The sequence below is a fragment of the Emydura macquarii genome, unplaced genomic scaffold (assembly GCF_026122565.2).
Source record: "Emydura macquarii macquarii isolate MOO-44397 ecotype Brisbane River unplaced genomic scaffold, CSIRO-AGI_Emac_v2 contig_2636, whole genome shotgun sequence".
NCBI lineage: Eukaryota > Metazoa > Chordata > Testudines > Chelidae > Emydura > Emydura macquarii.
Genome location: NW_027132773.1, coordinates 1,293,709 through 1,423,683, shown reverse-complemented (window position 1 = coordinate 1,423,683; position 129,975 = coordinate 1,293,709). Strand labels below are relative to the sequence as shown.

Here is a 129,975-nt window from a genome sequence, read left to right as displayed (position 1 = left end):
TTGCCTAGTCTTATTACTATCATGTTCCTTTGTAGAGATACCACATCAAGCTAAATCTTTGAAGCAGGAACTTGAGTTACTTTTGATACACATTCCTTTCAGGTTGGTTCCAACTAACATCTCTAACCCTTCTTGAAATATGTAACTTACAACTTTCATACATAGTTCAAGCTAGAATGAACAAAGCCCCCTCACTTCAGCAATTGATTTTTGTACAATTAAAACCTGCTGCTAGGTTGACAAGGACTATTGCAATATTCATACCACTTGAAGTTACTATTACAATAGACATTCAATGAAACTGTACAAGGGCAAACTCAATCTAACCAGTAAATGGAAATACTTCTATTGCATAAAACTCAATTAAACTAGAATGTAGGGCCGTGCAATTCAGTGAAAATGTGAGTTCAGCAGCCTGCAGAAAAGGATTATGTATTTAAAGCTTGGAAGGGATTTAAACCCTTCATCTTTGGTGCATAAGCCAGCCTCTAATTAATGAGGGGTAAGTTGAAAACTTAACCTTACAGCTACATTATCTCAAACTGCCTACGCTTTTATCCTCTGAAACAACTGCTATGCATGCCTGTCAAAGGGTGGGATCTTAGACCAGACAGCCTACTGGCTTGAGCATGCCACTTCCTATGTTTCTCCAGCCACCCTTTATGTAAATACTTTTCTGAAGCAGTTGAGCTCTGTGTGGTAGACATGTTTATTCCCTTACTCCTGTACATGCTAGTTTGAGTGCTAGCGTATGCACATACAGTACTGTAGCTGTAATAGCACTAGCAGTGCTGCTACAGCTTTGGTGGGCAAAGTACAAACCCCCCTGCGGCCAGTGCTTCTGTACGTAGCATAGCTAAGTTGCTATGCTACTGTATTGGGACCTGTTCAAAAATCAGCTTCCGGAGGATGGTGGCCTTACAACTTTTAGCCTGGGGTTCTAGTATTTGCCGGGGATGTGGGAGACTTGAGTTCAATTCCCCCCTCTCTGCCAGAGAGGGAGAAGATTTAAAAAGGGGTCTCCTACTACTCAGGAAGGAGCTCTAAGCAGTGAGCTATGGGATAGTCTCACATGGAGTTTCTTCTGTTGAATCTGTTCCATGATAGGGGGGACTGGACACTGGGTGTCCTGGCTCCTGCATGGGTGCCCTAACCACTGGATTACAGAGTCTTTCTCTTATGAACTATTCCACTGGATAAATACTTAAATAGGCATTGGGCCAGAGAGCAAGAGTAAAAAGCTTAGGTGCCTAAGCCACCCGACTCCGGGCCCTGGGTTCCTGCTCAGCAATTGCTAAGCAGCGAGCTACTGCTGCAGCCCAGATTTAGGCATCTATCTCCAAGAGAGGGGCAAGGCTTAGCTCCCACACCTCTCATCAGCATATCTCATGGGCTCGCTTAGGTGTGGTACTGCTTTGCATACTGGCATTTGTGATTGCATTGTCAGGTGTCGGTCTTTCCCCATGCATTATATAGGGAGCCTAGGTGCCTAACGTGGGGAATCCCGGTTGTTGTGATGTGAGGCTGGGACACTGAGCACTGCAACGCCGAAGTCCCTTTGCGGTTTCCAGCCTACAAAACAACACAAATATTGACTGGCATTCAGCTACCTCCTGGCTAGAAGCTCAACATAGTAAAGTTGTCTTGAGGACATCATCCTTCCTCTTCATACAAGTGTCCGACTTTAGTTGCTTCTCGCCCCAGTAGGTTTAGGAACAATATCTTTCTGCAGTGGTTGTCTGAACTGGAGGAAGTACAAAGGTAGGAAAAGTTCTAAAGTGACATTATAGCAACTCAGCTGTATGCCTTAGGTCAGTGATCTCAAAATGGGGGGCATGGAAAAACATTGGGGGGACCACATATCAGCCCCCACAGGGGCAGGAAGGGAGTGCCACTCTGCTTCTGGCCCTAGCACTAGCCATTGCTCTGCTTCTGGCCACAGCTCCTGCTACAGCTGTGGCCCCACCGCGGTCCTGTTCCCTGCTGCGGGCCCCAACTTCAACCCTGCATATGGCCATGGCCCCAGCGGCAGCCCTGGCTTGTGGCCATGGCCTCAGCTGTAGCTCTGGCTCCAGCCCCAACCATGGCGCTGCTCGTGGGCTGTGACCCTGTTCCCAGCTGCTGATCCAGTCCCGGCTCCTGGCCCCACTCATAGCTCTGGCCCCACTGCTGTCCGTGGCTCTAGTGGGGCAGAGATCAGGTAAGGGGAGGTATGACCAAAAAAGTTTGGGGACCACTGCCTTAGGTGGTCCAAAATTGTATCCTCCATGCAGCATGACCTTGCAGGAAGAGCAAGGTCTACAAAATGGCATCCCCCTGGGATCCAATCAGCATTGTCGCAGGGGCCCCCAGTTGGACAACACACAGCTGATCGATCATGCAGGGCCTTCTATCCATAAACATCTAGACATCACTGTAGAGCAGTGGCTTGTTATGTCTTGGTGTGTGACTATCTTAGCACCTGTATGAATCACCTACATGCATACCCAGGCTACAGTGTTACAGGCTAGCCCTGGCAGGCATACAGCATGGCTGATTTCCACATGAGCACCAGGCCCTATGAAATCAAGCATTTCCAGAATTTTTTGACTTGTTTCAGTAAAGCATTATTTTCCCTTCTCTACTCCAAACAATCAGAAGGTTACCAAAGGAGGATGGGAAATACCGTTCTCCTACCTCAGCATACAGCCCCAGCCATTTACTCCAAGGGGCTTGTTTTCCACAGGTGCAGTGAAAAAAGCATGCCCAACATGCCAAAAGCAATTCCCCACCCTGGAAAAGCCTTCGCTTCTGAGGAATACTCTGCTGAGTAAAAGCTCCAGCCCCTAATTAGACTTTTTGACGAACAGTAGTGGGAGGACACCTGCCTAACAGAAGAAGAGGAGGAAGAGAATGTTTAAGAGAAAATAGCAACTAAATAATCTTAGCACTGCTAATACAAGAATTGCTCACAGAACTAGATTCAGTTTTGTGATATAATGCATTTTTAGGGAAGACTTTTTGAAAGCACTGTAAACAGTGACAGCAAAAGGAGGGATTTCATGTTAACAGACCTGTACGATCAAAATATCACCCTGGAATGCACCTGGATTTTATTTACATTGTCATAATACCAGCTGAACACAGTACATGTATGCACTTTTAAAGTGACATGCTGGCCCAAAGTACATCTTGACAGATTTAAAAGTTTACATTGTATTTATATATGGAATCCTTCTGCCAGGTGGGGACGATAGCAACAGGGTCTGCATGCAATAGCTACGGTTCCTCGTAACAATACAAAACAGAACCAGTTTGAGCCCGCATCCAGTCATCTGGGAAAATTAAACATCCCTGTGTCCCCTCAGAGGCAATATTTCTCCACTCAAGCACTGAGTCTGTGTATAGCAAAAGAAAACATTTATTAAAAGGGAAAGGGAATCCTGCATTAATTTGGAAAAACACCACAACCACACTCAGAAGCATGTAGCCCTAAGCAAACATCCACCCTATGGTATGTTTGCTTCAGTTTCCCACTTTGTGCTGTGAAAGTCTGATGAACAAATATCTCTTTAACATGCCACCCCCCTTTCCCTGTGTTGTAGCCCACTCATAGCTGGCTGTCCTTGGTCAACGAAGACCCAGAGTTTAGACGTGCATTCACGTGGTTTCACCTCCCACCCCTGAAAAGGTGGAGCTGGGGTGCTAAGCAATGCCTCTGCTGCTGGCAGCTGCTATCCCTTTTGCCACCCCTGGCTGCTTGCTGCCGCTCTTATCTCTGCTGCTGCTCCGCTCCGCCCCTGTCATCACTGCTGTTGCTTGCCAATCACTGCTACTTCTGCAGTGCCATGGTCTGAGGTTCTACCACTTAGCCCATCTCTTAGTGATTTCACTGAGTAGCTAGGAACACACTCTGCTAGTGCAGTGTCTGCATTGTCTTTAACCGCTCCCACACCAACTTCAAGGTGCCCTACCTAGATTTAATCATCAGTAAGATTAGCTCCAATGATCACTAAATAGAAAGAATGACTGTACATTGAGTCTGATCACCACTCTAGATAAAACACTAGGGAAAACATCCAGAATTCTTTAAGTAAAGTCTACACCCTTCTATAAGAACACCTCTCCTACCCACTCCTTTCATTAGAATTTGTGCCGCTATCCTCTGCTTGACGAGCGAGGTTCAATTTAGGGTAACCCCGCCTCAATCAGGGCATGCTAAGTACAGTTCTTCAGTTCTTTATTCATACAGTAAGGTTACTCCTGCATGCAATTCTAAATTGAACTATAACCCAAAATTTGCCAAAATTGATCATTTTGGAAAAGCAGGTAAGTCTGCTAAACACCCACACAGCATAGGCGTGTCCATGCAAATATGATCTGCTCCTGAAGTTTTTTCACCCAGTTCATCACTCCATGTCAGGGGAAAGTTCATTCAGACCCTGCTTCCATAAACCATCAGTAAAATAATTAATATTTAAAGCATTTTATAGTAGTTTCTCTATAAACCATGTGGCATACATAGAATCATAATGGCACTGCATGAAAGGTTTACTGGTGCACATTTGGAATTGCTTTGAGGAAATCAAGTATCACAAACCCAATAAAACTTTTATGCTGCACCATTTAATTTATTATCTAGAGCAAGTTATGTAGAACATTTAAAAATAAAAGCCTTGGGGAACTTTTTAAAATACCCTCCACTAGGCTACAATATCTGTTTAGGGGATATTTCTTAAAAATGTGAGAGGCTGATTGTGAGTCAAGAAGACAGAGGAAATCCCCAGACAAAATTATTTGAGACTTATAAAATCCTTAGAGATGAGCCCAAGCTCTGAATGTCCAGGAATATTGGAGATGTTTATCTGAAATGTAAATCTGTATTTTGCAAATATCTGAAACTGTATATCCAAATTTGGGGGCATTTGAAATCCCAGATCTGAGTTTTGTCATTTAGGTCCATGTCTGGTGGTAATTAACTTGGTTAGTTAAACTAGAACAGCTTGCTCCACTATTTAGGGAGACAATTAAGCAATTATAAGTCTATGCTGGCTTACCAGTTTTTCCTCAGAGATAACAGCAGACTGTGAACAGTTGCTTGCTTCCTATAATATTTAAGAACAGCTACTAATTCTTTTATCCCATCACATTTTTTCTGTCATTCTAATTGCTTGACTCATAGTCAGTCGGTCCCTCCACCTTCAATCCACTCCCAAACAGATGTAATCATTTCTACCCTTATCCTCTCCCAGGTTTCAAATCAGATGAGGGAAAGAAATTTTGCAAGAGGTTAAAAGGCCATGGAAAATAAACAGGTTGTGAGAAATGGAATGGAGTTTCCAGAGGAAATGGGAGACTGCAGTGCAAAGTAACAGAGTAAGCACAAACAGAGTATGAGAAAGGAAAGGGAGGAGTATTTGGGACTAGAAGTAGAATAGTCTCTCTAGTAGCTAGATAGAAGAGGACCAAATAGTGAAATGAAGGTAAGTGAGAAAGGGAGAGGTGATGTTCATGAGAGCAGAAGGAAGAAGTGGGGTAGAAAGAGACAAGATAAGGGGGCTAGCACTGGGCTGCTGAAGCAAGGAAAGCTAGTTCTGCTTCCTGAGCTATTAGGACCTGGTGGAGTTGCTAGGTTATCTTCTAAATGATGGTCATTAGCTTATTCCAGTAATCTCCTGTAAGCAGGTCCCCTAGGTTACTGTTCCTCAGTGAGTTACTTCTTTTAATAAAGATAGAGACCACAATTAACTGTGATCAGAATTCCAGAGGCCATACTGACACATTTAAAAATTGATTAGACTAGATAGATGAATGACCATTTCACTGGTGACATGTATATAGTTCATTTATTTTATGGGGCTAACTCAGTCTCTCTTGTTGAAGCGGTTCCAGTGTGGCTATATAATGAAAGCATGATTGGAGCATGATTACAGAGTCATTCCCACTCTTCTTCCTCTGGCCCAATGGCTATTTAAGCATTTATCCCCAACAGGCAACCCCCAGATCCAGTCTCCTTGCTCTAATCACTCTTTCATTTGTTATCTACAGTTGTCAAGTGGTGAGATGGTGGGGAAACTCCCCCCCCCCCCTCCCCATGTCAGAATGTCCCATAGCTCTGTGGTTAGAGCATGCTCCTGGGAGGTAGGCTTTGAATAGGGGTTTCCCTTCTCCCTTTCTGGCAGAAAGGAAGGAATTGAACCACAGTCTCTCACATCTCAGGGGAATAGCCAAACCATTGGGCTCAAATTTAGAAGGTTGGCACCACTGCCTTCTCCTCTGGTGAGATTTTGAATGGGACCCAATCCAACATGTGGCCGCTGAGCTCACTTCCTGGATTTGGCCCCACATGTGACTTAGGCAGCTGAATGCCTGTCTTCCCTTTGTTTGTGACTTGCTTTGGGGCATAGGCTGAAGACAGGTGTCCGGATGCCTCGAGGGAGGCAGCAGTGTGAGTGCCCAGAGGCAGAAACATAGGTGCTGAGGGAACTTTTACCCTGAAAATGTAGGCGCTGAGTGAGTTTAGGTGCCTACAGGGTTTGGCTGGAGTTTGGGCAGTGGAGCCAAAACTGGGACCTCCGTGTCTTTGTGGATCTGGGCCTTAGTGTTTTCCTCACAAAGTGTGTGATGGTTTCTCTCATTTGTCAGAATGAGAACTCCTAAAAAGCTAACTTATCATTTATTTGTATTACTGTAGTGCCAAGGAGCTCCGGTCATAGACCAGAACCCCATTGTGCTAGATGCTGAACACAGATAACACAAATGATCCCTGCCCCAAAGAACTCCCAAACCCTGCTCCCTTTTAAATGTTCTGAGTGATGTATCTCCTACCACTTCCCCACGGAAGACTACACTCATCATCAGGAAGCGTTTTCCTCTCATTCAGCCTCATTTTCCCCTTTGTTTAGGATGAGATTATGCCTTTTAAGATACAGCGCTGTGGCATGAATGCACACTGGAGTGAGGATCAGCCGCTCATTACATGCATGCAGCATGTACTCCTCACCTCCCTGCACCCACGCAGCACTGCTGGCTACTGTGATTAATGTGGTCCTAGGCCTCCTCACCCCTCCCCACTCCTTTTGAGGGCAGTCTAGTGCTTTGCCTGCACTCCCCAAACACATGGCAGCTGGCAGAACAGGGATAGCGAAGGGGTAACTGGAGGGGTAGGGAGATGAAGCCCCTCTCTTCCCCACTTGGTGCATTCATACATGACCAGCCTCAGTCTGGACCTGGGTTTCAGACCATATCTTCTAGTTACATTCCCTTTTATTATGCTAAAGAATCTCTCCCACCTGGGGGCTCGTGACACTTAATATCCTTACATTTCCTTGACCCCAGTCACTTGGATTATATGCCTGGGCATGGGTCATAAACTGCACTAGCTGATGATCTCCTCTAGCAGTGGACAGCGCCGTCCCTAGTGTACGGTGAATAGGAGCGACTGTCTGAGCCCCGTGCCTTGGGGGGCCCTGTGTGCCAGCTGGCCCCCCCCCCCCCCGGTGGGGCACTGTCACCGCTGCCGCCGATGGTAAAGGAGTGGGGGAGAGCAGGAAGGCCCACAGACCCTCCCCCACCCCCGTGGGGCGTTGCTGCCACTGCTGCCAACCGAGGGGCAGAGGGGGCAGAGTCTGTACACCCTCCCCATGGGGCACTGCCACTGCCGAGGGGGAGTGGGCGAGAGCAGGAAGGACCCACACAATGTTTTAAGGGGGGCCCACACCCCCGGGATGCAGTGGAGGGATAGTGGATGAATAGTTCAGATTTGTCAGCAGCTTTAGATATGGTTGATCATAATATTTTAGACTTGAGCAGGAGTGGGTCCACTTTTACTTGTGGAGAGAACCCAAATAGCAGTTATGGGCAACTGCGTCTTTGCTCTGATGGTGCTCTCATACAGGTGCCCATACTATCACCTCTCTTTTTCAATGCATACATGATGCCATTGGGAAGATTAGTGAAGAGACAGGAGTTGCAATGCACACAATATACCAACTGACATCAAGCTCTATATCTCCATTACATTGGACCTGGCTGGAGCTGTGAACTACATCACTTTGACTATGTGAAGTTAGGGCTTGGCTGTCAGGCCCTGATTTTTTCCATCATATTATCGCCCCTTTGCACCTCTCCGCCAATACAAACTGGCCATAAAGCTAGTGTATCTGGAAATTCCCCCAGTGAAGGAGAATCCCTGGGTGGTGTACAGATGACATATAGTTCCACACCATTTCCACTTACAGCATCCAGCAGTAGGAGCATGGCCAAGGGAAAAGTGGTGTGGCTAAAGTGGTGGTGTGGCCTCTGCTCATGCTACTACTTGTAATTGTAATGGCCCTTTTCAGTTGCTAGCAGCCAGATGTAAGTCTAAGCAGCCTTGAGGCTGTTTTAACTTATGCCAGGGCCAGAACTGGTCCCTAGCCACCCCCATAATTGAGGAGCTGCGATGGTGGCATTAAGCTGTCTCCCCTCCTCCTGCCCCTCGTGTCCCACAGCTCTGATAATCAGACCCTCCATGATTACTACTAAAGATCTCCTTTGGTGAAATTAGTGTGGTGGTTTCCACTGAGTCCTTAGGGAATGTCACTAAACTGCCACACAAGTTGCTTAGAAAAGACCGAGGACTAAACTAGTCAGGGTATCCAGGTCAAGAATGAGCTGAATTAGCAGCCAAGATGAGTGGCAAAACTAACAGAATACGTACTCCTATTTACCGGACTAGAGCCAGTTCAAATATAGTTCTCCATGTTCCCTGTGTTGTTATTTGTATTGTGGGAGCAGCACCTAGCAGCACCAGAGCCTCGTGGTCTAGACACTATACAAACACCTAATAAAAAGATGAGCCCTGCCCCAGAGAGTTTACAATCTAAGTTTAAGATGAGCGACAACAGACAGGAGATGCAGAGGAGCACAAACAGTGAGAGTTATGAACAGCAATCATAAAATACCAGCTGCCTAACCACTGTCAAGTAGTTTGTAGGCATTACTGGCGAAGTGGAAGTGTGAGTCTACATTTCCCGTGCCAATATTTATGACCAATTAATCAGTTTTTAAAGGTTATTTGAATGTGATCTGTCATGTAAGAAAGAAAATACTTTCCCCTGTGCAATTCAGAAAATTAAACAAAGCTTAAATGGGCTATTTCTCTTAGCAAAACAAGAGAAATGGAGGCAGAAGGAGTTTAGTGTTGCTGATCCTATTTAATCATATTAGAGTATCTTAGTGGCTGTCAGAATGAATTTTTTTCATCAGGAGAATGTGGCTTATCAAGCACTATCAAGTTGACAGAGTGCTGTGCTCCAAGCCAAAAATAAAAAAAACTCACAGTAGCAGGAGTAAATGAAAAGGATGCAATACTTCAAACATATCAGCTAAAGTGACAATGTCAGGTCTTGTAGAAATGTAAGCGGGGGAATGGGTCTGCTATTGTGGGGAACTTTCCTTGCTTATACACTACCCTGGTAGAGTTGGCTAGCAAAAGGATGAGTCCCTGCTTCCACTCTCTTTACCCAGAGGCCCACCTGACCTCGAGGGCTCCCCTTCCACTTTCCTGTGTGGTGGGGTCCCTGTAACCCCAACAAGGCTGGGCCCAGGATTCCTGGGGCTCAACCCCCAATCTTGCCATGGTCCCTTAGGGCAGGGGCTAGGGTGTCCCCACTCTGGGGAACTAACTCTGCACTGGGTGCTTCCCTGACCCACTAATCATTGCATACAATGCAAAGCAATACAATTTATTAAACAAATAACAATCAAAAATCAAATTAAAAATAAGAAAAGAGGAGAAAGGTTAAAGGAAAACACCCAACACTGCCCCCTGGCATGGGGACACCACAAACAGTGTTTCTGGGGTGTAAGGGAGGTTCACAGTCTGTGTCACATGTTGCAGGCCCACTGTCCAGGCCTGGCTACGCTGCAGGGATGCAGAGAGTCAGACACTTGCTCTGGCAGTAGCCACACACCCCAGGGTCCCCCTGGTTCTCCTCAGCTGCTTACCGCACCCAGCTCCAGGCTGCTCCAGTCCCCAGCTCCTGCTCTGCTTGGTGCAGCTGTGCTCAGCTCTGCTTAGCTCGGCTCTCTGGGATGTCCCTCTGGCTCTGCTGTTGTGGGCCAGCTCAGCTCAGCTCAGCTCAGCTCCCTGGGCTCCTTCTCTGGCCTCCGCATCCAGCTCCAGACGACTCCAGCCCCAGCTCCTGCTTCGCTCTGCTTCAGTGCAGCTGCGCTCGGCTCGGCTCGGCTCGGCTCGGCTCTGCTCTGCTCTGCTCAGTTCAGTTCGGCTCGGCTCGGCTCTGCTCTCTGGGATGCCCCTCTGGTTCTGCTGTTGTGGGTTAGGTCAGCTCAGCTCAGCTTACTGTGCTCCTCTTCTGGCCTCCCATCTGCAGGCTGCTTTGTCCTTAGCTGGGCCCTGCTCTGCCCAGGCATGCCAAGGCAGGCAGCTCCAGCTCACATGGAGGGCGGGGCCCCTCCCACTCTCCTGGCTCCCTCATTGGCCTGCCCATCCTGTCAATCAGGCTGACCTGAGTTGGCCTCTCCCCACTGGCCTTGGGGGCTGTGTCTGCTTCAAGGTCCGGGTTACTCAAGAGATGACAACCAAAAAGACCCAATAAGTTTCATTAAGGGGCTAATAGGCCCCTTACAGAAGGATTCCATTTGGAAGTCGGAAAGCACTGGAGACTAGAATGATACCCTCATAAATAGTACAGAGAATACTTCACCAAACCTTCACTTTCCCAATATATCACTGCTTCTGGAATTCTGACAACCTTTTAGATCAAATGTTTTATTCAACAACATTTTTAACTGGAGTCAATTCTGTGACAAACTGCAGGAATATTAACCTATCAATCAAACAGAAAGGGAAACAAGATTAAAGATCATCTTTAGATGACTGCTATTCATTCAATGCCAAATACAAAGGGTGAAAACAAATATTCAGAAACCACACTCTTAAAACAAGGTAGTGTGGATCAATAGATGGGACAACATTCGTGTACTGAAGATCGATAAAAGAAAATAGAGCCGGAGAGTCTAAAAAACCCATCCTATGATTTAGTAGCATTATTGTACAATATAAAGAATAGTAAGCCACAAAACTCAGAGTCAGTGATGAACAGGCTGAAATACAGCCAGTCCTGGAATTATTAGAGCAGAGAAAATTTGGAACTTGGATAAAAAAAGATTTGCTAAAAGAGTAACACATGATAGCTGGTGAGACTGCAACTCTTTTTAATGCACGTACTACAAGTATGGGGCCAACAGAGCTCACTCAGCACAGGACCCATGCTGGGGCAGAACGTGACTCAAAGGGGCCAAACCAGCCCTGCCATAACTCCAAATAGCTGAAGGATTGTTCTAAATTATACCAGTTAGTTAAAACAGTCCCCTAAAGACCACAACACAGGCTGGGGAACACCAGAGTGCAGCTCTACCGCCCTCACCTGTCCATGATTACCCAGAAAAGGCCCCTGTGCCTCATGGGGTGTGGAAAAAAGAAGGTGGTATAGAACCACATAGGCCCATTTTAAACCACCCTGAATACCCAGCTGCCCTGTCAGAGTAGGTCTCTATCACTTGTGCACCACTGAAGTGGCACAAAGACCTGGAACCAAGCCCCAGGGCTGGATTTTTAAGTCCAGTGATTTCTGGTCAAATCCTGATGAAGTCACAGGTCAGTAATGGACATTTGTGAACACTGGGCCATTGAAAGTCTCTGCACAAGAAAACCCAGGAAGTGGATAACACAGCTGATGTGAGAATAGGAATGTGCTAGCAGGGCAGTGTGGTGGAAGCTCAGGCTATTCCTTTCATCCCCTTGCCAGATTTACCCCACAGTAAAATACATGAAGACTGTTGTTTGGTCTGTCAGCATGTTAAAAGAGTCCTTTTGTAGTAAATTTAGTTCCTTTGCAAATTTGTTTTAGCAACCTCTTCCCACACACTGTCAGTGTCTCATTTACGTTTCTATATTTAAAGCTGAGCAGCAAATGTGTTTTTTTTAATAAGATCCTGTAATCATAATTATGGGTTGAATATCTCCCATAGCAAGAGGCAGCAAAGCATTCAACACACATACGATTGTTAGCTTACTTTGTGGGAGATCTTTGTCCCCGCAGACAATGTCTTATGACATTATGGCAGCCACAGCACTCTGCTGGACCATAGACCAGCCCCTGGGGAAGTGGATGGATTATCCAGGCTTGAAGAAGTTTTAAAATATATTTGGACTGTAATGGTTCTAGACATGGACTAGCTTTTCATTATGTATGTACAGGACCTAGTGTAATGGGTCTCTGAACCTTGACTGGACGTCTAGCCACTACCACATTACCAATTATTATTAATAATAATAGGCTGGATAGCCCAGGATTGCAGCCTGAATAGAAAAAATAGAGAACTCTGAGATGGGTCTGAACGTGGGCTGGAGGCAGGGGGTCACTGATGGAGGAGGCAGGAGGTGTGTAACATGGTCAAGTCTTAAGCAATGTTTTCTGAATGGTAAGCAAGGAGTACAGCAGTGACTATCCCCATCCTACAGTAATTGTCCTGTAAGTTTTCTGTTTTTTCCAGGAAATGTTGCTAACCGCAGTAGTGCTGTAATGTTTGTGCACTGTGGGATGGGCTTACTTTTATTTGTCTTCTGCTTTTGAACTCCGCTTCTGGTCCCGGGAATCAAGCAGTGACTGGTGGGATTGCATTGTTATGAAGGTGTGGGATGACAATCAGTGGCTGCAGACCTTTCGTATGCGAAAGGCCACTTTCTCTGAACTTTGCAGAGAGTTCTCCCCAGCCCTGAAGCACATGAATATTCGCTTGAGACCAGCTCTGACAGTGGAGAAGAGAGTTGCCATCACTCTGTGGAAGCTAGCAACGCGAGACTGCTACCGGTCAGTTGGGAATCAATTCGGAGTCGGTAAATCCACCGTGGGAGCAGCTGTGATACAAGTGTGCAGGGGCATTAATAGACTTCTGCTAAGGAGGGTAGTGACTTTGGGAAATGTGGAGGACACAGTGGAAGGCTTTTCTGCAGTGGGGTTCCCAAACTGTGGCGGGGCCATAGATGGCATGCACATCCCTATCTGAGCCTTGGACCACCTTGCCACAGAGTACATAAATCGAAAGGGATACTTCTCAATGGTGTTGCAGGCCCTTGTGGATCACAGGGGATGCTTCACCAACATCAGTGTGGGGTGGTCTGGAAGGGTGCATGACACGCTCATCTTTAGGAACTCAGATCTGTTCAGAATGATGCAGGCGGGCACTTTCTTCCCTGACCAAAAATAAATATTGGTGATGTTGAAATGCCAATAGTGATCCTGGGGGATCCTGCTTACCTCTTGCTCCCCTGGCTAATGAAGCCCTGTGCTGGGCACCTGGACAGTGAGAAGGAGCATTTTAATAATAGGCTCAGCTACTGCAGAATGGTGATGGAACGTGCATTTGGACATTTAAAGGCATATTGGTGCAGTCTGCTCACTAGGTTAGACCTCACTGAAAAAAACATCCCAGTAGTTATCTCTGCCTGCTGTGTGCTCTATAATGTCTGTGAGACAGAAGGGGAGAAGTTCCTTTTGGGTTGGGTTGTGGAGGCAGATAGGCTGGCTGCAAATTTTGAGCAGCCAGATGCCACTGCAATACTGGGAGCCAATCGCAGAGCGCTGCACCTCAGGGAAGCATTAAAAAACCGCTCTTGCAACGAGACACAATAGTAATGTGCGTCGCTTATCTGTGCTGTGCTTTCACTTCGCATTCCCTACCTATCCGCCACTGATCCAGTTCCCCCCACCTTCCCTCTCCCTTTATTCCCTTGTTATCAATAAACAGTAATGAATTGTAAAGCAGTACTTTTTTATTGATGATCCTTTGCAGAAGGGGGAAAAGGAAGATAATTGAATGTTCCACATGCATTGTGTGGGGCCTGAGAGGGGATACAGAGCCCATTTTGGCTGTGCACACTCGAAGAATGACACATTCCCACTCCTTAAAGGGGCCGTCGCCTCTTTCTGCTCCCCTTAACTGGTGAGGAGTGTAGCACATACTGCACCCTGCTCAACCTCCTCCTAGACCACTTAGGGATGGGGGCTAGGAAAGAGTGCTTTAGCTCAGAGTCTTGCGGGGGTTGCAGAGGGAGTCTCTCTTGCCACTGAGCTTCCTGAAGCTCAACCAGATGCCTCAACACGTCTGACGGATCACATATAGTACAAAGCATCTCATCTTGTGTGGAACGCTCATACTCCTGTGCTGCCTTTCTGTTGTCTATGTCCATGTTCAGACTGTCAGATAATGAAATCCTCCACGCTCTTAGCTCTGTATCAGCAGTCGCAGAGGCATTCATTATCTCATTAAACATGTCATCCTGAGATTTTTTTTCGCCTTCTTATCTGCAACAGGTGCTCTGCAGGAGTATGAGACGATGCGTTGAAGGTCATTTTGTCCACTGTAAGGGAAGCAAAGCACAAGGTACCCATTGTTAATTTGTCCCATGGAAGAAAAGCAATGTTATGATTTATAAATAACTCCCCTTAGCCTTCCCAAGGGAAGGCTAGAACCGCATACCATTGCCTAACTATTGAAGGGGTTGGAGCGCCGTTCCAGCCATGGTAAGTAAAGGGCTAGTGCATCTATGTTACGGAAATCCCCAGTGCCCATGCTGCACAAGTCCATGCTCCCTAGAGCAGCATGGTTGTTGGGCTCCCATTGATCATGCTTTTAACAGGTGGTAGAAAGGGTGAGGGGTGGGTATGGGTTAACTGTCTCTGGAGGAATAAAATGGGAACCCATTTGCAGATGCCAAAGGCCCATAGCAACAACTTCCTACTTAGGGACTTGCAGGTTGCTGCACCAGGAAACCATCCCTGGCTGTGGAACAACACACACTTTAAAGAATTTTCTTGGGCAGGTAATGTAAATGTGCACCATCTTCCCTAGGTAACCATGAGTGATATCAGCCTTCTGAGGGCCACGCAGGCGGAAAGGGAAGATTTGCTGCAAGCATCTGGCTACAGGCTTGGCCTTTATGCTGCTATGCTGTGTTCCACGATGATGCCTGCACAGTTAATAACAGAGTGGTGGGGGAAAGTGTCCTATCGCGGTGGAAGAAATAAGGCTGCCCTCCCAAGAAACCTTCTGCAAAGAACTACATAGTACCTACATGAAAGCTTCTTGGAGATATGCATGGAGGATTCTTGGAGCATCCCTGTGCATATAAATAAACTTTTCTGGGGTGAACCCAATGCTTAAACACACGAAGTACAAGGAAGCACAGCCCCACTGCCATACACACCACTTTTTCCCGCTGATACAAGATTATGGATTGGGGATATAACCAAAGACATGCAATTTGCAGTACATACTCCCCAGATGTGGCTTCCCCGGCATCCCAGTCAGTCACGGTTTTCTGTGTCTGGGTGGGCTGCCCCTGTGTTGCAAACAGCTCCTGGCTTTCAGGGAGAAGGAATACCCCACTCGCCTGCCCCCTGTTCTCATCATCGTCTCCTCCTCCTCATCCACAGACTCATCCTCATTCATTCTGACCTCGGACTCCCGTGAGGTATCAATGCTGCGTGGTGGCATAGCGGTGGGGTCTCCGCCGAGAAGTGCATGCAGCTCCTCATAAAAGCGGCATGTTTTTGGTGAGGAGCCAGAATGACTGTTAGCTTCCCTAGTTTTCTGATAAGCCTGCCTCAGCTCTTTGATCTTAATGCAGCACTGCTGCATGTCCCTGTTGTGCCCCTTCTTCAACATGCTGCGAGATATCGTCTTGCAGATATCCAAATTTATTTTGCTTGCTCAGAGCTGAGCCATAACAGACTCTTCACCCCACAGACTGATGAGATCCAAGACCTCATCTCGACTCCAGGCTGGAGCGTGTTTAGGGTCAGTTGTGCTGGCAAGCTCTCTCCATGCTGACCAAACAGGAAATGGGAATTCAAAATGTCCTAGGGCTTGAGGGGAGGAGCTATTTCCTGTTTACATGGCCACAGTGCAGCAGACTGTGAATGTGCAGAGTGGTCACAACAGATCATTATGAGATACTTCCCAGAAGCCAGTGACATCGATTTACGTTGCGCTCTGCCTACATTGGCGCTCATTTGATCCACAGAATTCGACTTCAGCACTATGCCACTTGCAGAGGTGGTTTTATTAAGTCGAATTTTACCACAATTTAGGTCGGCGGAACTGACATGCCAATCGACCTACATTATCAGTGTAGACTAGGCCTGTTCTAATTAGGTGGGTATGTGTATTTAGACTAAACATGTGATTAAATTAATTAAAAAATCATGGAAATACACAAACATCTTTTTTAAAAGATATTCACACCCACCAAACACATGGAGAAAATGGAAAGGCTGAGTATGACGCCTACAAAAATTTGCATCAGGATTAGAGACAAATTCATACTTTACTCCATGAGCTGAAGTCACATTATCTTACTTTTCTTGCATTCAGGCTAATAGGGCTACTTGCAAAAGTAATGTGAGCAAGATTTATCCCTGAATCTTCCAATTACTTGCTACCTACCCCAGGTAGCCCTAGCCTACTGGTCCCTGTTGTGACTGCACAATGGAAACTTAATGTTTACTTGTAAATAGCTTGCCTTATGTATGCTTGTTTCACAATTTTAAAAGGGACTGCTCTGTTTTTCCCTCTGTGTTGTTACTGCTCAGGGAATGCAGGGAGATGAGGACTTCATATGTGCTATTAAATAAAGCCTAATAGATTATGGTTCTAACTATGTTATCAATTCTTCTATTGACAGAGTGTGATTCTCTATAAAGCTGCTTCCCATAACTACTTAAACCTCATCTAAATGCTGTAGCAGTGTGCCTGCATAATTAGGGCCTAATCTATAGTCCTCACTCAGGCAGAACCAATAGCTTTCATAGGAATTTGCCTGAGTAAGGTATGGACATTGTTCTTCGTGACCAAAGATGACGCGGATGGTAATATTACGTCTTGTAAGTATGAGTGTGGCTAAAAAGGCCAATGCACGAGTGACAGTCCTTTCCACACTGAATGCACATGTAGTTCGATATCAAGGAATTCGTCTGCACTTGCTAAATCTGCCACTATTTATGACTCAGACTCTGTGCCTCAAGATTCATACAGTGATCAATCTCAAACTGAGTAATCCTATCATTGACTGCTTACCAACTTGACCATCTGTTGCTGATAACTTCCAGCTGTCAACATCAATATTGCACTGCTTTAAGTTATGCTTCAGTGTGTCCTTGAGTGGTTTCCTCTGGTTGCCTCGTGTGCCTTTTAGTTCATCACATAGTAACTGCTTTGGTATTCTGCTGTCATCCATCCTCAACAAATGACCAGCCCAGTGTAACTGTGATGCGAAGAGCATGACTTCAGTCTCTGTGGAATGACTGCATTCCAGAATTGTAATTGGTAATTGTATCCTGCTATTTGATGTGTATATGGCATACAGATGTTGTACATGGAATTTATCTAAAAGCTTGATGTGATGTGTGTGGGTCCACATTTTGCACCCATACAACAAGTTAGACAGCACATCCACTTTATAGCCTTTTAGCTTTGTTTGAAGTTTAATACCCTCTGCAGCCAGACTCTGCCTGATAGTCTGCCAAATGATGAACTGGCTTTGTTTATGTGACTTATCAGCTCCTTGTCTATGGTAGCATCATTTGACAATGTGCTGCCAAGATAGCAGAAGGCTGTAATAGCTTTCAGCTGCGTGTTGCTGATGGTGACTTTTGGTTTTGTGTAGGGTTTCCCTGGTGCAGGTTGAAACATGACTTCTGTCTTTTTCAGATTGATTGTCAGCCCGTAATTTTTTGCACACTCTGTGAATCTATCCATAGTCAAATGTATATCTTCTAGAATATGTACAGTAGTCATTGGCATACAGCAGCTCATGAACAATTGCCTCAAAGACTTTTGTGGAAAATCGCAGCCTGTTCAGGTTGAATAATTTTTCAAAGGATGGGAAAGGTTTTCTGACACTAGCATTCAGGTGTCTCTTGTAGCGTCATTGAGCATTGCTGCATAGAAGACATTGAACAGACTGGATAAATTACGCAGCCCTGCTTAATACCATTAGTGATAGGAAATGGATCAGACAGAACACCATCTACACAGACTTGTCCAAGCATTCCATCTTGAAATAATCTCAAAAAGTTGGTGAACTTTTCTGGACAACCAAACTTAATAGTTGCCAGAGTCCAATTCTACTGATGGTGCCAAATTCTTTAGCCAGGTCAATGAAAACAATGTAAAGGTCCTGTTGCTGTTCTCTGCATTTTTCCTGCAATTGCTGAGCTACAAATATCATGTCTGCCATTATTCACATTGGCCTGAAACCACACTGCGACTCCGATAGCACATGGTTAGTGATGTTGTGTAGCAGACCATCAAAAGTACTCTGGCCAGAATCCTTCCAGTGATGGAGAGTAATCACCATAGTTGCCACAGTCAGACTTTTCACCTTCTATTGGATATGGTCACAATGGTGGTACCTTTTGAAGTTGTGTGGTACATCTTTAGTACTCCATATATTGAGAAAGAGTCCATACACTCACCTCAGCACGATCTCACCTCCATACTTGAATATTTCTGCAGGAATGCCATCAGATCTGGAGGCCCTGTAGTTCTTAATGGCACATGATTTTCGTCAAGGGACAGGACTGCGTCCATTTTGTCATTACATGTTGTCTGTGTGACCTGTCCATGCCAAGCAGATTCTCCCAAACTGGTGGCTAACACTGCAGTAAATTCACCAACTAGTTACAAACAGTGCTTCTGATCCCCCACACTGGTTATCAAGAAGCTAAAAACAAGAAGCTACACAACCCCCTTTATTACATTTCAGTTTCAGACTCCCAATCAGCCACTAGGACCAGTAAAAGAATAATTTATTAAAATGCTATTCCCTTTACCAAAAAGTTCTCCTTATCTCAAAGGCTCAGTCTCATTACCAGATCAATATGAGTTTGGATCTTACCCAAAATACCATGCTGCCAGCCAATCTTTTAGTAACTAAAACTAAAGGTTTATTATAAAAGGAAAGAAATAAACAAGGTGAGAGGTGTTATGTGATTAAAGCAATCAGATACATACAAATGATTTGAAAGTCCATATATATCAAGTTTTTAGTAGAATTGTGGAGTTTGCAGGCTTGTATAGTCCCTCTGGTGTACATCCAGTATCTGGATGAGTCTCAGGGTTTTATTTCACAGCTTTAGTTGCAGGTGAATTGGTCCAGAGATAGGAAGCAGCAATGAAGACCCATCCATGTACTGTGACTGGTTGGTGAATTTACTGCAGTGTTAGCCACCAGTTTGGGAGAATCTGCTCTCCTTTAGCAGCCTGCTCTGATGTTGGCATTTTCAGATGACTACCCTAGGCATGTCACAGTGGCGGAGTTGGCAGGATTCACAGAACCAGAACATTTGGGGTTTGGATCAGAACCCCATGCTATTCCAAATTTTAAAATTTGGTACTGAGAGTGTTAAAGTTAAAGGTTAAAGTTAGTCACAATGAGTGATCCACGATCATATGAAGCAATCAAACTGCAAGCTTTGAGAGAAAGCCTGCATCTTCAGCATGAGAGAGAAATGGCAGAACTTCGATTGCAAGAGAAAGGAGCACTGGCCCAGCTGGAAACAGAAGCTAAAGAGAGGGCCAAGAAAGCTGAAGAGAATGCCCAGGAATGCAGAAGACTGGAACTGGAAGCTGAGGCAAGAATTTCCAGACTTAAAACACGAAATCCAAGTAATAAAAGAATAGCAGAAACTGTATCTTTCTGAAAGTCCAGCTCCCATCAACAGCAAAGAATGGGAGAGAATATTTCCAGTTTATATCAATTTTGGTATGTTTGATACTGATGGTAAATATATATGCACCAGGTTAATGTCATAACCCAATCCCAGAGAGAGTATAAATGTGAAGCTTCTATGTTACCTACATATAATCAACAGAGAAATGCAGCAAAGGGGGCTATGTATTTTTTGTTTTAGCTTTTTGATAACCAGTATGGGGTATCAATAGCAAAGTTTGTGGCTGGCTGGAGAGTCTAACTTCATTGTTACCCATCAGTGCTGGGAGAATCTGCCCTCCTTTTGCAACCTGCCTTGACTTTGGCCTTTTTCAGGTGAGCTACCCTAGGCACGGATGGGTCACAAGCTGATCCACTGTTCTTATTAGTGCCTCATCTGTGATGGTGGATGGTGTGTTCAGAAGATTGCTGAAATGCTGCTGCCACCTTTGAAGGATTTCTTCTTTATCAATGATCAATATTAGGCAATCTGCACTCTTCAAAGGCACTGTAATAATGTGGGTAGGACCACATATGTCTTTCAAAGCAGCATAGAAGTCTCTGGTCTCATGACAGTTGGCACATCTCTGGATTTCATCTGCCTTGGCATTCCATCATTGATCCTGCATGTCTCTAAGCTTAAATTGGATGTCATGATATAGATTCCTCTATGTTGTTACTATGCCTGCAGAGACATGGATTGCAAGAATTTAGTAGTGCATCTCATGTTTTTAGTGAGTAATTTTTGGGTCACTTTTGTCTAACCAATCTTGGTGATGTTGTTTTACTAAATCCAAGGTGGCAAGAGCAACTTGATATACAATATCATGAAAAGTCGCCTGCTGACTAACAGCACTAGAGGTCAAACTAGCTTGCCTAGACAGAGCTGCTGTGATGATGTAGCAGAGCTGTGCTCATGTATATAAAATGCCCTTGTTTGGATCTTAGGGCATCCATGACATTTTCTTTGTGTCTGGTAGGTGGAAAAAGGCTTTAATGATCACTAGTTGCCACTTGACCCATTCACTGAGTAGCAGAGTTCCATTGCTATTCTTTTTCCCAATCCCATGCTGTCTGATGGCGTGCTGCCAGGTTATTGCATTACTGCCAACCCTGGCATTAAAGTCCCCCAGGATGATCAGTTTAGCTGATGCTGGTGCAGACAGGAGGAGTTTGTCTAAGTCACTATAAAACTTTTTTCTCATCATCGGCATTTGTCACGATGGGAGCATAAGCACTGATGATGGTAGTATTCTACTTGTGTTTCAATGGCAACTGCAGAGACATAAGATAATCAGTTATGCCTGTAAGTAGATTTTTGAGTTTGGCACCAACAGAGTTGCTAATGGCAAAGCCAACACCTGATTGTTGTGGCTTTGTGGATAGGCAGCCTCGCCAGCAAAACACGTACCCTGCACTGATCTCTCTGAGTTACCCTTCATCAGCAAATCTGGTTTCACTCAGTGCAGCAATGTCAACCCTATATCTGGCTAGTTCTTTTGCAACAAGTGTTGCTCCTCTCTCAGGTTGGCTAGTGGTAGGATTGTTATATAGAGTCCTAACATTTCATTAAGCGATTGTGAGTTTGCTCATTTTCTACCTGCATAGGCGCATGACCTTCCATTTACAGTGGTTTGGTCAGATTCTTTGGAGTCAGGCAATTGTTAGGGCATCTTTTCTAGACCCTTCCCCATATGGGTTGAGCAGTGTAATCCTGTATAGTTGCTCAGACACCCAAGATGTTTCTGAATGGTTCTGCTACTCCCAGGTACAATACCAAGCACCAATCTCATGGGCTGCCTACATGCAGGTCTGTGTTACCATGCCTGTTGCGTCACCACTTGTCCATCACTGTAGGATTTTGCTTCATCATCAGAACACTCATATGAGTTATTTTTAGTGGTGATGGCTTGTGTTGCACCATCCACATACTCTTACCTGTTCTCCAGAGGCATGCATTTGCAAGATGACTAGCAGGGTGGGGTGCAGTCTATGGCTGTTGATATGGAAACATTCTATATGCTGACTATAGTAGTAGACAACTGCTATGCTTGCATCTGCTTTCTGTACTGTTGTAGAGAAGAGGACTCTCATCTGCTATAAAAACCACTGAGGTCTTTGATACCCACCCTGTAACTGGAAAGCTCCTAAATCTTGGTGTCACAAGTCAGATAAGTATTTCCTCTGAGTATTGTCTGAGTAAGGACTGGATCAAACCTTTAACCTTCATTTTATTTTCTTCTTCTGAATCAAGTAGTGAGCAGAGCTGGGTACAACCTCCAGACCTAAACTTTTGCAAAGAATCAAGAGTGTTTTAGATGTGGAGTTTTGATTCAATTTGTTAGCTCTACAATGGGCTGAATGAAAACTCTGGATCCAAAATCCATCAAACTCTCGAGGTATTCAGACATTTCCTAGCAAGTGACTGTCATTATTACTGGGCTGCCTGTACCTCTGACCCCAACTCACATATTTGGCCTCCAGCTCATCACCTATCTTGGCATGGAATCATGTGATTCTCCCATTCTTAGATGGGGCTTTCGGCTGTATTCCCCTGGTGCTAACTGTGCTAACTGTAGTGGGTCTGATTTAGGCTTAAACCCTGCAGCTCTGTTCTGTCCGGGATCAATGACAATGGTAACCAGTGACCAAACAGACTCCTTAGAGCAAAGTACTGTTACCTCATTTTACCTGAGTGGTTAGCCAAAATTTGGGGACTCGAAGGTTGTTTCTGTTAAGAGGAGAAATTGATGGTGGAGTCAGGTATTTCTTGAATGCAATCCTGTTTATTTACAAAGAACATACACACAGCCCTGTTTTCCTGAACACAGTAGGAATTAAACAGCATGAGAGAGTATTTTGCTCCAAGCCTCTTTCCAGCACTCTGCCCCAAAAGCCCTCTTTCTTAGTTTTATCTTAAGGTCACACTACAAATGCCTCTCTGGCTGTGTATCAAGTTGTTTTGCTGCTTTCTCTATCTGGTATTTCTGCTGTTTCTCTCACATACACATTCAGCTCTATGAAACAATACTCAGTCCCTTGCATTTGCATTCAGAAACCAGGGAAAACCCCTCAGACCACATGGCTCAGCTTCTTTTCTGGTCTTGCACAAGGCCTGTGTTCTATGTAATGGCTCCTATTGTTTCAGTTATCCATAAAGGAGTTTAACTGTTGCTTACATTATCCTGAATGAAGGGCAACTTGTTACACCCACGAGTTTCAATGAGGTTTCATCCAACCCCCAGCATTACAGTTATTTATTTATAACAAAAGAATTTCAGAGAAAAAAGGTTTTAAAACAATAAAAGAATCTACATGCTTGTCTGTCATTCCTTAAGGTTTACCATTTCTGCACCCTCAGAAAGATCCAATTCTCACAGAATCCTTCCCAGAGCTTCTCTCTGTGTTAATCTGCCTCCCTGACAGCTGCTTACAACTGACCCCCTTTATTTTTCTGAGAAAGGCTTTTTACTGTTTACTGTCCTTTTGATCTCCAGTTCCCTACCTGGCAAAGCAGCTGTGTCACTTTGAACTGGAGCCTGGAAATATGCCATTGCCTTGTAAATACCCGCCATCCACCATAAGCATTTGGTCAGAGGTTGCTTATCTGGGGAGCCACTATGTTGTCTTTCTGTTTGTTCTTCCCAGAGCCCTCTGTTAAGCTACATCAATACATTCATACAGAAAATTTTTAAAACCCAAGATACAACAGCTTCCCTTCACTGACCAGGTCATATACATTGCTCATAAAATTATTATATTGCATTAGTCCTGCATTATTATCTGGCATTTCCACATCCATAACTGTGACTGTGTGTGTGTGAGTGAGAGTGAGTGAGAAAAATGTTGGTAGCTGTCTTGGTCTTTAAGAAGAAGTACATAAGGCTGATAATGTCTTTCAAAGGGCCAACAAATATATGATAATACATAAACCTTATGTATTAAATATTCCTTTCTTAGGGTATGAGGCAGTTACTGTATACCTTGAAGGACGCATATTTTATTATTGTTTATTTGTATTACTGCAGTACCCGTGAGCCTTAACCAAGGACCCCATTGTGCTAGGCACTGTATAAATACAGGACAAAAAGACAGTCCCTATCCCAAGGAGCTTATAATCTAAATATAAAACAAGAGACAACAGCTGGATATAGGCTGTGGTCTTTGCACACCAGTTGAAAATGACAATCAGGTTACGGGCCTGAGTGACAGGCGGGATGGTGGTGTTGCCCACAGGGAGTGAGAAAGGAGGTAGAAGGCCCTGTTAAGCCTGAACTGACAGTTAGACATCCACAAGGAGATGTCATAGAGAAAGGCTGAGAGATGTCAGCATAGAGAAAGTAGTTGAATTTGTATTTGCTGCTGAGATTACCCAGAGATAAGATGCAGAGATAAGACCCAGAGATAAGATGCAGAGATAAGATGCAGAGGGCCTGAGTGACAGGCGGGATGGTGGTGTTGCCCACAGGGAGTGAGAAAGGAGGTAGAAGGCCCTGTTAAGCCTGAACTGACAGTTAGACATCCACAAGGAGATGTCATAGAGAAAGGCTGTGAGATGTCAGCATAGAGAAAGTAGTTGAATTTGTATTTGCTGCTGAGATTACCCAGAGATAAGATGCAGAGGGAGAAGAGATGAGTACCAAAAAACAAAGACCTGTGGAACCCACAAAGAAAGCTGCAGGGGGATGAAAAAGATCCTTCACAGGACACACTGAGGGAACAATTAGAGCTGTTGTAAGAGAACCAGGAGAGGATAGTCACAGATGTTTTGGGAGGACAAGATTTCAAGAAGAGTATAGACAACAGAGTCAAAGTGACAGATCAAAGAGGATAAGGATGGAGTATTGGTTTTGAGCTTTGGCTAGGAAAAGGTCATTAGAGACTTTGGCAAGAATGGTTTCAATGGAGTGCAAGGGGGAAAGCCGAGAATGCCTAGGATGGAACTGGAGGAGAGGCACTGTAGACACTAACTGTAAATATTACATCTAATGAGTTTACAGATGAAAAGGAGATGAGAGATGGAGTGGTAGTAGGAGAGGTCAGTGGGACCAAGAGTGTGGGTTTTGTTTTGAAGAGGGGTGAGATTAAAAAACTTATATTGTGAGGGGAAAGAGCCAGAGTGAGAGATTAAGGAGAAGAGTGAGGAAAGCATGAGAGTGGATGCAAAGGAGATGAGGATATAGGTTGGAATGCAGTCACTGGGACAAGTTGAGGGATAATAGGAGAAGAGCAGTTGAGAAACTTTTAATCCTCAAAGTGTGTTTATTGGCAATTATATTTTGCAGTGATGCACCATTCAATGTGTATAATTTTCACTGTGGTCCCCAAAATATTCTACTATAGTCCTATTAAATTCCAAAAAAGCCACCATCATAGTTATCGTATCCAACCTGACTGTATCTATAGATTTCTAGGGTATGTACCTATATGTCAATACCAGTTACATGTTCTGGCTCTAATTTTATTTTCTCTTCCCATTTCTGTGCATGGCTGGGCATAGTCTCTCTCAAAACAGGCAGCTGAAGGGGACACAAATGTGTTTTCTCCACACACCTGTTCTTTTCGATAAGAGATGACATGCAGTATATAGTAACCTGGGGCTACAGTCAATATTTACACGATCTTTAATTTGCTCAAACTATTTCATGATAATGTGAGAAACTGACATTTCTTCTTGCAAGCCTTTAAAAAATATTTAGCTGTGGCTGTCAGCAGGATTAAATTTATGGACTGAAAAGTTGTAAATCCTTATATTTAAGTAGTAGTATGCATGAAGAGCTGTAATATGTTCAAGCATAGCTCATGAACCATATGCCCTTCAAATTAATTGTGATCCAAAACCCACTGAAGTCAATGAAAAAAATCTCATTTTCCTTACCAACATATAACAAGACAGCACACATGTGAATACTAATTATTTGTTAATATGCTGAGATTATAAATAAGATTTAGCATTATTCCGTAGGGGAGATTAATGTGTTTTCTTATCTGCTGAAGGCAGAAGGAAATTCATTTTGAAGGTGCTGAGTTTGTCACTGTCAATGGAAACATGTGGAGTGGGCACTAGGATACTGTTTACTCATGTCCCATAAATTGGCATTTCCTTGCTTTATAAGGTTTATGTTGATGAGGGATGTCACACTTAACCATTCTTAATTCCTTTTTAAAAGTAACTTTTGTTTATGGAATTTTACAAAACCGAACTCATTTTTACTAGAAAAATTGAAAACCCCAAAGTTTCTAAAAAGCAATGATTAGTGAAATGAAGGGTTCCAATCACATGCTTTGAGCGAAGCATCTTGCACCGGCTTTGCTGAAGAGAAAGGCTTAATAAAATATATTTTTGGCTGAAATTCTGAAAGGCTGATGTGCTGAGATAGATATTTATCACCTGTTAAATCTGTGAAAGATGATAGAAAGTTTCCACTAAAATACTTTCAAAGGGAGTTGTTTTAAAGAGCTAAGACAGCCTCAAAATGGAATTTACATGAACACTTCCAGTTAAAAGAATGATAAAGGTGAAGGAGAATTTGGTGACAAAGCACAAAAAGTAAGAAAAACAGTACTTATTCAAACACAAATCAGTTGAGGAGGCTTGGATCTGATTTAAAAATAGGAAAGTTTTAACATATGAAAGAGAAATGAGAGAAGGGAAATGGATGAGATTGGATGGAGTTGCTTTAGAGATCAATCTCATAGCAGTTCTCAAAATGTAATTAAAGAGCATCTGATGCCTCATATAAAGCTTGGAATGTACTTTACTAATGGATCTTAATAGTTCTGGTTGCTGTGGGAACTGAAACAGAATTTTCTCACTTCACTACTTGCAGGACCTAACCTGATCATCACTGGTTTCACCCCTTTGGAGCTTATCTGCTCCTGACCCTACCCTAACAAAACCAGACTAGACCGATTTTCAGATCTACAATCTTACAAATAGATAGCTTTAAAAAAAAAATCCATTTGACTTATTTTTTACTCCCTCTACTGGAAAACTGAATATGTTTCAGTTCCATTGCCCTATTTTCTTGTCTTTTCCTGGCTCTCCATTTATTCATAGTCCTCCCAACTTCATTTTGGTTTTCTCTCTTCTGTGGGAATAAAACAGAATGCAATGCCTAATAACAGATGTACCTAGGATGTTCATGATCCTCTGCTGTTAGTTCTCTGTATTTTTCCTGAAGTGCTCAGCTGATTCTGATGAAAACAACACATCCTCACAGCAGCTGACAGGAAAAGCCTCCTATGAAGCTTTTGATTCTGGCAGAGACACTCACAGGCATATGCAGACAAGCAATGTTAGGACATGTTGACACTACAAACTGTGGCTGAGGCAAGTTACGTTACTGTACAGCTGCTGAAGCGTGTATATTGCTTGGGCATGAGCATACTTGGCTGCTTGCACCAACACTGCGAGTACCCCACAGAAATGCTTGTGTTGATATAAAATGCAGTGGGTAGAGGAGTAGACATCCCAGTGTTCCACATGCTGCTGTCTGGCACAGTGACGCTTGGGAAATTTTTGCAATGTGTTGTGGGATAGAAATGACTTACCCAGGGATCTTGTTTTCCCTTCATAGAAGTCAAGTTCCCAAAATGCAGCTTTCTCCATCCCATAATGCTATCCATATCCCATAAATGTTTGTGCCTTTTAAAAAAAATCCCACAAATCTGAGCAGCACTTTTCAGTGTCTACCACCTCTGACAGACGCATGGAGCATATAGAGCCCTGCACTATTCTCATGAATGTTGCAAAAGCAGGACGCACGATTCTCCTGATCTGGTGGTCTATAGCAAATGCCCACCATTGCTGCTCTCACCGTTGTTGCTCTCGCCTCTCAACTTAACCCAGAGACTCTCAACAGGTTTTTCTCCAGTTTCATGCTGGAGCTCTGAGCAGTCGTATTGCTCTCTTACATACAGTGCCACTCCTCCATCTTTTTTCTGCCGCCTGTCCTTCCTGAACAGTTTATACCCATCCACTACACTACTCCAGTCATGTGAGTTACCCCACCAAGTCTCTGTTATTCCAATCACATCATAGTTCCTTGGCTGTGCCAGGACTTCCAATTCTTCCTGCTTGTTTCCCAGACTTTATTCATACCTTGCTGCTCTTTCCACTGAGCCTTGCCTGCCTCTCTGGCTCTCCCCTTTCTCGGGGCTTGACAAGCCACATTGCCTCTTCCCAGGAAGACTCCTTCCCTTCAGCCCCTTCTGTTGCTAGCTTCCTGGCTTACATAGGCTCCTCCAACTGAGCCTGCTTCCAGTCAATTCCCTGCTCCCTGGCTCCTCTTCCAGGTGCAACCCATGGAGTTAATTGGCCTGTATGGCCATCTTAACCCCTTCCAGTCCTGCATGGGGTGGACACCCCATCACAGGGGAACATTTGTCATGTTCCTTTACCTTATATGGACTGGTCATAGAGCTCACTTATATACACCATATGTATTCATCATAAAATCCTTTAATCCTCTGCCAGGTCTGGTTAAGGTTAGCTTTAAATAATATATTTTACACACAGTGCCACTTAGTGGTTGAATAGTATATTGTAGCTTAGCATTTCATTACTGATATGGCTATTTCTTCAATAACAGTTTGCTGAGGGACGTAGCGAAAAACAATTCAGGTTTGTTGGATCATTCACAGAGCAGCTGCAAACAAGCAGTGGCTGCAGAAATGGAAGTTACTCACCTGTAACTGGAGGCTCTTCGAGATGTGTTGTGCCTATGTGTGTTCCACACATGGGTACATATGTACACTATGTGCGCCTTAGATCACAGATTGCTAGCAAGTAGTGTCTGTTGGGCCGCACCTGTGCTGCTGCTTTCCTTGTGCTCCAAACCAAGAGTTTAAGGGGTACTTTGGATGAAGGCAAATTGGATGAAACTTGTTCAGCTGGGTGATGAACAGATCCCAGATGAACTGGTAGTGCTCCTGTCCTAGCAGGAATTTGAGGAAACTTCTGTAGGACAGGTGAATGTCCATACGAAAGTAAGCATCCTTCATGTAGCGAGGCACGAACCACGTGCCCTCCTCCAGGGAGGGGATAATCGATGCCAATGAGACCATGCAGAATTTTGATTTTCGAATACAGACGTTCAGTTGGTGTAGACTGAGAATTGGTCTCCATTCTCTGTTTTTCTTGGGAACTAAGAAATATGGGGAGATAAATCCCCATGGCATCAAGAGAGGTACGCGGTTCTTGAATATCCCATAAAAACCCCCATATGTGAAGGGTGGGATTGAGCAGCAGCAGTCAAGGTGGAGTGCCATGGGGTTTTCTCATTGCTGCAGTGCCTCTTGGTGGCTGACTCTGACTGTAAGAAGGGTTTGAATGAACTCTCCCCTGACATCTAGTGATGAGACGGGGAAAAGACTTCAGGAACAGACTGTGTACTTAGACTTGCCAACTCTGCCTAGCTACACAGCATGATGGAGCTGCTTTGCCAAAATGATCATCTTTGGCTGGTGTTGGGTTACAAATCACTTTTCTATTGAGTGCAGGGGTAGTGAAATATTGTTATTCTTATTGTATGAGGAAAAAGCAGCAGAACTGTATTTAGCCTGCCGTGATTGAGGAGTCATCCTAAACTGAACCTTACTCAGTATGGGTAGGGATGCCAAATCTCAGTGAAAGAGGGGGTGGAAATAGGTGTTCCCACCTGGTGGTGTGGACTCTGATTAAAGAGTCCTAGACACCATTTGACCTTCCTCTCTCCAGTGTTTAATGTCAGAGCTAATTAGACTCACTTGAGAGTCATTGTTTCTGTTCAGTGATAAGCAGGACAAGGGACTAAGCCTTAGCTGTGACATTGGGAGAGAGGTGAAAGGAAAGACACTGTAGAAGCTGCTACCCAGTGAAATCATTAAGAGCTGAAATCACTACAGACGTGGGTTAAGTGGTGGAAACTCAGAACATAGCATGGCAGAAGTGGCAGTGAGTGTCCAATGACAGCAGCACAGAAAAGCAGAGGCAGCACGCAACCAGCAGCGGCAGAAAAAGCAGCAGCAAGTGACCAGTGGCAGCACAGAAAAGCAGCTGCAGTAGCCGCAAACAGCCAGTAGCAGAAGTGCACAGTTACCAGAGAGACATTGCTCGACATCCTCTCCCATTCTGGGATGAGAGGTGAACCCCTGTGAACACACCTCTGAACTGTGGGTCTTCACTAACCAAGGACAGCCAACTGTGAGTGGGGTGCAACAGAAGTAGAGGGGAGTGATGTGTTAGAAGGGACATTTGTTCAATGGACTTTCCCACCACAAGGTGGGAAACTGAGGTCAAAGACACTGCCCAACGCAGTTTTTGCTTATGGTTGTGTGATTTTGAATGTGATTGTGGTGTTTTCCCCAGCCAATGCTTGGTTCCCTTTCCCTTTTATTAAAAGTTCTCGTTTGTTATACATCACTTGGTTCTTGCAAGAGGGGAAGTTGTGCTCTTAGAAATGCCCAGGGGTGGTGGTAAATTTTCCCAGATTACAAGGTGGGGGCTCAAGACTATTCTGTTTTATATTGGTAAGAGGAACCCTTAGATAGATATTGAACCCGACCCTTGTTGCTGCCAATTCCACCTGGCAGAAGCATTACATGGAAATTACCTCCGCTTGGTCCGATGCCCCCTTCTTTCAGTTGCTCATGCCATGGCCCTTCCTGGTTTTTAGGACATGCAACGCTTTCTCTTTGTGGCTTGGCCCTCCAGCCACGTCACTATATGGTCTTCCCCTTCCACGGTAACAAAATCTTACCATACCAGATGTCCTGGTGTCATTCCAGGTGGTCTTCCCATTCAAGACTGTGCCATTTCCCAGTGGCTGGGAGGGGAACCTGCACCCACCATTTTGGGTTACAGCCCAGGGACCCTACACTCAGTGGTCAAGGTCTGCACCACCTCAACCCTTGCTGACATTTCTCTGTCCTTTGCTGGCTTTCTTCTCACCACTCAATAAACTCCTTCCCTCAGGATCCCAGGACTTAAGTTCTCCTCCTAGGTTTCCTCGCCTCACTAAGGCCAGAGATTGACTGCAGACTTTCACATTACAGCCCCTTCTGCTCTCCCTTCCTGGCTTTATACATGCTCGTCTACTCCTGCCCAGATGAGCTCCATCTTAAATTAGTGCTGGTCAGTCAAGCCTAAATCTCCCCCCAAGTGCATTTGAGCAGGTTAATTAGCCCCTTCCGAGACACTATAACCCCTTCAGGGGTGGCATGGGGTGAACACTCCATCACACTGAAGAAGCCACATACCTAAGTCTTTTTACCTTCTTGTGTATGAGCAGCAATTCGTAACGGTGCTGGTAACAGAACAGTTAATGGGGCGATCTTGGCCTATACATCTGTTTGTGGTATTTCCTCTTTGGAGATGGAGTATAAATTATCCAGAGAATGAGAGTTCTGGAGTTTTGAGGTCCTCAATGATATTTTGTACCTGCCTGGGGGACCTCAAGACTTGCGCCTCATGACAGTTGCTGTAGCAATCCCTCTCAAAGTGCATCAGCAGCAATCACTGCAGCCTGAAGAGATGTTTTAGCTACCAGTCTGTCCTCATGACTTGGAATTGGGCCCTCTCCTCTTGAGGGAGTTTGTCCTTAAAGTCCAGGAATTTGGAATAATTAGTGAAATCATACTTTGCTACAGGACCAGATAATTAGCAATTCGAAACTGAAGGCTGGTGAAAGAAAATGTCTTCTTCCCTAGGTGGTCAAGGCATTTAGTACCCTTGTCCATGGGTATTGCCTTGGGATGCTGTAGCTAGACCTCTCAGTGTCTGCTTACCCTACCAGTGAGTTGGGTGCTGGTTGTGTAAACAGGAACCCCACTCCTTTGACCTGTACAAATTAATGGCTTTCAGCCCTTTTTGGGGTGTGGGTGCAGGAAGCAGGAATATGCCAAACTACCCGGCTTGTGCCATAATGGCTTCATTTACTGGAAGAGCCACCCAGCTAGGACCAGAAGGCTCCAGAATATCCAGAAGCCTAAGCTGAATATCCTGGACTTCCCTGAGTTTGATCTAGAACTCAGTCACCACCCTCTGCAGGAGCTCTTGATACTATCTGTGGCCATCAGGCGAGGATGAAGAAGATGAGACAATCACCTCATCTGGTCAGAAGGATACTTCCATCAGAGCTGTTGGTCCCAGTAGATCTGGCTTGATGTCTTCTCCCTTGTACTCTGACAGAGCTGGTTGGTGTTGGCTAGAAGATAGTAGGTGGGATTCATACATGGGTCCAGGGTGTCTATCATAGGGATCCATGTATGCCAGTATGAAGGGCTGACTGCTTGAGGAGACCCCATGACACTAGGTACCATCAATCCCCTAGATAGTCAGATTGGGTGGAGGATGGATCCTAGACCTTTGAGAATCTTTGTCCAGGCTAGCATCCCTGTATGGTGGTGATGTTTTGTCTGAAGCCTCTGACTTGAGCGATGAGAAGGTATGTTCCAGTTCAATCAGCAGAGCCATTAGTACTGGTGGATGAATGCTCTGACTGGATGGTCCAGGGAAGCCTGCATACAAGGGTTTTTAGGACCTGCATACATGGATTCACCTGACTTTGATGGAGTCAGGGAGAGATTTTTTACTCTAGGTGCAGATTTGGAAGAAGATCTGTCCTTGAGTTTGCGAAGTGCCCCTTACTCTAGTGAGACGCCCTAAGTAACAATTGTTTGGGCTTAGCTGCTTTGGCCTTGGCTCCTGAGCTTGTGCTTGGAGGAATACTGACTGAGGCTGTTGTCTGGAAGGCACCTCCCCATCCCAAATCCAACTGAGGTCTCACAGCCTTCTCTGTGAGATACTTCTTCAGCCCGAGCCATCATCCCTCATGAGTTCAGAGAGGGAAGGACTGACAAATGCCACACCTAAAGGAGATGTGACCCTCCCCAATGGAATAAAGGCAACAGCACTGGTGCTCATCACTCGGGGAGAAACAAAGGCAGGAAATTCAGTTCTTAAAGCCTGGGACTCTGGGCATGCTCTTTGCTTGCAGGGAAAGGAGGCTCTCCAAGGGCAGGAGAACTAATCTACACTAACCAGACTAAAACAGTAAACCTAACACTACTCAGAATAATAAACAAAACCATTTACAATATATTCACAGGTCCTAAAGAATAAACACTGAGGCGACTGTGGACACAGAGGATTCCTCCCACTTTGGCCAGGCAGCACTAAGATGGCAGGGGAGTGGTGGACCCTGGGGAGGCATGAGTCCACACTTAACCCTATACCCTGGAGGGGGTAAACATTTGTATCATGTGTGGTAGGGCCCGGACACGTGTGTGTGGGTTAGCGGGAGGGGTGGGCAATATACCGCTGGCATGTGGGGTAAGGGCAGGGCGACCCGCACGCAGCTCGCGTATGGTTCAGCAGCGCGCAGCGGCAGCTGCTGCTGGAAGAGCAAGGGACCGGATACGAGGAGTGTCAAGCCCTTCCCCCCACCAACCCGCCTCGGCTTCGGCCATATTCGTCTTCTTCCGCCGCCACGAGGCACGCTCCCCCGCCCGTCCCTACGCGAGCCGTGCGGCGGGCATGCGCCGAACACTTGGCCCTGCGGGGGCTGGCGAGAGGCGGGGGCCGAGGTTGTTGTGAAACCGTTCGAAGCACGTGAAGCGCGCAACGTCATCATAAACACTCGTAGGCAAGATGGCGGCTCCTACGAGTGGAAAGGTAACGGGGGAGGGGAGCGCCTGCTGCGAATGCTGCCCGCCGGCTCGAGCTGGGGCGCGGGCGCGGGCGCGGGCGCGGCCTGGGCTTGATCCCGATCCCGAGATGACAGGAACGCCCGACCCGGCAGGAACACTCTGCTGCTGCTGCCGCTGCCGAGTGTCTGTTTGTCTGTCCCCGGCTGGGGGACCGAGGCCAGGCCCCTCGTACTGCTCGGCGGGGCGGTGGGGGGGGGAGCAGGGGAAAACCATTTGGCGCCCCGTGGGGCGGGAAGTGTCCATGGAGAGTGGGGGGAGGCTGGTTCTTGGGGGACCCCTTAGTGGGGGAGGGGAGCGGCTTGGTGACAGCGGCCGTCTTCGCCCCTGGCGAGTAGCTGGTGTGGTGACATCGGGTGCCTGGCCCCGACCGAAGCGGCGTCTTGCCGATGCCCAGCAGCCTGTCCTGCTGCAGCCCCAGCGTTTCCCTAGTGCTGGGCGGGAGTCGCTCGGCCCTTCGTCTGGCTGGGGCAGCTCAGCACCTCTCGCTCTGTTGTGTGTGTTTCCGTGGAGAATGCCAGGGTGCTGTGCTGCTGGCCGGTTTGTGTGGCTGTCGACAAATCTTAGCGCTGAAGAAATGGGGCTGCCCCGTTGTCCTTGGTCGTGGTGTCCTGGTGTGTGGCAGCCCCCATTTTTGTCTGGGTTTTAGTGTGGAGTGAATGTGTTTAGCCTTTGATACCTTCGAATGTAATGTGCTTTGTATGTAGACGATATTTTAACGTCAATCTAGTCATGGAGTTAACATAAATATTTGTGGCCTCACTGAAGCTTTGATTCGTGGTAGAGGCCTACACGGGACTATTCTGTTTTTAATCCCATTCCCATCCTACAGTGTTTTTTATCCAGGTCCCACCCGCAAGAACCTTAGATCCTCCAGAGAGACAGATTAACTGACAGGTTTTTTTTGTTTTTTAGTAGCATGGGGGAATCTATCTCTTGCTCTCTCTCGATATATAAATGGAATTCAGACACAATTTTTGGGTGGTAAACTGATGAGAGATGGTGTTTTCCCACAAATTACCATGGTCTGTTTGTTTGTTTGTTTGTTTTTTTTTTTGGCCCACCCAGTCCTGGCCACAACAAAATACATTTTATCTGCTCCTGCTGTTATGGCAGCGGGTCCTGCAGGACCCATGGGATTTCAGTCCTATTGAAGGCCTCTAATTCATGGGCGGTCTTTGAGTATAGCAATACCAGGATTTAACAAGTAGAAATTCTGGAATTTAACTCTATTGTGAATTCTGGATTGCAGTCATTCAAGGGGATTAAAAATAGCTTGGATCCATGTTGTCCTTTAACAAGATTTTTATTGCCCAACAAGAAATTCTGGCCATCACAATTCTTTGTGTTCAGAATGAATTGCTTTTTAAAAAACAAATTACATTGTATGTTCCACCCTAAAGAACCAGGTGCTGGGATGTATACCTGAAAATCCTGGGTATGTTGGCTAACTGGTGCATCTCACCAAAATCTGAAAATAAAGAGTGATGTTCTACTTCAGTCTCCTTGTAAATGTCAGAACATGGTAGTTTCAGTGGTATTTGTTCACATGAGAACATATATAATTAGCCAAGTGTACCCTTCTCAGAGGGCTCTGAGTAGAGCTAGAGGAGGAATTTAGCAAAGAGGGCTGGGTAATAGATTGCTGTCCTGATGGTTGATAGAGGCTATAAGGAAATAATGCAGGAGGCCATTTCTCATTTTTAGTCACAAATTGGATGTGGTGAACTGTCAATTCACTCAGAATTGTTAAAGTTAAACAGTTAATTTAAAAATATGTTGCAAACAAATTTCTTTAATGTTAGATACTTCAGACTTGAAATTAAAAAAAAGCCTATTTACTTGTGGCTTTGTAAATTTTGTTTACTTGCTACTGAGTTTTGTTAGTTTTTGCATTTCTCATGGGTTGAACAACAAAAACCAAATGTCAGTTGTTTTTGTTTTTAGTCAGTATAACACTCAGATTCCTAGTGCTGCAGTGTTTGTTTCAAACACTACAGGGAATATTTGTTTTGAAGCAGCTATATTCATTGAAAAATGTCTTGGGTTTCATTTTTACAAAAATTAAATTTTGGGTCAAATTTTAAGCTGTGTCCATTTCAGGCCAGCAATGTATTGGATGGTCAACCTTAGTTAAGTTTCACTCTTCATTACCTTAGTTAAGTTTCACTCTTCATGCCTGTTTCTTTGAAATCTCCATTGCTCTTCTTTCCTTAATCAGGGGCTTGATACCTTATTGTGAAAACTTCAGCAATGAGAAGTTGAAATGGAAATTGGAACAGTGTTAATGTAGGCTTCTATAACAAACACAAGAACTAGGGGTCACCATGAAATTAATAGGCAGCAGGTTTAAAACAAACAAAAGGAAGTATTTCTTTGTACAATGCGTAGTCAGCTTGTGGAACTCTTTGCCTGAGGATGTTGTGAAGGCCAATGCTATAACAGAAGAACCAGATAAGAACCAGATAAATATGGCCAGGATGATCAGGGATGCAAAATCATGCTCTGAAGGGTCCCTACACTCTATTTGCCAGAAGGTGAGAATGGGCTTCAGGGGATGGATTACTTGAAGATTACCTGTTCTGTTCATTCTCGCTGAAGCACCTGGCATTGTCCTCTATCAGAAGACAGGATACTAGGCTAGATGGACCATTGGTCTGACCCAGTATGGCCGTTCTTATGATGAGAATAGTAGAAGATGTTGAGTGTTTCCTTTTCATATCCTGAAGCCATAATGACTAGAACCTATTTGTGGATCTCATAGGTAATTTTTATCTTAAAAGGACAGTCTGTAGGGTTAACTGCTGGTTTTTACTGACTTCTTTCATATATTTTGAATACTGAAAGGAATTTTGTTTCACAATGCTAGATAAAGTGCATACATTCTTTGCATAACTTACTTTTATCACATTCTGGCTCATAAATGTCATAGGTACAAGCTAGGACATGTGAAGGTTTGATTTTTCCAAGTAACTGCAAATTCCAAGTTGACATATGGGCTAGGAGAAAATTCCCTCCCCACCAATGACTTACCTACATTATGATAAAGTTCCATGGACATAAGTCATGCTAGTTCAAAGCATCTACCCTAGGGGTTTGCACGAGAGCAGCTGCATCAGTATAACCATGCCAGTGACTAAAACCTCAATTATTATTAATAGTTTATTATGGTAGTGCCTCAGAATCCATCAAGAATGGGGCCCCATTGTTTCAGGCCCTGTGTGAACACAGAATAGTAGATACTTCCTTCCATGAAGATCTTACAGTCTGAATAGACAAGACAGACATAGGGTGGGGTAAAGGGGTATAACACATAAGCAGATGAAGAGTGATTGGCAGCAAATACTGTGTTAGTTCCATGACATTTTGGGGGAGGGTTTAGTTAGGAGAGGATAGCTAAATGAAAAGAAAAACGTGAGGAGAGGGGACATTGAAAGTAATTGGGGTGAGGAAGACAGGGCCAAGGAGACGAGGGTAAGAAGTGGGGGAGGGTGTGGAGTGAAGCTGAGGTGAAGAGACTGAGCCCTGGTCTACATTACAGAGTTACGTTGACTTAATTATATCAGTGTGCACACTGCAGCTTTGCTTTTGTAACCCGGGGTTCTGGCAACCCAAACCTCATGGTAACTTTACTTTGTGTGAGATATTGTCATGAAATAAGCCAAATGGAGACACGGCCATCAGCTGATAGATCGACTGGTAGAAACAGTATAACGTAAAAGTGCTCTTACTACAAAGCTATACTTAGGCTCAAACACAACATGAGTGCTCTTACTTTAAAGCTATACTTTATTTAGGCTCAAGCACTTACACACGTCCGCAACAGGTTAGTAAAACGCCTCAACCCTCAATAATTACTGAAGTCTGGGATGGCTTTTGAATGATTTCTGATTGGCCTGATCTTCCAGCTCTCATTGGAGGATCCAGGAGCTGTGTCCAAGAAGAGACCCCAAAGAATGCAAGCCTCTCCCCCCCCACCCTCAATTTATCCTTGTTGGTAGACAATAACACATCAAGAAAGAGGGAAAAAAAGTTTCAAAAGGTAGACCTAAGGTTGCCAGAGTACTTAATTAACTAGATGTATTCTGACAGAATCTGCATATCTCAAGGCCTGGACTAACATCTTCCAGAGGGCATGCATAAATAAGCTTATTGGTCTTTTCCTGAAATACAGATCCCAGCACATCCACCAGAGCATCAGGGAGGGGATGCAGGGTCAGGCAACGATTGAGCAAGAGGCTCCCCTCCCCTCCTGGCTTAGTCATGCCAAAGTTGCACACATCTGCACAAAAACCTACCAAGTTTGGCCACTTTAGCAAAAAATTTGATAATCAGTGTTACACTATCAAGTGGTCTCTGGCCCTTTTAACTGGTCTAGCAAAAACTCCCCATACACTTTTGCTGATGTAAGTGCCCTATTACACCGACATCATAATTCCACCTCTACAAGAGGCTTATGTCAGTGTACTGAGGGTAATGCAGTGTCTGTGTAGACATTGAGGGTTACTTACAATAGATGTTGGCTGTCATTCTTGTCAATTTCACTTCTCCAAATTGACAAGAGAGCCCAGCTGACAGCTCAGGCTGTCACCTGGAGTTGACGGGGAGCTCCAGCTAGAGCCCAGCTGTCGCTATATGGCAGTCGTGTTGTCCATGAGAACTGAAACCACCCTGTTTGTAATGTGGGGCAGGAACACTTGGCAGGCTAGGTGGACCACCCTGAGCTCCCTGACATTGATGTGAAGAGAGAGCTCTTCTTGAGACCATAGGCCTTGAGTTCTGAGGTGCCCTAGGTGGGCTACCCAATCCTGTGCTGATGTGTCAGAGACAAGAGACATTGATGGCTGGGGCCCCGAAAAGGGTACTCCCACACAGACCATGTGTTGGTTCAACTGCCATGTCAGTGAATCGAGGAATCGAGCTGGGACTGTGAGCACCAAGTCCAGGTGATGTCACAAAGGTGAATATACTGTGGCCAGTGAGGCCTGGAGCGGTCTGAGACGTAGCCTTGAGTGTTGCACCTTATATGTGCGTGATGCCATGTGGCCCAAAAGGCTCAGACACTTCTGGACTGTTGTGGTTGGATGCACCTGGTGGGACCTTGTCAGGGTCATGAGTGAGCGAAACCAATCCTCCGGAAATAGGGTCTTTACCTGTACGGAGTCGAGAACCTACCTGATGAACTCAATCCTTTGTACAGGAATATGAGTGGATTTCTGGTCATTTATCAGTAGGCCTAGTGCCTGGAAGGTCAATGAGATGGATGTCCGATTCTGCCTGAGCTCTGGAATGACTTTTGACAAGCCAATTGTTGAGGTATGGGAATATGTGAACTCCCTTTTTCTGAGGGAAGCTGCCACTACTGCCATACACTTAATGAAGACCCGTAAGGTGGCTAGCAGGCCAAACGGAAGAACTGCAAACTAGTAATGAACTTGGTTCATTACAAATCTTAGGAACCTTCTGTGGCCTTGGAAAATTGATACGTGGAAATATTCGTCCTTTAGATCAAGGGTGGCATACCAGTCCTCTGGATCCAGCAAGGGAACTTTAAGTTCTTGAGATAGCAGTTGAGACGACATAGCTGTAGGATTGGTCTGAGATCACCCTTGGCTTTTGGGATTAGGAAGTAATGGGAATAAAACTCCTTTTCTCTTAGATGATGTGGAACCTCTTCCACAGCTCCCACCTGGAGGAGGGATTGGATTTCTTGGTCCAATTGTTGCTCGTGAGACGGATCCCTGAAGAGGGATGGGGAGGGGAGATGGGAAGGCAAGGTGGATAAAAACTGGAGAGTGTACCCTAATTCTGTTGTGCTTAGTACCCAACAGTCTGAGGTTGTGTGTTTGTCCAGGCATTAAGGAAGTGGGAGAGTCAGTTGGAAAACAGGGGTAACTGGATCCGGTGCTGAGGGGATTGAAATGTCGTCTTCGAGTGTCTCGTCAAAACAAGTGCTTTGAATTCCCTGAGTGTCTGGGGGCTGAGTGCATCAGCCCTGATGAAGAGGTTGGTGCCAGGGGGTGTATGTCTAAACCCTTTGTTCTTCCTCCTTTGCTGGTCATGTTTGTCTGTCTGGCCAAACAGTGGCCAGTCTGTTGGGGCCTGTAGTGTTTTCTGGATACCGCGGGGGGTATACAGCCCTAGAGACTTTAGGGTTGCTTTGGAGTCTTTAAGACTGTGGAGTCTGGCATCTGTTTGCTCTGAAAAGAGCGAGGACCCTTCAAATGAGAGATCTTGAAGGGTTTGCTATACCTCCTGAGGAAAACCCGAGGATCTCGATTTGGCTCTCGATCTGGCTGTGGAATCGGCAGCATCAAGGGCTGTCCACAGGGAGGCCCTAGCTACTGTTTTCCCTTTTTCAACCAATGATGAGAATGCCTGTTTGGCCTCCTGAGGAGTAGGTCCTTAAATGTTTGCATCTACTCCCACTTATTAAAATCATAACCTCCTAGCAAAGCTTGTTGGTTTGCTATTTGGAGTTGTAGGCCTCCAACAAAGTAGGTCTTCTGGCCAAACAGGTCTTACTTTTTGGGGTCCTTTGTGTGTGGAGCCCACTTGGCCCTATTGATCCCTGTTGATTTTCGTTGGCAGCCACAACCACTAGGGACCCTGGGGGAGGGTGTGAAAAAAGAAATTCGTACTCTTTTGCTGGTAGGAAGTATTTTTGCTCCATCCATTTAGCCATAGGAGGGAAGGAAGCGGGGGTGTGCCACAGTGCCCTAATTAGGTCCATGATAGCCTCGTTGAATGGTAGAGCTACACTTGAGGGACCTGTCGCTGACAAAATGTCCAGTAAGCTGTGTGTGGTCTCCTTGACCACTTCAGCATGAATACCTGAGTTCAAGGCCATCTGCTTTAATAAGCCCTGGTAGGCCTAGTGGTCATCTTGAGGCAGGGACACACCTGCTGCTATCACCACATCATCTGGGGGAGAGGAGGAGGAGGCTATAACCAAGTGAGGGGCCTCCGCCCCTCCCTCTGTGTCGACTGAGACCTGTGGGACTTCTTCCTGAGGCTCAGTCCCGGGGTCAGTACCGGAGTCCAGATTGGGGGTCTTGTGGCGAGGTACCAGAGGTTCCCTACTCTCCGAGGCCACAGAATATGAACACCTCGAAATGGTGCCCTAGCCCGGGGGAAACCCCAACAAGTTCCAGAATGGCCATTGCATGGACATTGGTCTCCATGGACTCAGTGGCCAAATGTTCAGGAGCACCATTGAGCTTGAGGCCACTGCAGAGTAGGAATGGCATAGGGAGCAGCATGGCAGCTCTGATGGTTGGGAGAGTAGGACCTGATTTTGGACTCTGATGAAGAGAACGAATTGCAGTGAAGTGACCAAAGAGACCTCTTGGTGCCAGTGACTGGCATCATGGAGAGGTTCGGACAGAAGCTTCCTAGATGGCTTTCTGCCACTCAGCGGTACCAGTGGTGCCAAGTCCTGAACCTCTGGGAACCCCAGGACTGGTAGTGATAGCAGGTTCCTAGCTGTGGTGAATGCTTCTGGAGTTGATGGTATCTCAAACTGACTGGTACGCTGTCTTCCCAAGGGTGGTACCTCCCATGCTGGAGTCAGCAGGACTGGTGGAGGTACCGAAGCTGAAGGAACCAGCTGTTGTAGTGCTGGAGAGGGAGAGCGAGTGTGGCCTGACATGGGTTTCACTCTATCCTGGTCCCCCTACGTGCTTGTCTTCAGCACTGGTGATTGCTCTTCCCTTGGTGCTTTTGGTGTTTCTTCTTATGCAGTGGAGGAGAAGATTGGTGCTGGGACTCCCGACCAATGGGAGGAGCACACCACACTGAAGCTGAGGTGCCTGGTGCCGAATCCAAGCTCAACTCTGAAGCTGGTCTTAGGGCTTCCTCCAGGAGGAGGACTTAACTTCACTTCCCGGTCTTTCTTGGTGCGGGGTTTGATATCCCTGCAGATCTGATAGTGGTCTTTCCTGTGAGCTTCCCCTAAACACTTGACACCTCGAGTGCAGGTTGCTCAATGGCATGAACTTGCTGCAGGAAGCACAGGGCTTGAAGCCCGGTGACTGAGGTATGCCTCGGCACTGGGGAGCAGACAGACTTTGCCAACTAAGTGCGGCGGCATCCAAACTATCTAACTACTAACAACTACTACTAGCTATCTACACTAAAGAAGAGAAGGAAATTACGGGGAGGAATTGCCTGAGCAATGAGAGAAGTTCCAGCAACCGTCACGGGCGGTAAAAAAGAAATGAAGGGGCGCTGGGTTGACGGTCCCTTATACCGGTGCTATGAGCGCGCAGCATCAGAGGGCACTGGAGCTGACCCAGTGAATACTCCTAAGAGGAAAAATTCCAGCAACTGTGCTTGGGGTGAGCTACATTGGAATGTACAAGTGCAATACATCTTGAAAAACAATTACAGAAAACTTAATTGTTGTATTTTTTATTTGATTTAATTTTTCTTTTGCAACTGTTCAGTCGTGAATAACATTCACATTTAAATGCTAACAAAACATTGCTTAATGTAGTAACAATACTTCATCTTTAAGAACCTCATTTCCTCATTATGTTAAAATAATTAACTTGTTTTTTGTAATTAGGCATAAGTTCTAAGGGTAAGAGTTCTGGAGACCATTAATTCATTCCTTTTTGGTTACTGTTCTAATAAATTAGTGTTTTAAAATATTTGATGTGTCAATTGACCAGTAATTTTTGGACCAGTCAGATGCCCAGCCCTACAGAAGGGCTCACACCTTTGATGGGATTCTGGGGAATGGGCAAGAGCAACTGGTGAGGCTTGTGAGAGAAGATGTAGTTTCACGGCCTGAGTGATTGGGCCACATGGTTCCCGCTGCCAAGAGGTGTGTTAAGACTTAAGCTCTGCACCTGAAATGCATGATTGGAAGACCAAAGTCAGGGACAGTGCCTGAACTCTGCTCAACCCCAGTAAGCTAAGGGAATATGGGATTCAGTGTTTGGATCCCCTCACAGCAGTCTGGTGAGTGTTCAGCAGGGAAAGCTTGACCAGATCTGTGACTTTATGAACATAGATATATTTCATGTAACTTATTTTTACTGGACTGGATTGTCCAAAACTGATGGACTGCAACTCTAGTTCATTTCTTGTCTCTAACACTTAAAATTAATGATCCCATTTTATGTTTTTGAATAAGAATATTGGTTTGCTGCACAAAAAATAATGGGAAATAAATTTACAGAAGACAGAACAATTAAATTAAAAGTTTTGCCAATTTTTAGCTAGTGCAGCATCCAGTTAACATGTTTTTAACAGGTTTGGATTAGTGTGGTTGAAATTATAATGGTTTAAATGGTCTGAAAAACATTGGTAAAAGGGTATTAGTATTTTAGTACAGTTACAAAAGGCCGAACTAGTTAGTAGAGAGGATTATTATATTTTATTTCCAACAATGTACACTTTTTCTCCATTTTGAACAATGCATGCCTTTTTATATTTGAGGAACAAATATGCCCAGAAACTGAATCACAGAATGTTTTATGGTTCACTTCTCAAAACCTTAGTACTGAGTGTTCGGGGGTTTTTCACTGGGTTCCCCACCCCTAGGAAAATGAGTGGGTTTGTTCAGGTTCACAACGACCTTGGTTTTCATTGCTTTTGTTAGACTTTTGATTAAGGTTATTTATATCAGGCAGCACTGGAGATCATGCTGTATCTTGGCAGAGGAGAACACTGTATTTAGATTTTTGCAAATTAATTCTTATTCTGCAGATGCAGAGTTTACATAATGAATCAGTAATTTTTGATGCATTTAAATTCACATCATACAGATAGTCAAATAATAAGATACATGCAAATATTACTATTCAAATGAATTTTAATGATCTAAAATTCTTCCCAAGTAACTTTCTACTACAGTATTTCATTTTGATCCTATAAATTAATCTTTACATGTATTTAAGTTGAAATAAAGCATTTTGCGCAGCAGCCACTTCTTTGTCCAGGATAAGGCCGTGGAAACTCACTTTGTGTCTGTGCAGCAGGATTAATTTTGATTTCTATGGTAAATCTAATTTCCATTTTGGTGCTGTAAACAAGATTTTTAGGAAGTGACAGTAATACTGTGAGTAAAGTTCCCCCTGTCTAGGTACTTAAGTTGTCTAAATGTTGCTCTGCCATAAAAACAAGACATTTTGATCCTTTCCTTTTATTTTTCCTTACAGGTTACATATGAACAAGAAGGGGTTTTCATTCATTCATCTGGTGCAAAAAATTATGACCAGGACCGTTTAATATCAGGAATACTACGTGTCATAGAAAAGGTTTGATACAGTTAGAATTTTTTCTTGCATTTACCTACAGTGCATCTAACAAACCTTTGCAAGTTTAAAATACTAAAAGAAAAATCCTCAGTGTTTGTATTTGTTAATGAACACCATGATTAAGGATAAGATTGTCACGGAGGATTCTGTGACTTCCTGCAGCCTCTGTGACATTTTCTGCTTCAGCTGGAGGGGGCTGGGGAGAAGAGTTGTCAGCAGGCAGGGAGAAAGGGAGACCAAGACCTCCAAGCTGCAGCGAGCAGTGGGGGATCCCTGGAACTCCCTGCCGCTGCCCACGGCCTCTGTAGCTCCCAGCCACCATGGGTGGCAGGACCCTCTGGAACTCTGATCTCCCCTTAACCCCTATCCACTGCCATGGGTGGCCCTTTGAGCTCCAAGCTGCTGCAGGAGGCAAGGAGCCCCTGCAGCTCCAAGCCGCTGTGGGCAGTGAAGGGGGACTCTCTGGAGCTCCCAGGTGCTGCTCCAGGTGACGGGGGCCCCCTGCAGCTCCCAGTTGTGGGCCCCTCAGGCCGGTGGGCGGCCCTCAGACCCAGAGGTCCTAGCCCTGGCCCCTAGCTTCCAGCCACCTCCACCCCACCTCACTCCACCTCACCCCGTCAGCCCCATTTTGTCATAGAAGTTATTTTTAGTAGAAGTCAGGGAGAGGTCCTGGGCAATAAACAAAATTCACAGAAGCTGTGACAAAATCTTAACCTTAACCATGATGTTTGGCAGCTGTACCTAAAATACATGTAAGGATAAAGTAAACATACATAATTTACATAGAGAGACCTACATTTTCTTAATTATAACCTTACTGAGTTTGTGTTTGATGGATAAGTGTAACTTGTATTGTAGGAAGCTGAAGTAATAGTGGACTGGAGACCATCGGATGATACTTTGGACTCTTCCAGTATCCTCTGTGCTGGAAAGGTATGCTTACTAATTACTAACATTCACCTTTTAATCTCTCTGCTGTTTTTGTATTTATTGTTCATCTATTAAATTAAGATAGATGATCCTAAAACTAGAAACAAAATTTACTTATTCAGTGTGGTGGTTATTTTTGTTACTGTAACACCTAGGAATCCTAGTCATGCACCTGGACTCCATTGTGCTAAGCCAGTGGTTCCCAGCCTGTGGCTCAGGGGCCAGAAATGGCCCGCGAGGGCTTTCAAAGTGGCCTGCAGCTCCCCTCCTGCTGGCTGCAGAAGGAAGCCGCTGCCTAAGGACCCAGGGAGAGCACGTTTCCATGGGGCTAAAAGACCGGGGCAGGCTCCTTGCTGCAGCCAAGGGAATGGGAGATCAGCGCTCCCCTCCCCCTGGCTATAGCAGGGAGCACAGCAAAAGCACTCCGCATAGGTGCTCCCTGCTGGAACCAGAGGGAGGTGAGCACTGATCTTCCGTCCCCCTGGCTGCAGAAGGGAGCCACTGCCTAGGGACCCAGGTGGAGTGCATAGGGCTGCAGGACGCATGCGGTTTCCCTGCTGCAGCCAGGGAGATGGGAGATCAGAGAGGAGGCAGCCTCCTCACTGATCTCCTTCCATCTGGCTGCAGTGTGTTGGGAGAGGCCTGCTGGCAGAGACTGGTGGCCCTTCAGGGTTGTAAAAATGATATCTGTGGCCCTTGAGCCAAAAACGTTGGGAACCACTGAGCACTGTACAAACAGAACAAAAAGACAGTTATGGTTTGCCATCTGAGGGGAGGGTGCTAGGATCCAATGAAAGCTGGTCTTCAGAATATGAAAGAGGGGCGTGTTACCTCTGTGGCTCTGCCTAGAGTAGGATTTAAAAATGTTGTGTTAGGATGTTAGCTCACACACCCTAACTAAAATGGTTTGTCTCGGGTAGAAGTGGTCTTGTTTAAAGCCTCTAGGATTTAACTGTACTTAAAGCAAATCTATGATGATATAAATAAATAAAGCTTGCCTTGTTTTGAGTAGAATTTTGGAAGGTCTTAAATTGAGATAGCTAACATGACCTAACGAGGCCTAAGACAAGTAATTGTTTCCTACTTTTTTCTTCGTGTTGCAGAAATCTCTCTGCATGGTCAGGGATCTGTGCAATCTTACTCTGCATGTATATGTTAACTTCCAATTTTTCTAAGTGCTCCTACAGTAAGCTTTTCTCTGCCTGAGCTATAGTGGTTCTACCTCCTCTCTGTAAAAAGCCTAATTTGGCTCCTACCTATTAAGTCTATTAAAATAAAAGTCCTATAAAAGATTAGAATATTAAAGATCCTTAAGTGGTGGTGGTGTTTAAAAACAGATGACCCACAAGTCTAGAAAGCCAGGAAATTCTGTGCTGATAGTTACAAGAAGCAAAAACATGGAAGTGTGAAAATGCAAAACTAAGGTCATCCAAATAATTTTTACTTTTCTTCACAGCAGTGTCAGTCTCCCAACTTCTCTCTTTCATTCCCTTTATGCCATCGGAAGAGGAGGACTAAACCACCAATTTCTACAAAATGTAAACTGTCATTAAAAAATGTATGCTATCCCCTTGGTTGTGAAAATATACTAAATATATACTAATTCAGTGCTGATAGACTGCTCCAGTGTCTTCTCTGCTTCTAATAACTTTCCCCAGCAGCGGGAAACTTTTTTCTCCACTGTCCTATTTCTGCTTTATGGGTAGCAGTGGAACTAGCAAGAATGGCAATCTCACTCTGTTACTACTTAGCAAAGTTATAAGCAGCAGCAGCAGAGTCCTGGACCTGTTCATGGAAAGAAACCATATCTCTCTCACCCCTTGCACAGCCAGAGGGTTGAATAGAGAGCAAATTAGTAGAACAGTCTTCTCCTTTAGAGTAACTAGGAGAATTTGGGTTACGTATAGAGTATTAGATTCTTTTCTTGCAACCAGGAAATTAGAGAATGGAGAAGAAAGTGAGAGCACTCCTCCTTTTAAAATCTTTGGTAAGAATCTCAACATTCTCCCCTTCCTCTGCAGTGGGAAATTTGTTCTAGGTTCTCACCACAGTGTGGCTCCTGGACCTCAGTGGGTGTTGGAGAGGGCTCCTCTTTCGTACTAGCCTCTGGTTATATATATATACACACACACCCCACCCACCCAGGTCATACCTACCTGTTGAGTGTACTGTTGTTGGGACTTTTTGTAAGGATTTACATTTGGAAAAGCCAAAACAATGGAACAGTGACTGGGTCGCAAGCATAATGTAAGTTTGTTTGTTTTAATAGGGTTAAAGAGGTATAAAACTGGACATTTTAAAGTGTGGTTCTACCCTAAAAATGTGACTATAAAAGAAGGGCATTTTGGGATTCCATATTCACTCTGTTTTACTGATTTGTGTCAAATTTGCTCAGATTAAGCAAGCAAACTTGCAAGTTGCTGGCCCTGCAAACTAACCATGGGCTTCTAAAAGTCAACACGAGTTCGTCCCATCTTATACATCACCAGTGGGTTTGTGCAAATTGTAATTGATGACATAATCTGCAGACAGTGGTATGGAATGGGATAACAGGGGGCCCAATTTAGCTTGCAGAGCGTTGTTTATTGATAGTGATAGACAAGGTGAGTAGAACTCAACTTGTCTCAGAGTTGTTGGTAAGTTTGTGGCGATCACAGCTAGAAAAATGTCTATTTGCTTGTAGAATGATCAGATTTGATATGAAGGTTATGTAAAATAATGAATCTGGTTTTCCCCAGTGCCCTTGTTACAAAGTCATTTTACAGAGTTGAACTACACTTTATATTTGGAGAAAACTCTGTATGTGTACACTATTGCAAATGGAATTCTGAAACAGAATTGCAAAACATTTGATTTTATAATTGGCTTCATCCATAGCTGTCTCCAGTACAAAGTGTAATGCTTTGCCATCTTAATAACTCTTACTCTTTCTGTATTGTTGCCTTAATACTGTGATCTTGGTTTAGAAGGAATGCCAGTTCTGTTTCCTACCACTGTATAATTGACACATGGAATTTTCCTGGAGAGTTGGGAATGATTGCTTTTAGGATACTATTTATTTAACCTGGAGTTGTTAAAATGTGTCCTTTTCTGTTGACTATGTCCATAAAGAAGGGTGGAAGTGACTCAAGCATTGTACAATTTAAGTAATTAATGAAACATATATCATTACTGAGATGAGATCAATTTGCCAGTTATGAATAGGTAAGATTGTTTTAAAATTTCTATTTGTTTTTAGTGCATCTCTAGTTGGATAAATTTAAGATTATTTGGGTGATCTTCACTGTCTTTTTCCATAATTGCAAATGTTTGGGTTTCTTTTGAATTTAAATTTAACATGGAATTTCTTATTTTTCTCCTTTTTGTTTGATGACTGTATTCTTCTCAAGTCTCTGTACTTTCATCCTTAACTCCAATTTTTCAAAGGTGTTTGTGATTTTTAAATCTTGAAATGAGCTACTGATAAAATTCAGGTTTAGTGTTTTTTGACTTCTGATGTTTTGTTTTTTTATTTTGTTTAGGATTCCAGTTCAGTTGTCGAATGGACACAAACCCCTAAAGAAAAATCTCCACGTGGGCCAGACCATCAGAATAGTTATGAAACAGAATGGGACATGGTCAATACAGTCTCGTTTAAAAAGAAACCACATTCTAATGGAGGTAAATGCAAAAATAAATTTTGAAATTTTAAATATTTTCTTTGATATTAATTAAGTTTTAAAAGATCTATTAGTTATAATAAGTACTCTAGAATGTATTCTCTCAGGAATTCAAATGCTGAGGTGACTTGTTGCTTGAATGACTTCCGTTTTCCTAGATGAATTGATCTCTGCACCCACAAAGCTGTCTGCTTCTTCAGTCTATTTTCCCCTATAAATCACTTCAAGGGGGATTGTGTGGTTAAGAGACTTATGTCTAGCCAGCATTTTAAGAGCTCATCATGCTGTGTCATAAAGCATTGCTATGACTGTCTTAATATGCATAGGACCTTTACATCTCTCTTAAGCAAATGAAACTTGATCAATTGTATACAATAATTAGGAGAGAGAATGGGAAAATTAATGCTGTATTCCTTACTTCACTATTGGAACACCAGAGGGACATTGAGTATACTACTGTGCTGTGAGAGCTTGCACATCAGAAAAAAGACAAATATCCAGAAAATTGTACTTTCTTTCATACCTAACTCTCAAGTTTTGGTAAAATAAAAAAATAAATACTGGAAAATTGAAAGAATTAAAGGATTTCGAACCATCAAGATTTAATAAGCTAGAATATGCACAGTTCTTACGTTTCTCATTAATTTTTCTTGTAATTGTTTGATACTATTACAGTTACCTTTATCCTCCCTCTGTAATCCCCTTCCATCTTCTCTTTTACTAATTAGGCCTCAGTCCTGTAACTGGGGACTGTAATAGGGTCTACAATTCCCATACAAGCAGAAAGAGAACAGGGAGGAGAATCTCTCCTGTTTGCAGCTTGACCACACCCCCGGGCAGCTGCCAGAGCTGACAGTCATAGAGGCATCCAATAGAGGAAACAAGAGTTACTATAAAAAAGAGAGTACAGAGAAGGAAAGGGGAGACAGAAAGGCCTGGGACAGCAAAGAAGTAACATCCTGCACCAGGCTGCCTCCACGAACACAGCCAAGAGACTGAAACATGCTTCTAGACTTAGAGCTGAGGGTCCAAGAACTGCCCTGCCCAGGGGCAAACTAAGGAGGACCAGTCGGGCAGCAGAAACCCCACAAAAGACCACACTAGGAGCTGATGACAGGAACCCGTATCTTCATGTGGCACCTGTTCAATGATGATGGTTCTTGAAGTGCATGTCCATATGTGTATTCCACTCCAGGTGTGCATGAACTGCATGTGCTTGATATTAGAGATTTTTAGTTAGCAGTGACGGTTCAGTCTGCTCATGCACCTTGAATACCCCCATGCTCTATAATAAGGATATAAAGGATAAATCAGGCCAACTACAACTCCAGTTCCTTCTTACTGCCCATGTCTGTGATGAAGTACTCCTTTAGAGTATTGCTGCACATAATGATTATTTAATGTTAGGATGGTGATTGCCTGTTGATGATTATCATTTTATAGCTGTTTATAATTTTTTATAGGTTTCAGTTAGCTTTGAGGAAGTTTTCATTCATTGTCCACCTTCCCTCCAGGCCCCCCCCCCATTTGTTTTTTCTTGTCCTTTTGAAGTGATGATGCCTCTGCCTGAATCACCCAGCTTCTGATATTGCCCGTCTTGGAAAGGAGCCTTTCCTCTTAGGCCTGGTCTACACTAGACTGTTTTGTCAACGAAAGTCAGATTTTTTCAACAAAACAGTGCTGGAGTACACAGTGCAATCACCCCTCCTCCTACCACTGACAAAACTGTCTTGTTTTTTCAGCAAAATAAAATCACCTCAATGAGAGGTGTAGGGCTTACATCAGCTTACTGAGGGCGACGCAGGGTCTGTGAATGGGGAGAAGCCCAAGCTCCTGGAGCCTGCTCCCAGCTGGGAGCGGGGCAGGGAGAAGCCCTGTGCTGCTTCTCCACCTTCTCAGAGCCGGGACAGCCTTATCAATGTTATGACTGAGCCATGACATTGACAAGGCTGCCAGCTCGGCGCAGGGAGCAAGCAGGGGGTGAGAAGCTGGGGCATCTGGACCTCACTATCCAGAGACGAGAAGCCCCAGGAGACTTTCCCCAGCTCCCAGCGTGGAACAGGAAGGGGAGAAGCCTGGGCTTGGCTCCCGGCATGGAATGGGGAACAAGGGGAGAGGAGGGCAGCCTGTGGGGTTGCTGGCAGGGAGCTGAACCCTGGTGAGGACACACTCCACCGAACCAAGTAGGGTAAAGTGGACATTACCCACCACAGTAATTAATGCAATGGCTGTAAGTCGATCTAGGTTACTTTCTAGTGCAGACAAGGCCTTAGCCAAGAATACACTCAGTATTTTTTTTTTGTTTATTGGAATCATTCATCCCCCTCAAAAAGCAATGTGTATAAATCCTTTTCAAAAAGGATATCGAAATCAGGGTTAAGACTGAAAATGTATGAACTTTCCGTGTGGCCAGCCTTGGAGCCAGACCCATCCACACCTCCCACCTCCGGTACTTTAGTCAGCAAGTTCAAAGAGTGCCCCTCAAACTCTGCTCTCATTAATGCAAGAGCATGGAACAAAATAAGTCTCCCTCTACTAAACAATCCAGTAGGGAAATGTCAGCGAAAAGGCTGAAGGATATCCATTTCCCTCAGTAATCTGGAGGCAGGTCTCTTCATAAATCCTCCAAGAAGAGGTCTAAATTATCTCCCTGTTCTCATTTCAAGAAGATTCCATGGTCTGGAATGGGTATTGGTGGAGCTTTTGTGGAACACAGTACCAATTGTCTGGTTCCGGTATCCAGTGCCTATTAGGGTGCTGTAACATCAGCACCAATTTTCATTATCGACTTAGGGTAGGCTGGTAACTGATTACCTTGATCACAGCTGCCCCAAAAGGGATCATTATTTATGGGGTTCCCAGCTCATTTGTCATTGGTACGGATTAAATATGTGGTACCAAGGGATATAGTACTGAGGAGCCTGACTGTTACTGTCAGGAGGTCTGCACATTTCTTTGGTTTGGGAGGTTAATACTTCAGTGGTATTAACCTCCTTTCCTGTACTTATCCTAAAGCTGGGCTTGTTTACTATTGCCCCAGCCTGTGCAGCTTCTCCTTTTGAGTTGGATATATTTTATTCTTATTACTCCTTATACAGTGGAGATTTGCCCACATATTCTCACAGAACTTGCTCTCCAGACTTTTTCTGAGAGGTTTTAATGTGTGAAGTACATGCCATTACAGAAGATCTACTATTTGAAGGGTCAGAGCTATTTAGTGAGAAAACAGTATGTTACATTTGCTCATAGACTCTAAAGCAAGCCTGAAATCATTGGACATATATACACCTCTTCTGGATCAAAAAATGTATCCCCTGCAGCAGCAGCAAAGGCAGTGGCTGCTCTTTTACTTAGGAATCCAGACTATTAAGCTAAGAAGCAGCCTCCTTACAACAGAGAGCATCAGCCCAATAACCACCCAACCTCATGCCCTGCTCAGTCCTTATGGCAGCAGTTTTGATGCATTGATTGAGAGCTGCACCAAAACCTGTCACTTCCATCCATTCTTTGTAAACAACCATGTACTTTTCCACTGTGCATGGTAAGACATTATTACAGACAGGTGGGCATTAGACACTATTACCCTCAGATGCATCATCGTCCTTCGTTGTCCCATTTCAGGGACCTATCTCATGAGAGCCTTTTACAAGCAGAAGTGGCCTTGTTGCTCTTTACAGGAATGGTAGAAGTTCCACAGGAATACAGGGGAAAGAGATTCTGCTCCAGGTATTTTTCATTCTGAAGAAGAAAGGTGGGGCGGGGGAGGGGGGTCTATTCTAGACCTGAGGAGACACCACCTCAGATTCAGGATGGTAATACTTGCTTTCATCATTCTGGCACTCCAAAACCAGGACGGATTTGCAACTCTTGACCTGCAAGATGCCTATTTCCACATTGCCGTTCATCTGGCTCACAGAAAGTATCCCAGATTCAAGGTTAGGCCCAGTCACTTCCAATACAAGGTTGTACCTTTTGGATTCTCCATGGCACTGAATGAGTTTATTAAATGCCTTGCAATGGTAATGGCACATCTCAGGACACCAGAGTTACACATCTACCATTTCTAGACAATTGTCTGATCAGAGGCATGTTCTCAGACAAAACTGAAATGGTGGTACAGCAAGTGTTATCCTTATTTTTCCATTTGAACTCTGGTGAATTACAAAATATCGTCTCAACCCCTCTCAGATTATAGAATTCATAGGAGCTCTACTCAACTCACAAACAGTGCAAGCCTGTTTACCAGAAAACAGATTTGAATCCATTCAGTCTTGGACAACTTGATTATAGTTTACAAATGCTTATACAGTTTAGCCCTCTTGGGGCATACGTCAGCATGTACTTATGTGACATCTCTTGCCAGACTTGCTGTGATAACAGTGCCTGAGGTTGATGTACTCTCCAGCCAAGCACCAGATGACCAAAGTTGTAGTATTACCGTCTCAGATTTTATGGGAACTCACCTTGTGGAGAAAAGTCCTCTAAATGTGCAGAAAGGTGTACTTTTTGTTGACCCCCCTCAATCCCAAACTCTGGTGATGGATGCATTAGGGATGGGCTTGGGTGTGGTCTTTAGATGTCTTAAAGCTCCATAATGAATGTTCTCGAGCTGAAAGCTCTAAGAGTGGCCTATATAATTTTCCAACCTTCTCTCAAGGACTAGGAAGTGCAGTTCATGATGGACAACATGTTGGCAATGCACTATGTTCACAAACAGGATGACATTTGCTCACCCCAATTGGTGGGGAGGAGGGAGAGCATTGAACTTGGAGAATGTTGCCAACTACATGCCGTGACCCCAGTGGCCCTTCATCTCCCAGGAATCCGCAGCAGTGTTGCAGACTTCCTAAGCAGGAAGTTGGTTTCCAATCATATGTGGTTATTACAGAATGCCACATTGCACCCCATCTTGTAGACATGAAGGAATCTGACTATGGACCTATTTGCATCAGCAGAGACTGCCAAGTGCAAGGAGTTATGTTTCAGGTGGTGCATGAGCGCTGGATCCCTATCAGCTGCATATATCTTCCAGTTGTCGAAGTGTCTTCTTTGTGCATTTCCTCCAGTTCTGATTCACAGGCAATAGCAAAGATCACATGGGACAGAGCCTCCATGAATTTGGTATCCTCCGACTGGCTGAGGCTGTTTTGGCTTGCGGACCTTCTCTGATTGTCCTGTCTACCTCCCCATCCATGTCCGTCTGGACATAGTGTCTCAGAAGAAAGACCAGGTGTATTGCACTTGAACCGCCAGTTATTAAATCGGTACTCTGGATGCTGACTGGTTTGGTGATATAAACAGACAACATTCCAGACAGGTTCAGGAAATCCTAGCTCAAAATAAAAAAGGCATCTACCTGGAAAACCTATGCTTCAAAATGGAAAAGCTTTTCCACCTGGGCAGCTCAGGACAATACGAATCCAGTTGATGCTCTAGTCAGGACCCAAGCATAATTTTTTCAGGCTCAGTACAAATTTGTAACATGGCCCCCTCCCACACACGTATCCATGGGGGTTGCAGCATGGGCTGTGTCCCCTGGTAAGTGTACCCTTTTTCCCTCCCATGTGGGGGCCCTGGCTCCAGTCCTAGATTACATATTACCCTGAAGCACAAAGTCCTCACATTTAGCTCCCTGAAAGTCCATTTGACTACAGTCTCTGTGTTTCGTGCTCTAGTTCAGTCACAAAATGACAAGATTTGTCAAAGAACTTTTGCCCCCTGGGTTAGACTCCCAGCTTCTACATGAGATCTCAACATGTTCCATGAGCTATAAAAGAACTACCCATTTGAGCCTCTTTTAGAATATTCTTTGTACCACCTCACTGTCACGGCGGCATTCTTAGTAGCCATTGTTGATACTGGACACTTAGTGATCAGTGAGACACGGTAAGCCTAATTTGCAGATCAATAAGGTTTAATGTGCAAGGTTTTCTATAGATATATTAGTTGAATACAAAGCCTAAAATTAACTACAATATATCATACTCACTAAGCCTGGAGAGCTAAGCGGTTACTCAGAAGGCTGTATAGAGGAATGGGTTTCTTCAGGGGCCCCGCCAGGGAGTCAGTGGCCTCTGGTCTGACCGGCAGCATCTCCCACAGAGTCAGGTGTTGATGGAGAGCACCGCTTTGTCTAAGTGGTAACTTCTTATACCCTTCCATAAACAGCTTTCACCTAATTACCTGGCTACTCATTATCATATATGTTAATTACTTACATTGGGTTTTCACCCTTAACTACATTCCAGTCTCACCATGATAATTGGGGTTGTCAAAACAATATCTGGTGATAGGAGGGGTGATGTAAAAATATGCCCCATGGTAATGAAACTATATCCCCAGATGTTCAAGGATAAATTTTTGTTCCCATCACTGTTATCTATGTGCAGCTGCAAACATACGTGTTGTGTATTTTGTCTTATGTGCTGTGGTATGCAGAAACTGAGACATCTGCAAGGTTACTCAGTAGTCCTATTCATCTCTGCCAACCGGAAGATGTCATGCTACAGGGATCAGAATAGCCAGGCAAGCAACTGAAGCTATGCTAGGCCTATAAGACAGTAGTCAGGCAAATCAAATTGCACTGGACTTCCAACAGCCATCACACATCACATTGGCTCTGACAGTCAGTGAGATCCGAGCCCTGATGTCGTAGAGACAAGAGACCTCTTTTCATAGAGGAGGTGAAGAGACCACATCCTAAATTCATTTTGAAGATATTATCAGAGTTCCACTTGAACCAATTAATTGCCTGGTCAAACTTCTTCCCAAAACCATACCCTTCTTTGGGAGAGAAAAAACTGCATTCTCTAGATGGCTCCAGGGCTCAGCTGTACTACCTAAACAGGACAAAACTTTTCAGATTTTCTCCCTGCCTGTTTATTCTGTCAGGTAGATCCAAAAGTCAGACAATTTCTTCTCAACAGTTGTCACACTGAATGATCTATTTCATCTCCATCTGCTACCAACTGGCTGGTAAGACCCTTCCTGCAAATGTCAGGGCACATTCCATCAGAGCTCAGACAACAGCTTTGGCCTATTTCAGAAATATACCAATTGCCAAGATCTGTAAGGCAGCTACTTCGAGTAACCCAATAACCCTTTGTAAAGCACTGTGGATTGATGTACCAGCCAGAACAGATGCTAAATTTGGAAGGTCTCTGCTCCGCACGCTATTTGACTGTTATAGCTGTAACTCCTGTCCCACCTCTGAGGAGGATACTGCTTGTCCATCACCTGGAGTTGGATCCACAGTGCTACATACTCAAAGAAAATGTGTTTACTTACCCCACAGTAACTAAATTTATTTGAGATATTATAGTCAGTGTGAATCCTACAACCCACCTCCATCCCTGCTTTCGGAGTCTCTAGCTATCACAGGCTTGAAGTGCAATGGAGCTGAGAGGGGGTGGGGCTGCCCTGCCCTGTATACCTTCATTATGTGAACATTAGGAGGCACAAGGTGCAAAAGTGGCCCTGCCTCACACTGAGAGTTGAGGGGGAAAAAAACAAGTCTGGTCTTGCATACATGGAGTGCATTTGCATCTGGAATGGGATCCACACTGAGTACAACATTCTGAACCACAGTTATTCTAGGGTAAGGCATCACAGTTATTTTAGGATAAGTAACTGTATTATCCCCCCTGTCCTGGATTTCCTCCCTCTGGAGCCCTTTTCCTTTCCCTTATATAATGCCCCACCATGGCCATACTGGTGTCCCTGAGGCACTTATTGAGGGCATGCTTCCCATACGCTCGCTTAGAATGAGAAAATGACCCAGAGGCAGAAGTCTATTCAGCATCATGCACTGTCAGTTTAGATCCAGGAGCCTGAACAGCCTTCTGAGGAGGAAGAGCAAGCTAGAGAAGAAGAAATACAGGCTCCACTTGCCATCTGGTCTTCATCTGCGAGTGAGGTTGTGGCTCTCCCTCCACACAGTCTTATCTGGATGAGGTAGAAGAACTTTCAAGAGTTCATGACCAGAGTGGAGGAATCACTCCAGATATTGGTGGAAGAGATTCAAGAAGCTCTCTCATAAATTAGATATCTTGCATGCAGCTTAACTGAAACAAGTTGCTCTTCCAATTAGCAAGGCTTTTTTTGAGCCTGAAGAGAATAACTGGAAGATGTCAGCTACTGTCAATCCAACATCTCGGAGAAGAGTAAGCAGAAGCATTCCAAAATGACCCTGCCTGGGAAAGAACCTAAACAGCTAGACCTATTTAGATGTAAATATTTATTCATCTGCAAATTTGCAGTTATTAGGTCTTTATGACTCATGCCAGCACTCCTCTTAAGATTTTCACTCTATACAATTCAGGAAAAATTTGATAGCTTTGTAAAATAGCTTTCTTAAATTCAGAATACTTTACAGCTTCCTGAATTGGCATTTCACTAAATACATTCCAAGCTTTACCAAACAGTTTTGCAGTCACACATTTTACCAGGACAATAATGTTCAGCAGAGTATGAGCTTTCAAATGGTACCTCACAGTGCATGCTTTGTACCAAATTTACCATAGTCTTGTAAAAGTGGTGAGCATAAGGGTACAGACTGTCACAGAGTCAGCTAGAATGGAATGCACACATGGAGAAACATCTGAAGAGGAAAAGTTACTTACCTGTGCAGTAACTGGAGTACTTTGAGATGTTTCTATATGTATGTTCCGTGACCTGCCCTCTTTCCCCTCTGCTTTGGAGACCTATACTTTCAGGCTCCAAGATGGCAAAGAAACTGGAGTGGCGGTTAGTCCTGCACTTTATATCTTTGGTATGGGGCACAGGAGTAATCTAGGTGCATTCGCAAACCAAATGGACACTATTAGCTAAAAATCCCTGACCTCAAGCGCATGGGGTGCTTGCATACTGTGATAAGCTGTATAGATACAGTCCCAGTTCATGAATTCTGATTGATATTGTGAAGTTGTATTATGACAAACTGCTTTATCATGAGTGCCTATATGTATGAGTATCTGCTGTTGCTGACAGGTCTTGTAGCAGGTACACACTAGACAGAGCCAATGGGAAATACTCAAGGTTAACAATGTTACTTAGGCCTTATCTATACTAAAAAGATAAGTCCGCCTATATTAGATTGTGTAGGAAGGTGCTGTGGCCTTCCTCGGCCAAACTGCCTGGAAACGAGGGGCGGAGCCAAGGTAGGGAAGGGAACTATAAAAGGCCGGCCTAGCAGCTCAGTAAGGAGGAAGCTGTCACCGGAGGCAGACGTGTTTTCCCAGATGCTGTGGCCTAGGCCTGACCCAGGCACAGTGACTGTTTGGAGCAACTGCCCCACCGAGCGGAGCATCCAAAACCTGCCTGGATTGCCGGGCCCTAGCGACTGGGACAAGCCACCTGAGACTCCTGGGTGGGAAATACCCTCTTAGGCTGGTCCTGACCTGGAGGAGCTGCCTGATGCCAGGGACCCCCTGGAGCTGACTGAACCCCTGTGGACCGGAGGAACTCCTGGGACTCTGTGATCTGGAAGAGCTGCCCTCCGCGGATGACCCGGAAGAGTTTCCGGATTTACCACCCGTTGATGGTGAGGGACAGGTGGGACTACCGCTCGCCGTCTACCCCAGCGACCTGGAGGGAGACTACTACCGACAGGTACCCGGTGACAGGGTGGGAGGAAGTGGCCCAGGAACAGCTGACTAGCAAGTGGCTGAGTCAGGGGCTAAACCCTGTCAGTGTGTTGCGGCTGGAGCCCCGCTGACTCAGTGGCAAATGGCTTTGCCACTGATAGGGCCCTGGGCTGGGACGCAGTGGAGTTGGGTGGGCCTGCGTCCCCTTCCTCTCTTCCCTAATTACCCCGGGAATGCTTGTTACCCTCTGAACTTGGAGGCAGAGGATACCAAGCCCTACCTGCCCCACCTGCCTGCAAGGCTGGGGACTCCAGACTATTTTACCAGCCCTGCCTGTGGGAAGGTTGGGGGCGATTGACTGCCCAATCAGCCCTGCCCAGCTTGTGGGCCAGGGACTGTAAACTGCTTGCCTGTCCCGCCCTGCTGGAGAGCTGGGAGCACCAAACTGCTGTACTAGCCCTGCCTGTGGGAAGGCCAGGGGCTATAGACTGCTTGCCTGCCCTGCCCTGCCTGAGGGCCGGGGGGCACCAGACCGCTTGCTAGCTCGCCTATTGGAAGGCTGGGACTACAGACCCCGTATCAGCCCTGCCTTATGGGAGGGCCAGAGGGCTACAGACTGGGAAGGAAGGCCCACCCCGCTGGGGGCCGGGGCTAAATACTTGTAACTGGCACCATTTATTCTCTTAAAGGAAGGTGCTGTGGCCTTCCTTGGAGTTTGGGCCCGAGGAAGGGTTGCGGCGCCCCAGCCAGTCCATGCCACCAGCTTACAGGTTGACTTACATCCACCGCAGTAAGGTGGTTGATGTCCACACTGCCCTCCTTGGGTCGGTGGTATGTATCCTCACCAAGAGTACTTCCATTGACAGAAGAGGGACAGTGTGGGGAGCTGAGAGCCCAGTCTTTCAGTTCCACTGGCAACTCCCTTCTGGAAGCCCGGCTGCCCCACAGGCTCCTGGGCTCCCTGCGGGCTGTCCCCTCTCCCCGTTCCCCTCTGGGGGAAGTTGCCCGGGGCCTCTCCTCTCCCTGTTCCCTGCCGGGGGAAGCTGCCCAGGCCGTCTCCCTTTCCAGTTCCCAGTTGGGAACTGGGAAGCCTTGTCAATTTCAGGGCTCAGCCATGAAATTGACAAGGCTGCACTGGCTCCAGGCAAGGAGCAGACAGAGAAGCTGCCTGGGGCTTCTTACCCTGGCTCCCGGCAGGGAACAGAGTCCAGCCTCTAAGTTCTCCCGGTGAGGAGCTGGCTTTCTTGTCACTGAAGCTGTGAAATTGACAAGAAAGACAGCCAACAGCGATGTAAGGAACTACACCCGCATAAGCCCTATTAAATCTTTCGTTGAGGTGGTTTTATTATGTCAGCATAGCAGGGGAGTTAGATCGGTCGGAGGAGCATTTCAGTGTGTCCACTTCCACTGTTTTGTCAACCTAAGATGACTTTTGTCAACAAAACTCTGTAATGTAGACCAGTCCTTAGACCTTACAAAGGGTCTGAAAAGCAGTTGCATCCATCGAAATCTGGTTTTAGCTTAACTGTTCTGAAGGGAGCAAGGGAAGGAAGGAGCAGTGCAAACTTACCAGGAGCAGAACAGAACCAGCCTGGTGACCAGGAGGAGTTGAAATAAGGGAATGCACAAGAACTATGAGCCTAACAGGAAAAGGAAATGTGGGGAACGAGAGAGCAGGGTCACAGAAGCTGGGAAAGGGACTCTATTACATGGTGAGTAACCTCTCCCTCATAGTGTGCATGAGATAGGGGACACCTTGCCTACTTTCCTGGACCCAGATGGTTCCCCAAAGCGGACTCTCAAGGGAAGGGTGAGCTAGTGAAGGACTCAGTGTATTTAAGATGTTTGTTTTGAATGTTTTGTCCTCTCCTGTGCTTTGTATTATTAAGTGAAGCATATAACACAACACATTAAATGCTTTTACAACTGTTGCATGCCCCTGAGAGATTGAAACTGTAAAGCAAAAGCATCACACCTTTGTGCTGGAAGTCTGGCATAGAGTGTGTTTAAGTAATTGGAGTATTTCAAGGGTCAGTCCAGGGCACTTGGGCTGAGGAGCTCCATTTCTGAGAGAGGGTAGCAGACTGAGAGTCAGTGCCCAGGAAATGTGCCTGAGAAGCCAAAGCTGCTTTAACCAGCTGAGCTTGAAACACCCCAGGAATCCAGAGCAGAAGAGGCTTGGATTCCCCTCACAGCCATCCTAGTGGGTGGCCAGGAGGAGCTACTTTTCTGGGATCCGTGATGTGTACGTAGAGTGGAATACACATATGGATGACACATCTCAAAGAACTCCAGTTACTTTACAAGTGAATAACTTTTCTTTCTGACTGGGATGTATATAATTGCAGGATTACGACTTTAGATTGTGAGCCCTTTGAGGCAAGGATTCTGTCTACCCATGTGTTTGAACAGTGCCTTGCACGACAGAGCCCCAGTCTGATTGGAACCTTTAGTTGGATCATGGCATTTGTACCTGGGATTTCACACAGTCAGTGAATTTACAGATGCTACACAAACTGTGTGGGAAATAAGCATAGTTTCATTGCAACGAGGTCAGGAAAATGGAGTCTGACAGCTCTATTAACTGTTTAGAAGCCTCTGTGTTGTGAACAGTATAGTGAGAACTGAAGAATGCTACATTGCACACTCCCTTTCCAAAGCTAGTGTTGACTTTCTGTAACGTTCGCAGTATTGATATGGGGTATATATGGATGCTAACAGTGGAAGCCAAACTCTAATGTCACAATTTTGTCTTTAAAGATGCTACAACTAATGCAAACGGAGAAAGCAAGTGGTCATTTCAGTTTAGTTTGACGGATCTGAAGTCAATCAAACAAAATAAAGAAGGCATGGGATGGTCTTATTTGGTGTTCTGTTTAAAGGATGATGTGATCCTCCCAGCTCTTCACTTCCATCATGGTGATAGCAAATTATTGGTTGAATCCCTTGAAAAATATGTGGTGCTGTGTGAGTAAGTATCAAACAGTTCTTAATTCTGTTGAAATATAAATAATGGCAATAGTTGTAAATTCTAGTAATAAATTTCCCAATATGAAAGTAGGTTCTGAAAATTTAGCACTGACCAATTAATAAAATCCCTCCCCTTTAATCTTTTCTCACTACTTTAATAATTTCTCTCATTTCTAACAACTGATTTAATAGTTCATGTTTTCATTTAAAATGTTTTGATATTTTTAAAAAGCTTCATCAATCTATTGAAAATCAAACAATCTCTGTGGAAAAAGGTACAGAGAGTTTCACGGTATTAGCACTGTCTAGTGGGTAAAGAATGGAAATAAGGAGACTCGTGTTCTTTTGCTCATTTTACTCGTTTGGTTTTGGAAGGGAGGGTAAACACAGATTCCTCGTTTAAAAATGGGGATGATAATAGTCATCATATGTAAATCACTTTGAGATTGTCAGTTAATTTTATATATATGCTTGAACACACCAGTTTCCTTCTCCAGACCTGAAAATCTGTGACGCTCAAAAGCTTGTTTCTTCAACTAATGTAAGTTGGTACAAATAAAGTTCTCACACACCTTGTCTCTCTCATATATAAGCAAAATAATTATTATTGATGATGTTTTCTATTGTAGGTGTCATTGTCAACATAAATGGGTGAAGGAGTTAAACTTTGTAAATAACTACCACACTGTCATCCAAATCTATATATAAATGTTTCCTCCAAAGAGATCTTCAGAACTCCATTGATTGCTGATTTGTTTTTAACAGCTTCACATGCAGTTCTTAAGGCTTTGAAGGGGGGGGGGGAAACCTGTCCAAGAAAACTGACCATGGATCCTTCCAGTGCATGATAAAGTTGCTCTTGTTATGGAGCAGATACCTGCTGACCCAAAAATGAAGGACTAAATACAAATCCTGAACTCCTGATAGAACCAGAGGTGCTGGTTTTCTCACTGGTGTTCTGCCCTGCAGAAATTTCTTGTTGGCCTCTTCCTAGTAAAATTCGTTTACTGACTAGAGGCATAGCATTTATGTTTCAGAATACCCCCACTGTATTAAACTCCAAAAGTTGTTGTTTGGTGTCTTTTAATTATTATTTTTATTATGGTAGCCCCTAGGTGCCCTAGTCATGGACAGGACCACATTGTTCTTGGCACTGTACAAACATGAAGACTGTTCCCAAAAGCTTACAATCCGAATATAAGACATACCAGCTGTCTCACCATTGTCAAGTTTTCTGTAGGCATCGTGGCAAAGAAGAGTGTTAAGAAGGGATTAGAAGGGTGATAATGAGATGGCTTTGCTGATGTTTATGGGGAGCTTTTCCTCCAGTGAGGGGCAGTATGGAAAAAAGCATGAAGGTGCTTTTTTGAAAATAAAGCAAGTGGGTAATGAAGAGTGGCAGCATGGGCAGAGCAGAGGGGGAGTCAGCATCCCAATAGTGAATGACAGATGATAGAGAGGGTGGGGATAGGTTGAGAAAGGTCTTGAAAATCAAGACAAATAATTGGTTCTTGTGATGAAAAACAAGAGATGGGGTTAAAGCAATGAGTCAGGAAAATGATCTGTATAGCAGTATTTTGATCTTTCTCCACTTCTTTTTCTACCCTCTTTATATAACTACCCTTGCCCTCCATGGGTGCAGGGATTTGGTGGTAGGAATCTTCCATTCCACCTAGCTTCTCCACAGACTGGGTGAGGTAATATCTTTTATTGGATCAACTTCTGTTGGTGAAAGAGACAAGCTTTCGAGCTTACATTGAGCTCTTCAGATCTGGGAAATGTACTCAGAGTGTCACAGTTAAATACAAGGTGGAACAAATTGTTTAGCATAAGTAGTTAACACACATTTCAACGGACCATCCAAAATGAAGTGGCCCCTTAACACCCCTCCAGTCATAGCGGGGAAAGGAAGGGAGGGGAAGGGCAGCATGGAGGGAGGGGTTTGTTTGTGGGTTACAGATTGTTGTTGTTAGCCATAAATCCAGTGTCCCAGTTCAGTCTGTGATTTTCAATGTCTAGGAAAGTTATGAATTTAAGCATCCAGGCTTGTCTTTTGAAAGTGTTGTGCTGGTTTCCTCTGAGGATGAGTACTGATAATTCAGGTATATGTGGTGGGGCTGTAATTCATTCTGTCCTTGCTCCCAATTGTGCTGCCATGGGAGGGAAAAGATTTTTAACATATCAAATTTATAACCATAGAATTCAGACATTTTACTTGTTTGGAGCTGTTAATGAAAGGTATGACTGGGTATATAGAACCCACACAGACTAGGAAGGTGCCAGAGAGGCTCTGGCATTAGGGCTAATCCCCTGGTCCTGTCAATCGTGTGATAGGGAGAGGAGGCCTTTAAAAAGGAGGAAACTGCAGTCAGGAAGGGGGAGGAGAAGGATTGCCCTTAGCAGCAAACTGCAAGAGTGACTCCTGAAGCTGTGAAGGGAACTCCCAACCAGGAGACCTTCACCTTGATCCTAAGGACAGCACAGCGGACTTCCAGGGTAAGATGGAGAGACTGAGTATGACTCGGAGACTCAGCCCGAGCGATTTCCCAAAACCCACTCTGCTAGTTCTGGATCATTGGCAGACTGTAGACTTGTCACCCTCTCCCCTTTTGAAGGGCCACAGGGAGAGAGTATCCTATGATGCATTGGAATGTGTGACTTTCATTTTGATCCCCCATCTAGAGAGACTTAAGAAGGCCCACAAAGGGCAGGACCCCTTTGCAAGTAGTAAGAAAGTAGGGTCTGTGCTGGAAACATCTAGTATAGATAACTGGATGTGTTCAGGTACTTCTACTCTCTGAGGGAGGAAATGCAGGAGACTCAATTACAGAGGGACTTGTGTAGTTATTAATAATTGCTTGTGAACTTCTGCACTGCTCTGCACGGTAGAAGGAGGGAAATGCACAGTTTTAGTTGAGACTTCCATTTGACCTAACAATTTTTCTCAGTGCAAATCTGATGGTTTTACATTAGCCCATAACATACTACCTTGTTGAAAAAGGAAATAAAGTGAATATGAAATTTTGTAATAAATATTTTGACCAGTATATTGTGAGACACAGTTCAGTTACTGTAGACAATCATAATTTTTAACTGAAAAATCTCCTTTAGATATGCAACCCCCCCTCTAATTTGAAAGGCTGTCTAATGCTTTGTATTTTCTTACAGATTTATCTAGTGTTTAACATATGTAAAATATGTTTTGGGGTTTGGAGCGAGTGCTTCATGTTCACATACTTTAAATGACTCAGAAACATGTTAGTTATATTTGTGAGTTAATTCTTTTTAAAAAAAATAAATATTCCAAATATTTTCTAGAAATAACATTAAGTATGTTAGCAACACATTTAATTTATTTTTCTTGTTCTTGTTACATTAGAAAAGTAATTTATGGAAAATAGAAAGATAAATTGTCCATCTGTAAATGCAGTTTTTGTAATATTCGCTTTAGTTTTTTTGCACAAAAGTTTGATACTTTTCTCTTCTGTAGTTTAGTATAAATATGATGCATTTGGAGAATAATCCAAGTATAACTTATCCTGATCTCCTTCTGTCCCATTTGGCCCATATTTACGCTGCACTACTTCCTTTCCAGCATGATCTGCTGTTTGCATTACTGTAGTCCAAAAATGGATTTATGGTCTCTTATTTTCTTGATAGCTCATCTTTGAAGTGGCACTCTGTTGACACTAAAGTTGATACCTTCTCACAACATATATTAGACCTCAAGTGTTCTTTGAACAAAAACAAACATCCCTCTTTGCTGGCCTATAAACATGATAATAGCAGTACCACAAAAAGAAATATTATAGGATTACTAGGCTTTGTTTACACTTAAAAGGTTTGCTGGTATAGATACACTGGCAAACCCTCCTAGTGTAGACATGGTTTATAAGTCCTTTTTCTGGGATAGCTTATACCTTATAAGGATTTTTTTGTTTTGTTTTGCTGGTATAACTGCGTATACATTAGGGCTTTTGCTTGCATAACTGTCAGCAAAAAAAATCACATCCCTAAGCAACTTAGCTATATCAGCAAAACTTTTAAGTGTAAATCAGGCCCAAATATATAACTACTGCTTAAGGTACACTTCAACAAAGGACTGCATTGTCAGTTTGTTCCAGTCCTTCATAAAGGGATTTTTGTGCTGCTCCTGGAGCAGCCTGGCAAAGATATTATGATTTAAGAAGTCAGTTTCCCTCCAGATTTCCCCAGAGCATTGAGAGGTGTTTACACTTCATGATGTGCTGGTGTAACTACTCTGCCAGGCCTGATGCAGGGGTGCCGTGATGACTCCCTTCCTTCTTGCCCACCTGCTCAAGAGAGGAAACCTAGCGGTTCTGCTAAGCCTGATTCTTTTTGCACACAGGAAGCATTGGTATAGCACAAGGGAGTAACAGAATGCCATACCCACCCCAACACTGCTGCCTCTTTCCCTTGTGCTGGCATCCAGCATACACTACAATCTGGCCCTAAAGTAACATCAATTAGGAGCATGTGAAGTACCATATTGGATCAGACTTATGGTCTTCCTAGTCTTGTATCCTCTTTCTGGTAGTGGCCAGTAGCACAGGTCAGAAACATTCTGGTGAAACATTTTTTCATTGGAATTTGACTTATTATGTGAAGATTTCGATGAGATGGTTTAATTTCAACAAAGTTCTCACAGAACCCAGGCAGGATTCCATTGGAAACCTGACTGGTTTCCTGTCAGAATGCCCCCTGTGGTTTCTAGTGTCCGTAGCTCTGGTGCAGTCCATCAAGTGGGTCTGGGTCATGGAGAGTTTTGAAATTTTTGGTTTTCATTGCAAATTGGAATTAAACCAAATTTTCAAATCCTCCACTAAACATAATCCACTTTCTCTATCCAGCTCTTGTATCAAGTACCAAATGCTTCAGAAGGAGGGGTAGAATTCCCATAAAGATGAATTGCATAATATAGCTTAAGGGGGAGAAATATTTTCTACCGTACTTGTTTATTCTGATTTATCTATAGTATGCCCACTCATCCAAATTGTTAGCAACTTGTGTTGGTCAAGACTTATACATCCTATGGTAATAGAACATTTATTTTTTATGCAATCTAAATTAGCTGTTACCACTCAAGAAACAGATTTTGGCATCATTATGGATAGTTCTCTGAAAACATCTGCTGAATGTGCAACACCTGTCAAAAAAGCTAACAATGTTAGGAACCGTTAGGGAAGGGATCGATAATAAGACAGAAATATCATAATGCCACTATATAAATCCATGGTACACCCACACCTTGAATACTGCAGGCAGTTCTGGATGCCCCCATCTCAAAAAAGATTTCTTAGAAAAGGAAAAGATATAGAGGCTTGGTCTACACTGGCAATGGAGGTCGACGTAACGCCACTTACGTTGACCCCCTAAAGTATGCGTCTCCACTAGCACATAAGTTTCGTTGATTTAAAGCGTGGTAAAAGTCGTCCTAATAAAACCACCTCTGCAAGTGGCGTAGTGCAGAATTCGAATTCCATGGGTCAAATTTGCATCAGTGTAGGCAGAGCGCAACATAAATTGATGCCATTGGCCTCCGGGAGGTATCCCATAATGCCCCGTTGTGACTGCTCTGGACATTCATTCTCTGCTATAACGTGGCCACGTACACAGGAAATAGTTCCTCCCCTCAAGCCCCAGGAAATTTTGCATTTTCATTTCCGGTTTAGACAGCATGGAGAGAGCTTTGTAGCTGAACTGCTCATGGCGACTACACAGCCCAAATGCGCTCCGGTTTCGAGTTGACCAGAGGTCTTGGATCTCATATCTGTGGGGCGAAGAGTTTGTTCTGGCTCAGCTCCGAGCCAGCAAAAGAAATTTAGATATATACGAGCAGATATCTCGCGGCATGTTGGAGAAGGGGCACAACAGGGACGTGTAGCAGTGCTGTGTAAAGATCAAAGAGCTGAGGCAGGCTTATCAGAAAACTAGGGAAGCTAACAGCCATTCTGGATCCTCACCCAAAACATGCCACTTTTACGAGGAGCTGCATGCAATTCTCAGCGGGGACCCAATCAGTGTGCCACCATGCAGCATTGATACCTCTGAAGAATCCCAGTCCATGACGAATGAGGAGGACTCTGTGGACGATGAGGATGGAGAGCAGAGTGCAGGAGAGTGTGGTATCCATTCTCCCTGATAGCCAGGACCTGTTCGTTACCCCAGAGCAGTCCAGCCATATACAAGAGAGCGGGACTGATCGAGATGCAGGGGAAGGCACATCTGGTGAGTGTGTGGGGCAAATTTTTTTTTTTTGCAGTTATGTCCCCAGTCCAGCTTCTTAAAAGGAGTTTGTGTTTTTGAGGGGAGGGTCTGACTGTGTGGTAGCAAACTTCAGTGGAAGGTTACTCCCGGAACAGACTATTTATGTGCAGAGGTATGCTCCAAGAATCTTCTGTGGATATTTCAAGGAAACTTTCATGTAGGTAATCTGTTAACCTTTGCAGAAGGTTTCTGGGGAGGGCAGCCTTATTTCTTCTGCCACTGTAGGATACTTTTCCCCGCCACTCTGCTATTAAATCGGCAGGCATCATTGCAGAACACAGCATAGCAGCATAAGGGCCAGGCCTGTACCCGATACTTGCAGCAAATCTTCCCTTTCCACCTGCATTATCCTCAGGAGACTGATATCACACATGGTCACCTAGGGAGGATGGTGCAAGTTTAAAATACCCAACCAATACAGTCACTCTGTTTTATTCCTCTTCCGTAGACAGGGTCCCTGGGTGCCTCCCCAAGATTATTCCTAGTCCAGTACTCTTGCAATGGACATTATGGGTCGGGACACTGATTGCCCTAAGTTTTCTGCAGCTACAATTCACCCGCAGTGTCCTCTAATCTGTTCTGCCCACCTCCTCCCAACCCGGTCTTTGGCATGTTACAGGGGAGCCTGGTGATCCCTCTCCTTGCTCAAGTGTGGATTTTAGTGCTAATGAAGTCTCTCTATAACAGATGCAAGGGCCCCTTGCTTACCATGTCTGTAATGCCAGTCCGACCCTTCTGAGATGTACCGAATGGAATGCGGGTCTGGCTTAGCCTTGTGAACATGAAAGGGAGTACTTTTTACATTGTAACGTTTCCTTTACTACTTTGGGTCAGCTAACAATGGCAACTTTGTGCTTTGCTTAACTTACAGTAGACACCTCGGCCTTCAGCCCCCCTTGCCGAACTCCAGCTGAAAGACTTTCCCAGATTAGGAAGTGGGGGAAAAAAAACCATGGGATGACATGTTCAGCGAACTAATGAATGCCTCTGCGGCAGCTGACACAGAGCTCAGAGCCTGGAGGATGTCCTTGTCTGAAAAACTAGACATGGAACACACAAGATCTGCACAGGAGCAGAAGCGTGATGCGGAGCAGGAGATGTTGCGTATTGAGGGATCAGTCTGACATGCTGAAATGTCTGGTAGAACTCCGGGAAGAGCAGCAGCAGGAGAGACTCCCTCTGCAGCCCCTCCAAAAACGCTCTGCCACCTACCGCTTTATCAGCTCCCACCCTCAAGTGGTCTATGAGGAGACTGAGCAGGGTGCAGTACATGCTGCACTCCACACCGGTGAAGGTGAGCAGAAGGACGCGATGACCCCTTTAAGAACACACGCAACCACAGTTGCTTGCACAATGACACTTTACAATGTTAGGTTATCCTACTTTCCCCACATTAAAACAGGTCACAAATAAAACTTTGTAGCATTAAAAAACATCTGTCTTTATTCATTCATAGCTTGAGTGTGGAGAGAAGGGGAGGGGGCCACCGGAGCGAGGGTGGGGGATGGGAAATAAAGGCACAGCACAGACGTACATTGCTGCAGTTCATTGCAAAACCGGTTTTTCAATGCTTTCCAAAGCCGAAGCACTCCACACTTGGCTCTGAGCATAGCGCTGGAATCTGGCTGCTCAAAATTTGCAGCCAGCCTATCAGCCTGCACAACCCAACTCTGGGGGAACTTTTCGCTCTTCGTTTCACACCCATTATGGAGCACACAGCATGCAGATATAACTGATGGGATGTTCCTTTCCCTGACGTTAAGCCTAGTAAGCAAACATCTCCATCTGGCTTTTAAATGGCCAAATGCATGTTCCACCACCATTCTGCACTTGCTGAGCCTGTTATTGAAATGCTCCTTCTCACTGTCCAGGTGGCCGGTGTAGGGCTTCATTAGCCAAGGGAGCAAGGGGTAGGCAGGATCCCCCAGGATCACTATTGGCATTTCCACATCCCCAATGTTTATTTTTTGGTCAGGGAAGAAAGTGCCCACCTGCATCTTATTAGACAGACCCTAGTTCCTAAAGGTGTGCACATCATGCACCTTCTCAGACCACCCCACATTGATGTCGGTGAAGTGTCCCCTATGATCCGCTAGGGTCTGCAACACCATTGAGAAGTATCCCTTCTGGTTTATGTACTCTGACAAGGTGGTCAGGTGCTAGGATAGGAATATGCGTGCCATCTATTGCTCCTGCACTGTTTCAGAACCCCATTGCGGCAAACCTGTCCACTATATCCTACACGTTTCCCAAATTCACTACCCTTCTTAGCAGAAGCCTATTGATGGCCCTGCACACTTGCATCACAGAAGCTCCCACGGTGGATTTACTGACTCTGAATTGATTCCCAACTGACCGGTAGCAGTCTGTGGTTACCAGCTTCCACAGAGTGATGGCCACTCGCTTCTCCACTGTCAAAGCTGGTCTCAAGCCAGTATTCGTGTGCTTCAGGGCTTGGGACAGCTCTGTGCAAAGTTCAAAGAAAATGTCCTTTTGCGTACGAAAGTTCTGCAGCCACTGCTCATCATTCCACATCTTCATAATGATGTGATCCCACCAATCTATGTTTTGTTTCCCAGGACCAGAACCTGTGCTCCACGGACTGAAGATGATGCATGACAGCCTGCAGCAAATGGGAATTGTTCTGCTCTATGGGTTGTAGCAGGGTGGCCTCAGTAACATCTCTATTTTCCGTTCTGTGGCTCTTCTCTCGCCTTTGAAAATACTGCAGGATAAGCTGTGAGCTATTTGTGATGCTCACAATGATAGTGCAGAGCTGAAAGGGTTCCATGTCTCTCCAGCAACGGCATGTGCATAGAAAAATGGCCCAAAAAAGTATTTGCAGTTTGTTTGGGACAAGAAGGGAGGGGGAGGAAGCACGTTGCAGCATGGGAGGACGACAAGCTTCCCAAAAGCCTCTGCGGCTAGTTGCATTGTGGAATAGCTACCCACGGTGCACTGCTTTGAATGTTGACCCAAGCGTGGCGAGTGGGGGTGCAAGGAGCGTGGTGTGATCACGCTCCTGCCACTTCTGAAATTTGGTGGGTGAAAGTTGATTTAAAGTAAACCCACCCCAAAATCTCAACCCACCAACCGTGATTTAAAGTAAATCGACTTCAGTCTGCAGTGTAGACATACCATGAGAAGGTTAACAAAAGTGATCAGGGTATGGAACAGCTTTCATATGCAAAGAGATTAAAAAGAGTGGGTCTTTTTAGCTTGGATAAGAGACGATTAAGGGAGATATGATAGGGGTCTATAAAATCAAAAATGGTGTGGAGAAAATGAATAAGGAAGTATTATTTATTCCTTCATATAACACTAGAATGAGGGGTCAACTCAATGAAATTAGTAGGGAACAGGTTTAAAACAAACAAAAGCAAGTACCTCTGGGAGTGAACAGCAGGAGATGGATCACTTGATAATTGCCTGTTTTGTTCATTCCCTCTGAAGCACTTTGCATTGCCCACTGTCGGAAGACAGGATACTGGGTTAGATGGACAATTCTTATGTTGTTAATTACATACTTATTTTTGCGTCATTAATGGATGTTTCTTCTTCTTGTCCATTATTTGCTCTTTAGCTTGTTACTGTGCATAGTTCATTGATATGAAAGCACTAAAAATCTAAAGATTGTTTTTGACTAATAATGATTTTTATTTTAATATGGTGAGAAATAGGGTGTCTTGAGTGCTTATATGTTATGCATGGTTGTGTTAGCTAACAAAAATTGAAGTTGTTTGTAGATCTGCGTGGAGGTAGGACCATACTATCTGCAAGTGTCCTTGACTTATCTGCTTTTAAAAATCTTAATAAATGTATATTTTTGAATTTCCCCAGCACTCCTCCCCACCTGGAATAGTGTTTCCTCATTCTGTACCCCACATCTTCCCTCTATTCCCAACCCACTTCCTTCTTTAGTTTCTCCAACAAATATGTGAACTTATGTATTGGCCTAATATGATACATGTTAATAAAAAAATTAAAAAACATATTATGTATCTTGTATAAACAACCAACTTCAGACCTTATTTTGTGTAAATCTCCTTTTATTCTCTTGCCAGTATCCTCTCCTTGCTTTATTTCATGACATACATGATCCCAGTTATAATAATTTCTGGGAAAAGACATTCTCTTTATTCTCTCTGTGAAGTGTCCTAGACAGATACTATATACAAATGTTAAATAATCAATTGTTTAATATTTTGTTTTCTTGCTGTTTGCATTATTCATACATGTTGTGCCCTTGATATTCATATAAGGATAGCATAACTGCTTTTTAAAACAATATAATAGGACAGACTGGCATTTCCCTTCCCCCTTTTTCCTTCCCCCAAAACCCCAGTTTTGATAACATTTTTGCTTTCCATCTAACAATATTCTGTTATGAAATTATTCAGTCCCTGCTAAAGTCAGTATGTCTGAAGTAGATGAGATGGAACAATATATTTATGTGGATTTGTTGCTTTGAACATTCTGTGTTGTTCAGTTTGGCTTTGTATCTCTGATTTTATTGAACACAATCCTTTTCTGATGCCACATTGTCAAAGTGAATAAATGCTTTGTGAACGCGTGTAAGTCCACAGTTTGTTTTGAACATTACCCAAGTATTACCCAGAGAGAGAATGTTTAATTAAAATGGAAATTTCTTACAAGGGTTTTCATTCTTATGCCTTGGCAAAGCATAATACATGACTCAACCTTTGCCCCTTCTGCTGCTTTTAGCAAAACCCAGTTGAGGTTTATTAACTGCCATTGCCTCAGACCTATGACTGTGGTCTCAAAATGAGATCTCTTGTTGAATTTCATATCCTCTTGCATTAACATTGTATCCTGTCATGTTGGAACTGAAAAGAGATAACAGTTATTAAAGTTCTTATCTTAGGCTTTAATAGCAAAGTATATGTTCTACGTAGCAATGAAATAGAAAGTAATTTTTGTTTCAATGACTAGAAATTGTGAATTTAACCAACTGATTTCCTAAACAGTGAGCCTCGGAGAGAACAGCGGTGGGGGGAGGGGAGGGGTGGGTTTGTCATTTTTAGGTTCTTAACTGAAATACTGATAGCTAAATTCAATGTATTTGAGCAATCTGATGTTCAAGTGTGAGAGTGGATTTAGCATTTGGATTCTAAACTAGAATACCTTTTGTGAGGCTGTATTATGACAGGTTGGTTTCAGAATATAATCGTTATGCTATTTACAAGCTGCATTAATTTTATACACTTATTTGGCTGAAAGTAGATATAACTGTAGTATTGTTGATTGATTAACTCAAAAATAAAATCAAGAAGACTTGCATCGTTGTGGGGAAATGCAGTTTACAGCTACATTTCTTATACATTTATATGCTATATTTCTTACACCATTTAAAACTTTTTGCTGGATACCTTAGCATGAAATCGACCAGTTGCTGAGGACAGACAACCCCTGGAATTTATAAGGAATATACAGGGTTTGTTATGTTCCTTTGCTGTTATACTTTCTTTTATTCAAGGATGCTTTAGCATAAGCTTGTATGGATGCTTAATTATATCTCCCTAGATTTCCTCATTCATCAGCTGATGTTTTTATTACAAAATTCACAACAAACCATAAAGTGCAGAAAGTAATTTCAAAGGAGAATTGTGGCACTTAAGTCATAAGACACTATGTACTGTATTGTCTTAGAGCAGTGGTTCTCAACCAAGGGTACACGTACCTATGGCAGTACGGTTCTCAACCAAGGGTACACGTACCTGTGGGGATATGCAGAGGTCTTCCAGGGGTTACATCAACTCATATAGATACTTGCCTAGTTTTACAGCAAGCTACATAAAAAGCACTAACAAAGTCAGTACAAACTAAAATTTCATACTGACAATGACTTGTTTATATTGCTCTATATACTATACACTGAAATGTAAGTACAATATTTATATTCCAATTGATTTAGTCTATAATTACATGGTAAAAATGAGAAAGTAAGCAATTTTCCAGTAATAGTGTGCTGTGACACTTTTTTGTGTTTTTATTTCTGATTTTGTAAGCAAATAGTGTTTAGGTGAGGTGAAACTTGGGTGTATGTAAGACAAATCAGACTCCCGAAAGGGGTACAGTAGTCTGGAAAGGTTGAAAGCTACTGTTTTAGAGAATGCTAGCCTGTTAATTATCAATGTTTTTTGTTACCCAGACTCTGACAATTAAAAAGTTTGAGAACTATGTATGAAAAAAATGCATACGTTCGTGAATATTTTAGTACGTATGTAAAGTAAATTGTGTAAAGGGGCTAAGAATGATTTTATGTTGGGCATCAGCTTTTCTTACACTCAGCACCAATTTAACTTACAAAACCTAAAAACTGGCATCCTGGGATACAGACAAACTGTATTTTATTTACAGATCTCCACAGGATAAAAGAATTCTTGTTGTCGATTGTCAGAACAAGAGTCTTTCATTGTCTTTTGAAAATCTCCTTGATGAGCCAACATATGGTCTTATACAGGTATGTACTGTGTATAAAACCTACCTACCCATTGGTATTCCTTTCTGATTTTAAAACTAAGACTATTTAAAAACACCTCTACACCTCCTTTGCCAAAAAACTTCCCTTAAACAATTAATTATACCTTCTATAGAAAGTGAAGAACCTATTGCAGCTACGTGTTCAAAACATTTAATTATTTTTCATATAATCAGCCATTCCTTAAGCTCCAAGTGCTGCTCATCCATGTTGTACAGATTTTATTTCAATAAGCAAAACCTTGTTTACTTTAGCTGTGCCTAAAGCATTATACATACAGATATAAGTATTGTACATTATTACTAATCTTTTAAATATACTCCATAACTTCTGCATGGGGGGCTGGGGGGGGGGAAGAAACACAAGGCAAGTCTTGCCCAAATGTGTTAGGTAATTCCTCAGAGAAAGAATTATTTCCACTAATAATGTTCTTTTACCTAGAAAATTGCTGTTCAATATTACACAAATGGAAGCTATTCTCTTTTATAACTGCCAATCACTGGGTGAAATCCTGGCCTGACTGAAGGCTGTGGCAAAATTCTCATTCATTTCTTTGGGGCCAAGATCTTACCCTATTGATTCATTTGATTTACAAAGGAAGTAATATTGACTAAATTGCATTAGTTTTCAGATTTAGTGATCAAAGATAGTTTTTATGTAAGATTTCTAAGCAGGATGCTTCTTGCTTCAAGATGTATTTTCTCTGTGAAGGTAGAGCAACTAGACAGAAGAAAGACATTTTGGGCCATTCACCATTGGAAAGTAAGCACTGGACATGACTTATTCTTCTTATATAAGTAGGGCAGATTTAGCTAGCACATCAATGGCCAATCTCTCAAATTAAATCATTAGTGTTAAACTAGTACCTGTTGTGATTTCTCATTGTTAGACTCTTTTAGCACATTAGAATTATACTATGCAAAATTATTACAAAACCTTTAACTTCCCAAATAATTTGAGAAATTATCCTTGGTTATAATTTTTATTTTTGTTAGAATAGCTAAGTGTGAGGCTGATATTGTTAACTTGTTTTCCTCTCCTACTGTTACATAGAAGTTGAGGAAGGATCCTTATACAGCAACTATGGGAGGATTTTCCAAAGTGACAAACTATATTTTTGATAGTTTGCGAGGAAATGACCCTTCAACTCAGCAGCGACCACCATCTGAAATGGCAGACTTTCTCAGTGATGCTATTCCAGGACTAAAGATAAATCAGCAGGAAGAACCAGGATTTGAAGTTATTACACGAGTGAGTGTGTAGCTACCATAGTAGCATAATATAGACATAAAGCACCTTTCTTGCATACTGAGTATTTTCACCACTATGGTCACTAATTTTTAAATTGTTGAAGCATGTTGTGTTCTTTCTTCATGCTTTGGTTGCCTTGTCTATAAACTAGAGGTCTACTTGGGCCTAATTTTTAGGCTGATTCCAAGCCCACCTACCCTGAGCCTGTGCTTACATATTTGGGTTGGGGACTGAGGGGAAAGTAATCTACTGGCCATGAAGTTTTGCTGCGCTTTCAGAACTGCTGTCTCCCCTTTAGTTGAGAGGAGAATGGCCAGTGTATTTACACAGCAGTTGATCTGTTAGTCTCACCCCCAAATCCCTACTATGCTATGATGTGCAAGAAATCCCTGTGGAACGGTGGCATGCTCCTCAAATCTGTCTTCTCCCCCTTCCCTTTTAACTCCCTATACACAAAACATCTGCTGTGGAGATATGCATATGTGCATATCCAAGTGCATATGGAGAAGGACTTCGATTTAATACTATTGTGTGGATTTTAAAAAAAGAAAATTAGCGGGTCACTGCAATGGCATTCATGTAACATAGCGGTTTTTAATATTTTAGATTGATCTAGGTAAACGACCTGAAGTCATCAGAAGAGAGCCAGTGTCTGCTGAAGAATGGACTAAGAACATGGATTTGGAAGGAAGAATCTTAAATGCTGACTCCATAAAGCAAATGATATTCAAAGGGGTAATTTATGTTAATTAATTAAGCTTTGGCTAAGAACTGAGTCAACCAGACCCTTAAGGTCAGATTTTAGTTCTCTTCCCCTCCTCTGCAAACTGCTTATCTTATGTTGGCATGCGTCCAAGAATAAGGTAATGTCAACAGTGAGCATGCGCAGAAAGGAACCGATAGCCGAGAGGACAGTATAAAAAGATTATTCTAAGGGCACCCCAAAGCCTATTTTTCAGGATAACAGGGCTGATGCCAAAATAGGAAAGTGCAGTTTCTAGAAGACTTTGTGCTTGAACTTGTCAGTGGTATTGAACAAGTTAAAGCCTGATGAGGTATTAAAACAATGTTAAGGCCAGGCTGCAACAACACAAAGAAATGCTGTCCCAAGAAACAGAGGACTTGTGTTGGCTGGTAAGAAGATTTGGAAATAAAAAGGCAGAGTTACTGGGTTACTGGGCCTTGGCCAATATAGTAGAAGAGGCAAAACTATTTAGGGAGGGAAAACGTTCAGCTACTGTCATGTCTACACTATAGACTTTGGTCGACGCAGGTTACATCGATGTAACGCCTCTGTGCTTAATATATCACTCATGTGAGTGTGTACTTGACTGCTTGCGTCGGTCTTTGCCTACTCACCAGGAGTACTTGTGTTGATGCAGATTGTGATGCATCATGGATAGGATTCCAGTGTTCCACATACTACCTTGTGGTGCAGTGCCTTTTGCAGAATATTTGCAGTGCATTGTGGTGCACACACAGGCTGCGTAGGGAGGGCTGGGAGCAATGGGTCAAGTTCCCATCATGCAAATTTTTCCATCCCATAATGCCATCATTATCCCATCATTTTTACACCTTTTTGAAAATCCCACAAGCCCGTCTGGCACTTTTTGCTGTCCACCATCTCTGACAGAAGCATGGAGCTTGCAGAACTTTGCGCTGTTGTCATGAACGTTGCAAACACAGAATGAACAGTCTTCTGGTATTTTCAGAGCTGCAGGAAGTTCCACAACAATGGGGGACATGATGATTTCTTTGAGGCCAGATTGCTGTGGGACATAGTAAAAAACAGTTCCAGGCTGTTGGTGGCATTAATAGAAGAGCTGCAGATGATGGATTTTGGGCCTGGGAAACAGGCAGCAGCTGGTGGGATCACATTGTATTGCAGGTTTGGTACAATGAGCAGTGGCTGCAGAACTTTCAGATGTGAAAGACTACGTTCCTGGATCTATGTGCTGAGCTCACCCGAACCCTTCAGTGCACAGACACCAGAATGAGAGAACTGCCAGTTGAGAAGTGAGTGGTGATCACAGTCTGGAAGCTTGCAGTGCCAGATTGCTATTGGTCATTGGGAGGTCATTTTGGAGTTGGAAAATCCATAGTGGGGACCATTGTTGTGCAAGTGTGTAGGGCCATTAATCGTATTCTGCTATTCAGGACTTTGACGCTAGGCAATGTGTAGGACATAGTGAATGGATTTGCAGCTATTGGGTTCCTGAACTTCAGTGGAACGATAGATGGCATGTACTTTCCTATTTTGGCCTCAGCCTTGTTAAAATAGGCTGAAAAATAGGCTTTGGGGCCCCTAGAATAATCTTTTTATACTGTCCTGTTGGCTATCAGTTCTTTTCTGCACATGCCTACTGTTGACATTACCTCATTCTTGGATGCATGCCAACATTCTGGACATGCTCACTGCTGTTGTTTACCTCAGAGTTATGACCTTGCCCTACTTGGCTTTTTGATAAGTTGCCATCTTAGGTACTCTTGGCTTTCTGCCAATGACCTTTTCTCCATTTTTGCCCTGGGCATGCTCAATCTAAAAAAACTTTATGGCCATGCCTCATTTTACTTGCAGTGGTCATGTGACCCACAAAACCTTGTGGTATGTGACCTGCAACTTTCAGTGGTGAAAGGACTTCTGCTTATTCAAGAGGGAAGGTAGGGTCACAAAATGGAGATTAGGAATGTCAAATGGAGTCTGGGGAATTTCTCCGGTATCAGCCCAACAGAAGGGGCTACTTCTATATGTTTATGTAAGCGTTGGTGAATCATTGGGAATACCTCACTGATGTGTGGGCTGGTCATGGATGCGTGACATTCATTATTAAGAATGCAGGACTGTTCAGAAAGCTTCAAGCAGGGATATTTTTCCTGACCAGTGCATTACCATTGGTGATGTTGAAATGCCAGTAGTGATCCTGGGACACCCAGCCTACCCGGGCTTCTCTGAATCGTAAAGCCATGTATTGGCCACCTTGACAGCTCCAAGGAAAGATTCAGTTACTGGCTCAGCAGGTGCAGAATGACAGTTGAATGTGCTTTTCATAGACTGAAGGGATGCCGGCAGTGTTTATCTACCAGATTAGATTTCAGAGAGGAAAAAAAATCCCAAATCGTTATAGCTGCCTGTTGTGTTCTGCCTAATGTCTGTGAGGCAAAGGAGGAAAAGTTGCTGCTGTAGTGGAGGATGAAGGTGGAGTGACTGTCTGCTGACTTTGAACAGCCAAACAAAAGGCCGTTAAAAGAATTCAGCCTGGAACTATGCAGCCAATAGAAGGCCTTGAAAGAGCACTTGAACGGTCAGCCTCGGTAATGTGTTGAGCTGGACTATTCTCTACCTGGCCCTGAAGTTTTGAGGGCTACTAGGAATTGCATAGTGCTTGGTGTATGTTTTATGAATATCACATCCTTTAATGAACCAATGAACTATTTGCTGTTCACTGTACTTTTATAATTATTACACTGTTTTTTAACTGAACCTATGAGTCCTCGGATCTTGTTCTTTTACAAATGATGTGCTTTGAGTACTGCTAGGCATTCTGCAGTATACATTATGAAATAATAAAGATGAATTTATTTCCAAATAATAAAAATGTATTACATACCAAAAAACAATTAAAAATAGTGTGCAATTAAAAAGTATGGTACAAACTTATAAACTAAATTAATGGAACAGAACTTTAAAATTAGAATGATAGAAAACATCCCTTCCCATTTCTGCCAAACCTGCATCAACCATAGTTTTGGCAGGTCAGTGTATGTGAAGCTGTGGTTTTCCTTACTGTTCCCTGGTGTAGAGTGATAAGAATAGAGATGCAACCTCTGATGCCACCTAGAATGGGGGTGAGGGTAGAAATATAGGGAGGTGCTAAAATGGAGTTATCCATTAACTGCAGGAGGGAGGGGAGGTGAGCCTGTGACTGTTGGACCTGTAGGTCAGTAAGAGTCTGCAGCATTTGTGTTTTGCTGCCTGAGAAGTCCCATTATGTCCTAGTGCATCACCCTCTCCTTTTCTGGCTGGGACTCCAGTGCCTTTCTCTTGTCTGCTCTTTCCTTGTCCAGGTTGTCTGCTATATTCATTTTCCAGGCCTTCTGTTCACAGTCCAAGTGCTGGCTTGCAGGATCTCAGTGAATATGTCCTCCCTAGTCTGTTTCTTTTTCCTCTTCCTCAATGTCAGGTGTTCCTATGGGTGCTGAATAGGCACCCCTCAAGGCGATAGCAGCAGCAGCTGTATCTAAAACGGACAGATGTGGTGTTGTATTTACAGTCACAACGGAAAGCTAAGTTTCAGAGCTATCTTCCCTTACTCTCAGAAGAGTTTTAAATAATACATGCTTATTGACACTTCAGCTTTGGAACGCCTCTGCACAGGGGGGAGTATGACCTGCCAGGGCTGGATGTGGCGGGTAGGAAATGTGGAGGCAATTGTTCAGCTGCGTAAAACAATATAATTTCATCTCCCATTTCCATGGGTATGAGCACAAGGCAGTGACACTGAGTATTGGCACTATTTTCCACAGGCAGTAATCATTTTAGTTGATATCTCATTCATGGGTGGTAACAGACTCAGTGAGCACAATTGCTGCTGGTGTCCCAAAGGTACGTGGATCTGTATGCTGCTAGCTGTTTATTGCAATTGTGCCTGCTGAAGTCTTTGTGGTGTGGCATGGGAGTGTCCTATCACAGAAGAAGAAATAAAGTTGCCATCCCTAGAAACCTTCAGAAGAGGATTTGAAAGTATCTCCTTGACAGTTCCATCAAGAGCTCTCAGGAAGATGTTAGGGACATCCCAATGTACCTAAACAAATTGCTTTGTGTGGCTCAACACTCCCCGCCTAGCCCTCCAGGGGAATAAAAAGCAGATAAGTGCCCTACCTCTCTTTGTTGTATCGCTATCTCATATGATTAAAACAATGAAAAGTAGATAATTGCATAGTGCTAACTGAGACTGTGTTTGTGCCATCTTCACATATAAACAGTGTAAGGGAGAATGCATGCACACACCTGAGATTCCTTCCCCTGCATTGGGCTTGACCAGGCCCGGCTGGCAGGACTGCCTTGACTGTGGTGGAGTCTCAGAAAAATCCTGGCTCGCAGCATAGCTGGACCCTCCTGCTGCATCTCCCTCCTCTTCCTTGCTGTTCATGGCAGGGCTGTGTCTCAGGCTCTTTGGAGGTATCCACAGTGGTGTGTGAGGTGCTTGGTGGGTCTCCGCCATGTATGGTATACAGTTCATTGTAAAACATAAGAATGGCCATACTGAGTCAGACCTATGGTCCATCTAGCCCAGTATCCTGTCTTACGATGCCAGCTGCTTCAGAGGGAAAGAACAAAACAGTTAATCATCAAATGATCCATCCTGTTGCCCATGCCCAACTTCTGGCAAACAGTAATCCCTGCCCATCTGGCTAATGGCTATTGATGGACCTATCATCCATGAGCTTATCTAGTTCTTTTTTTAACCCCATTATAGTCTTGGCCTTCACAACATCCTCTGGCAAGGAGTTCCAAAGGTTGACTGTGCATTGTTTGAAGAAATACTTCCTTTTGTTCGTTTTAAACCTACTGCTTGTTAATTTCATTTGGTGACCCCTAGTTTTTGTGTTAGGAGGAGGAGTAAATAATACTTCCTTATTTACTTTCTAAATACCAGTCATGATTTTATAGACCTCTATTATATCCCCATTAGTCGTCTCTTTTCCAGGCTGAAAAGTCCCAGTCTTATTAATCTCTCCTCATCTGAAAGCTTATCCATACCCCTAATCATTTTTATTGCCTTTTTCTGTACCTTTTCCAGTTCCAGTATATCTTTTCTGAGATGGGGCGACCAGATCTGTACACAGTGTTTGAGATGTGGGAGTACCATAGATTTATAAAGAGGCAATATGATATTTTCTGTCTTATTACCTATCCCTTTCCTAATGATTCATAACTTTCTGTTAGCTTTTTTGATTGCCGCTGGACATTGAGTGAATGTTTTCAGAGAACTATTCACAATGACACTAAGATCTCTTTCTTGAGTGGTAACTGCTAATTTAGACCCCATCGTTTTATATGTATAGTTGGAATTACGTTTTCCATTGTGCATTACTTTGCATTTATAAACATTGAATTTCATCTGCCATTATTTTGCCCAGTCACCCAGTTTTGTAAGATGCCTTTGTAACTCTTCACAGTCTGCTTTGGACTTAACTATTTGAGTAGTTTTGTATCATCTGCAAATTTTGCCACCTCACTGTTTACCTCTTTTTCCAGATCATTCATATGTTGAACAGTTCTGGTTCCAGTACAGACCCATGGAGGACACCATTGTTTACCTCTCTTCATTCTGAAAACTGATAATTTATTCCTTCCCTTTGTTTCCTATCTTTTAACCAGTTACTGATCCAGGAGAGGACCTTCCTTCTTACCCCATGAAAGTTTATTTTGCTTAAGAGCCTTTGGTGAGGGACCTTGTCAACGACTTTCTGAAAAACTAAGTACACTATATCCACTGGATCACCCTTGTTCATGTGCTTGTTTACCCCTTCAAAGAATTCTAGTAGTTTGGTGAGGCATGATTTCCCTTTACAAAAATCATGTTTACTCTCTTCCTCAACAAATCGTGTTCGTCTGCATTGATAATTCTGTTCTTTACTGTAGTTTAAACCAATTTGTCTGGTACTGAAGTTAGGCTTACTGACTTGTAATTGCCAGGATTGCCTCTGGGCCTTTTTAAAAAATTCGTGTCACATTAGCTATCCTCCATCATCTGGTACAGAAGCTTATTTAAATGATAGGTTACATACCACAATTAGTAGTTCTGCAATTTCACATTTGAGTTCCTTCAGAACTCTTGGGTGAATACCATCTTGTCCTGGTGACTTATTACTGTTTAATTTATCAATTTGCTCCAAAACCTCTTCTAATGCCACCTCAGTCTGGGGACAGTTCCTCAGATTTGTCACTTAAAAAGAATTGCTCAGGTTTGAGAATCTCCTTCACATCTTAGCCATGAAGACCAATGCAAAGAATTCATTTAGTTACTCCACAATAGCGTTATCTTCCTTGAGTGTCCCTTTAGCATCTCGATTGTCCAGTGGCCCCACTAGTTGTTTAGCAGGCTTCCTGCTTCTTACTTTTTACTGTTACTTTTCGAGTCTTTGGTTAGCTGATCTTCAAATTCTCTTTTGGTCTTCCTAATTATATTTTTATACTTCACTTGCCAGAGTTTATGCTCCTTTCTATTTTCCTCCATAGGATTTAACTTCCACTTTTTAAAGGATGCCTTTTTGCTGTTAAGTGCTTCTTTTACTTTGTTGTTTAGCCACGGTGACACTTTTTTGGTCCTTTTATTATGTTTTTTAATTTGGGGTACATGTTAAAATTGAGCCTCTATTATGGTGTCTTTAAAAAGTTTCCATACAGCTTGCAGGGATTTCAGTTTTGTTACTGTACCTTTTAATTTCTTCCTAATTTTTTGTAGTTCCCCTTTCTGAAATTAAATACTATCATGATGTGCTGCTTTGGTTCCCATTTCGCTCCCCCAGGGATATTAAATCTTATTATGTTATGGTCACTATTACCAAATGGTTCAGCTATGTTCACCTCTTGGACTGTGCGCCACTTAGGACTAAATCAAGAATTGCCTCTCCTCTTGTGGGTTCCAGGACTAGGTGCTCCAAGAAGCAGTCATTTAAGATGTCCAGAAACTTTATTTCTGGATCTCACCCTGAGGTGACATGTACCCAGTCAATATGGGGATAGTTGAAGTCCCCCATTATTATTGAGATTTTTATAGCCTCTCTAATCTCCCTGAGCATTTCAAACTCTCAATCACCATCCTGGTCAGTAGTGTGTCCCTACTGCTATATTCTTATTATTCAAGCATGGAATTACTATCTAGGGTACAGCTTGGTTCATTTAAGATTTTTACTTCATTTGACTCTATGCTTTCTTTCACATGTAATGCCACTCCCCCACTAGTATGACCTATTCTGTCCTTCCGATATATTTTGTACCCTAGTATTACTGGGTCCCATTGATTATCCTCATTCCACCAAGTTTCTGTGATGCCTATTGTATCAATATCCTCATTTAATATGAGACACTCAAGGTCACACATCTTAGTATTTAGACTTCTAGCATTTGTATATAAGTACTTTACAAAATTGTCACTTTTTAGCTGTCTGTCGTTATGTGATATAATTGAATGGGACTCTCTTTCATTTGACCTGTTTCTCATCAGATTCTACCCATATTTGATCATCTTGCATCCTCTCCTCCTTACTAAGATATAAAGAATCTCCATTAATATTAATAGTGGCAGGCCTACACTCAGCACCAAATCAACTGTTGGCTTTCCTGACCTTGTAGTGTGCCTGCCACAGTTCCTTCACTTTCTTGCGGCACGATTGCTGATCCCTATCATACCCCTTCACCTGCATCCTCTATGCAGTCTTTTTGTTTGTATATTTCTATGACAGTTCTGTAGCTTTGCCTGCACAGCATCTTCTTCCCACAGGCCCAGGAGATCCAGTACCTCCTGCCCACTCCAGGCAAGGAGTGTAATCCTCCCAAGGAGGGCAATCAGGAAAAAAGCGGTGTAAAAAATAAGGTTTTAAAGGGGGTGGGGTGGCGTAATGGGTGGCGTAATGGGGCGCTTACATTGACAGTTGATAAATGTGAATGCAAACAAATGCGCAAAAAGTTTGATACAAAGCTACTTACGTCAACCTAACTCTGCAGTTTAGACCAGGCCTAAGAAAGTGCCTCCCAAGAAACTCTTAATGCTTTAATGAAAGGTCTATTTTCTTTAGAATGAGTCCCCTTTTTTTCTGAATTTGTTTGTTGTCTTCCCCTCCTGTCCTGACCTTATTTCTTGCTCTCTGTGGTTTGTTCTGATTGTGCGATTGTTGTGGGCTGTCCTGAAGCTGATCCTGAAGATTTTCATTAATTTTATCCTTACTTTATGGAGCACTGTATTGTTTGAATTCAGTCTCAGTAGTGCAAATATGAAATCTAGTAGCAAATAGAAACTAAAAGTGAAGTTAAGCAGAACAGTTATAGCGGGAACATACCTCCTACCCAATTGTGTGTGTGTTTGTTTTTCATGGTGCTCAAGGTGTTCAGTGGGCTCCCTTACTCATTTTTTGATCCTTACAGTCTGCTAAGGAGGTCTTGCCTGTTTGAGCCAGGGACTCAGGAATGGATGACATCTTAAAATGGAGTTATTATGTTACCCTACCCTTTTTATTTTGGGCCATCACTTTCCTTCACACATAGAGTCCTACATCCATTTTTAACTATTTCTAATATGCATGAAGATGGAAAACCTGCCTTAGAGGGAGGATCTCTTCCACATGGCCTGGGTGTTTTAACTACCCTGTACATGAGTCAGCTAGTCCAGGAGCCTGTTGCGGAGCAGGCTCATTGGCTGACTGTCATTACAGTGCAGCCCGTGTGTGTTGCTTGTCCTCTCAGCATTACCCAAAAACCCGTGCTAGCTATGAAGGCCAGCATGTTTTAATTCTCTAAGCATCCGACAGCCTGACAAGTTAATCCTTGAGGCCCTTCTGAACCCAGGTCCCAACTTGCTTCCCATCTGTTGGGTCTGATTCTAAGAAAGCAAAACTACTGGGATAATTAAAATATCTAAGTGTTACACTTGACTTGGTGGCATAACCAAATGATGCAGCAAATATTTGCCGCACTATTGCCACTGGAAGAGGGCATATAGTGAGAAATAAAGGAATATCATTACTGTAGTGGCTAAAATTGGATTATTGAACAGTGGCATTGACAGAGTTCAAGAAGTATGTTTGTTTTTGTCCTCACAGGTACAGTGCAGATGCTTGCCCATAGGAGATACAAGGGCTTGTCCTATTTGAGGACTGGTAACATTCAGGCACAAGGTAGTCCTTGATATATGAGAGAAATGTAGGAAATGCCAGCTTTACAATGAAAGGTTGTTGAGGAACAAACATCTTTGAGTGTACCCCAGTATTTTGAGTTGTGGGGTGGGATCATCTGCATGTTATCTTTGTGCTCTTATTTATAGTTATGACATAAGGGTATTTTATATTAAAAATGGTGTACCAAGCCTTGAGATATTAGGTAATTGGGTCTAGGGGAGAGCAGGTTTTGGGGATGTAGGAAAAAAAAGTTTGGATTTGTTAGTTACAGTACAGTTTAATATTTATAATATTAAATATTTAAGTGTAGAATTTATCTTATCGCTTAATGTTTATACAAAGAGTTCAAGAATTATGTTGTTGGGAAGGGAGAGAAGTGTAGGGTGAAATGTGTAGGGTGAATCTTCTAGTGGTATTTTCTTTTGCACACTGTTGTCAGGTAGTTTTCACCAACATCTGCGTAATCAGTTGATTTATTCCAGCACTTGGCAAACAAATTGCATTGGTTCTTTAAATATGTTTCCAGGTAGAGACTAATCATATTCTTTTCTGTCCAAGTCTGTGGCTGTGTCTGATCTACAAGCTAGGGGTGTGATTCCTGTGCTTGTGTAGATTCTCATCAAGCTAGTGTGAGTATAAATAGTAGCATGACCGCACTAGCCTGGGTAGTGGCAGTGGAGGCACAGCTGAGCCATGTGCACACAGACTGGGGAATCACAGCCCTATCTCATAATGTAGACATATCCTGTGAAACATAATAAGAAGGTGAGACTGCAGGTACTGTATAAACTCTATGGGAGAATACTCTTTGCCTTCAGTTAACCTGAAAATTTTTCTTCACTTTTGTTTTCAATTATTGCTTTAAGAAGTGTCTACTTACTGTGGAACTGTTTCATCAACAGATCTAGACTCGTATACATTCTTTGATTCTTATCTATTTTATATGCTTGCTTTCCCTTAGGGACTCTGCCATGCTTTGAGAAAAGAAGTATGGAAATTCCTTTTGGGTTATTTTCCTTGGCACAGTACTAGAGAGGAAAGAACTAATTTGCAAAAAAGAAAAACGTGAGTACAGACACACTTTTAGACTACAAAGTAGGTTTAAATAATTTCAGAAATTTTTCAAGTATATGCTTATTGAAGTGATGTAGAAGTCTTCATAAGTCTGCAAAAAACTAACTTTAATGCTGTTGAATGCAGTGTTTGATAAGCCTTCTTAAAAAGCTTATTATATGTAACTGAAGAATATAATAGAGTTTCTGTTATCCATGGCTTACTTTTTCTGTTTGCTCTTTTTTTAATTTTTTTGTGAGATTGTGACATTCAAATAATGAAAAGTGAAGTGATATTTAACAAGTTGCATTTAGTTTTAGAATGGCCTTTTCTTTTTCTTTAGAGATGAATATTTCAGGATGAAACTTCAATGGAAATCAGTCAGTGATGAGCAAGAAAAACGAAATTCAAGATTAAGAGACTATAGGAGTCTTATAGGTAATTTTCCTTTTATTGATTTAGAGTGCAACATACCAATATGGATTAAGTTAATTGTAAGATGTTAAAAAAGAGAAGTGAAGCTCTTGAGATTTAGAATATTAGAGCCATTGCTAAGCATATTTCATGGCCAGAGAATCTGCTGTAGATTGAAGCTCCAAAATCTCAACTTTCACTTAACTTTCTTAAAGTTTTTTGGAGTTGATGGGCATGTCTTCAATCACATAGAGATGTCCCCATTGAAGAAGGGCACTGACTTGCTCCAAAAGAGCAAGTGGCTTCAGTCTTCAGTGGCTCTGAAATTATAAAAGCAATATTGAGTGAAGTTGGTCATAAAATTCAGGCAGTGTGAACTCTGTATTGTACATTGAAACAACACAAAAAATGTACAGTGTAAAAGCAGGCATTCTGTAAATGATGTCCCTATGGGTGCTCCACTGTTGATGCGGCAGCACCTTTGTGTCTGTGGTCAGAGATCTTCAATAGCAGTGCCCATCGGACTGCACATGCGCACCTCCCCTGTCTCACGCAATGTGTGGGAAGTATAAATAGCCCTGTGTCATCCGACTGCCCTCAGTTCCTTCAGCCTGTGGTCTGGAACGAAACCCTTAGCAGAGCCTGATTTTTCCCTCTCTTCTCCTCAGATACTGCGATAGTCAGCTCGCCCTTAGATAGCTAGTTCTTCAGTTTTCCTTTCCTCTTTCTTCACCCCCCGCTGTCCCCCCCTCCCCCTCCCCCCCCCAAAAAAATTTCATGCTATTTATTTCAACTTCTACATATCTACAGTTTTAGAATAGAGTAGGTTTTCGTTTTCCCACTTCCCTTTCCCAATAGGGAAGCTATCCTCTCACCCTTATGCCTGGCTTTCCCGGCTTTAAGAGTTGCATGTTGTGCGGGACTGCTTTCCTGTTAACACACTGTGTATGGTCGTCTATTTGTTGCTTGGGAGAGGGACACGTTTTCCAGAAGTGCTCCCACTGCCTTGGTCTAAAACCAAGGGCAAGGAAAGACAGGGACATTAGGTTCAAACTTATCTTAATGGAAAAGTCTCTTCAAGCAACGTCAGACCCAGGATCCCCCTCCTCTCCAGACAGACCCTCTTGGTCCACAAGATCATATACTGACCCCCTCTCTTCACGCCTGAACAAGAGAAAAACATCTTCTGACCAGGCTGAGGGTAGAGAAGAGAGCAGCTTCTTCCACAGCTTCTGAGGTGCAAACTTCAAGAATGCCGTCCCTGGCTAGATCCATGGCATCAATGGCTTCTCACCAGGGGCATGGCTCTGCAAAAAAACCAAGTTCCTCAGTCTCTGAGAAAAAATCTAAAGACTCTGCTAGGGCAGACCATCAACAGTCGGCTCCACCCTCTATTTGTAGTGACCAGAATGAGCCCTCTACCTCATCTGCAGCTCCAAGACCCTTCGTGACCCAAAGAAGCCACTGGCACAATATCGGCACCGACAAAGCCACTAATACCGACCAAGACGTTGACGCCGACAAAATCTTCGGCACCAACAAACTCATTGGCGCGGACCAAACCAGTGGCCCTGAAAAATTTTTTGTCACCATCTGCTGGCCCTACTAAGACATATACCACGGCACTGTGCTTTACATCGGCATCATTGATGCCCTATGTACCACAGGAGTTTAGACTCATTTCAGATCTAAGAGTACCTGATATTCCAGAGTCTCCACTCCTGAAATGCAACGTACCATAAGCCTCACCGTCACCTGAGTCAAGCTTCACTCTCCTCCTTTCCCTAGTGATGTAGAGGAGGAATATGCTGACTCCATTGCCCCATCAATATCAGGACAAATAGCACCAGTCTTGCATACCTGCCTTTCAACATCCCAAACCTGGCCTCAACTTTGCTATCCACAATGGCACTTTGACATCCAATGCCACCTTAGTGCCCTCATAACTACCACAGACAGCAGCCTGCTGCATAAGGGGCGACGTCTTGTGCACCTTCTTACAAACAAGTTTTGAAGATGTGGTTGAGGGTCCGAGAACAACCCCTCCATTCTACCTGTTCCTAACATCTACAACATCACAAACAAACCATAAGTTTGGCAACCAACTAGCTCCATTCCTGCCATCTTGCATGCTCATCACTTTGGACAAATGGGTCCTGGAAATAAGCAAGGAACGATATTCCATTCCCTTCCTAACTATGCCATCCTGTCACATCCACTCCCCATTCCTCTTCAGGGACCCTTCTCACGTGACCATTCTCAGAGAGGAATTAAACCATCTTCTGCAACTGGGAGCCATAGAACCAGTCCCCATGCAGCACAGAGGATGAGGATTCTACTTCCACTAATTCCTGGTCCAGAAGAAATCCAGTGGGTGGCACCCCATTTTAGACCTTGGCAATTTGAACAAGTTTGTCAAACTGCAATATTTCAAGATGGTCACATTATCCAGTCTCGTACCAGCACTTGAATAGGGGGACTGGTTCTTGGCCCTCGACCTACAGGATGCTTACTTCCACATTACCATACATCCTGCTCAGAGACGCTTCCTATGATTCATCGTGGGCAATCTCCACTTCCAGTACAAAGTTCTATCTTTTGGCTTATTATAACAGTACCATGAGTTTTTTCCAAGGTACTCTCAGTGGTTACAGCTTACTTAAGAAAGAGAGGAATCACCATTTTCCCATACTTGGACTATTGCCTCCTCAAAGCCCCATCCAAGGCTGAAACGCTCTGAGAGGTTCACACAACCATGAACCTTTTCAACAACCAAGTCTCCTTATCAACTTGGAAAAATTCACCTTGAGATCGGTGCAAACATTAGAATTCATTGGCGCTCAACTTGACGCCTTACAAGCAAAGGCATTTCTGCCACCTGATGGGTTCACAACTATAATAGACTTGATCTGAAATGCACGGGTGTGCCCCGGGATTTCAGCACACGCATGCCTCCAATTCCTAGGACATATGGCAGCAGCCACTTTCGTAGTCAGACATGCAAGGCTACATATGCACTGTCCCCAGGGCTGGCTCTGCACTGTGTACCTACCACACAAACACAACATCCATGAACTATTGTCCATGCTAAGACAAGTCAAAGACTCTCTGCTCTGGTGGATGCATCCCAACAACATTTGTGCCAGGGTCCCCTTCCTTCAACCCTCACCTGCCAAAGTTTTAATGACCAACACTTCTCTCCTTGGCTGGGTGCATCTATTGGAACACAAGATACAGGGCAGATGGACTCCCACTGAATCCACCTTACATATCAACCTACAACAACTAAGAGTGGTTCACAACACCTGCAGACACTTCCTACCACTCCTCAAACATCAGACAGTAAGAGTGGTAGTGGACAATCTCGCCTGCATGTACTGTATCAATAGGGAAGGAGGAATGAGATCCCTTTCCCTATGTTTGGATGCAATCAAGCTATGGAACTTTTGTATCTACAACTTCTCTGTTTCGGCTGCATACCTCCCTGGACAGGAGAACATTATGGCGGACACACTGAGCAGGAACTTTTCTCAAGAATACGAATGGGAACTAGATATGGGAGCACTACGACCCATACTTCGCCATAGACTTGCTCGCCACCCAACGGAATGCCCACTGCTCCCAGTTTTGCTCCAGAGCAGGACTGGGATGAGCATCAGTGGAGGACGCCTTTCTCATGACTTGGAATGGACCACTACTATATGCATACTGCCTCTTTCCCCTCCTGTCCCAAGTCTTATGCAAAATACAAGAAGACCAATCTCATCATATTAATAGCCCCAACTTGGCTCCGATAGGTATGGTACACCTACCTTCTTCAGATGTTGCTCTGCCCACCCATCAACCTTCCTCTGGCATCCTGGCTTCTCTCACAAGGCAATGGGCATGTTCGCCACCCCAATCCACAAACACTGCACCTGAAAGCATGATTCCTTCTTGGTTAAGGGGTCCGGAAATAGGCAGCTTGGACCAAGTAAAACACACAGCAGACATGACACTACTAGACACATGTATACTCACAAATGGACTAGATTCCAACACTGGTGCATCCCAAAGCGTCTCATGTTCTCTTATCACTCATTCTGGATTATCTTCTCCAACTCAGAGTGACTATTTTAACAACTTGATTAGAGTACACTTGGTGGCTATCACCACCTTCCGCCATGCTATTGATGGATGCTCCATATTCACACAACCTCTCATTAAATATTTCCTAAAGAGCATTCAAAACCTCTACCCATAGATATGAGCCCCCACTCCTATCTGGGACCCGAATTTAGTCCTATGATCCTTAATGAGACCTCCCTTTTGAATCGATAGCAACATACATTTACACCTAGCTATGAAAACTGCCTTTCTCCTCACAATCACCTTGGCCTGATGGGTGGGAGAAATCGCAGCCTTCATGGCTCACTCATCATATATACTGTGTTTCACAGGGACAAAGTTACACTTTGTCCACATCCCAAATTTCTATCTAAAGTCCTTCTTTTCATTTGAACCAATCCATACACCTCCCCACCTTTTCCTAAACTACATGGTAATCAACAAGATGCAGCTCTCCACACACTGGATGTAAAGTGTGTTATCTTTCTACTTGGATAGAACAAGGCCATTCAGAAAATCACCATGTCTGTTCGTGTCCACCACCAAGGGGTCCAAGGGTGACGCTATATCGAAACAATGTCTTTCTAAATTGATCTCACAATGCATATGTCTCACATTTGAACTCCATAATGAACAAGTTTCTACCTCAATAAGAACACACTCCACATGAGCACTGTCAGCCTCCATTGAATTTCCGAACAGTTTTCCAATTAGTGACATGTAAGTGACATATGTCCACATGGGTATCCTCAGATATTTTTGCACAAAACACTGCCATTATTCAGGATTCCTCTGCAGACACTATCCTGGGATGCACTGTCTTGTCCTTGACTCTACAAGCTGCTCTGAAACCCCAACTTCCCAACTGGGGTACTGCTTTGTAGTCACCTATAGTGGAGCACCATGAGGACATCACTCGAAGAAGAAGAGAGGATTACTCACTTTGTGCAGTAACTGAGGTTCTTTGAGATGTGTGTCCCCATGGGTGCTCCACTATTTGCCCTCTTCCCCTCTACTTTGGGAAGTAACATATGGCTCTGCGTCAGAGAAGGAACCAAGGGTGGTTGGACTGCACAGAGGCATTTATACTTTCCGCGCATTGCGCGAGGTAAGGGGGGAGGTGCATGTGTGTGGTCCAAAGGGCACTGTTATTGAAGATCTCCAACTCCAAACACAAAGGCGCTGCCACATCTACAGTGGAGCACCCATGGGGACATCACTCGAAGAAGAAGAGAGGGTTACTCTCCTTGTGCAGTAACTGAGTTTCTTCAAGATGTGTCCCCATGGGTGCATCTCGAAGAACCTCAGTTACTGTACAAGGTGAGTAACTCTCTTTTCAGCTCGGTAACGATTACAGAAACTTGACAAACTAGAATTTCATAATACTTGCTATAACAAACCAAGCAATTACAAGTATAACGAAATCCCTTTGATTAAGCTTGTTTGCATATTAGCTTTTTCCCATTATAGTTTTCAAATTATGCTGCATATCATATGCATTCATGAGTGGCATTTTACAGTTAACTCATTTAAAGTTGTCTTCATTGTTGCTTTGAATTCAGTAAAAATGTTTTATATTTAATCATGAGGTTTCTGTAAAATGTGTATAACAGTTAAAAAAAATATTTGAAAATCTGCTTGTAAGTAAATCATTTTATTCCAGACAGAAAGAATTTTCTTTTAAGTACTTACTCTGAAAAGCTCCGTTAGTGCATTTTAAAATGACATTCAGTGAATATAGTTGGCTTATTAAACCCTTCAAAGCTCTGCAGTAGGGTTTTGAGAAATCAGTAATTTAAAGAGCATTCTGCATTTGTTAGATATAGGCTTAGTAAAAACTGTTTTGTAAATGTTTTACATCTGTGGGTTATTTCTCAGAAAAAGATGTAAACAGAACAGACAGAACAAACAAGTTTTATGAAGGCCAAAATAATCCAGGATTGATTTTACTTCATGACATTTTGATGACCTATTGTATGTATGACTTTGATTTAGGTAAGTAGGACTCTTCTGAATATTTAAAAGATAAAGTTAATTGTTTGTGATCAGTTGCTATTAGTTGCTATTTTGCAACTAGTTAGTTGCTATTTTGCTCATATTATTAAAACTTACTAATAGGTTAGATCCTGTCATATATATGATGCTTTTTGTGAATGCCAAGATTTGTTTTTTATTAGTATAGATAATTTTTCTTCAGTTTTTTATCTTGGCTTCCTCCATTTTCTATCTAATGCTTATGATGGGCATACACCTTTAACAAACTGAGTAAGAAATATGAATTGAATACAGACTTGCCTTCCACTATATTCCCGCCATGGTCGTCTTTGAGTTGTAGCATGATCACTTTTTCAAAGTCAGCTGGGGTCAGTTATTCAGAGTGTGACTGGTGTGTCCATTCTTAAAAGCCTGATGCTATTGTTATAATTTTAATCCCTAAACAGTCTGCCACTGCTGTAATTAAAACTCCATCTTTGCAAACAGTCGGTGTTCAGAATGCTAACTTTAAAAAAAAATTAGTTGGCTTTTGGATATGTTAACATAATTGTCTGTCACCAGGTTGCCACTTAACTTTATGTATCTGTTGCAAAGGAAAGGTCCCAGACATTCTGCGGAAGTGCTTTTCCTAATCATGTCTTTTCCTCAAAAAGTGAGGACAGTTTGAAAATAGCAACACTGATCTCAAACTTTTAAGGAGGGGGAAAAGACAAAACTAATTTACGGCTTTTTAGGGCTTTGGAAAGATGTGGGACAAAACCTGTGCAGCAGTCAGTGTCAGGTGTCTTACTGAAATTATAGACGCAGACATTTAAAAAAAATCTTTTAAAAATCATTGAGTTCTTTAAAATTGTTATTAATATTGCTGTAGCATACAAGAATCATCTAGTGGGAGTTTCTAGTTTACAAACATGGGAAGAGCAATGAAAATATCTGTCATGTATAACTATCAATCCAAAGATTACAAATTTCAGTTTTTGGGCTTATTTCTCAGTCTCCGTTGGCGGTACATTGTGAAACTTCAGTGCATTGAAAAGTCGCATTTTTTAAACTTTTTTTGTCACACCCCAAAGATTGACAAGATTGTTGAAGGAGAGAAGAGAGCCCAAGGCAGCACCCCAAAATGCAAGATTGAAAATAATATTTTATGGTCGTATAAATATCACTCAGTGATTCTACTCACAGCTGCTCCCTATCTTATAGGCTCCAGCCCTCTCTTTATAGCTGAGCCAACTAATCAGTTTAATTTTGTTGTTGAGAAATACAAACAGCAAAGCATTACCTGATCATATTTCTCAATATAAAATTAAACCAACCACTGATGGATAACCCGTGCGAAACCTGGTCTCCCTTATTTTGGGGGATCCTATGTAGAAGGAGGTCAGTAGCAAAGGGGGGAAGAATAGAGAGGATGTTGTGCGTAGCAATGTGAATAAGGCAGTGAGTAGATATAAAAAGCGTCAAGCAGAAGGAGGAGTTTTACAATGATCTTTAAAATTCTTGTAATTTTCATAAGGTGAGTTATTAAAATGCTCATTGTATTTACTTCATCTCAATCATAAACAAAAATAATCTATTTGAAAAGAAGTTTCAAGATGTTCAGTAGTACTATTAATCTATCTGTCAAGAAACTAATTACAGTCAAGGATGTTGGAAAACCATTTTATACATATAATAATGAAATAGTTTCAGAATTTTCATACAGTTGGAGCTTTCTGTTTGGCTGTTAGTGAAATGATATAAAAGGACCTTTTTTTTCATTCACATGCATATATTTATCTTCACAATGTAAACTCTAGGTGGTGCATTTTGGGACTATAGATTTGATATTTAAGTCAGTAGGCATTTTGCATGAGTAAGGAGTCGTGCAGGTTTTTTGTACTTTTCAGGAAGGTTTAAATCTTTTGATAATTGCCTTTCTGCCATTCAACACTATCAGAGTGAGTTATGATTGTCCATGAGTACAATGTCTTGTTGTCAGGTTGCTTATATGGAACAGACTTGTGATCTCAGTGCACAAACTATCAGGATTTGGTAGACTTCAACTGTAATTGTAAGGCTCCATGCCCTATGTAAATCTTCCTTGCCATATTTTCAGATAGACATTTGTACTGTACATTTTGCATGTATGAAGATGAGTGTAAACATTAATTTTTGTAAGAGGAACCAATCTGTGTGCTCAGATAGATAATATTGAGAAATATTTTTTAAATGCTCAGCACATTGTAGGATCAGGTTCTTAATATGCAAAAGTTTAACTGTAAAATGAGTCAAAAAACCCTACGTGTTCTGTAATGCGTTTTCAGATGTATTTCAGTAAAGTTTTGAAAAAAATACAGATTATAAAGCTTGTTCTCCAGACAGTGACTTTTTTAAAATTTGATTAGTTCATAAAAGTATGCACAGTGCCAGGAAAGTAAGGCTGTGTGTTAGTTTTTGTAATTCACTTCATCTGATGTGATAGCTTTCATGCCTTTCCAACTTGAGGGAAAAGATGTTGGGTCTTAATTCTATAAAAATATTTATAGATGTAAAGTTGATAAAATCAGGAAGTCACTAAAGATGTTAAATGCATGAAGGAAAGTATCCAGTTGGGGAGTGGGAAGAAAATAGAAAAATTGTTACATTTTTGATGGTGTAAGATTATTTTTTAAAAACTCACTTTTTTAGAAGGAAATGTGGTTCTGTTCTGAAAAGTAGCTGTAAACGTCACATATTTTTACTTAAGATCTGCTCCTTGTTTGTGTCAATCTCCATATCTACTTTGATTTAATGATTACAAAAAGAAAGTTTTAATTTTTTTCATTCTCATTAGTTCTGCAGAGCTAGTGCTGCTAATAGATACAGCTGGATCCAATTTTTTTCTTGTACAGCAATACAATTTTTATTAAGTGGCTCTATAATAGGAAATCAGTTACACCTGAGCAAACTTTTTGACATGAAGACATGAGGCTTGCCACTACACAGCAATCCTTGAGAGCAGAGGTTCTCAAATTGGGGGACAGGCTCCCCTGGAGGGGCACAGAATGTATTGGGGGGTGGAGGAAGAGGAGGGCTGAGAAGCCATTTAAGTATGTAGGCAGTACCATACTATGCCACCCTTACTTCTGCACTGTTGTTGGCAGTGACACTGCCTTCAGAGCTAGGTGCCCAGCCGGCAACTGCCACTCTGTTTGAATCAACAGTAAGGCATTGATATTTAATGAGTTGAATGCTTTTTTTTAATCAGTATATGTACTACTACTTTGAGGAGAGTCCTTGTGGATGCTCCACTTCAGGTGATGATGCATCCTTGCGCCTTTGATAGGAGAATTTCAGCAACAATGCCTGTCCAGGTCACACATGCTCTGTTTCCATCTCGCAGTACTGTCGGTGCCTTATCCAGCGTGCATGACCCTCTCCTTCCCACCCCCCACTGCTCCCCAGTTCTTTCTTAACCGTCCTCAGCCTGAGATGGAACTCCCAGCAGTGTTAAAACTGTTAGCTTATTTAGTATTTAAAATAGTCTTTTTAGAGTACTTTTAGCATACTAGTTAAATTACTTACCTTTTATTCCCCATTTACTTTATCGTTAAAAAAAAAATCATATTTTCCTACCCCTGGGAATAGTTAATGTTCATCCTCAGGATGAACCACCGTTGTTCTAGCCATGCTCGGCTCTCCTGGCTTCAAATGTTGTCTTTCATGCCAGGAGGCAATCCTAGTATCAGACGATCACTCTTAATGCATCCACTGCTTAGATGAATCACATATCCCACAAAAGTGTACTCACTGCAGCAATTTAAAGTCTCGTGCCAGGAAGGACAGAGACCTGTATCTCAAACTTATCCATATAGAGAGATCTCTGAGATTTGGCATCCAATCCCGGCCAGCAGTGGCCAGGACAATGATCTCCAGAGACTTCACCCTCTTCACAGAGGAAGACTTATTCCTTCAAAAGGGCTACGAGGAAAAGAGCAGCAACTTCTCCTCCCAAAGAGCCACCAAAAAAGAAATGGTCTCCAGCTCATTCTCTATCCTCAGTACTGCCTGCACCATGGCTGAGTATGTGCGTGGCACCGGGATTCTCCAGCACCATCCACACCATGACTTCTGCCAATCCCAAGCGGGCAGGCTCAGAGTCGAGAGGCAAACAAAAGTCAATCTCCTCTATTACAGACCGACGCAACCACCTAAAGACGCGGCACCTAGACTCTCCCCACGGACTCTGGCACGACCATCTGCTTCGACCCATATGTTGGCACCGACGGCAGCAACTGCAGTAGCACAGTCGGCACTGACTGCTTAGGTGCCGAAACAATTGGCACCATGCCATTTTCTAAAGTATAAAGACGTAATGGTATCATCAACGCCCAACTCTTCGGCACCAACATGTCCCCGATATGCATGGTACCAGACAAACTGGCCCCTCCATTTTCCAGCAAGGAGGAAGATAATGAGGAAAAGGGTGTTTTCTCACCACACCATTCCTCTCCCGTCCAACTGATGGCAACCCTAGGATCTGTACGACCAAGACTTCATCACGGCCCTAACATCCAGCCATGGTATGGTCACCCATGGATACCTCTGCCTATGCCTTTCCCTACACAGTGGCCTTATTGGGACCCCTGGGCTGCATACAGGAGGCAATTCCGGTGGCCCCAAAGTCCCTACAGAAAAGGAATTAGATCTCAACCACCACCTTATCTGACTGCACCACCAGAGCTCCCTAAGGAGAACTTCAAGGAATGGGAGGTGGCCCTGGAACAGGACACTACGCCACCTGTGAACAATTCCTCCTTTTCCCCTGAGGAGGTCACAATGCCTCCACCACCCACAGCTGCAGACGACTTCAAACAATTTCAGGAACTCTTCTAAAGAGTGGCATGCTGCCTAGAGATTTCTCTGGAGGAGGTCCCAGTGTCCCAACATAAATTGCTGGACATTCTGCAAACTTCCTTGGCTTCAGAAATAGTGATCTCAATAAACGACACGCTCAAGGAACCAGCCAAAAACATATGGCAGACCCTGGCAACAATTCCACCTACCTGCAAGAGGGCTGACAAAAAGTGTTATGTCCGTTCAAAATGGATGGACTTTTTATGCTCCCATCCTGCACTGAATTCATTGGTCATCAATGTGATCAATCAGCGCAGTAGACAGCATCAATATAGGTCCACACCATATGACAAGGAGTGGAAATGACTGGACGTTTTTGGCCGCAAGGCCTGCTTATCAAGAACTCTGAAATTTAGATTTGCCAACTATGCAGTACTAATGGTGAAATACAAACGTGTCAATTATTCTAATCTTGCGGACTTTATTAATGACATCCCAGAATAAAAAGGAACCAATTCATATCTATTTTAGCTGAAGGTCAACTTGTAGCCAGAACTGCCTTACAGGCATCCCTAGATATGTCAGACACAATGGTGCACTCCACGGCCACCGCTATTATGTGCTGAATGTCCTGGCTTCACTGGATGTCACTGAATGTCTGGCTTTCCCAGAGAAATACAGTCCACTGTGGAGGACCTCCCTTTCGATGGCCAAAAACTCTTCGCCCTGAAGACGGATGAAGTCCTCCATACCCTGAAGGACTCTCGAGCAACTCTCCATACACTGAGAATATACATACCTGCAACCAAAAGAAAACAGAACAAATACCATCCTTACCAGCGCACAAGATACTCCCCATACACTCAACAACAGTGACACTATGAGAGAGAGACCCCAGAGGTGTCAGCCACCTCTGTTTAAGTCATCGGAGTCTCAGCCATCATCTGCAAGACAACAGTTTTGAGGGTTTAGTTGAGGGTCTAAGCAAACTCCCCTATCCATCAGAGCAGACACCACCGATCATCCCCCATTTTGGACACCATTTGACTCCTTTCTATTCGGCATGGACTTCCATCACCATGGACAAATGGGCTCTAGAAATAATCCACGCAAACTACTCAATCTCCATTTACCTTCGTACCTCCTATCCACCCTCCCTCCCTGTCCTTCTTCAGGGACCCTTCTGATGAGCACCTTCTACAGCAAGAAGTAAACCACCTTTTACATCTGGGTGCTGTGGAACAGATACCACCACAACACAGAGGGAAGGGCTTTTACTCCCACTACTTATTAACCCAGAAAAAGAACGGAGTGTGGAGGCCTATTCTAGATCTTAGAAAGCTCACCAAATTTGTACGGGTCCAGCAGTTCAGGGGTGGTCACACTAGCAACAATAATGCCAGCACTGGAATAAGGGACTGGTTCTCAGGCCTCAACCTCCAAGATGCCTATTTCCACATAACTATACATCCTGCTCACAGGAGGCTTCTCGGATTTACACTGGGAGCAGATCATTATGGATATAAAATCTTGCCTTTTGGTCTCTCGACAGCACCACAAGCGTTCTCTAAAATCCTCGCAGTAGTGGTGGCGCACCTTCGCAAACAAGGGGTAATAATATTCCACTCTCTGGACGATTGTCTACTAAAAGCTCCCACTTGGACAAGATTCCTTCGATGTTACTCACCGGACACTTGCCCTCTTCCTGAGACTGGGTTTACAGATAAATATTCAAAAATCAACTCTAAACCCTGTACAGAATTTGGACTTAATTGGGGCCCATCTCTAGGTGCCTGGAAGCCAAAGCGTCATTACCAATGAACAGATTCATTACTATGACCAACTTCATCTCTTTAGTACTGAACAGTCCACACACATCGGCACGAATCGGCCTCCAATTGTTAAGCCATATGGTGGCAACCACATTCATGGTACAACATGCACATCTTCATATGTATTGCTACAGGGCTGGCTAAGAACAGTCTACATACCACAAAAACATAGCCTAAACGGATGCCTTACAATGCCGATCAAAGTTAAAACTCTCTACATTAGTGGATGTAACCCAACGTGCATGGGAGTTGCTTTCATTCAGAAACCATCCTCAATTATACTAACAACTGATGCCTCCTTGATACGCTGGGGAGCCCATTTGCAGCAGCACAGAATGCAGGGCAGGTGGTCTCCCCCCCCAGGACATTGCTACATATAAATCTCTTAGAACTCCATGCAGTTCACAATGCATGCTTCTACTTCCTGCAGTTGATAAGGAACAAGACTATACAAGTAGTGACTGACAACTTTGCCTATATTTTATATAAATCAACAGGGAGGAGCACGATCGCATTCCCTATGCACTAATGCCATGAAACTATGGAACTGGTGTATCCGGCACAATATCAATATTCCAGCCTCAGACTTTCCAGGCTGTGAAAATACTATAGTGGACACGCTGAGCAGAGAATATTTTCAGGATCACAAATGGGAACTAAACAACACGGTCCTAGAGAACATATTCCAACAGTTGGTCCACCCATCCATCCATCGACCTCTTTGTGATATCCCAGAACTACAAATGCCCACAGTTCTGTTCAAGAGCAGATTTGGGGCTCAATCCCTGGGGGATGCCTTCCTCTTTAAATGGGAAGAACCTCTGTTAAATGTGTTCCCCCTCCCCCCATCTTCTGTTGTTCAAGGTGATACACAAAATATGTATCGAGAAGGCCAACATCATATTGATAGCCCCAACATGGCCCACATGGACTTTGGTTCCCACATGGTTCCACCATGATGAACGAGCCTGTTCGGAACAGGTTAAAGACATATTACTGACTAATAGAAGGTTAACTACCTGCAATACTTACCTTCAGAAATGGAAGAGTTCTAGATTTATGCCAGAACAAACAAATTAGTGCCGTTCCCACACCCCTAGCCTTCATATTGGAGTTGGGACTAAAAAAATCTGGGCTCTTCATTAGTTCAGTTAAAGTACATCTCTCAGCTATTCCTGCCTTCCATCACAAGATCAACGGGACATCAATATTTGCCTGTCCAATCACCAAACATTTCCTTATGGGCATCAGGAACATTTACCCCGAAGTACATGCACTCACTCCACCTGGAGATTTGAACCTTGTTTTATGCTGTCTCATCGGACCCCTATTCGAACCCTTAGCAACATGTTTTATGACTCACCTATCAATGTAGGTAGCATTCTTAGTGATATCACATCAACTTGTCATGTGAGTAAGTTAGGAGCCCTCTTGGCATACCCATCTTACACCATCACTATCAAGAACTAGGGTCACCCTAAGAACCTATCCAAAATTTTTACTTAATGTGTATCCTCTTCCTTACACATAAATCATCCCCTTGTTCTTCCCCCAACCACATGGGAGTATACAGGACTCAGTATTACATACTTTAGATGTCAAATGTGCCCTCGTGTTCTACCTAGATAGAACTAAGCCTTTCAGAAAATCTCTGAGGTTATACATTTCCACTGTGGAACGTTCTAAAGGTTCCACTATCTCTACACAGAGAGTATCTAATTGGATTTCTGAATGCCTCCATCTATGGTATCAACAGAAGAATCTTACAACCTCCATCGGGGATCAGAACTCGCTCTGCCAGATGCCTTTCAACTTCAGTAGCTTTTCTGAACAACATTCTGATCCTGGACATATGTAGAGCAGCCACTTGGGCCTCTGCACATACATTTACAAAGCTGCACATACATTTATCAGAGCTCAAGATCGAATGCATTGCGAGGTCTAAGAGTGTTATCATTACTTACACAAACAGCTCTGAAGCCCCTTCCATCCAACATGGGCACTGCTCTACAGTCACCTGAAGTAGAACACCCCCAGGGACACTCCTGGAAGAAGAGACGATTACCCATTGTGTGCAGTAACTGAGGTTTCTTGAGATGGGTGTCCCTGTGGAGACTCCACTATCCACCCTCCTCCCCTCTACTTTGGAGTTCAATTTCCAGACTCTGTAGTAAACAAGGAACTGAGGGGGGTTGGGTCGCGCATGCTGGATGAGGAACTGATGACGCTGAGAGATGGGGACAGATGGAGACATGTGACCTGGACAGACACTGCTGCTGAAATTCTCCGATCAAAGGCACAAAAGATGCACCATCACCTGAAGTGGAGCACATGCACAGACACCCATCTCGAAGCACCTCAGTTACTGCACAGGGTGAGTAACCTTCTCTTGTGTGGCTGGAGAGGGGGGATGGGGCATAAACTATTACAGACACAAAGAAGGGGGCTGCGATCAAATAAGTTTGAGAACCACTGATTGATAGTATTACTGGAAGACGTGGTTGCACACATGAAACTTAGGGCATAATTCAGCTCACAGGACTTTTACTAGAGATGATACTAAAGAAGAAAAAACAGGCGACTTTCAGATCTCAGGATGAGCTTGCAGGGCTGGTAATTACAGAATGTTTTTTCTAAACAGTTTTGCTCTGGTGTAACAGAGAGATAGTGAACATAGATTCTTTCAAAACCACTTCTATAGGATCACTTTTCAGAGTATTACAGCATTTCAAAAATCTCTTAAAGTGTATAATTACATAGATTGTGAAGATTAATAAAGTTTAAATTAAATAGAAATATGATGTACATTTTCTAAAGTTTTGGGGAATCAAGGATGGTATATATGTTTACAGTTTCTGTCCATATTTGCAGAATGTAAACTTTTAATGGTCAAATGCAAGTATTTTTTTTTAAGTCCTAGAGAGGCAGTGGAATTTTCAAACTATTTGGTTATGCTTATTTGGAACATACCTACTAGTCTGCTGTACCATTGAATAATTGTACAAACAATTGATGTTCGGTAACAAATTTGGAGCTTGGCATCTTGGGAGATAAGGAAGGAATATCAGTTATCTTAAATAATTTATAATTGTGTAAATCACAAGTTAAGTCTAATTAAATTTAATCTTATTTCTTTTTTTAAGGGTATGTTCAGGGAATGAGTGACTTGCTTTCTCCTGTCTTGTATGTTATGGAAAATGAAGTGGATGCCTTTTGGTGTTTTGTATCATACATGGATCAGTTGGTAAAAAAAAAAACAACTTTATTTCATAGTGTTTGTGCAGCTTTCATTATCTGAATTTAGATTTAAACTTTGTCATTTTATCTCCTATGTCTTCCTGACTAACCTGGAAAGTTTTGCACTATTTCCTCTGTTGTCTTTAATAGAAAGAATTGTTTAATATTTGCAGAGCAGAAAGAATCAGTTTAATATTGATGTATGTGTGACTGCAAAATAGCTCAGAGGCATATTAATATTTTTGTTCCATAGATGGACTATGCCCATGTAAAGTAGGTGGCACTTGTTTGTCTTCTCTTTTTTAAAGATAAAAGGCCAATCAAAAATGCCAATCATTGCCAGTCAATCGCTAGAGGTTTACAATATGTATACACTGATAAAAGTACACCACCATCACCACAAACCTTCAGCTTCCAACTCCTGTTACACCAACAGGAACCATATTGTGTTACCCAGACATGCACTATATATTTATAATTTTTTATGTACTTTATCAACAGACAAAAATTGGGAAGATAGGGGTTTTTTGAGTCTCCTGTGTTCTCCCTTATTTTTTTCTGTGTGTTTATATGTAAACTAAACATGTTTGGTCCTTGACTGAGCCTCTGGCAGCTTTTGATGTTCTGGGAAGACAAAACTACCAGAAAGTTTCTGTTACCATCTACAGGGAAATTCCCCTAGTGTAAGAGGCATTTTCAGGTAACACAGAACAAACATAGTTTTCTCTAAAGACTTCCGTTCCCTGGTCTGAGTGAAGAAAGTCTGGCTGCATTGCAGCTGTGATCCCTGTATGCCAGAACATAGCACTTTTGTGAGGTGGTGGCAACTTAAAGCAGCCCTGAATTAAGTTGTGCTGGTGGTTAAAATAGCCCCTGACTGTGGCACCAAGATAAAATCACCTTTATTCTGCTCTGCTGGATTGGGCACAGTAATGATGGAACTGAGGGTTTGGTCCATAAATTTGGTCCATATTATTATGTATATGATGTACTGCCACCTGTTTGATACACTGCAAAAATGAATTTTATACATGCCCCAGCTCTTGTAGAGGTAATATTTTTTTTCCAAACAATACAATTTTATTCATTTAAACAAGTGCTCATTTCCAAGAATACTTTTGTATAGGGGATGTTGTGAAACACAAATAGAGTGGTTTTGCATGAAATAACCTCGTGTCCTCTGACGATATTTTAATAATTCTCCCTAGTCTGTCTGTTCCTGCCTCCAGCACTCTAGCGCCAATTTGGAGGCAGATGATTTTATTCACTCTAAATCTTATATCCAAGTTGCTGCAGAAATATTAAGTACAAATATCCATGAGCCAGAGAGACTCAGTTTGTGATTTTTTACTTTAAGCTTCTAATTATTGAAGGCAAAAAATTTACCAGATTTTGGCTTGGTCCTTTTAAACATATAGTATGTGGAACAGTTAGAGGATCAGACCTTCTGTCACCAGGACAATGATTTTAACTTGCATTTAAACTTATCATAGTTTTATGATTTATAAAAATATTTGACCTAGTGAACTATTTCAGTGCCAATACCTGACAGAGTACTAATATTTGTTTCCCATCAAGCACGAGAATTTTGAGGAACAAATGCAGGGTATGAAGACACAGCTAATTCAACTGAGTACTTTGCTTCGCTTGCTAGACAGTGGGTTTTGCAGTTACTTAGGTATGTGTAATAACTCAAATAATTTGTTACTTCTAGAGATATGTGCATGGACATTCTAAAGAGCCATTAAACACTTTTCCAAGATGAAGCTGTTACAATATTAATGCAGGAGTGCTTCAGTCTAATAACTTGGCCTGAGTACAATCTCTTTGAAAGTAAAGAAACTTACTCTTGTATTTTTCTGTGCCCTAGAGTGCAGTGTCCTTAATTTATCACTGTGTATGCTGTTGTCCTAAATGAACAATAAATGTTCAAATTAAAAATTTTTTAAAGATTTTTTTAAATTGGGTTCATGCATAGCAAAAAATAATGGAGCCATATCATGCCTTTAATATTTAAGCAGAACTTTCCACTGATTTTATTGGACACTTCATTTTACAAAATGGTGGCAGGGTAATGGTCCTATAAGTTAAATATTTTCTTTCTGTTTGATATTCATAAGAAATGTGACGCTCTTTCCCTAGAATCTCAAGACTCGGGATACCTTTATTTTTGCTTCCGATGGCTTCTGATCCGATTTAAAAGAGAATTTAGCTTTCAAAATATTCTTCGATTATGGGAGGTAAGAACATAGATAGATATTTAATCTAAACTTAATTACAGTTGTCTTTGGAAAGTGGCTAAATGCGGTGCCCTTCTTCAGAAAAGACACGATGATTATGGAAGATGATTGAAAGCCTAATCAAGGGCAGAGTGGTAAAACAACTGGGTAAATCTAACATGATGGGGACAAACTGTAGTACAGCTTCTGTAGATAAATTGGGCCTCTCTAACCCATAAGAAGACTTTTAAAGTTAGTGTAATAGTGGTAGATCAGGTAGATATAATTTACTTGACTTTTCAAAAAGTGTTTGACAAGATGCTTCAGAAAAGACCCTTAAGAAAATTAAATAACCACAGACTAAGAGGTAATGTTCTGTCAGGGTTGAAAAACTGGTTAGGCCATAAGAAACAGTCAAAATAAATGGCTGCTTCTCAGAGGAGTGAAGTCTATAATGGGATATTCCCAGGATTGGTACTAAGGATAAAGGTGTTCCATATTTTTATAAATGATCTGTAGGATGAAGTGAACAGTGAGACAAGGAAACTTGCTTTCAATGCAAAACTAAGTTAGTCCAAGTGGATGGGATTATAAAATGCTGTTGAGAGATCTAATCAGTCTGGGTAATTGGACTGCATAATGTAGCTAAATGTTAAGTGTATATATATGCAATTTAATTTTTTGTCGTGATTGTTTTTTGCTATTCTACACCAGTGGTTCTCAACCTTTCCAAACTACTGTACCCCTTTCAGGAGTCTAATTTGTCTTGCATACCCCAAGTTTCACCTCACTTAAGAACTACTTGCTTACAAAATCAGACATAGAAATTAGGGCTATCAAACAATTTTAAAAAATTAATCATGATTAATAGCAAGATTTAAAAAAAAGTTGTGCATAATCGCAATTTTAAACACACTGTTAAACAATAATAGAATACCATTTATTTAAATATTTTGGATGTTTTCTACATTTTCAAAGATGTTAATTTCAATTACAACACAGAATACAAAGTATAAAATGCTCACTTTATATTTTTATAACATATTTGAAACAAAAGAAATAGTGTTTTTCAATTCACCTCCTACAAGTATTGTAGTGAAATCTCTTTATTGTGAAAGTGCAACCTACAAATGTAGAATGTATTTTGTTACATAACTGCACTCAAACACAAAACAATGTAAAACTTTAGAGCCTACAGGTCCACTCAGTCCTACTTCTTGTTCAGCCAATCGCAAAGACAAACAAGTTTGTTTGCATTTACGGGAGATAATACTGCCCACGTCTTATTTACAAAGTCACCTGACAGTGAGAACAGGTGTTCACATGGCACTGTTGTAGCAGGCGTTGCAAGGTATTTACGTGCCAGATACAGTAATCATTCATATGACCCTTCATGTTTTGACCACCATTTCAGAAGATGTGCTTTCATTTTGATGATGGGTTCTGCTTGATAACAATCCAAAACAGTGTGGACTGACACTCATTCATTTTCATCATCTGAGTCAGATGCCACCAACAGAAGGTTGATTTTCTTTTTTGGTGGTTCCAGTTTTATTGTTTCTGCACTGAAGTGTTGCTCTTTTGAGAGTTCAGACAGCATGTTCCACACCTCGTCCCTCAGATTTTGGAAGGCACTTCAGATTCTTAAACCTTGGTCAGATGCTGCAGCTATCTTTAGAAATCTCATATTGGTACCTTCTTTGCATTTTTGTCAAATCTGCAGTTAAAGTGCTCTTAAATTGAACAAGGTATGCTGAGACTGCCATAAAACAAAATATGTGGCAGACTGTGGGTAAAACCATGGAAACAGGAAACACGATTCTCCCCCAAGGAGTTCAGTCATAAATTTAATTAACGCATTATTTTTTTAATGAGTGTCATCAGCATGGAAGCATGTCTTTTTGAATGGTGACCAAAGCATTTATCATATCTGGCACGTAAATACTTTGCAACATTTGCTACAACAGTGCCATGCAAATGCCTGTTCTTACTTTCAGGTGACATTGTAAATAAGAAATGGGCAGCATTATCTCCCATAAATGTAAACTAACTTGATGGGCTGAACAAGAAGTAGGACTGAGTGCACTTGTAGACTCTAAAGTTTTACATTGTTTTGTTTTTGAGTGCAGTTATGTAACAAAAAAATTCTACATTTATAAATTGCACTTTCACATTAAAGAGATATAGTAATTGTATGAGGTGAGTTGAAAAATACTATTTTGCTTATCTTTTTACAGTGCAAATATTTGTTGTCAAAACTAATATAAAGTGAGCACGGTATACTTTATATTCTGTGTTTTAATTTAAATATCTTTGTAGAAAAATCTAAAATATTTATAACAAATTTAAATTGGTATTCTATTATTGTTTAACAGTGTGACTAAAATTGCAATTAACGTGATTAGTTTTTTTATCAAGTTAATTTGTTTTGAATTGATCACTTGAGTTAACTGCAATTGACAGCCTGAATAAAAATACAAGTGTCACAGCACACTATTACTGAAAAATTGCTTACTTTCTCATTTTATTTTTATGAAATTTTAGTTTGTACTGACTCTGCTAATGCTTTTTATATAGCCTGTTGTAAAATTAGGCAAATATCTAGAGGAGTTGATGTACCTCCTGGAAGACCTTAGTGTACACAGGGGAGGGGTACACATACCCCTGGTTGAGAACCACTGTCCTCTACCTTTTCAACTGATGAATAAAGACATCTAAGATATTGATGGAATCCTACTAAAATAATGTGTTGAGTCCTCCCAGTGCATCTTAAAAAATGTGTGACAAGCATTGTTTTTCAGTTGCGTTGCCAAGAGAAGTGGAGATAAAAATCACATGCTTAGTTTGCTTTTTAAAATGTTCAGAAACCTGTTTAAAATCTGATTAAGTTGTGGCATTTATACTAACATTTCCTCCCTCTGAAGATTAGTGTCTTTCTTTTAGAAAGCTAGGGTCTGATTCACCACTGCATCACTCCAGTTTTATATCCATGAAGCTCCACTGATACAAATAGAATGCTGTCAAATGTACAACATAAACAGGAAAACATTCCTATTTCCTGAGTCAAACTTTTCAAGTACAATGAAAGTAGAGGTTATTTCTCTACAATAAATACAATATTTTCAGACAGAAGTGATTTAGCAGAGTTGGCCATTCCACTGTTATGTCAATGGGCCTGGGTAAGGCTGCGAGTCTATCAGGGAGGTTACGGAAGTCATGGATTCCATGACTTTCCATGATCTCTCTGACTTGTGCAGCTGCAGTGGCTGGTGCAGCTGACCTCAGGGCCGCCTGAGCATCTGGCCTTGGGGCAAGCTGCTCGGGTGGCCCTGCAGCCAGCCACACCGGCCACTGCTAGAGCAGCCCCATGGACCACTGCTTGGGCAGTCTTGGGACCACAGTCATTGCCCCTCGAGTACTCGCCATCGGAGAGCGGACCCTGAGGACCTCAGAGCAGCGGGCGGCCGGAGGCAGTCAGCCCCTGCTGCCAACACGGGGGCCCAGAGAGCAGCGGCACCCCAGGAGCAGCTAAGATATAGTCGGGTATTTATAGTAAAAGTCAGGGACAGATCCATGGGCTGTGCATTTTTGTGTATTGCCTGTGACTTGTCCAGGATTTTTAATAAAAATACCCATGACTAAATCTTAGCCTTAGGTATGGGTATTTGCAATATGTGCTAAACATATGCAAGGGCCTAATTCACCGCTGTTTTACACCAGTTTTATGCTGGTGAAACTCAAATGACATAAGATTGGAATGACAGTGATGATTCGGGCACTTATGTATTAGTACTTGTTACAAATATTCATAGCAGTGGACACAAGTAACCCCTAAGATGACTGCATCTGAAAAGTCAGAAGGCAGGGGGGGGGGAATCTTGTTCTCAATTTTTTGACTTTGTGCTTTTTGATGGCACTTGTATATGCTCAATTTAATTTTTGTTGGTTGGTTTCATTTCCTTTTGCATCTGCTAATATAACAACATTATTGTCATGCATTCCCCTGGAAGATCTCATGCGTACACTCTTTCCCTTGCTTTGTGAAAGATTTAGTATCAGAAACAACAGCAGAAAGTTTGGAATTGAAGCAGCAGCTGGCAACTTCATGGACAGGAAAAGGATTAGCCTGAGTACATTCATTTGCTCTCTTAGCCTTATTCAATTCCCATTAAAATTGATGGATGTCAACAATATGGTAGTTGGATCAGACCCTATAAGATTTCATCAGGGGAGCAGAAAAACTGTTACAAAAACTTCTGTAAAAGACATTTTTAAAATTCAACGTATATGGTTTAAAGGGTTTTCTATTAGAAAATCACATTTTTAAAGAAACATATACTTAAAATATTCAAGTTGACTATATATTTGTAACCATAGCTGTATTTTGATAGGATTCCACCATCTTCACTATAGGCTGGTGTCCATCATTTATGTTTGGTGTACAATTTTAAATTCCTGGACGTAACATTTTCTGCTCTGTATTCATTTTACCATGCTGCTAGATCTCTGTTAATAGTAACTATACCCATTATATTAGTGATTATATTATATGTAATGATATATCTACCATGGGAGTTTATGGGTATCTGCAGATGAGTGGGCAGCAATTTGGCCTCTGTGTACTGATTTGATTGCTAGCAACATCCTTGTGTGGCAGTCAGTGTTTGTTTATTTTATAGTGTAAGAACAGCAGAATTAAAAGAAAATTAGCACAGAAGTGTATTCTGCATGCATTTCACTTTGATACAACTTTTTAATATTAATCAACCCTTTTACATTGTTCCTTTTAAAAGAATGAATTAGGGCTAATTATAAAAAGGAGTATCAGATATTTGAAACAGATACTTAATCTGTGTCATGGCTAAGTGAATTGAATGTTTTAAATTAAACTTTCAAGGTTAATTGCATTGTAATTAAACGTATTACTCGATGCAAAGATCTAGATCTACACTTTATACACAACCCCAAAGGCAGTATGACCTGCAAAGGCGGAGGCAGAGACCCACAAGATGGTGACCACTCCCTTCCCAGCCTTCCAGGGTCCCAACAACCTCCCTCCACATAATAATTCTGAGGGTTTGCTCAAGGGCCCGAGATATTTCCCACATGTTCAAGTGCTGGAACCATACACAACCACCCAGCCATTTGGAGACCGTTTGACCCCATTCCATCCAACTTGGCAGACCATCACGTCAGACAAATGGGTATTAGAGATCATTGAGAATGGCTATTCCGTCCAATTTACCTCCATTCCCCTACCTACCCTCCCTCCCCATCCCTCTTCAGGGACCCTTCTCACGAACATACACTGCGACAGGAAGTAAACAATCTCATACAGTTAGGTGCAGTAGAACCAGCACCAATACAACACAGAGGAAAGGATTTCTACTCCCGTTATTTTCTAACCCAGAAAAAAGCTGGAGGATGGAGGCTCATTCTCAACTTAAGAAAGTTCAACAAAATCGTGAAGACCCAACGATTCAAGATGGTCATGCTAGCAACGATAATTCCAACACTAGGGATCTGGATATTGGTCTTCGTCCTCCAGGATTCATATTTCCACATAACAATACACCCCTCATACAGGAGGTTTCTCATGTTTGTTCTGGGAACAGGTCATTTCCAGTACAAAGTACTTTCTTTCGGATTATCCACCACTACATGGATGCTCTCAAAAGTTCTTGTAGAGGTGGCTGCCCACCTCTGCAAACCAGGGGTCATAATATTCCCCTATTTGGATTATTGTTCACTCAAAGCATTGAGTCGAGAAGAGGAACTAGAAGCTACCCAAAAGACAGTAGCCCTCTTCACACATCTAGATCTTCAAATAAACTAACAAAAATCAGCACTCACACCTGTTCAGAGACTGGAGTTCATTGGGGCCCACCTTGACTCTCCTCACTGGCCTGACACAGGTTTGCCATTTTAGTCAATCTAGTCTCCACAGCGCAAGCTAGCCTCCAGACATCAGCCAGGACCTGCCTCCAATTGTTAGGTTACATTTCAGCAATGACATTTGTCGTCAAATATGCCAAACCACTCATATGATGCCTACAGGGCAGGCTCAGGACAGTATATATTCCACACAGACACAGCATAAGCAAATGGTTTCGGATGCCAACCAAAGTGTGTGTGTGGGGGGGGGGGGGGAACAACTCTCTACATTGATGGACTCAACTAAACAACATTGGCACAGGAGTCCCCTTTGCATAGAACCTTCCATCAATGATATTCACAATGGACGCTTCTCTGCTGGATTGGGGGGCATACCTGCACAGCCACACAATCCAAGGCCACTTGTCCTCTTTGGAATCCACACTACACATAAACCTACTGGAACTTGGGCTGTACACAATGCATGCTCACACTTACTACCCATGATCAGGAACAAGACCATAAAAGCCCTGACAAACAAGGTCACTTGTATGTTTTTATATGAACTGCCAAGAGGGGGCACAGTCACACTTCCTATGCACAGAGGCCATGCTACTTTGGAATTGGTGCATCAGCCACAACATTGACATCTCAGCCTTCTACCTACCAGGATGCCAAAACACCATCGTAGATGCACTGAGCAGAAAATTCTCCCAGGACCACAAGTGGAACATGAACACTAGAGTACTACAGAGCATATTCAAACACTGAGGGTTCCCAACTATAAATCTCTTTGCGACAACCCAAATATCAAGTGCCCATACTTCTGCTCGAGAGCAGGTTTAGGACTGTGCTTTCTGTGATACTTTCCTCCTCAAATGGGATGCACTGCTACTGAACACTTTTCCCCCAGCTTCTCTCCTATTCAAGGTCATACACAAGAGCAGGACTGACAACTCCAGAGTCATTCTGATAACCCCCACGTGGCCCAAACAAATGTGGTTTACTTACCTCTCAAAGATGGCTTTGTGCCCGCCACGCATTCTAGCCCTTGTACCACATCCCATGTCTAAGGATGTAGGCCAGGTCCACCACCCGAACCTGGCAAGATTCCACCTGAAGTCATGGCTACTTCATGGCTCCAAGACCGTGAAATAATCTATTCAGAGGAAGTAAGGTACATTCTTTTAAACAGGAGAAGACCTACTACCTGACTACCTACCTGAATAAATGGAAGAGATTCAATACATGGTGCCAAAATAGACAAATTATGGCAACTTCCTCCCCTTTACCCATGGTACTGGACTATAACCTGGAGCTTAAGAAATCGGTCTCTCCATGAATTTGATCAGAGTACACTTCACGGCAGTCATGGTGTTCCACCACAAAGTATATCAGTTCTCAATCTTTTCCCACCCAACCACTAAACGCTTTCTCAAGTGTCATAACCTTTACATCAAAATACAAGTCCCTACTCCATCATGGGACCTCAATTTGATTCTGTGATGCCTTACTGGGCCCCCTTTTGAACCATTAGTGACGTGTTGTACTCCACTTCTCGAAGGTGGCCTTTCTTGTCATTCTCACGTCTGCCCGATGAGTAGGGGAACTGAGGGCCCTCATGGCACCCCCCCATACATGACATTTTTTCAAAATAAAGGTACCCTAAGACCACATCCCAAATTCTTACCTAAAGTTGTTTCCTCATTCTATCTGAATCAGCCCATTCATCTCCCATCATTCTTCCCAAAACCTCACTGGAATAAACAAGAAACAATGTTCCACACCCTGGATGTCCAAAGAGTTGCTAGCGTTTTACATTGACAGGAGAAAGACTTTCAGAAAATCATCAAAGTTATTTCTTTCCATCACAGAACGATCTAAGGGAGGCGCCATATCGAAGAGGCTGTCTAAATGGATCTCCGGTTGCAATGATTTTTGGTATCGTCATCAACAGCTACAACCCCTACCGGGGATTCGCAAGCGCTCCACCAGAGCACTCTCTGGCTCGATAGCCTTCTTCAACTATGAGCCCATTATGGACTTCTGCAGGGAGGTAACCTGGGCATCAACCCATATGTTCACACAGCATTATGCCATAGAGCAGCACTCCTCATCAGATGCATTATTCGGACTTAGGTTTTATCATCTGCCACGATTGCAAGCCCCTCCAATCTGGTCACCTAAAGTGGAGCATCTGCAGGGACACTCCTTATAGAAGAAGAGAAGGTTACTCACCCGGTGCAGTAACTGAGGTTCTTCAAGATGGTTGTCCCTCTAGGTGTTCCATTACTCTCCCTCCTCCTCTTTACTTCAGAGTTTTTTCATGTTAGAGACTCTGCGGTAGAGAGAGAACTTTGGGAGGTTGCACAGTTCTATGTAACCACCAGAGGCAGCACAAGGCAGGACAGTGCATGCGCAACCCAGCAAGGCACTGCTACTAAAATCTCTGATTACAAGCACAGGGGCGCAGATTTATCTAAAGTGGAGCACCTTCAGGGACAGCCGTCTCAAAGAACTTCAATTACTGCACAGGGTGAGTAACCTCACCTTGCTGAATCTTTTGGAATGAGATAGAGCTAACAAGCTGTCTTTTCAAATTTATTAATTCATGTTGTATAATTGTATAGTGACCTTTTTATGCATATTTTACGTTATAACTGAGTACATAATTTCAGCATTTACCAATATATTAGAATGTTCTTACATTGCATATGCATACAAAATGGAAATATTCCAACAGTTTCTTATTACCCTATATACACAATCCTTTATAATTAACATTTGTTTAATAGAAGCTAAATTTTATCGATTTAAGATGTGTAGAAAATTCTGATAAAAATGTGAAAGTAGTTCGTTCTATGTTTTGAGAGTAGTACATTTTACCTGTGAAATGCTGTGTGCAGGAGATTAGCTTATGAATCAAGAGCTTCATATACTGTAGGAAGAAAGAGTAAATGGTCAGTTTTCAGAATGGAGGGAGATAAATAGTGTTGTCTCCCAGGGACCTGTATTGGGACCAGTAATGTTCAACATATTCATAAATGATCTGGAAAAAGGGGTAAACAGTGAGGTGGCCAAATTTGCAGACAATACAAAATTCCTCAAGATAGTTAAGTCCAAAGCATACAGTGAAGGGTTACAAAGGGATCTCATAAAACTGAATGCTGAGCAAGAAAATGGCAGATGAAATTCAGTGTTGATAAATGCAAAGTAATGCACAGTGGAAAACATAATCCCAACTATACATACAAAATGATGGGATCTAAATTAGCTGTCACCACTCAAGAAAGAGGTCTTGGTATCACTGTTCTCTGAAAACATCTGCTGTGTGTGCAGCAGCTGTCAAAAAAGCTAACAAAATGTTAGGAACCATTAGGAAAGGGATAGATAATAAGACAGTAAATGTCATCATGCCACTGTATAAATCCATGGTACACCCAAACCTTGGATGCTGCGTGCAGTTCTGGTCATGCCATCTCAAAAAGATATATTAGAAATGGAAGAGGTACAGAGAAAGGCAACAAAAATGATCAGGGGTGTGAAACATCTTCCGTATGCAGAGCGATTAAAAAGACTGGAACTTTTAATCTTAGAAAAGAGATTACTAAGGGGGGCTATGATAGAGGTCTATAAAATCATGAATGGTGTAGAGAAAATAAATAAGGAAGTGTTGTTTACTCCTTCACAAGAACCCAGGGTCACTCAATGAAATTAATAAGCAGCAGGTTTAAAACAAACTAAAGGAAATACTTCTTCACACAATGCACAGTCAACTTGTGGAATTTGTTGCCAGGCACTGTTGTGAAGGCCAAAACTATAATTGGACTAAAAAAAGAATTAAGTAAGTTCATGGAGGCTAGGTCCATCAATGGCTATTAGCCAAGATGGTCAGGGATGCAATGCCATGCTCTGGGTCTCCCCAGCCTCTTGATTACCAGAAGCTGGGTGTGGATGACAGGATATGGATCACTCGATAATTGTCCTGTTCTGTTCATTTTCTCTGAAGCACCCGGCATTGGCCACTGTCGGAAGACAGGATACTAGGCTAAATGGATCATTGGTCTGACCAGTATGATTTGTTGAGTTAGAAATGTTCTGTCAGCATGATTTTTGGAATGACTTTTATTATTCATGAGTTGGGTTGCTATGAGTAAATTATGCCGTAATTCTAGTGAGTACCAGTAAAACCTTCATACCTCACCATATGAGCATTTATTTGGTTTAAACCACACATTTTCCAGAAAAACTTTAGAAAAAGTCTAGGAAAAATAACTACAAAAAATAATGCCAAGAAAATATTCTCATTTGTGATCTCCCAGGCTGCCTTGAAACCAGGTCTTTGAAGGAGAGGAAAATTATAGATAACTCATTTTAGAAGCCTCTAAAGCCACCTTGTGTATCAGATGGGCCTCTTATTCTGTCCTCCTCCTATGAGCTGAAGATTGCTAGTATCCCTGTGAAGAAGATACTACTGAATCAGCTTGTACCCAGCAGTCCTGGAGTGTTGGGTAGGCATAAAGATAGGAGGAGGGTGCGCTCAGCCAGCACTGAACTTTGCAAAGGGAGTCACAGAGGTACATGAGGCTATTAACCTGTACCTTAATTCAAATAATAAATAATAGTTAAAAAAGAAATCTGTCTCAAGCTGAAATCTTCTTGCCATCAAGGCTGCTTCCTGGAACTTCAGAAAAAGTTAGAAGGAAGGAATGCAGCTGATATCTTTGAATTCCAGGGTGATCATTGTAAAACATTACCTATTGACTGGAAAATGGATTTTTTGGTTGCCCTAGACTCTGAAATAGAGCAGTTGACTTAGACGTTTAATCACATTTCTTGAGGGAAATTTTCTTTGAACGACAAATCATCTAGTTAGTGGAAAAACCTACAACACAGTCAATACAAGTGGTGGGCTGCTAGTGCCAGAGATGGTGAAAACTGAGTGTTGATCCCACTCCAAATAGGAGCATGATTTGGGAATGGTCAGAAGATTGCAGAGAACTACATATAATCCTATTTTACTGAGACATGGAAGTAGTTTCCTTCAAATCTGAGAGCTCTGAAGCAATCATGAATAAATTAAATAAGGAATTATTTTTGCAAAATTCTAGGATGTCATAGGCCTCCTTTTTCTTTGAAATAAGGAAACAGGAATAAAACCTTGTATTTTCAAGTCTCTGGCACCTTCATTCCCTCTCATTGTGAAAATGTGATGACTTTGGGTATGTCTACACTGTGCACTCCTTTCAGCGTGTAGAGTACATATACTACATGCCCCCTAATTTGGGTATAAATAGCAATATGGATGATATAGGCATTGCTTAGGCAAGTAGAGTAAAGACATTCCTGTACCCTGGGATATGTACCCGTCACGGCTTTCCACTCACCTAAGCAGTGTCTCCCTGTCTATGCTATTTTTAGCAATGTAGTGTCCTAGGGCTGGAGTCTTTCGTCACTGTAGGGATGGTGTGTAGTGTAGCTGCACCACTTGCTTTTCATTGCGGTGTGTAGTTATACATACTCTACATGCCACCGCAACAGGTGTGCAGTGTAGACATGGCCTTTGTCCATTAACAGTTTCTCAGGAGAGAATCCTGGAAAAGTGATGGTTCTTCTTCAAGTGCTTGCTCATGTCCATTCCACTGTAGGTGTGTGCATGCCTCCGTGCATGGTTCCCGGAACTTTTTTCCCCCAGCAGATCCCGTAGGGCCAGCCCCGGCGCCCCCTGGAGCCCCGCGCACATGCCGCGGTATATGAGGCACTGCTGGCCCTACGCCCCCTCAATCCTTTCTTTCTGCCAACTCCGGCAGTGGGGATGGGAGGTGGGTTGTGAAATGGACATGAGCAACACATCTCGAAGAACATCAGTTACTGGTAAGTAACCTTGTTTTCTTCTTTGAGTGATTGCTCATGTCCACTCCACTGTAGGTGACTAACAAGCAATACCTTTGGAGGTGGGTAGGAGTTACCAGTGAGCTGCCCTCAGCACCGCTCTGCCGAATCCCATGTCCTCACTCGCCTGCTGGACGATGGCATAGTGGAACGTGAAGGTATGCACCGACAACCAGGTGGCAGCTTTGCAGATGTCCTGCAGGGGCACTCTCTCTTCAGGAAGGCAGTAGACAAGGTTTGAGCTCTGGTTGAGTGCACTGTGATGGCTCCCGGAAGTGGCACCCTTGTCTGCTCGTAGCAGAACTCGATGAATGATGTAATCCATGAGGAGATGTGCTGGGTGGAGACAGGTGAGCTTTTTATCCGATCAGCCACTGCGACAAAGAGCTGCATCGATTTCCGGAACAGCTTTGTATGCTCGATGTAGAAGGGCAGGGCTCATCTAACGAATGCCATCTCCTTTCCTCCTCTGAACCATGTGGTTTAGGAAAGAACACAGGGAGAAAAATATCTTGGTTACAATGAAATTGGGAAACCACCTTGGGCAGGAAGGCTGGATGCGGCCTGAACTGCGCCTTATCCTTATAAAATACTGTATAAGGGGGCTCCGAGGTCAAGGCCCTAATCTCGGAGACCCTCCTAGCTGAGGTGATGGCCACCAGGAAGGCTACCTTCCATGAAAGCATGAGCAGAGGCCTTGAAGCCCTGGGTTCAAAGGGGAGTCTCGAGAGGACCAGGTTGAGATCCCAGGGAGGCACCAGGTCATGGACCTGCAGATAAAGCCTCTCCACTCCCTTGAGGAACCTCACCGACATGGGATGGGAGAACAGGGATCTCCCCTCTAGGGGCTGATGGAAGGCCGAAATAGCCGCCAGGTGAACCTTCAGCGAGGCCAGCGCCAGACCCTGGAGCTTTAGCTGAAGCAGGTACTCCAGGATCACTTGTACAGATGAGAGGCTGGGCAGAATGCCCCGGGACTCCACCCAGGAGGTAAACGTTTCCACTTTAGCCCGATACATGACCTGTATAGAAGGTTTCCTGCTGCCAAACAGGACTTGTTGGACCTGCACCGAGCTGACGGAAGGAGAGAGAGCCTGCCCCAGAGCCTGCAGGCTGTGAGGTGCAGGGAGTCCAGGTCCGGGTGCAAGAGGCGACCAGGGTCCTGGGATAGGAGGTCATGCCGCTTCGGGAGCTCCAGGGGTGGGGCGATCGAAAGGTCCAGCAGCATGCTGAACCAGTGCTGTCTCGGCCAAGCCGGAGTGATTATGACATCCGCCCTGTCCCTCTTTATTTTCAGCAGGACCTTGGGCAGGAGCAGAATGGGCGGAAACGCATACGGGAGGGTCCCCGTCCAGTTGATGAGGAGCGCGTCGGAAATGGACCCAGTCTCGCGAACCCGGAGTGAGCAGAACCTCAGGCACTTCGCGTTCCAGGTCGATGCGAATAGGTCCAGTTGGGGGATGCCCCCACTTCTGGAAGATCATAGCCACCGCCTCTGGGTGCAGCGACCAGTCGTGGTAGGGTAGAAATGAGCTGCTGAGGCGATCCGTCTCATCGTTCCTCAGTCCTAGGAGATGAGAGGCAGTCAAGTGGACATCGTGCCTCACGGCAAAGTCCCACAGATGGATAGCTTCCTTGCAGAGGGTGAGGAGCGTCTCCACCCTGCCTGTTTATGTAAATTGGTTGCAGTGTTGTCCGTCAGCACCTGTACCTCTCTGCCTTTCAGGAATCAGAAGAACACCTTGCATGCTAGGCGAATGGCCCTCAGCTCCTTCATGTTGATGTGCAGGCGTGTCTCCTCCCCCGCCCAGAGCCCCTGAGTGCCTAGGTTGGTGCTGTTGTGGGCTCCCCATCCTACATCCGAAGCATCGGAAATTAGCGTGACCGACGGAACCAGTTCCCTCAATGGAACGTCCTTTATCACTGCTCTGAGCATCCGCCACCAGTTTAGGGAGGCCAAGCCGGGCAGAGGAAGTGTGACCACCTGGTCCAATGGGTGTCTGCTCAGCAGATATACCAAGGCCAACCACGCCTGAAGCAGTCTGAGCCTCAGGCGAGCTAGTCTCACTACGTACGTGCAGGCCGCCATGTGGCCTAACAGCTGTGGGCAGTGCCTGGCTGTTGTCGTGAGGCATCAGTGCAGCTGGGAGATGATAGAGACCATCGCCTCGAAACGTGGCTGAGGCAGGTAGGCTGTGGCCTGGGAAGCGTCCAGGATGGCCCCAATGAATTCTATGCGTTGCATTTGGATTAGCGTGCACTTCTGCTCGTTTATGAGCAGTCCCAGCCTGCTGCACGTGGAGCATGTGAGTGTCATGCTCTCCTGCACTTGAGACCTGGATCTGCCCCTGATCAGCCAATCGTCCAGGTAAGGTAAAAATTTGCACATCCTTTCGTCTCAGGTGGGCAGCCACTACCACCATGCACTTGGTGAACACCCTTGGAGCCGAAGATAGGCCAAAGGGTAGAGCTGTAAATTGGTAGTGGGAGCCAGCCACCGTGAAACGGAGAAGATGCCTGTGGCTGGGGAGGATGGACACATGAAAGTATGCGTCCTTGAGGTCGAGGGCGGCATACCAGTCTCCTGGATCCAAGGAAGGGATTCTGGAGGCTAGGGAGACCATGCGAAACCTGAGTCATTTGACATATTTGTTTAGATGACACAGGTCTAAGATGGGTCTCAGACCCCCCTTTGCCTTGGAGATGAGGAAGTACATTGAATAAAACCCCTTCCCCCTTCTGCCTTGAGGGACCATTTCCACAGCTCCTTTGTTGAGGAGGGTGTCCACCTCCTGCAAGAGGAGTTGCTCATGAGAGGAGTCCCTAAAGAGGGACAGAGGGAGAGGATTGTTGGGTGGGGGGGGAGTGGCTTTAAACTGTAGGGCATAGCCCCCTGAGACTATCCCAGGGACCCAATGGTCCGAAGTGATTTTTGCCCATTCGGGATAGAAGGGCCTTCATCTGTTTAGGAAGGGGCGGGGCGGATCCAGGAGAGCAGTCGGGGTGCCACCCTCAGGCGCACCATCAAAATTGTCTCCTCTGGTTGCCCGACCTCATGGGGGGCCCCTGCTGGGGAGCTGAGGATGATCTGTGGGGCTGGCTTCTCCTTTTAAACCCCCTATTCCTATAGGGTTGAAAAGGCCTGGGCGGAGGCCTTGGCGGCTGCTGCGCCTGGGGCCATGACTGATGCATGGAAAACAGGATTGTACAGGCCTAGGGAGCAAAGCGTTGCCCTGGAGTCCTTCAGACTGTGCAACTTCGCATCGGTCTGGTCGGAGAATAGGGCCGACCGATCAGAAAGGAGGTCCTGAATAGACTGCTGCACCTCGTGGGACAGGCCCAAGGATTGCAGTCACGAGCACTCTCTTATATAGATGGCGGAGGCTAATGCCCTGCCTGCTGAGTCAACAGCATTGCAGCATGTCTGGAGCACTGCCCTAGCTACCATGGTTCTTTCCTCCATGATGGTGATAAAGTCTGCGGTCTGGTCCTGGGACAGGGCCTCAGCAAACTGCCTGAGGGAGTCCAACAGGTTGAAGTTATACCTGCCCAGGAGGGCCTGATGGTTGGCAATCCTGAACTGCAGGCTTGCCATGGAATAAACCTTGCTCCCAAACAAGTCCAGCTTCTTATTGTCCTTGTTCTTGGAAGTGGACCCTGGCTGACCTTGCCGGTCTTGCTGGTTAGCCGCATCGACCACCAGGGTTCCTGGGGCGGGGTGAGTGAACAAATACTCGAACCCTTCAGCCGGCACATAATATTTTTTCTTGGCCACCTTTGACACGGGGCGACCGAGGAAAGGGTTTGCCACAGGGCCTTTACAATCTTAAGGACCCTCTCGTGGACTGGGAGGGCCACTCCCCCTGGGGCAGCCGCCGCCAGCGCATTTAAAGAGGCTATCTTCGGTCTCTTTCAACTCCTTCACCTCCAGCCCCCAGTTGGAGGCCACCCTCTTGAGCAGCTCCTAGTGCGCCATGAAATCCTTTAGTGGTGCAGAGTGGTCCCGGAAGACTGCCTTGTCCGGTGAGGAGGAAGAGGACCGCCGAGGTGCGTCCTGTGGGTGCACCCCCTCCTGGCGAAGGGTTGCACCCATTGAGGGTCCCCTCCATGGGGTCCGACTCCTCGTCCGAGGAGTGGTGTCTATGGGCCTTCTCCTGTGCCGGAGGCACGGACTGCATCTCCGATGACGTAAGGGATTGGGGCCCCGGCCCCATCTGGATACCCCAAGGGCCCAATAAGGCCATTGTTGCGGCCATTGACCCTGGGGCCAACCTAGGGCTGACTGTGCCATAGGCTGTGGCAGTGTGGGGACATCGGCTCTCCCGACGACTGTCCACCTGGCAGACCCCGAGTCACTGGACCAGCGGTGCCGTATACGTCCTCGGTCCCGGGTGCCCTTCCGGGCTGGGGACCGCCCTCTCGACGCCTCCGACCTGGAGGACAATGAGGACTGCCTCCGTCGCTGCGAGCAATGCCGACAAACAGATGTGCACTCCGAAGAGTTAGAGGTACCGGAGCGTCGTATAGGTACCGATGATTCTAGTGCCACTTGCCTTGCGGCTCTGCAGACACCTTCGGTGACCGAGGTCGGCGCCACTCTGAGGTACTTGGTGCCGAGCCAGATTCTGGCGACCGGGTTCCACGTCGTGGACTGCGCGGTGTCGGGTTCTGCGCCGTCTGGGTACGGCCAAACTCCTCGGTGCCGGGGATCTGGAACAGGAGCTGTCCGAGTGCCGCCTGGCAGACCTTGACTGGTGCCGCCTCCTAGTATGCGCTGCCTCCAGTGCGAGGATCGACGTCAGCACTGAGAAGGAGACTCCACGTCCTTGCCGGAGCGGGTTGGCTCGATGCCGCCGACCTGGAGCGACTGCTGGGGGAGTGGCTCTGCTCTATCCTTGGAGACCGTCCAGCGGGAGATCTTCCTTCCCATACCGGGGATCTCCACTGCCATTCAGGGGGACCCAACGTGGGTTTCCCCCATGACACCGATCCCTTCTCCCTTGGCAGAAAGGGGGGGGGGGGGGACGGAGGTGGCGTGGGCAAGGCCAACATGGCTCTTGCCGCCTGAAAAGCCTCCAGTGTTGACGGCATCAGCAGGGGCACTCTCCCACTCCCAGGAGTCGGGGGAAGCGCCCTGGCCATAGATGTAGGCACTGGAGAAGACTCGACAGGCTGGGTCCGGTGCATCTCCATACTCGACCCTGCCCCCTACCGATGATGCAGGGGAGTGTCCACACTCCGCATGCTGCTTCTTCCTCTTCGGTGCCAGCGATGTTGCGCGGTGCCGAGTCGAGGCCGGTGCCGGCGGAGCACTCTGCACCGAGGTCACACTCAGTGCCGAGGTGGAGTGGACCGGCTCGGATTTTACATTTCTCTTTCCTGTGGGCTTCCCCCAAGTACTTAAGACAGCGGTCGTAGGAGTCACTGAGTGAGAACGCCTTCCCGCAGGAGACACACGGCTTGAATCCCGTCGACCACAGGGACTTTCCCTATCTAACTACTACTTAACAACTCTTAACAACTACTTAACTAACTAAAACTAACTTAGAATATCAAACAAGGGGAATAGTACTTGCTGTGAGCAAGGCTAGTTCCAGCAACCGTCACGGATAGGAAGATGGAACTGAGGGGACATAGGGCCGGCAGCGCCTTGTGTACTGTGGCATGTGCGTGGGGTTCCAGTGGTTGCTGGAGCCGGCCCTACAGGATCTGATAAGGAGGAAAAAAGTTCCAGGAACCGTGCACAGAGAAGTGCATACACCTATAGTGGAATGGACATGAGCAACACATCTTGAAGAACATCAGTTACTGGTAAGTAACCTTGTTTTTGTAGGCCTCAAACTGTAAGCTTGGCCTCTTCTACAATGTCTAGGGCCCGGTGGGCTCCCATAATCTGCATGAAGAAAGAAAATAGGATAATTGGTCTCCAAAGAGGTGGAGAGAGAAATGGAATATAAATGGGTTGCCGCAGAGTTCTTTAGTGAGACATCAGAATTATTGCTCTCCAGAGAATGAAGCAGTTGGGGAGCAGAACAGCAAGTCTGTTGCTTGCGCTGCTGTCTCTTAACATGATGAACAGTTTTGAGGTTGCCTTTCTTTGCTCTGAGAGTTATACCAAATTGGGCTCCTGACTGTTGATGAGAATGCTGCTTATGCCTAAATGAAAACATTTACTTTCTAAAAGTAGACTGGGAAAATCTTAGACACACAACTCTTGTGTGTTTTTCTCTAGTGATCTAAGTTATTGTAGTAAAAATCCTTGTTTTGTCTTTAATACAGCAAAAAGATATCTTTGGAATATATGGGACGCCACAGTAATGTAAAGAAATGTGGGACATGAGCTGGTACTTGCTGGAACATGGGTGAAGGGCGAAGGGCAAAGGGCATTTCATATGTTTGTTATGGCATTACTGTAAAGCAAAAGAATATTTTGACAGGAAATTTGAAAAAGGTAAATATACACATAAAAGGTAAAGCTGACTCTGGCTGAGTTCTTGCCATTACCCTTACAATGAGAATGCTGGGGCTTATCCTATAAAATTTATCTGCTCTGAGAATTTTAAATATTTTCTAGCTCAGTTTGAGAGTCTCTTAATCATTAATTGATTTAAGAGAAAGGATGAACGTGTGGTTAAAGCACTCATTCAGGACTCAGGAGATCTGATTTCGATTCCTGGCTCTACCACAAACTTGCTGTGTGCTGTCAGGCAAGTCATTCCCAGCTCAGGTAGACATGCAGGCACAGTGTGACACTGGTCTGAGCTGGGATTGTGAGGCAGTAAAATGCAAGTAATGAATTATAATGTAATTGGATAGCCTCCAGTTTTAGACTTTTTAATAGTAATCTTTGTATGGTTAGTGTAGTTTTCAGTTTCTTTTTGCTTAATCTTTCAAAAGTTGTCTTTCTAGAAAATGAAGAGCTTAGTTTAGAAATCCAGAATCCAAACAGTCTTTATAGGCTGTGTAGTCTGATGGATTGATTTTGGACCTCCTGTCTTGTAATCCTGGTTCTTCTTCGAGTAGTGTCCCTATGGGTATTCCACTGTAGGTGTATCTGCTCCCCGAGTCTCTAATCGGACATTTTAAGTAGCAGTGTCCATTCAGCCTGCACATGTACTTTCCCTCCCTTGTGGTCTGCCTCAAGGCTATTTAGCACTGCCCTAGTTCCTTCTCCACTGCCTTAAGCCTCTGCATCATTAGCATAAATAGTAGGTGTTTTCTTTTGTTCTCCTTAATAGTTGGTGTTTCCTTTTACCTGTTGGGATTAAAAACAAATAGAAAAGAAGAAAAAGAACTTTAGTTTCTGTTTCCCATCTTGTCTGGAGGGGTCTCCTCTCCCGGGAGCCGTTTAGAAGACTCTAAATGCTTTCAGTTTAAAAAAAAAAGGGGGGGGGGAAAGAAGAACTTTTTCTTCTGCATTCCTCGCTGCTAGAGAATGATAGTCCCCTCCCATACTCCCAAGCCCAGCTATCCCAGCTTCTAGAGGTGCCTGAACAGACCTTTGTACATAAAATCTCCTGTTAGGGGTACAGATACTGGCTGACTCTGGCTGAGTTCTTGCCATTACAAGGGTATTGTATTGAGGATTAGTTAGTTAATGTTGAAACTGTAAAATAATTTGTTGCTAGTAAAAGTAAAAATTCAATAAGCTCATCAGGAATGCCACTCATTCATTAACACAGGCTAAGAAGATTGCTTATTTTTTGTATTCTTGATCACCATCAGACCTGCATGTTCTGTATATGGAGGAAAGATCTGAAGACACTGTAAGCATTTCTGCCAATTTGCTGGATTCTCCATTCTTTATACCAAGACCTATCAAGCTGTGTAAAACAATTAGAATTCATAAATGCCTTTTACACAACTACCTGTCCTCTTGTTTGAGTAAGAGATTTTTTTCCCCCTGAACTAGAACAGAACCACCATGCATCAGTAAGACCATGAAAGCATATTGGGTTTGCTAGCATCAATAGTAGACATCTTCAGAGGATCTATGACCTTGATGAACTGTGCATGTAACTATTCAACTTATTTATCACTAACTGTGTAAGACTTATTCTGCCAATGATAGAAATATTTAATTGGTTTAAAAAGGAGCTTGTTTTAAAATTATTATTAAACATGCAACATTATCATACTTGAATGTCTTTCTTGCTCTTCAGAGGAAAGGTATAAATTCTCATTTCCAGTTTCAAAATTAGTTTTAATATTTTAACAGGTAATGTGGACAGAGTTGCCTTGCCAGAATTTTCATCTCCTCATCTGTTGTGCTATCCTGGAATCTGAAAAGCAGCAAATAATGGATAAGCATTATGGTTTTAATGAAATACTAAAGGTATCTGTTCAGAGTCTTAGTTTTAAGTATAAATTAACCCTTTGAATGAATTATTTTCTGGTTCTACATTGAAAAAGGACACACATGTACAGTATGACTCCTGAGTAGTTATAGTTTACTTCATTCCAGAACTCTTCAAAGGATAAGGCAGCCCAACAAATGTAATTATGGATCAGTCGTTTTTCACCTGCATTAAGAGGTTAAACCTCTAGTGTTGGATTAATAAGTGTCAATAATATTTTCACTCTAGTAGATAGACTATTAGCACTTACTCTTTTTAAACCACTTAGGAAGTTGCATAAATCTAAGTTGTTGCTACTTCATCTTTTATCAACTTATTTATTATTACCTCTTCAATTCTGGGAATTAAGGATGTGATATGCAGGGGTATATTACATTAGAGCAGTGTTTCTCAATTAAATTTGGCCACGGAACCCTTTTGAACTCGATAAATAATTGCGGAACCCCCCAAACTCTTAACAGTATTTTTACGTATGGGGCCAAAAAAAAATGTCAAAATAAGCAAATTATATACAAACAGCTAGGTCAGCGTTTCTCAATTAAATTTCCCCGTGGAACCCTTTAGGCTCCGCGGGGAAATTACACTCATACTCAATACCCTCCGCCGAAAAATCCGGGACATCTTCCCTTTTTCGGCGGCGCTGAGAACAGCTGCTCTCGGTGGCGCGATGTCACTTTCTCGCGGAACCCTAACAGTGTTCCCGCGGAACCCCAATTGAGAAACACTGCATTAGAGTAAGGAACATTGATGTGGACTCATCTTAAGAATCCTGTAAAATGTTGACCAATTGCTGTAAGATATTGAGCACATTCAGCTTCCGTTTATCAACGCATATGGAGTGTTTTGAGCATTTTGCAGGTTTGACCCCTTAATCTCCAATGTGGCACTTATAGTAGAGAAGAATATTATTATTTTAATGCAATAGCATATTATTTTTTCTAGTCTATCATTTGTCACTCTTATTTTTTGTGAATATATTTTTAGCATATCAATGAACTGTCTATGAAAATTGATGTGGAAGATATACTCTGTAAAGCAGAAGCAATTTCTATGCAGATGATGAATTGCAAGGTAAGTTATTTTAAAGAATATCTAAGTATTCAAGCCAGTAAAAAGAAAAATATATAGTTGTTCATATTCATACCCACGTATAGCTTTTGAAATAGTCCCTTCTGAAATAGTTCAGTTGTTGGATGTGATGGGAATGTGCTATCAGCCTTCGATTAGATATTTACAAAAGCCGCATACCCTGTATAGGGAAGAGTTGTACATTTGGTATCATGTGTGGGAAAAAAAGCTGGAGTTTTGCTCTTGAGTGGGTTGGTTTTTACTTTGTTCAGGTTAGATTAGCTGATGTACAAATGAATTGACTTTTGAAATGTGGGGAGGGATGAGAGGGGAGTCTGAGTGACCCTGCTGCCTACTGGATGAAAATCACAATAGACTTAGTTTTATTGTGTGATGAAAAGTTGGGTATTTATAGATTTATTAGTGGAAAAGTTTGAAGCAGTGTTATGAGATGTATAATAGTTGATTTGATTTGACTTTTATTTTGGATTCAGAGCAAAGATGAATAGGATTGTTTATTAGATAATATTTACATGGATATAATGCAGACTGACATAAGGTTTCCCTATCACCTTTAAATATCTTTTCAGAGAGCAAAGATAGCAGCTGGTAATTTTCTTGAAAATAATCAACCTTTATACAAAATTAATATTTAAACATATTTTAAATACAGATTAGACTTTATTCTTTTAATGCTTTCAAGAAGTTGAGTAACATGCTTGTTAATGTGTTTCAATTAACTCTTCAATTTAATTTGTTTAATAAAAAGATACAACAATAAATGTTTCCTCCACATAGGAATTGCCTCAAGCAGTTTGTGAGGTTCTGGGGATGGAGAACAGTGCAGTAACAACACCAGATTCAGACACTGGAGAAAATGAAAACGTTGCTGTGATGAGTCGTTCTGCATCAACATATCAAAATATTTCAATGCCTGTAGCTGCTGCCAATGGAACAAGAGATAACACACACCAGATGGCTGTGACACATAGTGCCCATAGATTGACGCCTACATAATTACACTTGGTTAAATTCTTGAAGAGACACTTTACTGCAGCTCTTCTTTCAAGCACTTGAGAGATGGATGTTTAAAATTTGGTGTTTTGATTAAGCTTTAAGGTTTTGGAAAGAAATTCTGCACTGTAATGCTCTTGCATTAAAGCTTTACAACATGACCTGACCTAATTATTTTTGTAGTTACTTCTACCGAAATAGCCTTTTGTTTTCAATAACATTCCTTACTATTTTTGTAGCAAAGTGCATTTCTTTTTTGCTGGTGAACTGGAAACGGCTAATAGTTAAAAGGTGGGTGGTTTGGAAATGATGCATCTGCTGAGTTTTCACTTTTATTATTCTGAGCTTTGGTGGTTCTTTGGTTTGATCAGATTCAAAATAAGTAAACTGAAGCTTCTGTACATCATTTCCAGGTTGAAAAGATGCTGATTTCCAGAAGAGGAACATTTTGTAAATGAACAGGATTTTTCCTTCTCAGATGTTTACAAAAATATTTGTTGCTGATTGAATGTAGATTTGAAATGGACGTTTTGACTTGCGCAGTTTAATGTCTAGATACTGAATTTTGTGTAACCCAGGAATGGATGAACAGTATATTTTTTACATTTAACATCTCTTCACTTACACACACACACAAGCAATTATTTGAGAGCACTAAAAGGATAGGCATATTTTCAATATTTGAATAAACTTGACTTTGTTCGTACAAGTCAGTTTGACCGAATTAATACACAACAACTTCAACCTGAGCTCTTTTTGAAAACTATTTTCTAAACAATAACTGTTTCATGTGGGTATGATCAGGCCTACTCCTGGTGTAATTATACAATTAATTTCTTGCAAAGTTTATCTTTACCAATAATGTTTATTATCTTTGCTAGTAGTATATTAACTGATCAGTAAACTCCTACTTAAACTGTTTCTGTGCCAGACTCTTTGTGGCATTTAAAAGCACGTACAAAACTATTGCAAAATAGTAATCACAATGATCTTAACAAAACATTCTTTTGTATATGAAAAAGGCAGTGTGAGTTTATACCATGCCATGCTGTATGACCTTCTTAAGTCTTGTGGTATTTAATATAACTGATTCAATATATTAATTGTTATTTGGTAACTATTGTACATATTATAAAATAAAACTCAAAACCAATTTAGTGTTTTTGATTAAATCATATTTAGAGAAAAACTTAATTGTCTGGTTGTTGATATGAGAAAACAAGTTGAAGATGGGATGTAAGTTAATGGTAGTTTCCAAGTCACTTAAATTTTGTTTTGAGTGGGTAATGAAGGGCAATGAAAAAAATTGGATTCCTCTGGAGTAGAACACATTGTTCATCATCTCAAGGCCATTGTTGATAAGTGAGTATGCAGAGAAGGTATTTCCTTCTCCTATTTTGGAGCAGCTTACTATTACAAATGATGCTGGTACTGTCCAAAGCAAATACTTACATTGACACAAAAAGGCTTCAATAGATAAAGCAAATCATTGCAATGACTTGCGACCTGATTAAACGTCTCACCTGTTGTGAAAAAGCACTGCAGAGGGTTAGTTGAATCAGTACAGATTTTGTTTTTAATATCAATGTGTTATCTCTCATCAGTTAATAACTAAGAAACCCATTCAGCAGAAGTCAAGGATTCAGAACTCAGCTTCTCCACAGTCTTTAATTTCCTGTTTTATAGGAAATTGCTATGGAGCATCATGATATCTTTGTTCCCCTTTGAGCATAGGCCTTTTGGGTAATTCTTTTTACGTAACAGAAAATCTAATGATTTGTTCTAGTATATTACATGAACTAAAAGTGTCAAATTACTTAAATGAATTTTGCTTTAGTATGTTCTAGAGCAAAATACCTTGTTTCACCGAGAACCTTGCACAATGTATTTCTAGAATATTTGCATGAATAATCGATGTTAAAGTAATGTTATGTAGGGAATATGGCTAAACTTCACACAAGCTGGGAAGTTTTAGTAGGAAGACTGTCATGGCAAGCTTTGCTCAGTTCTTTGCCATTATCTCAGACATATTGTGTGGCTCATCTTGTATGTATATATATTTCTCAAACTTAGAGGCACACATTTTCCAAATTATAATGCTTGCCTTTCTGTTCTTAAAAATGTAAGAACACAATTCCTTAGTCTGATAATTAGGTAGGCCTACCAATCTTCACCCTGCCCTTATATACCAGTATATTTTACCAACTTACTTGCTTTTGTAATACCTATCCTTATTACAAAATTTAAATCAAAACAATCTGTGGGCTAAATCATGTTCCATTGATGCTGAGCTGGCTGAAAGGAATGCAGTGGTGTTCAAAATTGTATAAAATTCTGAATTCACCATATCCAGGCTTCCGTGAGCTTATTGCCAAGACTTTGATATAATGAATAGTGGAAAAACCTCCTATGCAAATATAGATTTGAGATACAAATCTGGATCTTCAATGTTAAATGCTGGAGAAGGAAGGAACTCATATTTGTTTCATGAGCAAGAATTAAGTTTGTTCTTCCTCATGCAATGTCTGTTGTTTTGAATTCTGTTCTGCTGGCTAAGTAATATGAAGAGTCCATAGCTTCTCAGAATCATATTTAGAGTGTTTTTGTGTGGCTCCAGTGTTTTGTTAATAAATCAAGCCATATTTCCATTGAAACTAACAGTATTATCTTCAGCCTGTAATTTGTCAAGCCCCTCAAAAACCACCTTCAAATTGCTTTTGTAAATTGAGTTTCTTTCTACAGAGTTCCTTCCTTATTGTGTAAACCAAATCCTATAGTTAAATCAGACTGTTCTGTGATCCATGGATATTTCAACACATTTATGGCAAATATAGAAATGTGATCTTTGAAAGTTCCACTAAATGCCATCAGAAGCTGAAGTATCATTTCCCCTTTTTCAGCTGCCAACCAGAGGCTGGTGGTTGCAGAAGAAATGGTGAACTTCTATAATGTGGTTAAGAACTGTGCAAGGTATTACTCCTTTCTCAACAAGATTTGAATAGTATGGTGAACATAAGTATGTTAGACCTTTTGGAAGAATATATTCAGGTTGAATTATTTCAATCATTTCTTTACATTGCTTATTTTTATTGCATAGAAGATATTAACATTAACTTTCTTATCCAGTTTGTCTTTGCCTTTCAGTTGCTGTAATGACCTAATTATTGATTGATAGATCTTTGCCACTTTTGGGGTGCTGAAAGGTGAAGATGCTCTGCACCTGAATTCAGTTGATGCTGAATAGTTGCTGGAAGACTTGGAGTAGGTTAGATATGTTTTGATGATAGTGATATCATCA

General features: G+C 43.2%; 1 protein-coding gene across 6 annotated transcripts; it reads left to right on the top strand.

Moving 5' to 3' along the window:
• Nucleotides 1-33,262: 33,262 nt before the first annotated feature.
• On the top strand, nt 33,263-127,885 carry TBC1D15 (TBC1 domain family member 15). 6 transcript variants are annotated; one of them, XM_067564012.1, is made up of 19 exons: nt 33,289-33,416; nt 43,618-43,716; nt 44,575-44,649; nt 46,103-46,204; nt 48,168-48,306; nt 60,650-60,860; nt 73,529-73,631; nt 74,361-74,411; nt 74,703-74,900; nt 75,507-75,635; nt 85,759-85,862; nt 86,194-86,288; nt 92,250-92,366; nt 102,160-102,260; nt 103,832-103,931; nt 104,396-104,493; nt 124,457-124,573; nt 125,580-125,666; nt 126,462-127,885. In XM_067564012.1, exons 1-19 carry the CDS (start codon nt 33,393-33,395, stop codon nt 126,678-126,680), a joined length of 2,169 nt encoding a protein of 722 aa, XP_067420113.1. In that variant the 5' UTR covers nt 33,289-33,392; the 3' UTR covers nt 126,681-127,885. The 6 variants fall into 6 exon arrangements, with proteins under 6 accessions (XP_067420118.1, XP_067420119.1, XP_067420114.1 ...); XM_067564013.1 differs by lacking the exon at nt 74,361-74,411 and having other exon boundaries at nt 33,288-33,416; XM_067564014.1 differs by lacking the exon at nt 46,103-46,204 and having other exon boundaries at nt 33,306-33,416.
• Nucleotides 127,886-129,975: the final 2,090 nt, after the last annotated feature.

Bases quoted from the DNA above. Each gene is read 5' to 3' on its own strand.
- TBC1D15 (XM_067564012.1), top strand. From the start codon at position 33,393: ATGGCGGCTCCTACGAGTGGAAAG. The intron at 74,412-74,702 runs GTAAGCACTGGA...ACTGTTACATAG, and splicing joins GGGCCATTCACCATTGGAAA to AAGTTGAGGAAGGATCCTTA. The intron at 124,574-125,579 runs GTATCTGTTCAG...ATATATTTTTAG, and splicing joins GTTTTAATGAAATACTAAAG to CATATCAATGAACTGTCTAT.